Source organism: Centroberyx affinis, unplaced genomic scaffold, assembly GCF_046629955.1.
Source record: "Centroberyx affinis isolate AG114_WGS23_722 - 3 ecotype Tasmania unplaced genomic scaffold, CSIRO-AGI_Caff_v1 ptg004383l_1, whole genome shotgun sequence".
Classification (NCBI taxonomy): Eukaryota; Metazoa; Chordata; class Actinopteri; order Beryciformes; family Berycidae; genus Centroberyx; species Centroberyx affinis.
The window spans coordinates 173,138-317,316 of record NW_027282074.1 but is presented as its reverse complement, the minus strand read 5'-3'; the positions used below and the strand labels follow the sequence as shown (position 1 = coordinate 317,316).

The 144,179-nt window shown below is 41.2% G+C and overlaps 3 protein-coding genes across 5 annotated transcripts; all 3 read right to left on the bottom strand.

Moving 5' to 3' along the window:
* Positions 1-35,244: 35,244 nt before the first annotated feature.
* On the bottom strand, positions 35,245-55,825 carry LOC139664853 (glutathione S-transferase P-like). 2 transcript variants are annotated; one of them, XM_071543829.1, is made up of 7 exons: positions 55,688-55,825; positions 42,653-42,688; positions 38,882-38,988; positions 38,664-38,751; positions 37,642-37,745; positions 36,727-36,828; positions 35,245-35,633 (listed from the first exon to the last, which is right to left on the bottom strand). In XM_071543829.1, coding segments are annotated over exons 1-7 (627 nt in total). In that variant the 5' UTR covers positions 55,689-55,825; the 3' UTR covers positions 35,245-35,444. The 2 variants fall into 2 exon arrangements, with proteins under 2 accessions (XP_071399930.1, XP_071399929.1); XM_071543828.1 differs by lacking the exon at positions 55,688-55,825 and adding an exon at positions 43,291-43,392.
* Positions 49,919-55,790, bottom strand: LOC139664852 (glutathione S-transferase P-like). The gene is made up of 7 exons (XM_071543827.1): positions 55,688-55,790; positions 55,301-55,336; positions 53,789-53,895; positions 53,577-53,664; positions 52,033-52,136; positions 51,468-51,569; positions 49,919-50,310 (listed from the first exon to the last, which is right to left on the bottom strand). Coding segments are annotated over exons 1-7 (627 nt in total). The 5' UTR covers positions 55,689-55,790; the 3' UTR covers positions 49,919-50,121.
* A 14,691-nt stretch (positions 55,826-70,516) lies between the features above and the next one.
* Positions 70,517-143,826, bottom strand: LOC139664855 (heterogeneous nuclear ribonucleoprotein L-like). Of its 2 annotated transcripts, none has more exons than XM_071543830.1 (14): positions 143,383-143,826; positions 113,639-113,781; positions 108,896-109,005; positions 108,637-108,764; positions 103,294-103,379; positions 103,106-103,202; positions 99,685-99,757; positions 85,285-85,356; positions 80,008-80,225; positions 79,637-79,758; positions 77,571-77,772; positions 75,493-75,550; positions 74,807-74,905; positions 70,517-73,727 (listed from the first exon to the last, which is right to left on the bottom strand). In XM_071543830.1, exons 1-14 carry the CDS (start codon positions 143,611-143,613, stop codon positions 73,672-73,674), a joined length of 1,695 nt encoding a protein of 564 aa, XP_071399931.1. In that variant the 5' UTR covers positions 143,614-143,826; the 3' UTR covers positions 70,517-73,671. The 2 variants fall into 2 exon arrangements, with proteins under 2 accessions (XP_071399931.1, XP_071399932.1); XM_071543831.1 differs by having other exon boundaries at positions 113,639-113,757.
* Between the last annotated feature and the right edge of the window lie 353 nt (positions 143,827-144,179).

Genomic DNA, 144,179 nt, shown 5'->3' with positions numbered 1-144,179 from the left:
CCCCACTACAGAGGGGGAAAGTTTCCCTGCTGCCCCTGTGCAATCTCCCCTACAGCTGCCCTAGCACCACCAGCCCCTCCGGTGCCAGCACTACCTGCTCGTCCCGGCATCCCCCTGCACATCCTTGCTATGTGCCCTACGCCTTGGCATCTGAAACAGATAGGCCTACCTGCTGAGTCGTATCTGGGCTCCTGCCTCATGGCACGGGGCCGCCCCCCCATCTGAACCTGGAGCTGTGCTACCTCGTTAGCTAGAGCCTCCATTTTATCGTTCTGCCTTTTCATAGCCTCCCTCAACTCCAGTAAAATGGGGTCCGGCTGTGCTGAAGCATTCACAGCAGAACACTCCGCTGCCGCTTCACAGGCATATGCAGTTCTCCCCCTCACATCGTCATCAGCCAACAATATAGCCTCCCCACATAATTTCTTTAAGCTAAGATCAGGATCCTGCCTCAACAGCTTTTTGAGCTCCCTGCGCAATGTAACATCCTTCACATTCTCAGCAAACTGATGTTTAATTGACTCCTCCCCACACAATTGACCACCCCCCTTACAGCGGCTCACTTCTGCAGCCAGGGACAGTAATGCATGAGAATACTCTCTCAACCCCTCCCCATCCCTCTGCTTTCTGTCAAAAAAACGCTTTTGAGCTTTTACCAATGAAGATGGGTGACCATAGGCCTCCTCAAGCACTTTTAACATCCATTCAGAGTTTTTCCTCACCTCAACTGCAGAATGCTTTATCTCCTGCTGAGCCTCCCCTTCCAAGTGATCATAAATATAGGCAGCTTTTTCTTTACCCTTATACCTGTGATAACTAACAGAATTCTCAAGCTCATCAACCCAGTCATAGAAAGTCAAAGAACCTGCCTGACCAGAAAACATCACAGCTTTTCTCTCCTTTGGCAAATATACAATCTCCAAGGAAGGTGGGGGGGGGGGGGTACAGGGAAGGAGGAAGGTGCGGCAGAAACTCCAGCAGGTGAGTCACTCGTTTCCTGTGCATCAGGCTTTATTGTCCCATGCAGCTGTGCGGTTAACTGTTCATTCTGCGTACGCAGTTCGTCCATCTCTGCCTTTTCGCGCACCAACCTCTCCCGTAATGCCCGAACCTCGTGCTCCAAGTCCTGAGTAGGCATTGCGTACCGACCAGCGCCGAAGCGCAGCCACAGCCCGAAGAAAGCCGACAGCAGAGTGTCCCACACTGATCTGGCCGATGTCTTCCCCTATGCCACTGTTTCTACAATTGCCACCGCAACTCCACCACCCACTCGCCACAAAAGACCCTGCTCACAGCGCCAAATTGTAATGCTGTCACAGGTTAGTTTCCCCCCTCCAACGAATGCAAACGCCCGGAACTGATTTTGCAACAGGCACGTTTTATTCACACCACAGCTTAAAATGCGTCCGCAACGTCTTTTATGGCGAGTCAGTTTACAGCTCAACACATACTCCGAAAACAGTGACATAGGTTTCAACAGACACTCCGCTCCAACTCCCCCTTGAAACATCAAGAAAAACAACATATTCAATAATCCAGCGAATACAACAATCCAGCAAATACATCCAAACATACAATATATACACACCCATAACATCCACAATCCCAAACACATACCGGTCTCGAAGCTTTTGCTCCTACAGCTTGCAACCCAGATGAGCCTCACAGAGTCCCCGCACCTTCACAGTATAAACACAGGTACAACGCAATCAGCCTTTTACGCACTTCACCGCACAGCCCACTAGCAGCCCACATAACATAGTGTAAACATACCATTTAATGTAGCCTCAGCTCCTCGGTGCCCCAGGGAAAAATATTGCCTCACGCCGCAAGGCAGTCGGCGTCCAGCCAGCACAGTTTCCCAACTAAACTTGGCACTTCCTTATCACGTCAACAGCAGCGCGCCCGGCAACCGTAATACTGTTGCTCTGCGCGCAGCCACACTCGCAGCTGCCGCGCCTTACACCTACCCTGCTATATATCCAGCTCCCTATCAGCAATCAAGACAGGTGGATACGGCAAGCCACAGGTACCACCTGCTACAGTTATTTGCATTATTCAATTTCTTTATCTTTACATGGGGCTTAGATAACCATGTTTGATATTAAAGTGTTCAGGAATTTGTGCTGAGTTTAATAATGTTAATGTTACAACGGTCAATTATATATATTGGATAGATCTGGGAACCAAAATTAGGGTTTCATGCATATGTAATGAGCCGTAACACTAGACATGCCAGCCCACGCACACACCCCTCAACTGATCACAACAAAACCAAACACACACATTTCCAATGTGGATTTCATGCATTTTACATGGTCGCGACACGTGTGCTAATGGAGTCTGACAACAACTTTGTTCCAAAGTTTGTCTCCAAAGACAGACTCAACTGCATCATCATCACAAGCCAAGTAGAAAGCCTGTTTCATCTGAAACAGTGAAGAGAGCCTTGCTGCCTTGCCTGCCTGCCTGACGAATACACACACACACCAGCACGTGTGTCTGTGTGTCCTGCCTGCTGCTACAGCCGCTATCAGCTATCCTGCTGAGTTTAACTCTAAAGAATCATCGGAACCTCGAGAGTGGGTCGGCGTTAGCCTTGAGAGACCCACAGCCCTGTCCAGCAGCCTGCGTGCTCCAGCCTGCCTGCTTCACTCTGTTGCGGCCTGCTGAGATCAACTGAACAGACGTCGGATCTTCAACCTCCAGCACCTCGTCGAGCCGAGACTCCGCACATACTCCCGGCCTCAGCGTGCTTCATCTCCCTCCGGACCTCCACTGGTGTCATATGTACTGATCATTGTCCGCTAGGCATCATATCATACATCACACATAGCTATTCCATTACATTCACACTTCACACACATATCACACACTTTATTACAGCTCCCTATAGTTATAGTAACCATTCAGTTATTCAAGGATTCATTTAAGTCAGTTTTCCAGATCCAGTTGCCCCTTACTATCGTTGCTGACTCATGTCTTCCATTGCTCATCTTCAGGGCTTGACATTAGCACTTGCCCACCCGCCAAATGCGGGTAGAATTCAGCAGTGGCATGTAACACAGTCACTCTAACTAGCCACTTTGGCGGGTAGCAAAATATCCCTCATGCTCGCGTGTGTAATGGGAGGCGAACAGACGGGTCCGGTGAGCGAGCGACAGAGAGAGAGTGAGCGACAGAGAGAGAGAGAGAGAGAGAGCGAGATACAGAGAAAGAGAGCGAGAGAGAGAGCGCGCAGAGTAATTAGGGGCTGGGTGAATCAATGCGCTACACACAGTTCCACAATTAAATAGTGGAAAAAATATATATTGTGGTGGGCCGCCACTACATTTTCTGTGTGGGAAAACCCTGGTAGACCCTGGTAGAACGAACAGGTACGGGAGGGGTAACTTAGAGCAAGGGGAGATTGTCCACTAGTTAATCGCGGATGGCGTCGTTCTCTCGGATGGATAAAAAAATAAAAATAAAAAATGCTAAAATGGGTCGCCAAATATACTTTGGCGGCCGTTAATATACCTGGGCGGCCCGCCCAAGTAAAGTCTATGTGTGGGAAACACTGATTATGATGCCCACACACCATAGTCAACTTTAATCAAATAAAACGTAATTTCCCAACAACAAAATTGTGGCTAGTGAAAATGCTGAGTGGCTAGTAACTTTGGAAAACCACTAGCCACAGTGGCTGGTGAGCACAAAAGTTAATGTCAAGCCCTGTTCATCTTCCATGATTGTGTCTGCTGAAAAGTTGATTAAATTATCAGTATTGCATATTCACATGATCATCTATTCCTATTGCCATTGATTCATCAATTCATAGGTATACCTCTTGTATATACTGTACTATATTCACTTGTACTTACCTGATTATTGAGTATGCTTTAGTTTAGTAATAAATATATTATTTTGCATAAAGTCACCTCCTGTGCTCATTGTGTGCGTTTAAATTCAAACATGCTGAGAATTCACTCCTTCAGATGACACCTGTTGATGCTGTCTGTTATTTGGTGCCCTGTTCTTAATTCTCATTTAAGCTAACTCTAAATTATATTGATATCAGACACTATCAATACCTACCACCACTACAGTGTTACTGAAAAATCTAAATAAATATTAATTAAACAATCTATCTTGCCTTCTTTTCCAGGCTTTTAAGATAAAGTTAGCAAACTTAAACACATGAAAATTAAACAGCCATTCCAGTTTTTGCTCATCTGAACACCAGAATATTTCAGGGTTTTGTCGAACGATTTCATGGAACAGTAACTCTCTTAAGTCATCATAGTTTGTACAGTACAAAAGAAAATGGGACTCACCCACTTCACCCAAATCACACAGTCTGTTTTCCTCCGGGATATTTTTGAATCGACCAACCTCAATGGCCAGAGGAAGAATACCAGCTCTCAACTGTGCAACCAAAGATCTTTGGCTTCTAGATAAACGAGATGTAACATATAATTCAGGGCCAAAATTCTGTTTGATATGCACATATGTCCTTATTTTTGGCTTCAACAGAACGTTTTCAAACCATTTTTCTTCAGATTTCAGTGAAAGCTTATTTTTAATGGAGTTAACATTACAGCACAGATTATTCCTGTAGATATACATATCCACCTCCTCAAAAATTGAGTAAAGCTCTTTTGCCCATGGAGAACTGTGTGATTTGCTACTTTCTTATTTATTCTGTCCTCTGCCATTTTGATTAGACGGTTCCACAGTCGGATCATTTCACATTTACGTTGTACAGACCCTGGTACCCAGCCCATATCTCCCTGAATTGCTGGAATCGGAGCAAATCTATAAACTCCCAGAAAACATCGTATAGCTCTATTCTGTATGGTGTCTATAGTTTTAGATTCTTTTAAGCCCCACACCCCTGCAGCATGGTTCAGTATAGGGGAGACACATGCATCGTAAAGTTGAGTATATGTAGAATAGCCAAGATCATTACATATTTTCAGTTTGTTGATAACTGATCCCAAAGCTCTCCCAGCAGAGTCAACAAGGGACCCATCCAGCCTCATAAGTCATAAATTCATCAAGAAAGAAAACCAAGTATTTATATACTAACATATTCTAAAGCAACTGAGCCAAAACTAATTCTTTGTGTACTTCTTTCCATACCTTTCTTTCTGAAATGCATTATTTGTGTTTTGCTCTGTTTTATAGCTAATCTCCACTTATAACACCACAAACTAACCACATTTAACATATTCTGTAGGTCAGACTCAGACAGTAAAATTATATCATCTGCGTATAATAAAATACCCAATTTAACATCATCCAAGCATACGCCTAAATTAGCTTCCTTAATCTGTAGAGCTAAATCATTCACAAATAATGCAAAAAGGGTTGGAGAAAGTATATCACCTTGTTTTACTCCAAAAGGTGTGTCAAACCAGTCAGTAAACATATCATTGATCTCAACACAGGCAACTGGCCAGCTATACAAGGTCTGGATTGCTTTATGGAATCTACCATCCACCCCCACTTCCATAAGTTTAAAGGCAAGCAAATCTCTGTTAACCCAGTCAAACGCCTTTTGAAAGTCAACAAAACATGCAAAAGTGAGTTTGCCTTTAGCGATTCTAGTTCTAATAATAGTTGATACTGAATGTATATGATCGATACAGGCTTGTTTCTTTCTAAATCCATTCTGCTCATCGACAAGATACTGCCCCATTTCTAGATATTGTGTGAGCCTGTTGTTCAGTATATTAGAATACAATTTGTAAACTGTACTAAGGAGGCTGAGGCCCCTATAATTGAGGGGTATTCTGGGGTCATTCTTCGATGACTTTGGAACAGGTTTAATGATGGACTTGTACCATACTGACAGGATTATATCATGTTCAAAGCATGTCTTGAAAAGATAAAAGAGGACCTCTAAGAGATGTGGAGATTTTAAAGCTTCATTTGGGATACCTTCTATTCCAGATGCCTTATTCAGTTTTGCTTTGTCTATAGCCCTTTCAACTTCTTCTATAGTAATGTCGTGGTTCAGAAATGTATTTGGGTTATATCCTGGTATATTCATAGCCATCTCCAACTTATATTTTGTAGCACAAATATCATTTAAGAACGCGTCATCAAAACCAGGTGGAATATGATTTCCTGAAAATAAATCTGCAAAGTCTTTCTCCCATTTTCCAAGCACTACCTCTTTTTTGTTTTCAATGTCACCGTTATCTAGTGTTGGGCTTTGATAGGGGCAGGTTTGGTTATTAGCAATTAATAATTAATAATTATGGAATTATTAATTATTCATAAAATTATTGACGGGAGTCAATATTACGGGGCACCACCCTGGAATCAGGGACCAATAACCGTACCTTTAAGTCAGTCTCAAAATGGCTGTTCACCCCAAATTACAGTGTTTAAGTACCACTGTACATTTATGAGTGAACAGTGAAGGGTGAATTCATACACAGGCCCTCACAACCAGCAGTTACCACAACACATATGCATAAGAAATCACAGACAACTTCTCTTTAAAGGTATAACAGCGTTTATTTACTTTAGCAATATTAATTAATAATCAATAATACTTCAGTCAATCAACTACTATTACACAACTACAACTATGGATCTAAACTAGCAAGCATAAAAGACATAAACAGTATAATGGCATGTAGGGAGTTGTATGTATGTGTGTGTGAAAGGGAGAAGAGAGAGAGAGAGAAAGATGGCGGACGTGACCACGTGGGTGGGACGTCTCGCGAGAGTTCAAGATGGCGGCCGTGACCGCACAGTTTGAACAAAGAGGAGTTTTGGAATCAAGATGGGGTTGGAATTAGGCGGCTAAAACCAACTCCCTCTACTCCTCAGGTGTGTGTGTGTTAGTAAGAGAGAGAGAGAAAGAGCAAGAATAGAGGGGAGCACTCGCCGTCTAAAGCACCAATAATAGCCTTTTACCGCACAGAAACTCGGGGTACAACTGGGAAGTAGTACACCGGGTTACTGGTCTTTGAGCTAGTAAAATGCAGTATATTGGCTCTCTACGTGGCGATAAACACAATTGCAAGTCCAGTGACATGCAATGGCACACATTCAGCTTCAAAACATTACAATCAAATCAAGCAGCAAGCTTAATGATAGGTTTCACAGCACAATATGGACACGGCGGTCCAATGCGCTTCCCAATACGCACAACAGTAGCTTCTGATCAGTAAAGCTTTAATAACACACCTATACTAGTCTCTGCCCAGAACCAAAGCCTCTTACTTGGGAAAATCACTCTCGAGTGATTTGGTGTGGGTTTTCGTCGGGTCGAGCCGGTGGGTTCTCCAGGCGGGTCGGCGCGGCGAGACCGTTATTCCTCCTGGTACGGAGCGACGGTCAGATGGCTTTCCTCGTAGGCAGCGAAGAATTCTAGCCAGGAGTCGACTTAGTGGATTAACGTATCCTTACGTTATCTTCTTGGAGGGAAGGAGTGTCCTCAGCTGTAGTCTCTTCCAGTCCACTTCTGCAGGTCGGCGGCACGCACTGGTTACTCATACAGATGCGCGCAAGGAGTTAGATTGCCAGATACACAAACAGCTAATCTAATCCTTCTGGATCCAAATAGTGTTATGGCGAACACTAAACAGTCTGGGCTCGTCCAGCGAGTTGAAGACTGTGCCTCGGCTTAAACAAAAGAATAGTTCGAACGTTACAATGTACCACCTTGTTGTAGCAACGGGGTCGCAAGAAGGGGCGATGCGGAAAGGTAGCTCCTGGAATTTATATCCTCCGTGACGTCATGGGGGATCCCGGGGGGTCGCCCGAGTCTCGTCCAATGAGAGACCAGAGTTTGAATTCCAGCCAGTTCACACCTAGGTGTGAACTTCAGGGCCAGTTGGAATTTTTGGCGCTGCTTTTCCTTTGTCTGAAATCAAGCCCAGCGGGTGGGCTAGAGTTAAGGCTTTTGGTTTTCTTGTTAGGCCACAGATGTTGGCCCTATTGTTTTAATTAGTTTTCTTTTGTTTCACCTTATGGCGTGGCCCAACATCCCCCCTTTGGTCTGAAGAGTGGGGTGCTGGCCGCAGTCTTTAGAGCAACTCAAGGGCCGGACAGTCCATATAGGTGAGGTAATCCTGAGGGTTACGCAGTCCATATGTTCCTGATGATGGGAAAGAATGGGAACAGTCCATACAGTTCATAGAGTTCACAAGTTTACAGAGGGCTCTGGTGTCTGGGCAGACAGTGAGGCAACGTCTGGGCAGAGTTTCTATTTTCTTAAACTACAATAAACAAAACACATCAAGCACAGGCATCCACATTTTGGGTAAGCAATGTATTAACCCCAACACAATCTTTTGCTGCTTTTGATCCCTATTAAAGAATTTCAAGAAAGGGGAGGAAAAGGAAAAGGGAAAGGTGGTTAATAGTTAGTAGGCCTACTCCTTGGATTGGAGCTGGCCAGTGTGATGTTCAGACTGGTGTGTGAATCGTGGTGACACGAATATGAGGGAGTCCAATCCTATCTCTAAGTTCCTAAGGTCTATGAAAATAGGAATTGCATTGCCAAGGCTATATGCCAGATGTACCTGTAAGGGCTGCACAACAGTGGTAGTAGCTGATTTTAGGATTTGTTCAGCAAGGTCTAGGGAGGCCAGATAGGGTGGAATTCTTCCACCACTCAGACTGTTGACTGAGGAGCTTACTTCCCTAGTGAGGTCCTGCATCAAATCTCTAACTACCTACACACGCCCTGTAATGGTTCTTATTGGAGGAGGAGGCTCCGTCGTCGGGCCCCTTGGGGGGTCCGGCGGCGCTGACGGTTGACAGGATGTCTCAAGCTGTCTCGCCATCTCTGTTAAGCATCTCCTGAGCAAACTCTCCAATTCCTGCATCGAGTTATCTCGCCTGGGGGACTGGGGTTTTCTACCTTCATTCTTACCATGGTACTTACCTCCTTGTGGGGAGTGCTTCCCAAAGCTAACCTTTTGTTGGTAGGAGTTTTGTTGTCTGTGTCCAAACTGTCTTTGTGGTCGTTGGTTCTCTTCCCATTTGTCCTGTCGCTCACTCTGTTGGCGAGGCGGACGGCGCCCCTGGGGGGCAGTTTTTGCGGTTTCCTTAGGGCGAGGCACTTCGTTGCCTTCAAGCGCTAAGTCGGGGACTTCTGAGACCTGGACCCCCAGGACTCTGGCATCATCGTCGTACTGTCTGACTGGGCGCACACGCGTCTCCCATGACAACTGTGCATACCTCCGGATCGCCTGCATAGTGAGGTCGTTCACCCTGCAGTGCATGGTGACGTCATGGCGCACGCTGTCGTGGAGGTTGTGTAGGAACAAGGACTTAAAAGCCGGTTCCTCCTCCATTCCCGGGGCACTGCGCCCTTGGAAATACGCGGCTCTCAGGCGTCGGTAGTATTCCCTAGGTGGTTCCTGCTTCTTCTGCAGGATGTTGAAAGCACCAAGGGTGGCGGAGGCTGAGTCGGTGTACGGTGAGTATTCCTCCCGTAGGGCCCGACAGAGGGTCGAGTAGCGGTCTCGAGTCCTGGGTAAGAGTGTCTCCATGAATGCATGGACACTCCTGGCCGTGGTTTTCCACACCAACCTAAGTTTCTCGCGCGTTGTGGCGTGCGGCAGTTCAAAGAGGCAGCGTTCGACCTCTCTGAGGTAGTCGTCCACATTCGACTCCCGATTGGTTGGGTCGAATCTCTCTATGTCCCTTGCTAGGGACTCAATCAGACGGACGCGCGGTTCTGGTTCTCGGGGCGGCCATCGACCGTCCGAGTCGTCTGAAATTCCGGAGTCGCTCAGGTCGCTATAGCGATGAGTACTGACTCTTCCCTTTCTGGGGGGAGATGGAGTTCGGTCACGGTGTGGGCGCGAACGGCGCATATACTTCTCCTCCTTCCGCGGGGGGGACGGAGTTTGATCCCGGCGCAGTCGCGGGCTACGTGACGCGTAAGGCTCACTGGCGGACAAGGACTCAAAGCTTCTTCGGCCACTTGGTAGCCGCACGTACTCCTCCTCCTCCCTCGGAGGGGATGGAGTTTGATCCTGATGCAGTCGCGAACTACGCGACACGTAATGCTCACTGGTGGACAAGGGCTCAAGACCACTTCGTCCACTCAGGGGTTGAGTGCATCCTTCCCCCCTTCTCGGTGGGGAAGGAGTCCGGTCGATGCGCTGTCGCAAAAAGCGTGGCGCGTAAGGCTCGCTGGTGGACATGGACTCAAAACCACTTCGTCCACTCAGGAGTTGAGTGCGTTCCTCCCCCCTTCGCGGTGGGGAAGGAGTCTGGTCGAGGCACGGTCGCAAACGACATGACACGTAAGGCTCACTGGTGGACAGGGGCTCTAAAGCACTTCGTCCACTCAGGAGTTGAGTGCGTTCCTTCCCCCTTCGCGGTGGGGAAGGAGTCTGGTCGAGGTGCGTACCCGCGCGACGGGGGCTGGGCCGGTGTACGTCCCAGGAGGGTGTGGCGCTTAGTTTTACCTGGCGGTTTGCTGGTGGAGGTGCTCTATAGCTGTCTAAGTGGCCACTTTCAAACCGTTGGGTCAGGGCCATTACTTGTCTTTGAACAGCATGGAGTTCTTGACGCAGCTGGCTGATTTCGGCCGTGCCGTCGTGGTTTCTTCTTGTACCACGTGGGTCGAAGAAAGAACCTGTTGGGGAATTAGAGCTGGTGACAGGTGTTTCCTGACCAGGGACGTCAGCACATGTACCGACCTGAGGTCCTTCGCTTCTGGTCTCTGCTGGCCGTCGGGCAGCCTGGAGCTGCTCGACTAGTCCTTCACAGTGTCTCCTCATCCGAGAGGTCTCCGATTTAGCGTCTTCGGCTTCCTGACGCAGGTGACGGATAGACAGCTGTGCGGAGTCGTAGTCTTGCCTTAGGTGGGCAAACATCTCTTCATATGCTACAGCTTGTAGCTGCATTTTACGCTGGCACAGGAGGTTTATCCGCCCAAGCACTTCCGGCTTGGTGAGCGGGGGTGACCTCGCTGTTGGATGGTTAATATAATCTATTAACTCCTTCAGCTCATCCTCACACTCGCTAAGCGTATAGCTCTTGAGGCAGTTCCTTTCCTCAAGGGTGAGGGAAATAAGACCGGCGACGGCATCCAGTAATTCTGGATCGTCTACCTCCCGGGGAGCTGCAGCTCCAGACGCGGAGGGGTCTTGGCTACTCATTGTTATCTTTTCTGATAACACGTTTGGTAGCCCACTCTCTTGTTAGGACAAGGAGTGTTGCTGTGAGATCAAACAAACACACAGGGGAGAGGCTTTAGACCTGTGGTTTGCAAGCTGAGGTGTTAAAGCTAATTACTCTTTGCTATCTATCCTATTAGGATGTTAATGAGGTGACCTCAGTAGCTCTGGTGAGTAACAGCTAGGTTAGGGGATATTGGGGATCTCCAACTCAAGCTCAAACAGTCTGACAATTTGCTATTTGTCAATAATTACTAACCACAAGTACACACTGAAGCAACTCACAAACCACAACTGACTATATGCTTGGCAAGTCACCAAAAAAATAAATTTTCAAAAATCAAAATTTCAAAAATTTTTAAAATTTAAAATTCAAAATTCTGGATTATTATGCATAAATATTATAATAATGCTGGTATTAGAAGACCTCACACGGGGCACCATTTGTTGGGCTTTGATAAGGGCAGGTTTGGTTATTAGCAATTAATAATTAATAATTATGGAATTATTAATTATTCATAAAATTATTGACGGGAGTCAATATTACGGGGCACCACCCTGGAATCAGGGACCAATAACCGTACCTTTAAGTCAGTCTCAAAATGGCTGTTCACCCCAAATTACAGTGTTTAAGTACCACTGTACATTTATGAGTGAACAGTGAAGGGTGAATTCGTACACAGGCCCTCACAACCAGCAGTTACCACAACACATATGCATAAGAAATCACAGACAACTTCTCTTTAAAGGTATAACAGCGTTTATTTACTTTAGCAATATTAATTAATAATCAATAATACTTCAGTCAATCAACTACTATTACACAACTACAACTATGGATCTAAACTAGCAAGCATAAAAGACATAAACAGTATAATGGCATGTAGGGAGTTGTATGTGTGTGTGTGAAAGGGAGAAGAGAGAGAGAGAGAAAGATGGCGGACGTGACCACGTGGGTGGGACGTCTCGCGAGAGTTCAAGATGGCGGCCGTGACCGCACAGTTTGAACAAAGAGGAGTTTTGGAATCAAGATGGGGTTGGAATTAGGCGGCTAAAACCAACTCCCTCTACTCCTCAGGTGTGTGTGTGTTAGTAAGAGAGAGAGAGAAAGAGCAAGAATAGAGGTAAGGGAAGTGTTCCCATTTGTCAGTCAAAATGAATGGGGAAGTGCTGCCATTGTCAAAATTGTTACACGGTGTCAATGTGCTCGACATTTGGCACACCTTGAATGGTGCCAATTGGGAACAAACCCGACATATGGGAACACACCGCGCCGACGCGCCGGATCCTGACGGGGGCACATGCGTGCCATTTTGACAGATGGTAACCTTTTCTGACATTGGGGAATACATGTTAGGGGAGTGTTCCGGTGGGATTTTTGATGCCACGCAAGGACTGTGTGAGCATTGTTGAAGCTCCTCTTCCTCTGACGTATGGTAAACCGTGGTGACAAATGGGAACATTATTAAATATTACTGTTTTTATGGTCCATATGGAACATATATATATATGTTGACGAATAGGAACATTTTTGACATTTGGGTCAATTGTCACCAATCTGTCCAAATTTGACAGGGGCTGTACAACTAGTCAATCCTCACACCATCCTCACTTGATTATTCGGATAAACCTCACTGTTTTTCTCTAGTTGCCGAGGAGGGGATTCGGCGATGTGGACTTGTTCTAGGCCCCGCCCACACTGTCTGTGCAAAATCTGGGGTCTCTGGGACGTTTATCTGACAAAATATGCACATTAGAAATATAATATGCACATTGACACCAAATGTCAAGAATGTTCCCCTTTGTCACTGTGACATTTGGGAATATTTTTGACATTTGGGTTGACATTTGGGAACACCGACCCGCCATTCAAAAGTATGTGGTGAGGGTTTCCATGTGTCAGTGTACCCGGACCGCCGAGTGAAAGCATAGAGTATCAGTGGAGTGTCAGGACCACAAAGTCCCATTCTGACAGATGGGAACATTTTTCCCATATTTCCCATATCCCAAAATATAAGGGATATTTTGACATTTGGCATACTTTTGAATGGGGGGTCGGTGTTCCCAAATGGACAATGGCAAATGTCAAGAATGTTCCCCTTTGTCACTGTGACATTTGGGAACATTTTTGACATTTGCCATTGTCCATTCAGGAACACCGACCCCCCATTCAAATGTATGCTAAATGTCAGAATGTAAGGGATATTTTGACATTTGGCATACTTTTGAATGGGGTGTCGGTGTTCCCGAATGGACAATGGCAAATGTCAAGAATGTTCCCCTTTGTCACTGTGACATTTGGGAACATTTTTGACATTTGCCATTGTCCATTCGGGAACACCGACCCCCCATTCAAATGTATGCTAAATGTTAGAATGTAAGGGATATTTTGACATTTGGCATACTTTTGAATGGGGGGTCGGTGTTCCCAAATGTCAACCCAAATGGCAAAAATGTTCCCCTTTGTCACTGTGACATTTGGGAACATTTTTGACATTTGCAGAATGGGACTTTGTGGTCCTGACACTCCACCGATACTCTATGCTTTCACTCGGCGGTCCGGGTACACTGACACATGGAAACCCTCACCACTCCATTCGAATGTATGCTAAATGTCAAAATATAAGGGTCACCCTTACCCTGACCCATTTATGCAGGTTTTTAGGCACCTTAACATGTATGCAGAACCACCAAATTCATGTCAGCTCTTCACCGCAACACCTACTTTCAGTTTGGAAAGGTTGCAAGTTTCTAGCTCTAGTATAAACGGTCAAACTCCAGTGAAACGGCCTTAACGAGGCCTTAACATGACCTTTTGTCCATTCTGGAACATTTTTGACATTTGGGAACACCGACCCCCCATTCAAAAGTATGCCAAATGTCAAAATATCCCTTACATTCTGACATTTAGCATACATTTGAATGGGGGGTCTGTAATTCCCTCGAAGCACAGGCAGACACAAGTGGCTTTCTTGCTACTGGTTTATTTGAAGGCTTCTCTCCAAATCCACCGTGAAAACTCGTTGGCTGCATGCTGCAAAAGGGAATAGTCTTCGAGTCTTCCTTATAACCGTTCACATAAATTAAAGTCTATTTTGACCAGCATAAACTTTTCACCGGTGCATATATGATATCCTCGCTTGCTGCTTGCTTAAGAGTCTCACTCACGCGAGAGCAGCACGACGAGACTTGTACATAACTTTGGGCTGAGACTTCAAAATAAAAGTACTATTACTTGTACTAAATGAAATTATGTATAAATAACAAAGGCAACTTAAATTCACTCTCAATTATGACAGTCTTAGAAAAAGTAGACAAATTATATAAATTATATAAGCAATATAATTGCAACAGTTACACTCCCACCAAAATCACACAAACCTTAGTGTGGGATTTCTCTAAACACAATGGTTGTTGCAAGTAAACACTTCAACTTCTCAATGAAACATTTCCTGTTATTAACCATTTAACATGGAATTTCAGGCAAAACATTAAACCTTAGTCTGCCTCAAGCAGAGCAACAACCTTCTGTACAGGTCTTTCAAGGAACACCGTTTTAGTTGTGGGTTTCCCCTTTGTGTCAAATGTGGTGTTACTAACCAGCAATCTTAGTTTTCTCACCCTACTATCTGACCCTGGATAGATTTCTGTGATTCTGGCCAGCTTCCATTCGTTGCGTGGTGCCAGATCATCTTGTAGAAGGACGATGTCATTAACCTTCAAGTTCCTTCTGTTCTTGTGCCACTTTTGTCTTGATTGTAAGTTCAGAAGATATTCTTTCTTCCATCGAGTCCAAAACTCATTAGCCAAATACTGCACTCGGCACCACCTCTTCTGCAGATAAAGATCTTCTCTGACAAATTGTCCAGGTGGGGGCAGAATGATTGTGGACTTCATTGTAAGGATATGGTTCGGAGTTAAAGGTTCAGGTCCGGATGGGTCATTCAAATGTTCCGCGGTGAGTGGTCTGCAGTTAATAATGGCCATAACCTCATACAGGAACGTCCTTAGAGAGGTGCTGTCAAGCCTTTGTGCTGACTGGTCGAGAATAGCAGTAAGAACACTTCTTATGGTTCTTATTTGCCTCTCCCAAACACCGCCCATGTGACTTGCCGCTGGAGGGTTCATAAGAAACTCACATCCTAGAGCCTTCACTCTTTCTTGATCCATTCCTTTCATGAGTTCTGTAAACTCTCTTCTTGCACCAACAAAATTGGTTCCTTGGTCACATCTTAGTTGACGAACATTTCCTCTTATGGCAATAACCGCTCTTAAGGCATTAATAAATGCGTCAGTTGTCATGTCATCAATCATCTCTATGTGTATGGCCCTTGAACATAGACAGGTAAGTAAGAGACCATATCTTTTGAGACCCTTCCTTCCTTCTTTAACATAGATCGGACCAAAGCAGTCTATGCCGGTGTAAGCGAAAGGTGGAGTCGTTTCCGTTCTATCTTGTGGTAAGTCACCCATTCTTTGTTCTTCAGTACGTCTTCTGTACTTTCTGCACTTGACACATTTAAAGATGTGTGACGAGACTGCACTGCTGCATCCCAGGATCCACCATCCATTAGCTCGCAGTTCGTTCATCGTCATTCCACGTCCTTGATGATGTGCTCTTTCGTGAAGGTGCTTGATAAGTAAAGCTGATATGTGGCTGTTCTTTGGGAGTATTGCCGGATGCTTCACGTGTGGGTGCAACGTGGCTTGACTTAGGCGTCCTCCCACCCTTAGGATACCTTCTTCGTCCAAGAATGGACTTAACTTGAACAGCTTATTGTCTTTGGTCTTGGCAAGTACTTTCTTTAGTTTCAAGCTCTTTATCTCATCTGAGAATGCTTCTTCTTGAACTAACTTGATAATAGTAAGTTCTGCTTCTTTCCTTTCTTCTAGGTTTGTACTTTCGTTGGTTCTTTGCTTCACACCTTTGTATTCTTTGATTTGTCGTTTCAATCTGGCAACTGCTCTTACTGCCCTTGACCAATCAGAGAATTTCTGTAGGCGATCCAATAATGATCTGTCTTCCTTTGCCTTAGTGTTACACACAAGGGCCTTGCGGAGTTCAGGATCATTTTCCTTGATTTCTCCCACCTTGCGTTCTCTGTCAGGTAGTTCTTTTTGCCACAGAAACTTTGGTCCTGTGAACCAGTTTGAGGTCTTAAGTTGCTCTGCAGTCAAACCTCGAGAGGCATGATCTGCCGGATTGTCCTCAGAGGCAACATAAGCCCATTGTTCAGGCTTTGTACTTGACTTAATTCTCTGTATTCGGTTGGCTACAAACACTTGAAACCTTCTGGCGTCATTGTTTATGTAGCCAAGAACGACTGTGGAATCCGTCCAAAAGAACTCTTGCAGATCTTGGATTTCTAGCTCATTCCGGAGCATGTCGCTGGTTCGAACTGCAACAACTGCCGCAGAGAGTTCAAGTCTCGGTATAGTTGTGACATTGGTTGGTGAAACTCTTGACTTTCCCATTACCAGACAGCAATGGACTTCGTCTAACTCGTTAATGGCTCGCAGGTAAGTACATTCACCGTATCCGGAGACACTTGCATCCGCAAAATGGTGAAGCTCATACCTTTTAACGTTGCCGAAACTTGGAGGTAAGAAGCATCTTTTGATTTGCATTTCAGCCAGCTTAGGTAGGTCTCTGATCCAGGACTCCCACCGCGGTCTTAGGTTTTCCGGAAGTTCCTCATCCCAGCCAATCTTCTCTCTGCACATTTGCTGGAGTATTTGTTTCCCCAAAAGGACGAAGGGTGCCATGAACCCCAAGGGATCATACATAGAGGCTACGGTAGAGAGCACACCTCTTCTTGTTAGCGGATTGAGTTTTACTTGAACTCTGAATTTGAATGAGTCAGATGTGATGCATCACTCTACTCCAAGAGCTCTCTCCATATGTGGTAAACTCAAGGCCATGTCTAGATCTTTGATTGTGGCGCATTCTTCTTCTGGGATGGTTGCCATCACGTTCTCACTGTTGGAAACAAACTTGTGGAGTCTTAACTTGCCAGTGCTGCAAAGTTCTCTTGATTCTTTGACAAGTTGGATGGCTTCCTTCTCAGTTTGAACGCTTGTCAGACCATCGTCTACATAGAAATTTCTTTGAATGAAGCGTATGGCGTCTTCGCTGAACTGACCTTGCCCTTGTGCTGCCAGATGTTTTAGGCCGAAGTTGGCACAGCCAGGAGACGAGGCCGCTCCAAACAAGTGGACCTTCATTCTGTAGATTGATGGGGTGGTTTCCAAGTTGCCATTTTCCCACCATAGGAATCTTAAATAATCTTGATCTTCCTCTTTCACGTGAAACTGGTAGAACATTTTTTCGATGTCACACATGACTGCAACAGAACCTTTTCGGAAGCGGCACAGGACACCCACCAATGTATTTGTCAAGTCAGGACCGGTGAGCAGATGGTCGTTGAGGGATGTTCCTTGAAACTTGGCAGAACAGTCAAATACTACACGTATTTTCCCTGGTTTCTGTGGATGATAAACTCCATGATGTGGAATGTACCAAGCCGAATTGTTGTCAATTTCTTCCTCAGGGACCTTCTCTGCGTCGCCACGTGAAATGATCTCATCCATGAAGTTTACGTAGTCTTTGTAATACCTTTGATCTTTCTTTAGTCTCCTTTCAAGACAATTCAAGCGGTGTATTGCACATGTCTTGTTGTTAGGTAATTTTGGTCTTTCCTCTTTAAACGGTAATGGCATTTCGTAGTGACCATTGTCCTTTTGTGTGATGTTTTCTCTCAACTTCGACAGGAACTTGAGATCTTCTTGAGACACAGGATCATCTTCTCCAGCTCTTTCTGAGAAGTCTGATTCAAGGGCTTTTATGATGTCTGAGGGAGTAATTTCTTTTACTTTGGTTCGGCTCACATAGTGTACTTCAGTTTTGAGATTGATAGAAGGCTCCATACCTGGTGTCACTTGTCTCACTACTATGCGATGGCTGATTCCGATGGCGTCGCCGTAGTCTACACAGGGATTCCCGTGGCCAACAATACTCCATCCAAGGTCTGTACGCTGTGCGTAAGGCTGATTTTCTTTGCCAGACACAACGTCCCTTGGAAGTAGGGCTTGTGAGCAGTTGTACCCAATGAGCAGACCTACTTCGCAGTCCTGCAGAGATGCTATCTCTTCTTGGAGGTGCTCTAGATGGGACCAAGCTTTTGCAGTTTCATTTGTTGGTATGTGAGTTCTGTTGGCTGGAATAAACTCACATGTGTAGACTGGTGGTAAGGGGATCTTCTTACCAGAGTAAAAGCCTCGGACTTGTAGGTCGTTTACTCTTTGAGAACTTACTACTGTGGTTCTTGAGGTCATAGTAGAGAGCTTGAGCTTGACTTGTTCTTTGTTTGCTTCCAAAGCTTCAGCTACTTCACTTAGAACAAAGGTTGTGTCGCTTTGAGAATCCAACAGAGCATATACAAGGACTTCCTTTGCTGGTTGAGTTATGGATGAAAGCCAGACAGGAATTATTGCAGCTGTTTGTGTGTTAGCTTCATCAAGTATTACTCTATTTGAAGTAGCGACTGTGGTTGTTTCCTTGTGTTGTATTGATTGAGGTTTTTCTTTGTAGTTTTCTTGACTTGTACTTGGCTTCTTTTGACTTGGATTTTGCTTGGCTTGTGACGGTCTTTGTTCTTCTTTGGCTCGCTCCTCGTGCAGACAGGTAGGATGCCGCTTGTGGCACATGTCGCAAACACTCCTACTGTTGCAACTCTTTGAGTAGTGACCAGACTTGAGACAACCAAAGCATAGCCTTTCAGCTTGAACGAATTTGATTCTGTCTGAAACTGCTTTCTCCATGAACTTCCTGCATTTATGCAAAGTATGCCAGGTCTTCTTACAGAAAATGCATGTTATGACAGTATTTTCACTGGAACTTGTGGTCAGTGACTTTGCTCCGAAGCTTTGATGTCTTTGGCATTTTGGTTTTTCAGCCTCACCTTGTTTCAGTGACTGCAGCGATGTGACAGGGTTGCAGGCAATTTTTGCTTCCCTTGTCAGAAATTTGACAAATTGGCTGAAGGAGGGGAATTGGTTACTCTCTTCTTCTACTTCAATAACCTTCCGGTTCCATCTCGCTGTTAGCCAATCCGGTAACTTTGAAAGAATTTTCCTGTTTTCATTACAGTCATTCAAGATTTCCAACGCCTTGATGTGGACCATGGCAGCCTCGCAACTACGGAGAAAATCGACGAACTCTCTGAACTCAAAGCTGTCCTTAGATCCCATCTTGGGCCACGCTTGGAGCTTGTCTCTGTACGATTTCGCAATTGTAAATGGATTTCCGTATCTCTCCTCCAAAATCTCCCATGCAGCAATATAGGCAGATTTGGTTCCGAGCAGGAAATAGCCATCGAGTGCTTTCTTAGCTTGTCCACTTACATATCTACGGAGGTAGTATATCTTCTCTTTGTCTTGAATGTTCTTCTGGTCGATCAGTGTTTCAAAGGAGAGTTTCCAGTCATTGTATTTCAATGGATCCCCACTGAATACTGAAGGTTCAGGAATTGGAATTCTGTTTGCACTTAAAGCGCCTGCCAGCACCTTAACGAGCTCTGTTGTACTTTCATTTGAGGAGGTGGTCACAGCTTGTGGTACGGGAGACGTATACAGGGACAGAGGACTTGTGGGAGCAGGCACTTGGTTATCTGCTACCATCTCATGTTCTAGTATGTCTTTCCGCTCTTCTTCTATGGCCATCACTTGATCGTACACCTGCATTCTTGCTCGTGCTGCATTGAGACCTTTCACTGCCTCCAAATGCTGTATCTTTCTCCGTTTTTCCTCCAGAGTCTTTTGTAGAGCTGCATGCTCTTCTTCCTGGTTAGCTTTAATTTTAGCTTCCTCTTCCTCTCTCTGTATTCTTCGTTTCACCTCTTCTGCTTCTTGTTCTAAACGACGCTTTACAACTGCTGCCTCTTGATTAGCTATCTTCTTTTTAGCTTCTGCTTCTAGGTGCTGTATTTCCAATTGTTCTCTTTCTTGTTCTTGTAACACTTTCAGAACTGCTTGGCTTGCAGCAGCGTCAGCAGCAGCTTCTTGTCGTTTTACAGAAGACCTGCTTGAATGCTCTGAGGCACCTTTCAAAATAGAAGTGACAGAACCCGATTTACAAGTACTTGAGTCGAAGAGAGAGCCTGCTTCCGGCCAATCTTGTTCTTCTTCTTCTAGAATCCTTCGGTCCAGTCGACTTGAGGCTCTGGATACAATGAACGTAGAAATCTCTACACACAGATCCACTCTTCGACGCGTGTCCTGGTCTGGAGTTGAGACTTTACGTAGTTCATCATAAACACGCTGGACATCTACAGAAAGACTTGTGACATCACCAATGATATCATTAAGCAGATCATCAGATAAAGGCTCTGTTGGTTGTGATAATGGCTGCTTTGAAGATTTAACTTGTGTTCTCCATTTGTTGTAAATATAGTTAAACCTTTGTTGAAGCGCTTTAATTTGTTCGACTTGCATTTCTCTACCCTTCTCTGTTAGAGTTCTGGTTCTCTGACTTCGTCTTAGCTGCTGCGCTTCCTCTTGCTGGGCTGCAGCACCACTCACTCGACCTTCTTCAGGTCGGTCTTGGGAATTTGCACTATCCCTAACACTGTCCCTTACCTGAATTGTAGGCTCACTTGGCTCTGACATTTTAGAATCATTGCTTTAAATTGACTCAATTTTGTAAATAGAAAATGTACATAGTAAATGAAACCTCTAAATCAACCTTTAACACTTACTCAAATGTAAATGTCTCTTAAATGTAAATACTTAAAGGCTTAAACAAATCAAATGGTATGATTTCAATAACAGTATTTCAATAGAGTTCAAAATGCACTTAGAAATTGAAAATGTGCAAAAACAAAACCAGCTGAATTCAACTTTGGATATTACCTTTCAAAATACACTCAATATATATATAACAAACTTCTGAAAACTTCAATATCAAATGGCAAATAGCCTTCACTTATTTCCAAAAATACACTTTAAATTTGAAATATATAAAGTTCAATGAGAAAATGTATTTACTCTTTAAATTTGGCACCTTAAATGTGTCTATAAATGGCAAGCTTCAACTAAATTACATGAGCAAATAAGTCAAAACATTTACCACACACACCACAGTAACTATCATTCACAGTAAGAATCCTTTGGCAAACCTTTACAAAAGCCCTCTTCTTAGACCACTCTTGACTTATTAGTGTCCAAGTTCTTTATGGCTTTGTCTTAATAACGTTGCTCTTTAACACTGTGTGCGTCTTCTTACTTCTTTATGTGGTGTATAGTGCATGTTTTCAACTCATCTGTCAGTCCTTCAATGACAGCTCCGTGCGCCGTAATCACGTCGTGACAAGCCCGCTGGTCCTTTGAACTTGCCGCTGTCACTTAATGCCCACTCGCGTCGATGAACAGTCCGAGGTTTCACTGTAATTCCCTCGAAGCACAGGCAGACACAAGTGGCTTTCTTGCTACTGGTTTATTTGAAGGCTTCTCTCCAAATCCACCGTGAAAACTCGTTGGCTGCATGCTGCAAAAGGGAATAGTCTTCGAGTCTTCCTTATAACCGTTCACATAAAATTAAAGTCTATTTTGACCAGCATAAACTTTTCACCGGTGCATATATGATATCCTCGCTTGCTGCTTGCTTAAGAGTCTCACTCACGCGAGAGCAGCACGACGAGAGTTGTACATAACTTTGGGCTGAGACTTCAAAATAAAAGTACTATTACTTGTACTAAATGAAATTATGTATAAATAACAAAGGCAACTTAAATTCACTCTCAATTATGACAGTCTTAGAAAAAGTAGACAAATTATATAAATTATATAAGCAATATAATTGCAACAGTTACAGGGTCAGTGTTCCCAAATGTCAACCCATTGTCCATTCGGGAACACCGACCCCCCATTCAAATGTATACCAAATGTCAAAATATCCCTTATATTTTGACATTTGGCATACTTTTGAATGGGGGGTCGGTGCTCCCAAATGTCAACCCAAATGGCAAAAATGTTCCCCTTTGTCACTGTGACATTTGGGAACATTTTTGACATTTGCAGAATGGGACTTTGTGGTCCTGACACTCCACTGATACTCTATGCTTTCATTCGGTGGTCCGGGTACACTGACACATGGAAACCCTCACCACTCCATTCGAATGTATGCCAAATGTCAAAATATAAGGGATATTTTGACATTTGGCATACTTTTGAATGGGGTGTCGGTGTTCCCAAATGGACAATGGCAAATGTCAAGAATGTTCCCCTTTGTCACTGTGACATTTGGGAACATTTTTGACATTTGCAGAATGGGACTTTGTGGTCCTGACACTCCACCGATACTCTATGCTTTCACTCGGCGGTCCGGGTACACTGACACATGGAAACCCTCACCACTCCATTTGAATGTATGCTAAATGTCAAAATATAAGGGTCACCCTTACCCTGACCCATTTGTGCTGGTTTTTAGGCACCTTAACATGCATGCAGAAGCACCAAATTCATGTCAGCTCTTCACCGCAACACCTACTGTCAGTTTGGAAAGGTTGCAAGTTTCTAGCTCTAGTTTAAAGGGTCAAGCTCTAGTGAAACGGCCTTAACGAGGCCTTAACGAGGCCTTGACGTGACCTTTTGTCCGTTCTGGAACATTTTTGACATTTGGGAACACCGACCCCCCATTCAAAAGTATGCCAAATGTCAAAATATAAGGGATATTTTGACATTTGGCATACTTTTGAATGGGGTGTCGGTGTTCCCGAATGGACAATGGCAAATGTCAAGAATGTTCCCCTTTGTCACTGTGACATTTGGGAACATTTTTGACATTTGCAGAATGGGACTTTGTGGTCCTGACACTCCACCGATACTCTATGCTTTCACTCGGCGGTCCGGGTACACTGACACATGGAAACCCTCACCACTCCATTCGAATGTATGCTAAATGTCAAAATATAAGGGTCACCCTTACCCTGACCCATTTGTGCAGGTTTTTAGGCACCTTAACATGCATGCAGAAGCACCAAATTCATGTCAGCTCTTCACCGCAACACCTACTGTCAGTTTGGAAAGGTTGCAAGTTTCTAGCTCTAGTTTAAAGGGTCAAGCTCTAGTGAAACGGCCTTAACGAGGCCTTAACGAGGCCTTGACGTGACCTTTTGTCCGTTCTGGAACATTTCTGACATTTGGGAACACCGACCCCCCATTCAAAAGTATGCCAAATGTCAAAATATAAGGGATATTTTGACATTTGGCATACTTTTGAATGGGGTGTCGGTGTTCCCAAATGGACAATGGCAAATGTCAAGAATGTTCCCCTTTGTCACTGTGACATTTGGGAACATTTTTGACATTTGCAGAATGGGACTTTGTGGTCCTGACACTCCACCGATACTCTATGCTTTCACTCGGCGGTCCGGGTACACTGACACATGGAAACCCTCACCACTCCATTCGAATGTATGCTAAATGTCAAAATATAAGGGTCACCCTTACCCTGACCCATTTGTGCAGGTTTTTAGGCACCTTAACATGCATGCAGAACCACCAAATTCATGTCAGCTCTTCACCGCAACACCTACTTTCAGTTTGGAAAGGTTGCAAGTTTCTAGCTCTACTATAAACGGTCAAACTCCAGTGAAACGGCCTTAACGAGGCCTTAACATGACCTTTTGTCCATTCTGGAACATTTTTGACATTTGGGAACACCGACCCCCCATTCAAAAGTATGCCAAATGTCAAAATATCCCTTACATTCTGACATTTAGCATACATTTGAATGGGGGGACAGTGTTCCCAAATGTCAACCCAAATGGCAAAAATGTTCCCAAATGTCACAGTGACAAAGGGGAACATTCTTGACATTTGCCATTGTCCATTTGGGAACACCGACCCCCCATTCAAAAGTATGCCAAATGTCAAAATATCCCTTACATTCTGACATTTAGCATGCATTTGAATGGGGAGTCGGTGTTCCCAAATGTCAACCCAAATGGCAAAAATGTTCCCATCTGTCAGAATGGGACTTTGTGGTCCTGACACTCCACTGATACTCTATGCTTTCACTCGGCGGTCCGGGTACACTGACACATGGAAACCCTCACCACTCCATTCGAATGTATGCTAAATGTCAAAATATTAGGGTCACCCTTACCCTGACCCATTTGTGCTGGTTTTTAGGCACCTTAACATGCATGCAGAACCACCAAATTCATGTCAGCTCTTCACCGCAACACCTACTGTCAGTTTGGAAAGGTTGCAAGTTTCTAGCTCTAGTTTAAAGGGTCAAACTCTAGTGAAACGGCCTTAACGAGGCCTTAACGTGACCTTTTGTCCATTCGGGAACATTTTTGACATTTGGGTTGACATTTGGGTATAACTTCCCATTCATCCAAATTTCCCATTCAAATGTGTGTGGGGTGTCAAGCTTCCCCACGCAGCAACGCTAGGTGCTACAGCGTCCGGACAAAGTCGGAAGTGCCCCGTTTGGGCGTGGCAACGACATATTAAAAAATTAGAGCTCTGACAAATTTAGAAAAAAAAATTCACCAATCTGCCCAACTTTGACAGGGGCTCTTCAACTTGTCCATCCTCACACCATCCTCACTTGACTATTCCAATAAACCTAATTTTTTTTCTAGATGCCGCAGAGGGGTTTTGGCGATGCGGGCTTGTTCTAGGGCCTGCCCGCACTGCCTGTGCAAAATCTGGGATCTCTGGGACCTTTATTTGAGAAAATATGCACATTTGAAATATAATATTCACATAACCCTAACCCTAACCCAAATGTCAAATTTGACAAAAGGGACACCTGCCGACCCTTTGACATTTGTGCAGGTCGTTAGGCACCTTAACAGGCACCCAGAACCACCAAATTCATATCAGCTTTTCACTGCAACACCAACTTTCAGTTAGAAAAGGTTGCAACTTTCTAGCTCTAGTATAAAGGGTCAAAATCCAGTCAAACGACCCTAACGTGACCTTTTGACCTTTTCTCCGTTTGGGAACATATTTGATGATGTGGGCTTGTTGTAGGCCCCGCTAACACTGTCTGTGCAAAATCTGGGGTCTCTGGGACCTTTATTTGAGAAAATATGCACATTTGAAATTTTTCAACGAGGCCTTCTGACCTTTCAGTTTCCTTATGTCTGTGTCCATTCGGGAACATTTTTGACATTTGCAATTGTACATTTGGGAACATTCTTGACATTTGCAATTGTCCATTCGGGAACCCTGTCCGCCCCATTCAAAAGTGTGCCAAATGTCAGATTTTGTCATTCAAACCCTAATATTTTGTGCAAGTTTGTGCAGGCTTTTAAGGAACCTTAACATGCATCTAGAACCACCAAGTTCATGTCAGCTCTTCACTGTAACACCAACTTTCAGTTGGAAAAGGTTGCAACTTTCTAACTCTAGTATAAAGGGTCAAAATCCAGTGAAATGGCCTTAACTAGACACACACACAGACTGCATGTGATCAGTGCATGGTCAATTCCTTACATTCTGACATTTAGCATACATTTGAATGGGGGGTCGGTGTTCCCAAATGTCAAAGGCCCAAAAAATGACTTGATGTTGTCTTATCAATGTGAAATTGAAATATGTTCCATAATAGAGGCTCCTCTTGAATCCTGAACTGGTTCCAGCATGCCAAATGTATGCAGAACCAGTTCCAGCCTATTCAATGCAGATATTTTGTGTTGACATTCGGGAACCGTCACCACTCCATTCAAATGTATGGCTAAATGTCAAAATATAAGGGTCACCCTTACCCTGACCCATTTGTGCAGGTTTTTAGGCACCTTAACATGCATACAGAACCACCAAATTCATGTCAGCTCTTCACCGCAACACCTACTTTCAGTTTGGAAAGGTTGCAAGTTTCTAGCTCTAGTATAAACGGTCAAACTCCAGTGAAACGGCCTTAACGAGGCCTTAACGTGACCTTTTGTCCATTCTGGAACATTTTTGACATTTGGGAACACCGACCCCCCATTCAAAAGTATGCCAAATGTCAAAATATCCCTTACATTCTGACATTTGGCATGCATTTGAATGGGGGGTCGGTGTTCCCAAATGTCAACCCAAATGGCAAAAATGTTCCCAAATGTCACAGTGACAAAGGGGAACATTCTTGACATTTGCCATTGTCCATTTGGGAACACCGACCCAAATGGCAAAAATGTTCCCATCTGTCAAAATGGGACTTTGTGGTCCTGACACTACACTGATACTCCATGCTTTCACTCAGGGGTACACTGACACATGGAAACCCTCACCACTCCATTCAAAAGTATACCAAATGTCAGAATACAGAGGCTCCTCTTGAAAGCTGACCTATTTGGATAACCTGCCGTGTCAAGAATGTTCCCCTTAGTCACTGTGACATTTGGGAACATTTTTGACATTTGCCATTGTCCATTCGGGAACACCGACCCCCCATTCAAAAGTATGCCAAATGTCAAAATATCCCTTACATTCTGACATTTAGCATACATTTGAATGGGGGGTCAGTGTTCCCAAATGTCAACCCAAATGGCAAAAATGTTCCCAAATGTCACAGTGACAAACAGGAACATTTTTGACACGAGGGTTGACAAACGGGAACATTTTTGACACGGGGGCTGCAAAACAGGAACATTTTTGACGTTTCGGATGCGCGTCCGCGAGTGTCTCCCGAATGTCAAAAATGTTCCCGTTTGTCAACCCGTTTGTCAAAAATGTTCCCGTTCGTCAATTGACAAACGGGAACATTTTTGATGCGAACATTTTGGATGCGCGTCCGGGGTCGTGTTCCCGAATGTCAGGAATGTTCCCGTTTGTCAACCCGTTTGTCAAAAATGTTCCCGAACGTCACGGCTCGAGGTCTACCCCTGGTGGACGGTCCGGCATAGCGTGACAAACGGGAACACTGTCTCCAAACTTTGGAAAATCATAGCTCGGGCACCGTAAGTCGGATCGAACCAAGATTTTCGCGTGGGGTCCCGGCCGGATATTAATGCGATTCGATGTGGAGAGATTGTGGCAGGTTGATGTACTTCCATACCAGAATGGAAAGGCCGAGGTGAGGTCAAAGCTGGATCAGGAGGCTATGGATCGCCTTGAGGAGCTAACCACTAAAGAGATGGTGGATGGTATCAATCGGTATGCCACCCCTCTCTTTTGCGTACCAAGAACGCACCTACTCTACATGCCCCTAAGGAGGCGGTGATACCGGCCCTCTGCAGCACAGAGTGTCGGTTGCTGCGTAATCCAGAGTGTGCAGTCATTTATGAGCAAGAAATCCAGAAACTCTTGGATGCTGGCCATGTGAAGAAGCTGACACCTGAGGAGGTGTCTGAAGGAACAGAGTCCTGGTACATCCCCCACCATCTGGTGGAACATAACGGAAAGCATAGGTTGATCTTTAACTGCTCCTATCAGTGCCAGGGAGAAACCCTCAACTCCTACCTGTCACCCGGACCACCTCTAGGCTCATCACTACTGGGAGTGCGTCTTCGTTTTCGGCAGTACTCGGTGGCCATCAGCAGAGATATAAGAGCTATGTTTCACCAAGTAAGGCTACTACCCCCAGACAGACCCCTACTCCGATTCCTGTGGCGGAACATGAGACGTGAAGACCCAGCTGATGCGTATGAATGGCAGGTCCTTCCATTTGGTACAACTACAGCCCTTGCTGTGCCACTTATGCACTACAGAGACTGGTCAAGGAGCAACCAACCCAGAAAGAGGCCCAAGAGTCAGTAGCCAAATTTCTACATAGACAACTGTTTGCAAAGTCTTCTGACAATGCAGGAGGCAAAGATCCTGTTGGATAACTTACGTTCACTGCTCGCTACCGGAGGCTTTGAGATTAGACAATGGGCAAGCAACATCCCTGAGGTAGTGGAGCACCTGCCAACAGCTGCACAGTCTGAACACAAAGCTCTGGTTGAGTCAAGACTGCCCAGACCCACATGAAGGTACCTTGGGGCTAAGCTGGCATTGCTCAAAGGACGTCCTGGGTTATAAACATCGCCCAGTTGAGTACAAGATCCTGACCCTGCGCAATGTATATAAGGTCTTAGCAAGCCAGTTTGACCCACTTGGCTTCATCATACCCTTTAGATTAGATTAGACAGCTTTATTAATCCCCAATGGAGAAACTAATTTGCCACCAAGTCAACTCATACAGACAACAAACAAAATAGACATTGCACTTCACAGTAAAACAACAAATAGTTAACACCATAAAAAGCCATTTGAGACATAATTAACAGCTGAAAGGTGCTATGGAACTAGACCACATCTAGGAATGTTCATTAAAAAATCTTACCGCTGCTGGAACAAAAGACCTTCTGAGGCATCACTAGTCGCATTGAGGCATCACTAGTCGCTCACTGAAAAAGCTTCTGAGTCCGTTAAAAACACTGTGTAACGGGTGGCCTTCAAAATACAGAACCGTTTTTAGTTTGGCCCTTGTTCTCTTTTCTACAGTGACCTCAAGTGAATCTGGGGTAAGGCCGATCACTGAGCCAGCCTTTCTAGTCAACTTATTGATCCTGTTTTTATCATCCGCAGTGATGCTGCCCCCCCAGCACAGCACAGCATAAAAGAGGACACTAGCTAAGATTCCCTGATAAAAAAACATGAAGAAACTTCTTGCTAATATCAAAGGATCTAAGCTTCCTCAAGAAGAAAAGTCTTGACTGAGCCTTCTTGAATACAACCTCAGTATTCTTTTTCCAGTTTAATTTACATTTACGTCCAGGTAGACAGCAAGATATTTGTAAGACTGGACAATTTCTATCTTCTGACCCTTAATTATCACTGGGAAGACCTCCTCCTTCTTCCTTCTGAAATCAATAATTAACTCTTTGGTCTTCCCAACATTCAGTTTTAAAAAATTTGCATCACACCAGCTGACAAATGATTCGACCTCTCTTTTGTAGGCCTGGTCATTGCCTTGATTAAGTAAACCCACGAGGGCAGTGTCATCCAAAAACTTTTGGATTTGACAAGACCTGACTATGCCTATAGTCAGCGGTAAAGAGTGTGAATAAAAAAGGGGATAAAACCGTGCCCTGTGGAGCTCCAGTTTTAGTTAAGATACTGTCAGACAGTTTGTTATCAAGCCGGACAAACTGAGGTCGGGACAAGAGATAATCTAAGACCCAAGCAATAGTTGTGTTGTGCAGTTTAAAATTCATTAGTTTGTTAGCTAAAAGGTGTGGTTGAATTGTATTGAACGCACTAGAAAAATAAAAAAACATAATCCTAACAGAACTGGCAGTTGTTTCAAGGTGGCTGTAAATGCTGTGAAGCATAGAAAGCAGTGCATCATCAACTCTCACACCCTTCCTGTACGCAAATTGCAAGGGATCTTGAAAGACTGAGACCTGTCTACTCAGGTGACCCAGGACAACCCTTTCAAAACATTTCATTATGTGTGACGTCAGGGCTATAGGTCTCAGATTAGTAAGACTACTACACACATTGGTTTTTTTGGGAATTGGAACAAGACAAGATGTTTTCCACATTACTGGAATTTTTGATGAAGACAGAGACAAAGAAAAAATTGAATGAAGGACTGAACACAACTGGTCAGCACAGACTTTTAGGGTGCGTGGATGGACACCATCAGGGCCTGCTGCCTTATTGGCCTTAAGGTGCCTTAACTGCTGTCGAACCTCATCAACATTAATAACAATAGCTGGGCTACAGTCCTCAGGACTACTATGTGCAAGAGATGAGAGGATGCTCTCATGAGAAGCAGAAAAATCAAATTCATCAAACCTTGCAAAGAACTGGTTTGCCTCATTTACATTTATCCCAGAACCAAGGAAACTGGGATTACTAGTCCCATAGCCAGTAATTGATTTCATGCCATTCCAAAGGCCCCTTGTATTACTATTGGACATCTGTCCTTCAACCCTTTCCTTATATTTACGCTTACCCTGTTTGACTACTGCTTTCAGCTCCTTTTGAGCAATTTTAATCTTATCTTTGTCACCACTAAAGAATGCACTTTTCTTCCTATTAATAGCAGCTTTAACCTCCCTTGTCACCCAAGGTTTATTATTAGGGAACATTTTAATTCGTTTACAGGGAATGACAGACTCGACACAATAATTAATATAACAGGTGACTCTGTCAGAGATGCTGTCCAGATCATTGCCGTCATCTAAATACACAGTCCAGTCAGTGCAATCAAAGCACCCTCTTAACATTTCACAAGCATCCTCCGACCACACACGCACAGTCTCGGCTGCTTCCAAACCACAGGAGAATATCTGGATGTCAGAGATATCAAATTATGGTCCGATCGTCCAAGAGGGGGAAGCAACTTTGCAACAAAACTCTCCTTAATGTTCGTATAAAACAAATCGATAGTTTTATCAGCCCTCGTAGGACATGACACCATTTGTTTAAAAGAGGGTAGGGTGGCAGAGAGAGAGCAGTGATTAAAATCCCCGTTAATAATAACCAACACGTCTGGAGAGGAGTCCTGGGTGACTCTTGATATTGTCTCTGTGGCCAGCTTCCCATTACCCGATGGAGGAATGTAGACCACTTGGACAATCACATGGGAAAACTCCCTGGGCAAATAGTAAGGTCGGCAGCTTACCGCAAGCAGCTCAATGTTCGGGTCACAAACTCTCTCCTTCACCGTAACATGACCAGGATGACACCACCGATCATTCACGAAGAGGCAAACACCTCCACTCTGTTTTTTGCCAGTCCTCGCTGGGTCTCTATCCATCCTGTGTAGTGAAAAACCTTCCATTTCCACATGAGACTCTGGTATCCTGTCGGACAGCCAAGTCTCCGTAAAACACAGTAGGCTGCTCTGTCGGTATAGGCGATCATACCTCAAATAAGCTGTTAACTCATCCGCCTTATTAACCAAGGAGTGGACATTCCCCATAATAACAGAAGGTAGCACAGGTTTGTACCCCCGCCGACTGTTCCTGACCCGGACCCCTCCTCTGCGGCCTCTCTTTCTGGTCTTGAGCTTGATTTCTGATAAGTCGACATCAAGATCCAGTCCACCTGATGCAGGAGGCCGCAGCTGAAGAAGCTCCTGCCGACTATAGGTGATGAAAGGTAGGCCTAGTTCGCTCCCGAGTTGTAGTGTTGGAGCGGCTCTCCAAACAATTATTACCACCCGGGCAAAGGTCATTCTGCAGCAGTTGTGGATGAAGGAGCAGGGGTGGGATGACCTAAACCTACCAGAGACTATCAGGAGGGCCTGGACATTATGGGAGAGTGAGCTCCCACAACTTGCCCAGGTGCAGTTACCCAGATGTTATGGTCCAACTGAAGAGAGGGATAAACCAATCACCCGAGAGCTTCATGTGTTTTGTGACGCATCTGAGCAGGCTTATGGATCTGTAGCCTATCTGAGGGTGAAGGATGGTCAAGGACAGACAGTTGTCTCCTTCATCATGGCCAGGTCACGTGTGGCACTGAAAAGACCACTCTCCATCCCCAGATTGGAGCTGTGCGCAGCCCTGACGGGTGCACAGTTAGTTGGCCTCCTGCACAAGGAAATCACTCTTCCTATCCAGCAAACGATAATGTGGTCTGACTCAACGACAGTTCTTGCCTGGCTTCGGTCTGAGACTTGCCGTTACAAGGTGTTTGTGGCCAACCGCATTACCGAAATCTTGGAGAATACAAGTCCGGATGAATGGCGTTATGTGGATTCTCGGAATAACCCTGCAGATGACATAACGCGGGGTAAGAGTCTTGCCGAACTTGCTGTCCCGAGGAGATGGAGCCAAGGCCCCCCCTTTCTGGTCTTAGCCACAGATCAGTGGCCGAAGCAGCCTCCTTCACCAAGCTCAGATGGAGGATTTCCCAGAAGAATATGAGCTGTTGCAGGCTGACAAACCAGTTTCCCCACAAAGCAGACTTTTGAACCTCTCTCCTGAGTATGATTCAGCCACTAACCTGATACATGTCGGTGGCCGCCTTCGACGCGCTGAGGATTTAGAACCCGATGCCATTCATCCCATTGTTCTTGATCCGAAGAATCCTGTTACCTGACTCCTCATTGCAGATCTGGATGCAAGGCTTTGCCACCCAGGACCAGAAAGGGTCCTGGGTGCCCAACTCCGACCCAAATTCTGGGTCTTGCGTGGCAGGCAGGCTGTTCGGAAACATCAGTATTTCTGTCTGGAGTGCAAGAGGTGGAAGGGTAAGCCAATGGTTCCAAAAATGGCAGATCTTCCTCCATCTAAGCTGCGCCTCTACAAACCTCCCTTCTGTTCTACCGGGATGGATTGTTTTGGGCCATTTACGGTCAAGGTCGCCAGGGCCGCCGGACTGAGAAGAGGTGGGGAATTCTCTTCAAATGCCAAACAACCAGGTGTGTTCATCTCGACTTGTTGACAAGCTTAGACACTGACAGTTTTCTCATGGCCTTACGACACTTTGTGGCCCGCCGAGGGCGTCCTTATGAGCTTATTTCAGACAATGGAACAAACTTTCGTGGGGGGGAGAGAGAACTTAAGGAAGCTTTTGCTCAACTCTGCCCTGACTTGCAGGATTTTTTTGGGGAACAGCAGATCCGCTTTACCTACAATCCACTGCAAGCCCAACATTTTGGAGGGTCTTGGGAAAGAGAGGTCAGGTCAGTTAAAACAGCATTGCAGGTCACATTGGGAGGTCAGACAGTGACGGAAGAGGTTTTGCAGACAGTCTTATTAGAGGTGGAAGAGATGCTGAATGCGAAACCGCTGGGATACGTGTCAGCAGATGTCTCTGACCCAGACCCAGTCACCCCAAACCTCCTTCTCATGGGGCGGCGAGATGCGTCCTTACCTCAGGTCCTGTATGCTGACTCTGAACTCCTCACCCGCCGGAAGTGGCGCCATAGCCAAGTATTAGCTGATCATTTTTGGTCCAGCTTCCTGCGGAGTTACTTGCCCAGTTTGCAGGTACGACAGAAATGGCAGTATGACACAGACAATCTTACCTCTCCTGCAGTAGTAATGGTTGTAGATCCACAGCTTCCTCGTGCTCTCTGGCCTATCGGCAGAGTAACCCGAGTGCTCCCCAGTGAAGATGGGCGAGTTTGTGTTGCTGAAGTGCAAATCAATGGAAAGACCTATACTCACCCTGCGCCAGTTGGAGAAAATGATACCAAAGATAATTTTGTTTGCGTACAAAAACTATGCGGTGGTCAACCAAAAACGAATTGCAGTATGCAAAACGTGCGGGTTGAAAATTACAGATGGAGATGCAACAACTTCCAACTTCGTTCGACATTTCGACATTCGTCCACCGCAGAGCCACCCCCCTCTAGTTTTTCCATAACACAGGCTCCGTGACGGCCATTGTACAGCAATGATCTGTTTAAACAGACGAGAGTGTTGCGGGTTCCCTCCCTGACTCGTACTTTGACGTTCACCCCAAACGAGATGACAAATCGGCTTCTAAATTAGAGCAGCGAAATCGCAAGGTAACGTAACGTTAACGTTAACGTTACTCCCTTCACTGAAAATGAATGATTTCCTCTGTTGTTAATATGGCATTACATTTGGTGAAGAGCGCATTATGACTTGTTTAGGACTCGAAACTCAAAGTTTAGGACTTGGGACTTGACTTGGGACTTGTCAGTCTTGACTTGGGACTTGACTCGGGACTTGCCTGTCTTGACTTGGGGCTTGACTTGGGCTTGAGTGCAAAGACTTGCGACTTACTTGTGACTTGCTAAACAATGACTTGGTCCCACCTCTGGTACTTTCCTCCTGCTTCTGCAGTGGGGCAGGAGTTGGCCTTCAGAACCCTATGCCCTGATAGGGCTTTGGGGGCTTATGTGAGTAGCACACAAGCGACACGCAAGACTGGCCAGCTGGGGATGCGATGGGGAGCGGAACCGGGTTCAGGTTTGTCGAAACAGAGGCTGTCCCATTGGATAGTGGACACTATCAAGTCTGCGTACCGTTTGGCTGGTAGGCATGAGCCGGATGGAGTTCTGGCACATTCTACCAGGGGGATGGCCACATCAAGGGCTCTTCTGTGAGGAGTTCCTCTCTCTGAGGTGTGTGCAGCAGCTAGCTGGGCCTCATCTAGCACCATTGCTTGGTTCTATAAGGTGAACGTGGCTCCAACCAACTTAGTAGAGTCAGCTGTTCTAGACAGCTCCCCTGCTATGCATGAGGGGGTGTCTGCTGTTGGTTCGACATAGGCCCTAAACAGCCTTCTGCTGTCGACTTGGCTGCGGCTGGCTCCTCACCTCAACCACCAGATGAATCGAATATTGGTATACCAAACATTGGAGTGATCCAATTGAGGGAAACATAACAAAGGTTACGTAGGTAACCACAGTTATGTGACGCGATTGGATCACTCCAATCCTCTTGTGGTGTTTGAGGTGCCTCGAAAATGTTTATAGCGGGTGCGTATGTGCGGGAGGGGCCTTTATAGGGTCGGCCCAGTACGCACAGTATTGAATTGTAAAATCCTTGCCTCAAACGTATATCCCTCCGCCGCAGAGTGATATCAAACATTGAACAGTGACGCAATCGGGTCACATAAGCATGATTACCTATGTAATCTTCGTTCACTCTGTAGCGAGAAGTTATAAAACCCCAGAAAACCTTTAAGCAGGTAAAGAAAGGCTCCTTCATACAGGAACCAGATAAATTCAAAGCCTTATACCTCTGGAAGTTGTGACATTAAAAAGTCTTTAAATATTTTGAGGTGATGTAGTGAAAGGTAAGCCCAACGTTTTATAGAAGAATGGAAGAAAACTGCCAAGTCAAATACAGTATAAACATTACTACATTACATGTATTCTGAATATAAAAATCACACAAAAAGGGTAGACATAACTGAAATATATATGAAAAGTTCAGCTACTCTTGGAGAACAATGGATTTTAATATGAAAAACCGAGGCGTTTTGGTCAGCTTTGCAAATTGTTCTCCAAGAGTAACTGATTTTTTTTGCATCGGTTATTTTTGAGTCATGAACCTTGGAGGAGCTGCAAGGTTCAGACAGGTTTTGCACCAAAGATATAATCTGTTCTCATTACCAAAATAACTATACAGCCTGCAAGATGTGGTTTTATGCAAATAAGACCAGTGAACAGACAATGTCAGTGTATATTACCTCGTCCCTTTATTGATTCTATAAATCTAAACAAGTCTTTAAGTGCATTGATGTAATAAAGGTTGTTGTCAAATAGGAATTACCACAATTGTCCACACAATTAAAAAGTGCAAACTTTAACATGGACAAAGACATTAAATAGACAAAGTAAGAACTCTATCATGAATCATGAACATTTGTAGGGATTCACTGTTTTCCGTTGCCGTTGATCGGTAGTTTCTTATAAGCGTCGGAGTTGAGGAAGGCCTTGATTTTGGGGCGCGCCGACATCTTTTCCACGAAGCCCTTGAGGCTGGGGAAGGCGTCCAGGCAGGACGGACTCAGGACCAAGTGGTTGAGCAGAACTTCAAACAGGCTGTAGTCCGCGAACGAAACCTGACCGAGACACCACACAATAACATGAACAAAACAGGACTGGGATCATTTCAACCAATTCAAAATAGGAATAGGCCCTTTTCACAAACATGGCTGCCGTACTTCCGCAAGGTATAGCTCGGTTCTCACCATTGCCAGCAATGTTAAAAATCCAACTTTCTGTCACCCATAACTCTGTCTGTGATCACTTATTTTGTATTTCAACATAATGTATAACACAATACAGGCGTTGTCACTGACATATCTTCCTGTTTCTGTTATCAGACGACTGCGCAACTATAAAAAAAGAAAAATGATTAGATATGTCAGTGACAACACTTTTGAGACTTGCTGACAAAACAAATTAATTGCTGAATTTGTTATTTAAAAAACACCAGCCTTATCCTTTAATTCTCATGGTTTTGGATGTTATGTGTTTATTGCTTCCAGTGACAGTTGCAACCCGTTATCGTTGAAACAGCAAAAGAGCCGCGCGAGCATGGCGTCTATCGGTTGCCATGGTGATGACTGCTGCGATTCTTCCGGTAGAGTGGGGAGGGCGTCCCATAGTTTGTCAGTTTATTTCTACCCTCCTTGGGAGTGACACTTGGTGGTGAAGTGGTAGTGGGTAGGGGCCGGTTTGGGATGGGGCCTAGCTCTGAGCAGAACTCCAGTTCGGCATCCCTACCATAGCCATAGCTTTTAGATATAAAAGGATTCTGCTGCAGTGGTTTTGGTTGCAGTCGTGCACACGCCCAGAAACGTCCAGAATATTCAGAAATACGAAAATGCAGGCAGAAGGCCGACTCTCTGCAAACACACACATTGTCACAGACTACCAATGGGCTAGTAATGATTGAGTAGGATCATTTTTGGATAACTTTATGCTAATTCCAAGGGGAAAAATCCTGCTAAAACTACAACATTTTACATAACACTTTCATTAATCTGTGATGCATTCCAGAAGTTATTTTGTAATGAAGTGAATGAGGGCGGAATGAATGAATGAGGCCTAATACACATTTGTATACCACCATAAAAAGAACAAATGTACTGAACTGAAAGGCTAATCCATAAACTACAACATTTTACCAAACACTAGCAGTCTGTTTACCTTGTTGCCAACCAGAAAGCCAGCTTTGTTTTTGGCCATCACCGCTTCAAATTTGGACAAGTGGTTCGGCAGATCTTTAATGTATGCATCTTTGCCAGTTTCCTGTTAAAAGAGACAGCATAGTCAGTCAGAATGTACGGAAGCCGAGAATGGCCGTGCTTACGATTATTTTTTTAATGCCGTTATCTCGAGATCACGAGTTAATTATCTCGTTATCTCGAGAAAACGAGTTTTGTTATCTCGAGATAACGAGATAATCAACCCGTTATCACGAGAAAACAAAATGTTGTTTCCTCCTATTACTTATAATGTTTATCAGAGATCAGGAGTGCCATGCCAGCATGCATAGGGCATCTTGACAACTGTAGCAACTGATTTTTAAGCTGGAAATGTAACTGCAGCAAACAAAACTACACATTTATGCTTCCTGTTCAGTTATGAATCCTCCCCGACAGTCATAACAGTGATTTTGAAGGCTGAAATCAGGCGTGATCAAATGAACCAGACACTCTTTCGAGTTCTCCATATTATCCCGTGATCTCGAGAAAACGAAAGTCGTTTTCTCATGATAAATTATCTTGTTATCTCGAGAAAACGACTTTTGTTTTCTCGAGATAACGAGATAATTAACTCGTTATCTCGAGAAAACGAGCTTTGTTATCTCGAGATAATGAAATAATTAACTTGTGATCTCGACATAACGGCATTAAAAAAAATAATTGCAAGCACGGCCGTTCTCGGCTTCCATAAGAATGATATTCAAAATTGGGATTTTTCATCTAGGTTATATTTTTTATTATGAATATGAGCAGACTAGGATGTTTTTGAGCATAGAGTGCTAGTTGCAGAAGGAATATGCGGTATGGGATGCAGGTTTTGTAACAGACTGTATGTACATTAGGCATTCAGACTTACATATTCTTGGTAAATCAACTTCGCATATTTGAGACGAAGGTCCTCAACACCATCGTTCATCATATCAATGAGGGCGGCCTCCCTGGCGTCCTTCCCATAGGCTCCTGGATGGGAAGACAGGCAGTAAAAAAAAAAAAGATTTAAAAAAACAAAAAACTAAAATACTTAAAGTTCAGTGTATGCAACAAGGATTTAATACCAAAATTGTAGTTTGGCCATTCATATTCAATGGATGAAAATTCATGAGCCAATAGAAATTGAACCAAGAGTCGTTCTGAATGAGATGCTTCAAGCTATTGCAACGGTTTCCTAAAAAACAAAAAGTCCTACATGAAAAAAATCACATACACACAGATCTCAATATAATATTCTTATAATATACTGTACATCTGTGTTCAGAACCCTTTGTTATTAAAGGAATAGTTCACACTATCTCCTCTCCTCCAACTTAAAGGGGTAGTTCGGTGTTTTGAACCCTGGGCCCAAAGGTCCCATCATGATCCCTATTAGTAGAAACCAGAACTTCACTACCAGCAGTTATTTTTGGTTTCTTCTGGCTCTTGTGTAAGCTTACACCGGCTTAGAAGGTAGTGTGTCTTTGAGAAAAAGTAGTTCCTATCCAAATAGAACACAACTATTGAGAGAAAGCTTGTTTTTGTTTTGTTTTTTTTACAGAATTTACATTTTGGGGTGAACTGTTACTTTAAGTGCCACTCCGGCAGGTGAGTATATTGGTTAGAAATACAGGCATGTCCGAGATGTTGCTGATTCAGGCTTCTTGCAGCTACTTTAGGATGTGCAACATTTGCTCTTGAGAGGAAGGGGAACCTTGCACAAGTTTTTCCTGTACAAAATAATCTATGCATTTAGTTAAATCTCAGAAATTGAATTTAATTGAGATTAATATGCTTTCCAAATGACACTCCTCTTCTTCTACAAAGTAGACCTGCAGAATATATGGATACTGACCGAGCCCCGACACATGCAACAATTTATGTAAGGAATATTATAGGGGAAATTACCATGATTGCGCCCCAGGTGTCTAAGAATGGCATTAGACTGGTATAAGATCAAATCTCCATCTTCAAACTTGGGCAGCTGGCCAAAGACCTGGAGTAAATGCAGAAGATTAGATATTTCACTCAACTGAATTCAAAGAAGCCGAAAGTATACACGTATGAATTTGCAAGCAGAGCAATAGAACACAAGAACAAATACAAAGAGGCCATGATCAACTCACACATGTGGCTTTCAGGTCTCCTTTGTGCCAGTCCTCAAAGTTGACCACGATCTCCTTCCAGTCCTGGCCCTGGTCGGCCAGCAGGATCCTGGTGGCTCCACAGCGGCCTGGGACAGACGCAGCGTTAGCTTGCTTCATTTACAGGGCCGTAACTGATTTAGCATCTGGTATAGAGGATCTAGCTCAACTTAGCCTGGTTGACTGGATATGACTGCAGCGTCCAGAATGACCCTTTGTCATGGGGTAGTCAGATTACCTAACAGGAACTATCTATCCTAAACTAGTTTGTAGCATTTGTAGTGTTTGAGTGAGCCACGAAAATATCCTGAAAACTGACTTAACAGACTGATTTAACACATTCGTGAACAAATTCAACAACAGATCCCGCTACTGTGATTTTCAATTGGCGTTTGGTCAAACTTTTTACAACGTCATTTCACCAAATAGCATTTTTATTGATAGATGAGCACATAGCGGAGGGATACCATTTAGGAGAGATAGTTCCTGTTTGGGAGACCGGATCTACTTTTATTTTTAAATAAACATCAAACAAAAAGTTCGGAAATTTGTGTTTGGTAGATTATTTCTCTGTTGTAACAATGCTTCTTGGCAATACATTTTATACCGTTGGAAAGCCTGTTTATTTCCCTTTTAAATGGTGCCCCATTTGTAAGGAACATGCATTTGTGGGATGAGCAGCACAGCTGAGTATGTGGGTTGCGCTCATGAAAAATTTGCCAAATCTTCTCTGCCAATGCCAAACAGCTTACTCTGCTGTTGCTATTGACTCTTGTTTTGAGCTTCCGGTACCCCCAGGTGCTGACAATCAGGTACCTGATTGGCAGCACCTGTGAGCATGGGCCCTGCTACCGTGGTCAATTGGTGTCTGCTCCAAGAATCGGCATGCCACGTTTGTCTGATCTTGATAAGGCCTGTGCGATAGGGCGACTTCAAGCTGGTGTTCCACAAAAGCAAGTTGCGGCATTATTTGGAGTGAGCCATAGTACCATCTCCAAACTGAAGGCCAAGTTTCATGAAACGGGGGATGTCAGAGACAGACTGCGAAGTGGGCGTCCCAAGAAGACGACACCCCAAGAAGACCTGTTCCTCACCCTTTCAGCAGATCTACAGATTTGCAGTCAAGGTTTGCAGGACGATATGGCACACGGCTCTCGGCCCAGACGATCCGGAACAGACCGCACGCAGCCAATCTCCGGGCTCATGGGGCTGCCAGGAGGCCTGCCATGACCGCCCTTCACCATCAGGCCCGTTTGTGCTGGTGTCGGCAACACCTGCACTGGAACCTGAACATGTGGAGGAACGTTATGTTCAGCGATGAGTCCAGATTCTGCCTACGGAAGTTGGATCGTAGGGTCAAAGTGTGGAGAAGACGGGGAGAACGCTATGCTGATTGCTGCACCGATAGAGTAACACCTTTTGGTGGAGGCAGTGTGATGGTGTGGGGCGGCATCTCCATCACTGGAAAAACGAGGCTTGTCATCATTGGAGGCAATCTCAATGCAGAGAGATATCGAGATGAGATTCCGCAACCAGTGGCGATCCCATATCTCCACAGTCTGGGACCGAACTCCATCCTCCAAGATGACAACGCTTGCCCCCACAGAGCGGGGTTTATCAGAGACTACCTCCAGAATTTGGGAGTAGAGAGAATGGAATGGCCTGCCAACAGTCCTGACCTCAACCCAATTGAACACTTATGGGATCAGCTTGGGCGTGCTGTTCGTGCTAGAGTGACCAACACAACCACGTTGGCTGACTTGCAACAAATCCTGGTTGAGGAGTGGAATGCCATCCCACAGCAGTGTGTGACCAGGCTGGTGACCAGCATGAGGAGGAGGTGCCAGGCTGTTGTGGCTGTGTATGGTTCTTCCACACGCTACTGAGGCTCCTGACTGTTTGTTAAATGAATAAATTGTAAAATTGCCAATATGTCTTGTTTCTTCCTTGTTAATGTTAGACTTCAATCATCCAATCCACCAAACAACACCAAACAAGAGTCAATAGCAACAGCAGAATAAGCTGTTTGGCATTGGCAGAGAAGATTTGGCAAATTTTACATGAGTGCAACCCACATACTCAGCTGTGCTGCTCATCCCACAAATGCATGTTCCTTACAAATGAGGCCAATTTAAAAGGGAAATAAACAGGCTTTCCAACGGTATAAAATGTATTGCCAAGAAGCATTGTTACAACAGAGAAATAATCTACCAAACACAAAGTTCTGAACTTTTTGTGCAATGTTTACAAATTTGAGTGTAAACCAAGAATAGAAATACAAAATGACAACTGACCAGTTACTGCTTTATTGTCTTAAAATCGGGATCTGTTGTTGAATCTGTTCACAAACTTGTTAAATGTCAGTTTTCATTCAAATGAATGGGAAGTAAAAATCCTAACACTACAAACTCGTCCAGCTGCATCTGATCTTGGTGAGTAGTTTATATTCTGGTTTTCATGGTGGTCAAGTGCCAAATAACCCCCATGTTAAAACTATGTGGAATATTGCTTTAAGGCGTTAGTTTTCAATACTTCTAACCTGTTATTAGTTACTTTTTTTAATATTACAATGTCATTACTTTTATTTTTCTTTCATGTTTCCTTTGTTTCAATTACTTTTAAAAGTAACTTTCCCCAACACTGCTTTAGACCTGCAGTAATATCAGTATGCATTATGTTTTATGCATTTTTACACTTTACACTGACTTGCCTGATTATCTATCATATGCATTATGCTATAGGTATTTCATATTGACACAAAAGTACCTTGTCTACAGGACTATGGACATTTCTAGATGAAAAGGCAGGATGAAAAAAATCAACCACTCAAAAAAAAAAATTACAAAATGAACTATGCAATTTCTAAATCACAGATTTGGAAATTGCGATTTGGACTCTGTGATTTGGAAATTGTAATAGTTCATATTGCAATTTTTTTTTTCATTAATTGTTCAGCTCTAATCTGGAACATTTCAGTGGTTGATTTTTTTCATCCTGCCTTTTCATCTAGAAATGTCCATAGTCCTGTAGACAAGGTACTTTTGGCATGGGGGTGAGTAGATAATGTCTGAATTTTTTTTTTTGGACGCGTCCAAAATGGATTAATAAATAAGATGTTTTACAGCTCCGGTTAATCTTTGGCCCATGAATCAAGTGTAATATATCACCTAACGGTAACATGAAGAGCTGTAATAGGGCTGTGGCACATCTCAGTGGAACTGAACAGGCTGTCAGAACAAAAAGTTACATGTTGTAACATAGGATAGGTTTATTCTGGCTATACTGGTTTGTTATCACATTATGTCATCCACACTAAGTCAATCCATTTGTTGTGAAGTTTGAATAAATTCATAGGTTTTGGGTAATGTGCATGTTCATTTCAAGTGGCTCTTGGCTTGTCGCATAATTACAATCTGTTTGGACTTTGCTGTCCTGCGATGACAGATTTATCCTGCCATTCCTCCAACGTAATCTATTCAAACTCTGTTATTATAGTGCATTTACCAAGAAACATGAAAAGAATTGGAAGAATCTTAATCAGAACCTCTCCATATCTCAATAAACCAGGCAGATGGATAGATATGTATATCAGACTGTATTAGTCACATGACAGGTTTAGCTGTCATGTGCACCACTTATCCAGGCAGTGTGAGATCTGCTGACTGGCTGCATTAGAAGAGGAGTTTATTTTTATTTGTTTCTAATAAAAAAAAAAATTCTATCTTTCAGGAGAGTGGACTGTCTTTCACTCACCTCTGACTGCAAAGTAGGTGATGGTGTATGGAGGCACTGAGGAGAGACAAAACACAAACCAAAAATCAATCAATTCAACGAAAGCATGTTCCCATTTATCACTTACACACACACCTGCATTATTACCTCCGCCAAGGAGGTTATGTTTTCGGTGCCGTTTGTCTTTTAGCAGGATTACGGAAAAACTACTGGGCCGACTTTCATGAAACTTCGTGGAAGGGTGTAGCATGGGCCAAGGAAGAACCCATACAATTTTGGAGCGGATCCGGATCCGACTCACGAACAAGCAACAATAATAGCACGAACCTTGGCGGAGGTCTGCGCTCTCCGAGTGCCCTTCTAGTTTGATAGTAAATTCACTTAATCACTTGCCGATTGTAAATCAATTCAATCACTCGCTCATTTTCTTAAAATGACATAACCAGTAGGTTATCACAATTATAAATCAAAGGTAAAACGCGCCACTATTCACTGGCAACATTACATAAGCAATCTGTTTTCACTATATGCAATCTGCAGATTTTATAATTTGCATTATTTACTATTTGCATGATAACAGCCTGCACAGACTCAGCTACTGCGATTCTAGAAATCCGATGGAAAGGATCGAGTTGTTTTGCTGCAGCTGTGGAACTTACTAGTGCTGGATCAGGCAGGAATGCTTGCAGGAAGCTGGGTCTACTAGAGTTGGTCGGATTATGTAAATGTATGTAAGGAGCTCCGCTGTGGGTGGCAGACAGCAGTCAAGTGAGCAAACTGGAAAAAAGGCTCCGGTAGTAGTCTGCTTTCTGCTGAGTCATGGTGACTGAAGGCGGTTCCAGAGATACCTATGGGCGGAACAGAAGGCTGAGGGTGCTGGAACCGGGCTGTGTTCCAAAAAAACAAGTAATTAAGCAACAAAATACGACTATACAATCTCTACAATGTTTTTCCATGATAAGAATTGTTGTAATCATTTAGTTGAAAGTTCCCCTCTACATTTAAACAGAGATTTGGCATTTTTGGACTACATAGGCTACACAGATATAAACACTACACAGGTCACCTTTCATTGTAACTGCACAAGTTATGTCAAAACACTCCTCATAGACTACTACTACAGTCAGAAATATCAGAAAGTAATATATGCAGCACATCTTATGGCTTTTTTCATTATTATTTTGACATCAAACATTAATATGGGTGCTCACTTATTGAATTTGATGATTAAATACAAAATAATTGGTTTAAAACAGTATTTATACATGTTTAAAATATTGCGCATTTATTTTGAAGGCTAAATGCCCAAACGTTTTGGGGTTTTTTCAGGATAAAAGCGTAATCTTAAAATCCACGACATTCAAATACTGACTAAAAACTTGTTTTTGCACAAAAGAATTATAATTAAGCAACAAAATGCAACTATACAATATATAGGCCTACAATGTTTTTCTACGATAATAACTGTTCTAATCCCCTCTACAACACCTGGAAGGCACTAAGACCCATGCTAGGTTGCTTTTTATTGACTTCTCTTCTGCCTTTAATTGTATTCAACCCCATATTCTTGCACAAAGGCTCATATGTAATTTTGATTTGGATTTTAATATTGTTTGGTGGCTTGTGGACTTCGTAACTGACCGTTCTCAGAGGGTGAGAGAATGGGGCCCTCTCTGGTGCTCTTAAATCTTCTACTAAGCTAAGCTAACCTAAGCTAGTGACCCCCACCCCCACCCACCCCACACACTGATTACAAGCCTGACTATGGTCACGGATTGTGCAATAATGGGAATTTTGAATGGCACTGTGCAATACTTTTCATGGTGACTATGTAATATTACCCACGACGTAATGCTACCAATGACGACCTGCACTCTTTATACATGACTTTAATTCTAATTCTTTTCTATTCTTATTCTTATTTACTTATTTTGTTTTTGTATTTTATGTCTAAAACTGTCTTGAAAGTGTGTCTCTTACTGTGTCTGCACTATGTTTTTATGTTTTTATGTTGCACTAGAGAGACTGGCAAACAAGACTTTTTGTTATACTGGACTGGTATAATGACAATGAATTGAATTGAATTGAATTGAGTTGAATTGAATTGAATTGAATTGAATTGAATTGAATTGAATTGAATTGAATTGAATTGAATTGAATTGAATTGAACTGAATTGAATTGAATTGAATTGAATACTGGTTCGCCACAAGGGTGTGTCCTCTCACCCCTGCTATTTGTGTTGTACACCAATGACTGTGTGAGCCACCATGAGTCCAGATATGTTATTAAATTTGCAGATGATTCTGTTGAACTGAGCCTTCTAAAGGATGGTGAGACCTGCCATAGCCCAATTGTTAATGAGTTTGCACACTGGTGTAACGAATCTTTTCTTAAACTCAATGTGTCTAAGACCAAAGAAATGGCCATTGGCCCCACCTACCCTTATTTCTTTCTTATTTTTTTCATACCTTTATTGCAATTAATTCATAAATCAGTACAACCACAAAATGTCCAGTATATTTTCATTATTATTATTATTATTATTATTTTTTCTCATTTTTTGTATTTTATACACCCGGTGATACAAACAGAAGAACCCCCCCCCCCCCAAAAAAAAAAAAAAACCCCAAGAGAAATTACATATTCATCCATACCATACACATGCATACATGCTTCATACACACATACGGATATACCTACACTCACTCATATAAATTAACTAAAAAGGTTGTTAATTATACTAACTAAAGATAACCGGGACAAACAAACGAAAAAAAAGAGTGTATGTGTGTGTGTCTACTCTTCCTCTAAGATGTGTTCACTGAGTATGTCTATATGATTATTTGTTTTCCCAAGATCTGCTTCTGTCCTTTTGTAAATTCTTTTGTTAATCTGAGTTTAAGTAATTTCATAAATTAATTGATGGCCTCATATCTCATCCACTTAAACCAATGTCTTTTATACTCTGTCTCTTCATTTCTAACTCTATAAGTTGGTTTTAGCCAATTCCTAGTTATTTGCTTCAGGGCTGCGACTCTGAGTAGTCTATATAGGTACAGGTCCACCTACCCTTATTAATGGTGAGCAGGTAGAGGTGGTAAAGCAGTATAAATACCAGGGGACAATTTTAGATGATTTATGCTTTGAGCCTAATATGAAGGCAATTGTAAATAAAGGTCAGCAACATTTATTCTTTTTAAGGAAGCTCCGTAATTTTAATGTGGAGAAGTCTCTTATGAAAATGTTCTATTCATCCTGCATTGAGTCTATTCTTAACTGTTGCGCTCATCTGCTGGTTCGGTAATCTAAATCAGAGAGAAAAGAACCTGGTAAGAGGAATTGTGAAGTTGTGTTCTAAAATCACTGGCACTGACCTCAGTGATCTTAATTATATCAGAAGAGAGTTATTAAGAAAGCTCAGGATGTTCTTCAGGAGCCCCTGCACCCTCTTTTCTCTGAGTTTTCCCTTCTTCTCTCTGGGCGGAGGTTCAGGCCTAAAGCAGTGATTCTCTACCTTTTTCATACAATGGACCCCTAATTTAGTCCACATTAGAGGCACGGTCCCCCATTTGATGAGATGAGAAATAACAGTGAAACTATGATCAAAATAGTAATTCTTCTACATTCTATAATTGTGTTAACTGCTTGTAAATGAAATAATGCTGAAATTTAACATTTCATCAACACTGTAAAAACTCATAGTGCAATTTAGTGAAATCAACTCATCTTTATCCATTAACACTATGTATATAGATCTGTTTGTCAATTTCAACTTAAAAGTGCTAGTTATGAGCTTCATAACTTAAAATCATGAGTTCAAATCTTGTGACTTAAAATTATGAGTTGAAAGAACACCTTATAAAGCATTCACTAAACTCAATATTGTTAGTTTATTAGCAGACTTCCCAGTATGCATTGCATTCGGTTTAGCTCTCCAGAAACTCTTCCTTCTTCTGGTTTGAATGAAGTTACAGGATAGAGACTTGTTATGTATGTATGTTTGGTGAATCATAGATAAGATATAGATAGTAGATTTTATCATGTTTTTTTTTAATCAGAAATTGAGCTATGTATCTGGGAATTCACAATCAAGTAAGTATCTCTCTGATGCACATGGCAAGTACAATCCACTACAAGTAAGTGTATTGCAGCTGCATACTATATGCTGAACTGTGTATTAATCATGTGATACAAGAGGAACTTAAACCTAGCAAACCTTGTGAATAAATAAATAACACTGGATTTTAGTTAATCAATTATGCATTCAACTTGGAAACACGAATCAGCATGACTAGACATTTGTTGATTGAACTTATTGTCTTAAGTTCACTCAGTTAGCATTTCTACATTAGAACTAACTAATGATCTTTGACCTAACTATTCAGTACTACTTCAGTCAACAATTTTAAGGCAGCAAGGAAACTTATGTTTTTAAGTTGAACTGCCTTAATATTTTTTGCAGTGAAGTTGCTGGGGACCCCCTGGAACCCCCTCAAGGACCCCTGGTGGTCCCCGGACCCCATGTTGAGAACCACTGCCCTAAAGGTAGCAGTAACAGATTCCAGCGCTCTTTTATGTCTGAGGCAATCCGCAGATTGAATGTGTAGGCTCACTGTAGTTAGGTGTGTGGAACAAGGGCCTGTCCCCTACTTATGCATACTGGGGGTAGGATGTAGGCCTACAGTTTTCTTGTCGGCATAAATTGATATTGTGTCATATTGTCTGTGTTTTTGTGATATGTGATTATGTTTCTCTGATGTTATTGATGTATTGCAACTGCTTGCTGTGAACCGAATTGCCCCATTGGGGACAATAAAGATTTCTACTACTACTACTTAAACAGAGATTTGTCATTTGTCATAGCCTACACAGATTAAACACACAGGTCACCTTTCATTACTACTGCACAAGATATGTCAAAACACCTACACTTTCACAACACACCAACATTTAGGCCCAAGCTGTTTTAAGGGTTAAAAAATCATGGCAGGCCCTCAAAGTTATAGCAATACTGCAAAACTGACATGTTCCAACTCGATTGGACACTGCACAGTTCACCTACAGACCTGAGGGTCTAGTTTCACAACACACTAACATTTAAGCCAAAGCGGTTTATGAAAAATATTTTGGAAAAACGCTGTGTTTTTCAAAATAAAAGTGTTCATGACTGCAAGATTTTCAATTACAACATACCAAAGTTAATTGAAAGATCATTCGTAAACAGGAAATTGGGTAAAAGAAAATGCTATAGACCAAACAGGTCTATGAAGAGAGATCTATTAGATGGCTAAAGGTTCAAAATTAAACACTGGGACACGAAACAAGACAAAGTGGAAGAACGTGCTGTTAACTGAAACAGGGGCATTTAAACCACATGTTGTTGTATATCTGTTATTTCTGTTGGATTTTTATTGCAAGAATCAGTTCCAGGGAACTGATACTTGGACAGGACCAAGTTGGCAGGGCACAATCTGACTAATTGTCCTGTTTTGGCCCAGGTGTCCGTGGTTCACCCTTATGTTGTCTCTCAGAGGCTGTCCCATTGGATAGTGGACACTATCACGTCTGCGTACCGTTTGGCTGGTGGGCATAAAACCTTTTGTTACGTGTGAGGAGGGGGGCTGGACCCAAACGCAAGACCAGCTCAGAATAGGGGTAAAGAAAAGGCTTTGAAGGGTAACTTCGGTATTTTTCAACCTGGACCCCATTTTCCCAACTGCGGGTGTCTAAGTAACTAATGGGGACAACAATTTTTGAAATTGGTCCAGTATTGAGCGAGATCGCTTCAGCCGTCCACTAAAAGTGCTTGTTTTTGCCACTGACAGGCTCAGATTGTTATTATAAGTGTCTGACAACATTATGGAAAAGATTCTATACAGAAATGAAACGTACTTCCTTACCTTTAGCCAGAGCCGTTCTGCCTTTAGCTGTTCATCCGTATACTCTGGCTCAAATAAATACGGGCGGCCATCAAATTCAAAGGCCACTTCCACGTTGTCAAAATCAGCTAAATATTCAGCCATGACTTAAATATTTGAGATAACACTGAGCTACGATTTCTGTACTCCAACACAACAAACTCCCCCCGGCACTCCTCTCTCCAACTCTCACTCACTTCCTGTAAGCTCTCACGAGACTTGAGCGAGACTTGGTTACACACAGACCGGATCAAGCATAAGGTAAGGAAGTGCGTTTCATTTCTGTATAGCGTCCTTTCCATAAAGTTGTCAGACACTTATAATAACAATCTGAGCCTGTCAGTGGCAAAAACAAAACAAGCACTTTTAGTGGACGTACATTGATGGTTCATTTGCCCCGTCAGATTACATCGCAGCCTGTTTCGCGGCTGCCGGCTGAAGCGATCTCGCTCAATACTGGACCAATTTCAGAAATTGTTGTCCCCATTAGTTACTTAGACACCCGCAGTTGGGAAAATAGGGTCCAGGTTGAAAAATACCGAAGTTACCCTTTAATGATAAAACAAGGCAACTTACAAAACTAAGGCAAAAACCAAAGACAAAAGGCAAAACAAACAAAAGGCTAACCAAAAACAACCACAACCAGGCTGGCAGAACAAAAGACAAAAACAGAAAGGAAACAGGAGGGGGAGAACAGGTGAAGAGGGGAAGTCAGAGGACATCTGGTGGACAGGTGGAGAATGGCAGGACTGGGGAGTGAAGAGAGAGAGACCAGGAGGCGGAGACACAAGGGCAGACAGGAAACACAGAAACAAGGAAAATACACAAACACAAGGGCAGGCCATGGCAGAACCATGACACCTTTAACCAGGTAAAGAAAGGCTCCTTCATACAGGAACCAGATAAATTCAAAGCCTTATACCTCTGGAAGTTGTGACATTAAAAAGTCTTTAAATATTTTGAGCTGATGATCGGTGATGTAGTGAAAGGTAAGCCCAAGGTTTTATAGAAGAATGGAAGAAAACTGCCAAGTCAAATACAGTATAAACATTACTACATTACATGTATTCTGAATATAAAAATCACACAAAAAGGGTAGACATAATTGAAATATATATGAAAAGTTCAGCTACTCTTGGAGAACAATGGATTTTAATTTGAAAAACCGAGGCGTTTTGGTCAGCTTTGCAAACTGTTCTCCAAGAGTAACTGATTTTTTTTGCATCGGTTATTTTTGAGTCATGAACCTTGGAGGAGCTGCAAGGTTCAGACAGGTTTTGCACCAAACATATAATCTGTTCTCATTACCAAAATAACCATACAGCCTGCAAGATGTGGTTTATGCAAATAAGGCCAGTGAACAGACAATGTCAGTGTATATTACCTCGTCCCTTTATTGATTCTATAAATCTATACAAGTCTTTAAGTGCACTGATGTAATAAAGGTTGTTGTCAAAAAGGAATTACCATAATTGTGTACACAATTACAAAAGTGCAAACTTTAACATGGACAAAGACATTAAATAGACAAAGTAAGGACTATATCATGAATCATGCACATTTGTAGGGATTCACTGTTTTCCGTTGCCGTTGATTGGTAGTTTCTTATAAGCGTCGGAGTCGAGGAAAGCCTTGATTTTGGGGCGTGCCGACATCTTTTCCACGAAGCCCTTGAGGCTGGGGAAGGCGTCCAGGCAGGACGGACTCAGGACCAAGTGGTTAAGCAGAACTTCAAACAGGCTGTAGTCCGCGAACGAAACCTGACCGAGACACCACACAATAACATGAACAAAACAGGACTGGGATCATTTCAACCAATTCAAAATAGGAATAGGCCCTTTTCACGTTTTTCATGTCTGCCGTACTTCCTCAGGGTATAGCTCGGTTCTCACCATTGCCAGCAATGTTAAAAAGGCAACTTTCTGTCACCCATAACTCTGTCTGTGATCACTTATTTTGTGTTTCAACATAATGTATAACACAATACAGGTGTTGTCACTGACATATCTTTCTGTTTCTACACCTGTATTGTGTTGTACATTATGTTGAAACACAAAATAACTGATCACAGACAGACAGCAAGTGACAAGTCTTCTGCTGTAGATAGACTGTTTATTCCCAATTAACGGAATCCTATAAAAGGTGAAATGTAAGATCTATAAAAATGAATTGTCAGAATCTATAGACATTCAAGTTATTCCACTGCTAGATGTCATCAATCTGTGATGCATTCCAGGAGTTATTTTATAATGAAGTGAATGAGGGTGGAATGAATGAATGAGGCCTAATACACATTTGTATACCACCATTGCTGCAAATAGCCTCATAGAAAGTGCAAGGGACAACACAAAATGCTAAAAACTACAAGCAAATAGTAAACATGTTGTCCCCCACCAGTGATGTAGTTCCACCCTTGGGTCAGTCAGTGACTGCTGAGTGTACTTGAAATATGAGTGAAATTGTATAAGCATTTTTGTATGGGACAATGAAAGGACAGATTGACCATATTTCTGTTGCCTACTCTCCTCAGAATTAGGCTTACAAGTTATATCTTGAAATGTAGTAACTGTAATTGTCCTGTTTTTACTCAATACAGTACAAAATATAAGAACTACAATACGCAATAAGTCCCCATTCATTGTCCCCCACATTGTATGATAACTTTAACTGCATGACCTGCTTTACCACTGAGTCCCCATTCATTGTCAATACCACCCCCTAGCGGCACAAAGTCAACATTACAGTGTGACTAACAAACTAACAAACAAACGAACTAACTAACGGACGGAGACCGATCCATAGTCCCCCTTTTGGTGGGGGACAAAAAAGGGTAGAAGGGTAAAAAGAACAAATGTACAGAACTGAAAGGCTAATCCATAAACTACAACATTTTACCAAACACTAGCAGTCTGTTTACCTTGTCGCCAACCAGAAAGCCAGTTTTGTTTTTGCCCATCACTGCTTCAAATTTGGACAAGTGGTTCGGCAGATCTTTAATGTATGCATCTTTGCCAGTTTCCTGTTAAAAGAGACAGCATAGTCAGTCAGAATGACATACCAAATCAGGATTTTTGATCTAAGTTATAATGTATTTAATAATGCGTTTCCATCACATTGTTCCAGTGTTCATTCTGTTGTTTAATGAAGGAATGACATTAATAATGGGCACTTTAAAAACCACAATTCAGGCAATTTTGAGGATACTGGGATTGTTTTGAAGTATATTATGAGTATGAGCAGACTAGGATGTTTTGAGCATAGAGTGCTAGTTGCAGAAGGAATATACGGGATGGGATGCAGTTTTTGTCCCAGTCCCATCCCATGACTGAAGCATTACCAGAGTGTTAATATATCTTATTTCCAGGAACTCCTCCATGCCATGCAAGACCTACTTAAGAGTTCAAAGGATGTGGTTAACAGGATATTTGGAATGAGAGTGCATAATGCAACAGATTGTATGTACGTTAGGCATTCAGACTTACATATTCTTCGTAAATCAACTTCCCATATTTGGAACGAAGGTCTGTAACACCATCGTTCATCATATCAATGAGGGCAGCCTCCCTGGTGTCCTTCCCATAGGCTCCTGGATGGGAAGACAGGCAGTAAAAAAAAAAAAAAAAAGAGTACCTTTTTAGTGCTGACTTGAAATCAAACAGCAGGTCAACAAAACTAAAATGAAAGCTGAACATATACACTTCATTGATGCTGTCTAGTTTTGCTGAATATCCTAAATTTCCTGAAATATTTACATTCAGAGTGCGCCAAGTAATTGAAGTAAGTGTATTGTGCATTTTGTGTTTTTGTTTGACAAATCTGAAAGATTTAAAATAAAAAAAACTGAAATACTTGCTGTTGGGCTAGTTAAGTCTATGCAACAAGGATTTAATACTGTGATTATTGTGATATTTCCCGCGATATAAACCTATAATCTACTAGTGGTAATAATAATCATACTTGAAGTGAAAAATTTGTCTTTTTAATTCAAGTGGGTTTCCTTTTCCACAATTAGCCTGTTTTTCTGGAAATAACAGTAATTATCAAATTATACCAAATGGCCATTGTTTCCTCCAATGCTTGAGTAGTAAGATCAAATTTCTAGGCTGTTAATAATAATAACAATTATTATAGCCTAGAAATTTGATGTAATTTGGAAGAAATAAAATAAAATGATTTAGGCTTCTTGCAGCTACTTTAGGATGTGCAATTCATTTTTCTTCCTGGGCTCCACACATAAATATCACACACAATTACAACAGATAATAATTTAAAAAATAAATAAATAAATAAATAAATAACACTAATAATAATAATAATAATAATAATAATGATTGTTCACTTCAATTTTTCATTGTAATATACCTTCTATACTATACCAATTTTCCGCCACAAATTGTCATACATCAAGTTGACATCAACTAATCAAGTAATGTTGAAGTTTCAATTTAAAATGTTACTGCATTCCTCAGCGATTTCAAGTGGAAGAGAATTCCAACTTTTCATTGCGCTATATATAACTGTCCGTTTCATGCTATTAGTTTTAGCCTTTGGGAGCATAAGCAATGTCGCTGTTGCATGTCTTGTTGTGTATGTATGTGCTTTCTGACTGTATGTCAACTGCTGATAAAGCTTGTTTGGTAAGTTTAACTCTGAGGTATTCTTCAGAAATCTGAGAAGGGCAGCACTCAGTCTGTCCTCTACCTGCAGGATACCCTGTTCTGCATGATAACAACATTACTGCTGCTGATGCCTTACAAAACAAGACGTGCTGCTTTGTTTTGGAGTAGCTGTAGCTTATCTACATCTTTCTTAGCTGCACTAGACCAACTCTGAATAAAGGCTTTTCATACCTGGATCTGGCTTTTATACTTTTACATGTAAGAATTCAATTTTCCCTTATTCTTATTTCCCAAACAGCTTCTACAAAGTAGACCTACAGAAACATCTCAGTGCTTCAATATATGGATACTGACCGAGCCCCGACACATGTAACAATTTATGTAAGGAATATTATCTGGGAAATTACCATGTTTGCGCGCCAGGTGTCTAAGAATGGCATTAGACTGGTTTAAGACCAAATCTCCATCTTCAAACTTGGGCAACTGGCCAAAGACCTGGAGTAAATGCAGAGGATTAGGTATTTCACTCAACTGAATTCAAAGAAGGTAAAAGTATACACATATGATTTTTCAAGCAGAATAATAAAACACAGGAACAAACAGGCCATGATCAACTCACACATGTGGCTTTCAGGTCTCCTTTGAGCCAGTCCTCAAAGTTGACCACGTTCTCCTTCCAGTCCTGGCCCTGGTCGGCCAGCAGGATCCTGGTGACTCCACAGCGGCCTGGGACAGACGCAGCGTTAGCTTGCTTCATTTACAGAGCCGTAACTGATTTAGCATCTGGTATAGAGGATCTAGCTCAGCTGCAGCGTCCAGAATAACCCTTCCTCATAGAAGCCACTGTTGGGGTACTGTGGGGGTACTTAGAGCTGCAATAAGTGATTTTCCGACCACTAGAAGGTGACAGAAACCGCAATACAATTGTAAATAAAGCACAGCAAAGCTGCTGGACTGGAGGCCCCAGAGGACAAACCTAGCAAAGGATGCTTTTAAACAGCAAGGAAGGTGCAAGCTAGTTTTAAAAAACGAAAAGCTACTGAATGGCCCCAGAGGAGCTTCATTCCGGAGCGTAATTTGACTACAAGCTTTAGAAAAGAGGTGAAAACAGCAACACAGCTGGCCTGTGTGTGGATATTGGTTTATATCATTATGTCTCAATGAAATCTCCACATCCGCACACATTAGTTTCAGGATTGGTTATAGGGTCTGATATCACTTATTGCAGGTTTAAGGCGTTAGTTTTCAATACTTCTTACCTGTTATTAGTTACTTTTTTTTTTACATTACTTTCATGTTTAATTTTGTTAGTGCAAATAAAAAAAAAGAAACAACAGAAAAAATACTGCAGCTTAATAAGTCTGGTTTGCTGTTTTAAAAACAGAGCAGCACTCAGCCATGTTTCAGCTCATGTTTTTGAACAGAGTAAAGTACTCTTACGAGTTATTTTTAATAAGGTGTAACTTCTCCAAGACTGCTTTAGGCCTGCAGTACGCATTATGCTATAGGCATTTTATATTGACACAAAAGTACCTTATATACAGGACTATGGACATTTCTAGATGAAAAGGATGAAATTTATTGTATGCTTATTTTTAAGTACTTCTGTTATTTCTAAAATTATATTCTAGTTATTGTGGTCAGAAATTGTGGTTGTCCGTGACAAAAATATCAGGGGGAAAAAAGACATTCTTGCCACCACAGAATTCAAAGTGGGTGGGCCAGAGGCCCATTGCCTCTATGGAGTAGGCACCTATGTAGGCGTGGCTGTTTGCACACCTCACTGGAACTGAATAGGTTGTCAGAACAAAAGCTTACATGTTGAAACATAGGGTAGGTTTGTTCTCTGGCTAGTAATACTGGTTTATTATCACAAGTCATCCACTTCCAGTGCATTTACAAAGAAACATGAAAAGAATTGGGAGAATCTTAACCAGAACCTCTCAATATCTCATCTCAATAAATCAGGCAGCTGGATAGATGTATCAGCCTGTATAAATCACATGACAGGATTAGCTGTCACATGCACCACTTATCCAGGCAGTGTGAGATCTGCTAACTTTATTTTTATTTGTTTCTAAAATTATATATATATTCTATCTTTCAGGAGAGAGAGCTATCTTTCACTCACCTCTGACTGCAAAGTAGGTGATGTTGTATGGAGGCACTGAGGAGAGACAAAACACACAATCAAACCAAAAGTCAATCAATTCAACGAAAGCATGTTCCCATTTATCACTTATACACACACCTGCATTATTTGATTATAATTCAATCACTTGCTGATTGCTCATTTTCTTAATGGAAAAATGCCATAACCAGTAGGTTATTACAATTATAAATCAAAAGTAAAACACTATTACAAGAAGCAATCGGTTTTCAGCATATGCAATCTGGAGATTTCATAATTTGCATTGTTCACTATTTGTATGATAACAGCCTGCACAGACTCAGCTACTGCGATTCTAGAAATCCAGCGGGAAGGATCGAGTTGTTTTGCTGCAGCTGTGGAACTTACTGGTGCTGGATCAGGCTGTAATGCTTGAAGGAGGCTGAGGCTGCTTGGTCAGATTAAGTTTACACAAGGAGTTGCACTGTGGGTGGCAGACAGCAGTCAAATGAGGAAATCGGAGGAAAATCTGTGTTTAGTAGTCTGCTTTCTGCTGAGTCATGGTGACTGAAGGCGGTTCCAGCACCCTCTGCCTTTTGTTCCAATACTATCCAGCTGCAGACTCGCAGCACGCCTAAGTGCAATGACAGCTTGTTGTTTATGAGCCAGAACCTTACACATTCTAACTCCTTACTAAGAGTGACTTCAATCTGGTTGACATCTGTCCCGGATACCAGAAGAGCAGAGTCATCAGCATACAATAAAAGCTTGCAATTCACTGCACCAGGCATGTCATTTACATAAATGAGGAATAGGAGCAGCCCCAATATCGAGCATTGTGGCACCCCACATGTTATTTCCCATTTTGACCTAATCCCATACACTGCAGTTTGGCCAACAATATAGCATGGTCTACTGTGTCAAATGCTTTTTGTAAATCTGATGTAATCACAAAGATGAATAAGGCGGGTATCAGTAGAGTGGGCTGCTCTGAAACCAGACTGCAACTCATATAGTAGGTTGTGCTGAACCAAATATTTCTCAACCTGATCAAATACTACCCTCTCAAATACCTTAGATATGGCTGATAGAATTGATACAGGCCTACAGTTCCCTATATCTGACCTGCTGTTCTTCTTAAACAGGGGGACAACTCTGGCCATTTTCATTTCACTTGGGAATCTTCCCAGCCTTATTGACAAATTCACAATATGAACGATAATGCCACAGGTGACACTGGCGCTATCCCTCGAAAAACTGGCTGGAATAAGATCCAAGCCTGTCGCTTTGTTTGTACATAGTGAGGACAGACATTCCATTATCGTTTCCATAGAGACAGGACTCATCTCAGATGCATTAGAAACAACACCTTTATCTTGATCAAATTTGTGCAGAAAAAGTGGTCCAAAACTCCCAGAGCCACTAGGTAATTTAGCTACCAAACTATTGGCAATGGTTGTGAAAAATGTATTAAAATGACCAGCAATCTTCTGTTTGTCAAAACATATGGCATTATCTATATCCAGTCCAATATTACATGATTTTGTGTTGTGCTGCCCTGTTGAGCCCATATCTTTAAGCACATTCCATAGTTTTTTGGGCTGGTGTGCATTCTCCATAACAGCATCCACAGAATACTGGGACTTTGCTTTCTGTATTTTATAATTAGCTTGATTTCTACAATATACATATCTGTCAAAATCGTTACCCAGGTTTGACCTTTTGAACTTCCTCAGATAGTTATCTCTTTGTCTAATGAGTTGTAAGATCTCTGTTGTCATCCATGTAGCACATGTCTGTTTTATTCTAACCTCCTTCATTGGAGCAACTTCATCTAGAAACTTCCCTGTAACAAAAACCATGCCTTATCAACATCATTGCTTTCAAAAACATCTGACCAATCCTGTTCAGCAACCTCTCCTTTGTGCATTATCTAGTGCATCTTAACTTAATAGAGCAGTGATTTCCAGGAAGTTTCTGGGTTTTAAGAACTTTAAGGTGCAGAATATCACTTTATGGTCACTTAATCCTATGTCCAATAACAGGTCCAAAATAGACTGGCTATTAGCGCTCACTCTAGTTGGTTCAGAAATGAGTTGTTTCAATCCAAACACTCTACAAAAAATTGAAAATGATTTAACTGAATGATTTTTGCTAGGGGGTGACAACACATTTCTGTTAAAAGAATGATGCATTCCCTTTCCATCAATATATTACTTTCAGCACAAGCAGACTCTAAAAGTTCATAAAGGTCACTTTGATTTGGAGGTCTATAGCAGACACCAACGACAGGAACTTTCCATTAATAACTCATTAATAACCCTGTAAACCATAAAAAAAACAATATTTTTAGTGTCTCCATAAACCAACCCATGAATAAATCCCTTATAAACCCACGATACGCCTACCGAACCTTACTTTTTTAAAGCTATGTTATTTTTAATGACTAATTAATGTTTTTGTAATGAGAAATTAAGTACATTTCAGGGATAAGATTTCGTTTCGTAGTGAATGGCATCATGCTTTTTGAAACCGAGGAATGGTTTCTTGATTTAATTTGATTTTGTTCAAAGCAAATTGGGTATTTGTTTTCAAACATGACCTGTTCATTTCTTAGGGTTAGGGTTAGGGTTAGGGTTAAACAAGTCTATGAAGCGAGAAGACCTATTAGATGGCCAAAAGTTCAAAACTAACCACTGGGACACAAAACCTGTACAAGACAAAGTGGAAGAACAAGCTGTTAACTGAAACAGGAGCATTTAAACCACATGCTGTTGTATAGCTGTTATTTCTGTTGGATTTTTATTGCAAGTATGATTCTTGCATACTTCTGGTTGCTACATAAGACCGTCAAAAGTTCAAAAGTAAAGAACACAAAACATATTATTTTTACAAACTATTTTCTTTCGCAAACAAATGACTTGAACTCATCATTCAAGTCTTGATTTGAATGTTACCTAATAGAAGCTCCAGTGGAAAACGCACATAGGCTATGAAAAGCTGCAGAACAAAAGACTGAAACACAAAACCCATGCCAGACAACCTAGAGGGATATCGGATATCAAACACGTGAAGCTAAACCCGCTGCTGCATAGACATTATTTCTTGTCATTGGAGCTGACAGGTGCCAAAGTCACTTTAGTATGCATTTTGTTTTTCACTCATTAAATATAAATTATTTTTTAGCCTGAAAGCTGCCCTTTTCAAAATCAGGAAATACCATTAATGATACCACATAATCCCTTTTGTGTGTCCAGACTGCTCTATTTTCACGTCACATTCAATCTAGAGATTTATATTTATATTTTTTATAATGATATATTTATACATACTTATATTTATACGTATAGCACATATTACATATAGTAATCCATACTTAAATAAGCAATCAAGACTGTCAGTAACAACTGTAAGTAAATCCATGAATGTTACGCCATACTGTTTCCTTTACTTCTGGCTGCTTGTGTTTACATAACCCCACAACTATTTCTTATGTTTACATCCTATTTTTCTTTGTTGTATCCTATTACTTTTACTGCTGTGACAACCAAATTTCCCTACTGGGATTCATAAAGTCTCATCTTATCTTATGTTCGCTGAATATTTTGAAGGCTCAACCTGAAGTCATTTTTCTGCTGTCCCCGCTGGCATGAACCCACCAGACATCCACAGATAGCAGGAATGTAGGTGTGGCATGATGAGTGATGAGTTGAAACTGGATCCTCTGACTTTCTAACTACAGTACTTTTCCATGTGTCATTTTGATCACATATATCCTTAGGTAGTTCTATAGGGGACATCAACACATCACATCAGACAAAAGAGTCTTCTAAATTATATTATGTGTATTATATAATGTAACGTATGTATCCAAATCCTCATGCATACATGACCATGCCTCGGTCTGCTTTGTGGTTTTCTGCTGAGTCACAGTGACTGAAGAGCTGACTTCACCTTGTCGGTTTTCATTGGTTTAGCGTTTAGAGTCTTCCTGGGTTTCAAACTTGCAGAGCCTAGTTACTTTAATCTGCCATGGACTGAAGACTGCACCTGATTGGTCAAACGTACCACTCGTTGGGCTGTACTTGGTTTCTGTCTCTGGTTTTCCCACATATCTTTATTGGATTTTCAAAAAGATTTTATACATGACAACACAAAAAGACAAATCTAACAATTATGAATTGTCCATAAGTAATATATTAATATACTTGCAGTGTTAAGTTATCCAGCTAACCCTCCCCCCTCCACTTCAGACGTACAAACACACACACACACACACACACACAAACATCTAGACAGTAGAGACATGGAGCTGCTTGGTAGGATAAGTCTAATATAACAGATGTCAAAGAAATAGATATGAGAAAATGTGTTTTTGTGAGATAAATAAAGTTTAAGACTTTGTCTGTACAATGTCAATAAAAGGTTGCCAAGTCTTGAGAAATGTATCAGTAGAGCCATGAAGAGTGAGCCTAAGCTTTTCTATTTTAAGGTGTTGCATAACATTGTTAATCAACATATTGTATGTAGGGGGCTGTGGTTGCTTCCAATGTAAAGGAACAAATCTTCGCGAAAAGAGGGTTACAAACCTTATCACCATGGAGGCTGCTCCAGTGAATGGTCGGTAATTTCCAATTACCCTGGATAGAGCTGTAATTGGGTCTGTCAATAGTCCGAAATATAGATTTCCGGAAATTAGATAAATTAGGACACAACAATCTTGTAAAAAAAAGGCCACCAATGTTTTCATTTCACTCTCTCTCTCTCTCTCTCTCTCCCTGTCTCTGGCCTTCCGTCCCTCGACCCACCCTTAATTGCGGACAGTTAAGGTGTGACCAATCAGTGCTCCGTATTGGCGTATTGTGCACTGGCACTCAGTAATTGCACTGCAGTTGTTGCAGACTGGAGAAGAGCGGCTTTGAGTGGACTTTAACTCTATCCCTTCTATGTTGATGTCTGAAGTTCTGTGCATGCTTATAGTTATATAAATTATAGTTGTAACTAATAGTTGTAAGTAATAACTAAGTCTGACTGCTTTGCTATTTATGGGTTAGGGTTAGGTAAATCCTATGGCTTGAGTTCACTTTTCTCCGTGGCGTGAGGAATAGGCTATACTACTGTGTAGGCAATTCAAGTTGGTTAGAATGTTACATTCATTTCACTCTGTGACAAGTACCTCTTGCTTGGGTATAATGGGTATAATGTTGCAGTGTGTGTGTTCAGTTCAGTGTGATATTGACTGATGAGTAATTAGTTTGTAGTTATTCAGTCGTGGGTTGATATTTAGACTGTGGGTGATAGAACCTATGCATACGCGATCTGTAGACAGCCTGGCGCCAGTCGCGATTGAAGCATAAAGCATGTGGCTAGCTTTAAAGGTGCAGTTCACCAATTTTTCTCCCTAACAGTGAATAGTGGTAACTTTGCAGTTATAAGGGAAATGTACAGCTAATATTTAACCCTCTATATTCCATTCATGTTATGTTATGCATATGGTATCATATATTACATCTAATTTACGTTAATGATGCCTGTAATGTAAATATTACGGATAGAAATACTATTGCCCGTAATTGTGTAATTATATTGACATTTAATGTACAATTCTTGTCAATTTGCTTATATTTTCTGAACCACACACATAAACATTCAACTTCACCATCAACTGGTCTCTCAATAAATATTCTTAGACTCGAATTGACATCTGATTCAAGTTCTTACTGGACTCCCTGCAGCGGGGAGGAGAGACAGGAGAGAGACAACCCTCCCGGCACATCTCCATGACTATGTCCTCAGTGGCCTAGGCAACTGGAGATCGGCGTCATTACAAGCAGAATGCTTCACAAGCTTCGCATAAGGAGCAGCACACCTGAAGTTGAAACTGCTCTCAGCTTACTGAGAAACAGTGAAAACTGCATAATCACACATTACAGGTGCTGGAGAAGCTGAAATGAGTTGATACTGCTCTCAGCTTACAGAAGGCCGCAAGACAGGCTCCTGGTTTCACAGCTTCAATAGTGGTGCTTTGAAAAGACAAGCGGAGAAAATGTTCGATTAATGCAGAAATGTATTGTCTATTAAATAAGATCTAAATGGAGGGGAAAGGGGATTGGAACAATAGTAACATGATATAGTCTTTGTTCTTTGCTGCTTGGATGGTGTTGGCCTAGTCTGGCCGACTCGTAGGTGATGTGAGCAGGTGGTTTTGCTCTGCCACCCGGTGAGAGTCTGAATCAAATCTGAATCTCCCGCTGTGTGCGCACGTCACCCAGTTGAAGCGCTCGCTCGAGTTGAGTGCGTGACATCATTCACCTTTTCTGGGCTTGGTACTTTGGGATTCCCTCTTCACGCATGCTCTCCGTTAGCGCGCTGTTTCCAGCGTTGTCAGCTCATTTGGGCTGAGAAACAGTGAAAACTGCCTGTTGAAAAGGCTATCACACTCATGGACTTTTCTTACTCTTTTCTCCCTAAGTTGCAGCCACTCTCTCTCTCCCTGCTATATTAACCCTAGCTCTAATTGGGGCTCTCGACCAATGAGCATTTAGGATTGACGCATATGGACCTACTCATCAGTTGCGGCTTGCCTGGTGAACCAAAAGGACCCTTGTCCATATTAATGGACTATTACGACCATAATTTCTTTGTTGGACTGTTTTCCTTGAAGTTTGTATGCATGCCTTGACCAAGTAAGTCTTGAATGCTGTTTGTTATAGGAAGATGGTCGTGATAATGTTTAATTGGTGTGGAATTTGCAACACCGTTGATAATTGTGCCTGCTAACCTCGAATTGGTCAGGAGTGCTATTTAAATACAGAGTAGCTGAATTGCATGTATTCTTATCAATAGCAGTAGAACCTTGAGCTTGCCTTAACTTGGTTGTATTGTTTCACTCAAGGGAGTATATCTGTGGAGCATATACATCCCGACATTACAGAGGGTAATACAATGCTGAACACTACACGAGTCCATTCCAGTGGGTAAGAGTAGAAAAGGGGAGGTCTCCTTGGATCCTGACCTCTCCGCCCATCATCAGGTGCTGTCCAGGCCTCAATTGCATCTTCCTTACTCCACTCACCTGACCCATATGGTGCCCATTCTCCAGGGTGCCCTGAGAGGCACTATGCTCCCTCTACTAAGTGTCGCTGGACACCTGGAAAGTGCTATGGCTAGTTGCCTGATCACAGTCGGACGCCAGAGAAGCGCCCTGCATACACTCCTGAGTGTCAACACTCCCCTGGAAAGCACTATGACTACTCACCTGACCATTGTCGGACCACAGGGGCACAGTGCATACTCCCCTAATTATAGCCGTAGGTCTGAGAAGCTCTATGTTCGCTCCACAGAGATCCATCACCCCCCTGCCCGACAGCATGGCTACGCATCAGAGTATCGTTACTCTCCACCGAGACGTGGTTACTCCCCTCGACGCCATCACTCCAGGTCCCGCACTCAGAGTCCTGTAGGGGGCAGGAGCTGTTTTATCGGGGGCCCACCCCTACCATCCTGGACTTGACTCATCAAAACCCACGGGAGTTCTCAAGGCTACGGATCACCCTGGATAACATCCTCCCTGTGGGTACTACATAAAGATTTAAGTTCCAGATTCTGGTGGACCATCTCAAGCTAGAGGAGGCACTGCTGATAGCGGACTCCTATAGCAACTCCAGTTACCCATACATTGATACGATGGCTGCCCTTAATCAGCAGTTCGGACAGCCCCACCAGTTGGCTCTGCAGCGCATTGCAGAGTTGATGGACGGTCCCACCGTACTGAGTGGAGATGTTAAGGCGTGCAGGATGTTTTCTCTGTGTGCTCGTTAGTGAGTATGCTGGAGCAGCTGGGGAGGAAAGGTCAGGTAGTGCTGGAATGTGGGTCACATGTCTCGAGGCTGCTTGGAAAACTGCCCCATGATATGAGGTCTGGTTTCCGTCGATTTATCCATCCCCAGCACATCTCCATTCCTACTCTCAGTGACTTCTCAGACATGGCTTGAGTATGAGATACAGGTGCAGGTGGGTACCTCAAGATTCAGCTCAAGGAGGGAGGTAACCCACAAGGGCAAGAAGGAGTCAAAGCCTTTCAGCAAGACAACAACCATCCTAATGTGCATTGAGAACCCTGTACCCGATGTCCCTGTAGTGGCTTCAGCAGCCAAGGTCACAAGAAAGAAATACTGCCCATATTGTGACAGCAGTAAGTATTCCCTCAATAACTGTGCCAACTTCAAACAGTTATCCTCTGCACAGAAACAAAGTTAGATTAAGGAGAACAATAGGTGCTGGCTGCAGGCGGACACACCGGGCTGTAGAGTGTGATCTGAAGATGTGCTGTAAGACTTGCAACAGTCGCCACCTGCTCGTCCTCCACGAGATCAACGAGAGGACCAGCAACAAACCAGAGAAGGGCCCAGAGCAGGCAGCACCCACTAATACCCGTCTCCTGAGTACAGCAGAGGAGGTGCTGTATATAGATAAACCCCCAGGAGGGCGCAAAGGGTTGTTGAAGGTCAGCAAGGTTCTGTTGTGGAATGGAGACAAAACTCTAGAATTCTATGCTGTCCTGGATGATGGATCGGAGCGCACCTTACTCCTCCATGCAGCTGCTCAGCAGTCAGGCCTTGAGGGTCAACCAGAAGACCTACCCTAATATAGTCCTAAACTAACAGACATATAACCAAGACCTGCAGGTTACTCTAAACTTAACCAAGTTGGTTTATCTGGCCTAAGCCTAACCCTCAACCAATTTGGTTTATTTCACCTAACCTTAAACAGTCAGTAGTATCCATAACTTCCTGTCATATTTATTTAATCATATCCACTATCTAGCCATATCCATATTCTTTCTCCAAATAGCACTTATCTTATGCCGCTTTTCCACCACATGGTACCGGCTCATCTCGACTCCACTCTACTCGCCTTTTTTGGTTTGGTACCAGGGTTACCTGGTACCTGGTACCTGGTACTTTTTTTGGTAGCACCTCCGTCGAGGTTCCAAGCGAGCTGAGGTGATACCAAAAGGTGATGTGAAAACACTGCAGACTACTGATTAGTCAGAGAGAATCGTCATTATTGCGTGATACGGGACATATATGCTAACCTTAGCTACCAGGTTAGCGGTTAGCTTACCCTCTTGAGTCGCCTTTGAGCAACCAGAGAGCAGTCTTTTGTCTTGCTGCCTTCAGCCTCTTCTGAAATAAAATCTGTCTCCTTGCTGTGACTAACAGCCACATACCGAGAATCAAGAACACCATCCCTTCCATATCCTCCATTGTTGCTGTGTGTGTCGCGTTGAAGATGACGTCACGGCAGTTTCATGCAGCGTCGCGGCATCGCTATGACGACCAGTTGTGGGGGCAGGGGGCACATTGAGGGGGTACTATCTGCAGTGGAAAACCAAGTGGTACTACCAAAAGCGAGTAGAGTCGAGTCGAGTCGAGGTGAGTTGAGCCGGTACCATGCGGTGGAAAAGTGGCATTAGGTCTATATCCTCTGGCCTATAGCCATACAATTGACCTTTGACCCATGGAACAGTATAATGCTCTTAATGAATTCAATGTTGATAAAATGTATAATCGACAAATTATCTATTGGTGTGTGTGTTTCTTTCTTGGACCCTCCTTTCTCCCAGTCGCTCTGTATTTGTGTATTGAATTGCTTAATTAACATATAGTTCAGCTAATAATTTACACCGCTCCCTGTTTCTAGAGTGGCGTCTGATTTCTCAGGTCAAATCGAGTGCTTTATTTAACGTTTTCATTTTAATTCAACGTTTTCACTCGATTCGTGATGACCTGTTGGTTGATCCCAAGGGGCTTTCTCCTGTGTCTGGTTCTATTACATTCACTTTCTTGGTCTGCCTCTGTGCCTCCATGAATATAGGTTGTCTTTAATTACTATACTGATCATAACCCGATGATTATGATTATTACTATTAGACATTGATATACTATAATACACATATATATGTATATATACAGTATATAAAGTTGGGTACATATATATGTGCTTAGTTCTGTGTATATTTATATACATCATATTTCACCCATGTTGTTTGTTTTGTTTAAACAAAGCCATAATTGATGGTATGGCAGTTTAGAGGGAAGCTCCTGTAGGAATTGATCCTCCTGTCATAGATGTGCATTGTATGGGGGGGGGGGGGGCACTGCCAAATTTGTGTTCTCAGTACTGCTTTTTATGTCAGGGTTGCCTTTTTTCTGTATTAGCCATGGAGTCAAAACATGGTAACCCCATGGTTTCTGAGGTTCTTGCACAACCTTCACACAGTACTTTAGTCAAGTCAAGTTTATTTGTATAGCAGAATTCGTACACAGGGCAACTCAAAGTGCTTTACATGATTAAAAGACCTAGATAAAAACAGAGATGAATAAGATAAAAGTAAAGAAATAAAAGTAAGAGAATTAAAAGTAAAAGTTTCTGAACACTGAAAGTTAGATTAAGGGCAACATTATAAAATCAGTAAGAGTGTTACAGTATAAAAATCAAAGTTCTGTCTATACAAATAAATAGGACTAGGACTCTGTATTAGCTCCACCAATGGGAGCCATGTCAGGGTGTCAGGAATTAGAATGCTGAAGGAGCATAAATAGCCCCGCTGGACGTGTTCAGCTTCACACCTGAGCAGGTGAAGCAGGTGAGAGGCACAGGGGGGAGAGCAGAGAAAGGGAGGGATGAGAGTCAGAGAAAGGGAGGAGTGTCAGAGAAAGGGAGGGATGAGAGTCAGAGAAAGGGAGGGATGAGAGTCAGAGAAAGGGAGGGATGAGTCAGAGAAAGGGAGGGATGAGAGTCAGAGAAAGGGAGGGATGAGAGTCAGAGAAAGGGAGCAGTGTCAGAGAAGGGGAGGGATGAGAGTCAGAGAAAGGGAGGGATGAGAGTCAGAGAAAGGGAGCAGTGTCAGAGAAAGGGAGGGATGAGAGTCAGAGAAAGGGAGTGTCAGAGAAAGGGAGGGATGAGAGTCAGAGAAAGGGAGGGATGAGTCAGAGAAAGGGAGGGATGAGAGTCAGAGAAAGGGAGGGATGAGTCAGAGAAAGGGAGGGATGAGAGTCAGAGAAAGGGAGGGATGAGAGTCAGAGAAAGGGAGGAGTGTCAGAGAAAGGGAGGGATGAGAGTCAGAGAAAGGGAGGGAGGAGAGTCAGAGAAAGGGAGGAGTGTCAGAGAAAGGGAGGGATGAGAGTCAGAGAAAGGAAGGGAGGAGTAAGAGAAAGGGAGGGAGGAGAGTCAGAGAAAGGGAGGGAGGAGAGTCAGAGAAAGGGAGGAGTGTCAGAGAAAGGGAGGGATGAGAGTCAGAGAAAGGGAGGGATGAGAGTCAGAGAAAGGGAGGGATGAGAGTCAGAGAAAGGGAGGGATGAGAGTCAGAGAACGGGAGGGATGAGAGTCAGAGAAAGGGAGGAGTGTCAGAGAAAGGGAGGGATGAGAGTCAGAGAAAGGGAGGGATGAGAGTCAGAGAACGGGAGGGATGAGAGTCAGAGAAAGGGAGGAGTGTCAGAGAAAGGGAGGGATGAGAGTCAGAGAACGGGAGGGATGAGAGTCAGAGAAAGGGAGGAGTGTCAGAGAAAGGGAGGGATGAGAGTCAGAGAAAGGGAGGGAGGAGAGTCAGAGGAAGGGAGGAGTGTCAGGGAAAGGGAGGGAGGAGTGAGAGAAAGGGAGGGACCCTTAGAAACAGTCGAAGTAAATTGAAACAAATGAAACCGTTGAGTCATAAATCTAAAAACAGAGATTAAATAAAGATATTGTTAAAGATATTAATAAATAAAGATATTAGATATATTAGGCTCACTGCCATAAGTATGCTCTACTTAGATTTGCATGCATCCAACACCTGCACTACACACTGATCTACTGACTGTCACTCCTCATAAGGTTTAGCCTTGTTTCTTTGGGATTATTTAAAATAAATACATTGATTAACTGGCTCTACGGCTGTCTAGTCTCCCTCATTTGTTGTGACTTGAACGAGTGGTCATAACAGTTTGCATCAACAGCAATGGAAAACACGAAGAGGCAATGGAAATTAGATTAGACATTTTTATTTATTCTTATGTTTTAAATGCCGGCCACATTGATTTTGTCCCAATTCCAAATCCCCATCCCTGCTGCAAGCGACGTTGCCCATCTGTATCGTCTCAGAATGTGTCACGGCCCTTCCAGCAGTGAGACAGGCAAAGGAAGCTACTGTGCATTACTGTGAGATGAGTCCTAAAACTGTCAGCAGGACAAGAAGCTCACTGAGATGTGTCCTAAAGTGGAATGACTATGTGTACATGCAGATTGGATTATCATCCCAATCTGACTACAAATTCTAAATTTTCAGTTCCTTTAGTATGAGGTCTTCATGTGAGTTCAGAACATGAAACTTTGTACACTGTAGTAAATTACTCCTATTTATCTTATTATTGGGCTGCATACATAGTCAGGGATGTGGAGAACCAATGTGACAACAGCAGTCAGTATATACAGACTGTACACTGCATGTAGACTTTATGTGGGATCTGGAGCTCGTAGCCATATTACTGAAAATGTATGTCATGACAGGCCTTTGAACAGCATTTACAACACAACACTAGACCTATCCAGAACTCTCCATTGAAACCAATACAAATTCCTTTAGACAAGATGGCAAGGTGGTGAGCGGTGACATTTGATGGATGAGAGCTTCTTTGGATCATCTCAATGAAAGATCACTTGTATTCTGTCATATCTATCCATCTGTATTTTAGGTCAGTGATTCTCAACCTCTTTCATATCAAGGACACCAAATGTAGTCCACATTAGGGCCACAGACCCCCATTTGATGATTTTGTCTCTCGGACCCAAATATGAGAATATTTGTATTGTTAGATATGATTTTGTCCAGAATTCCATGACAATCTGTATTGCAGGTAGAGAGATAACAGTGAAACTCTGACCAAAAGAGTAATTCTTCTACATTCTCTAATTGTGTTAACTTCTTGTAAATATAATAAATAATGCAAAAGGTTAACAATTCATCAATTTGCTGGGGACCCCCTGGAGCCTCCTCAAGGACCCCTGGTGGTCCCCGGACCCCACGTTGAGAACCACTGTTTTGGGTGATGCTCTTATTCAGAGTGATTTACAATGACAAACCACTACACCAAACCAACAGCCTAGTCACTGTCATGGTCACTTTTCTTTAATGTTTAAAGGTGCTCCGTGTATCATTTTCACCATCAGTAAGTCATTGTCAAATTAATAAATGATGATATCTTGGTATAATTACAGTAAACAAGGTAGGCAATGGTGGAGACAATAGGTAGCCTCTATCTCACACCAGTGGTGTTATCAGTGCTAGTGTTTCTCCAACTCAAGACTGCATTTCCCATAAGCCCTCCCCACCCCCCCCCTCCTCCCTGAAGAGGACAAAACATGTAGGGAGTGATTTTTCCATTGCACTATTTATGTAAAAATGATACACATAGCACCTTTAAGTATGGTTTTCCAAATGTACAGTTGTCACCCTGCAGGGAAAAAACTTACTGAATGACTGATTTTGCAGTGGTTTCAAGAATAGTTTTGATAAATGACGCCCACTGTGTGTACTGTTAGTGTTAAGAGGGACATAATGACTAGAAAGCTACCGAGTACACTCACTGCACAGTGCCTACCCATACACACGAACACACCAACGCCTGCAGCGGATGAATATGCACACTTACATTTATACACACACGCATACGTACATGCAAAATACACGCGCACGTACGAAAAAAATCTGAATGTGTAAACTGTATAATGTAATATAGACCGTCGTGACACGGTGTGTGAGACGGCTGAGGTGTGTTGGGTGTAGCTGTATGAACCTGAGATCATCTTCTCATTTAAATCCCCAATCCGGAATTTCTTTTATCTATGCATTTTATATTCAGAGAGATTCTCGAAGGGACGTAGATGGAACATTAGCACTTTGTATCTTTCACAGTTTTCCCTCAATTTCTGTCATATACTGCAAAACATAAAGCAAGCAGTAGGGTAACTATGTTTCCATACAGGTAGAATTAACTCTGAATTAGCGGTAGGCCATATGTATGGGGCACCGATTGTAAAGTGGCGCACGCTGAAATTAACAGCAAGATTTCACCACATTTAGCTCCAAACAACATTTAAAAAAGTGGTGTGAATTTTTTAAAGTCACTATTTACCAGATTTACAGCAATATTTGTGAACTTTGTCATATTTACTTTTCTTGTAAAAAATATATTAAATATAATGTCAATGTTAAATCTAAATATTAAATGTTAAACCTAAATGTTTGATCTAAGTGTTAAATGTTAAACCCAAATGTTAAATGTTAAATCTAAATGTTAAACCTAAATGTTAAATGTTAAACCTAAATGTTAATATGTTAAATGTTAAATCTAAATGTTAAATGTTAAATGTAAATGTTAAACCTAAATGTTTAATCTAAATCTAAATGTTAAACCCAAATGTTAAATGTTAAATCTAAATATTAAATGTTAAATGTTAAACCTAAATGTTAAATCTAAATGTTAAATCTAAATATTAAATGTTAAATGTTAAACCTAAATGTTAAATCTAAATGTTAATTCTAAATGTTAAATGTTAAACCTAAATGTTTAATCTAAATCTAAATGTTAAATGTTAAACCCAAATGTTAAATGTTAAATCTAAATGTTAAATGTTAAACCCAAATGTTAAATGTTAAATCTAAATGTTAAATGTTAAACCCAAATGTTAAATGTTAAACCTAAACGTTAAAGGTTTAGGTTTAACATTTAACATTTAGGTTTAACACTTTACAATCGGCGCCCCATACATATGCACATCCCGCTAATCAGGTGCTTGGCTGAAGTGCATATCAGAGAGAGAGAGACAAAAATCCCAGGAGAGCAGGGGATGGTGAGGGAAACTTTCTGGATACACATAATTATTACACAAATTACTTTGGATTTCTATATAGCATGTTCTGTCTTCTAGGGTTTGACTGAATCCCTATAGTCTCATATCTTTTTATTGGGTTCATTGCGATTTACTGACTGTTGTGTATATAGTCTGACATCTATATGTATACTTTTCTATATGTCTATAAGTATTTGTTCATCTACATGCATCTTCACATTCACAGATGTACTGTAAATATCTAATTTTCCTATGTGATAACCAGTTCCCCCCCTCCCCTTTCCCTGTTTCTGTATCAAGATCTGATAATTAGGTTTCCCACCTTGGAGTACGAGGAGGATCCGGGGATCGGGTGTTTCCTAGCAGGTTATATATACTGTAAATAGGTGTGTGCGCTAGGTCTGTTTGACCTGACGAAGATCCACTGGGATTGAAACATTTGTCTTTTTTTTTTAACAATAAAGGTGTGTATGGAGCAATAGAGTGTGCAGGCTTTTTTCTCTCTCTCTGATCAATGCACGTAAACATGATAACTGGGTTAGAATCATCTGGTTAAGCTCATACTCTGATTATGAGAAGCCTGGTTAAGATTACTTTAATATGGCTTACTGCCATATGGAAACATGGAAACATATTACTGCTTTCACTTTTGGTTTTCACTGTCTGTCTCAGACTCACACAGCATTATGGGTATGTGTCGATGTCAACAAAAACATGGCGGTCAGCAGTACTTACTGTTGCTATTACCATTGGGATCATTTCTGTCTGCTGTATTAGAAGTAAACTGCTATAGGGAGCCGAAGCAGAATTCAACTGAATTCACTGGTTTACTAGCAACTAGGTGAAAGTGATTTTCCATAGGCATAAACACAGCAATAGATTGTGCTGAAAAGCATCTTTGGGCACCCACAGATACATATGAAATTATGAGATGTACAAAGTTTTGTAATGTTTTAGGGAAAAGGCTTAGGTACAAGAGTGTGTCCTTATAGTGCAGATATGGAACTACATTTCCCATGATATGGCCCCTCTTTGGCGTAAGGAGCATACCGAAATTATTGCGCCTTTTTCTGGTGCGTGACAGTGTACACTAGCCAAAGACCAGAGCTATGGCTAAAATTTCCACGGTGCAAAATTAGCTACTGAGTTCATGAGCAAGTTTTTTTTTTTACTATTGCCAAAGAAGGAGTTCTGATGAGCGACTGCATGGAAAGTTCCCCACTATGTATTTGGAACTGGGAAGTTGTCGTGTGGAATGGATGCTGGTTAGTGTAGTGTGGTAAATGTACATACGTTTAATCATAACTTCTAACCATTGAATTTCAGTGAAGTCAGACCGAGTTAGAAATGTTATTTTGGTCTGTACCATATTTCAGTTCTCAGTTTGCGTGTATCAAGTAATCTGCAATGTAGTGGAATAGACAGTGAGTGAACCATGATGATGCTGACTTCGGCTCCCTACTGCTCAGTCAAAGAGGGAGTGGTAATATTATGTTAACTGGTTTATTCATGGCAACAGAGACAGAGGTCCAGATTCACTAAGATTGCGTTAGGGCAATTTGTGCATTTGTTTTGCACCTCAGTTGCTTGAACTAGGAGTGCTGAGTTTTTGTCTTAATTACCGAGAAATGTATGCAAATCAATTGTGGCACAAACAGCAAATAGCCCCGGCCTTCATCACCAATTGCAACCACAAATAGCTTCAATTGTAAGACTAATCCACCAAGGCTGGCACCCTGGCTTTTTATAATTGGAGCATTCTCTGATCTGATCTCAGAGATTCTAGGATGACAACCCTCTCTCATTTGCTTCCTGACTTGCAGGTGACGATGGCAGTCTTTCTGATTGGACAAACTCTTTGTCAAAGAGGCTGATAGGAGCAGAATTAATCAAAATGAAAAACAGCACACTCATAGCTCTGATGCAACCACAATTTTGGACAATAAAGTCTTTATGCCGCAATAACTATTTGGCGGGTTGGTATTGTGAAGTGTTAGAGAACTGAGCACAGTCTTGATTTGAATGGCCTTTAGTGCACAAAGCTGTGCAAACCCTAAGTGAATCTGGGCTTCAATCACAGGGTAACACATAAACTGAATAAGACCTTAACCAGAGTATGGACAATACCCATGTTACTCTGGCATGGAAGCATAACCAGTGTGCAACAGAGATGCCATACTGCATTTATGGATTGGGGCTTTAGGGAACACATGCAGGATTATCTCATTAATGTACCACCTGTAAAATTAGTAACCAGGACGGATTCCAGTGCCGGAGAAAACAAAGAGTATCGCTATGACAAGGACCTGTTTCTTGTTCTCATCTGGGTCAACTCAGGGTTTGGAGTCGGCTGGCCTGCAAAATATGAATTTCCAGTACAACGGCAAATGATAATGCAAATGATGTGCAGACGGGAAGCAGCTGACAGGGTCTGCAGGACCTGATACACTTAGTGAAAATCCTATATCTAGCATCTGTAACGAGAAAAGCAGGGCGGTGGAGAGGAAACAACATCAAATCCCCACACGGTTCACATATAGATCACATTAAAAGTTTTGTTTTAACAAGGGAGATTCCACTCCTTTCCCCTGAATAAATCATCAAAATAAAAAAAATCAGCTCGACTGCAGGTACCTCCCATGAAAAAAACAGCAGAACTTCCATTCAAATTCTATTCACATTTACATGTTAGTTAACAATTAATAGCGACGTTGTATTTGTCCATCTGAAATACAGTCTGAGTCTTTGCTGCATCCAAGTGGACACACAATGTATTAAAACAACACTTTCTCAGTTGCCCACAGACACTGACTTGAGGTCAGTGTTGTAAATTACCCACTTAGAGTGAATGTTTGTAAAGGGGTCAGGCAAGCTGATTCCAGGTCTGCTCTCAAAGACAACGTCACAAAACAACACATTAATATCAACATATTTCTGAGAGTCATATGTCCTAGTCATATGTCCATCGCCGTGCCGAGCTGTGATTGGATGTTGGGATGGCGTGATTAAGTTCTCTCAGTGTTTCTGATTGGCTGTCAGGTTCTCTTCATTTAGGTACTAAGAATCAACAAAAGTGAATGAAAGGAAGAAGCGAGCCAGTTCCGAGTTTTGACACGTTTGATTTTCAGTATTTTCCTTTTGCTCTAGTCTACGAGATAAAAGACGGTGAATCAGGGTCCTCTTCTCTTTCTGTTGACACTTTTCTTTCCATCTCAGTTTTTCTTTTCTTTTCTTTCCATCCTCAGTCAGTTTTCATAGTCGAGTGCAGTGTTTTCTTTATTCAGCTCCTCTTCTAAAACTTTCTCTCATTTTATCCCATTTTCTTTCCTTATATTACCCATCTTCCTATCTACCTCTTTCTCTTCCTCTCTGTTCTCTTTCGCTTCCTCTCACTTCATTCCTCCCTCTATTTCTCTCTCTCTCTCTCTCTCTCTCTCTCTCTCTCTCAGGTCAGAGGTTAGGCTGCAGCCCCATCCCCTCTTCTTGTGGTCCTCAGGTCTTTATAGATGAGAGGAGGTGGAGAAACACAGTTTCAGGGTGTACGGGTTGGACCCGTCTGAAAAAAATCACACACACACAAACACACACACACATACACACATTAAGAGTGTATTATGGCCAAACTCCACAGGTGAAAATTTTGAGATATTATAATATTTTTCTTGTACTTGCTTGCTACGTTAGTTCTATAAAATATACAAAATTTATCATCAAAGACAACGATAACTATTCAATTAGAATGATTCATCACAAAATGCATTGAACATCACAGATTGGTGATATCTAACAGTATAAAAGTTTTCCTTTAATAACAAAGTGTAAATGCATTGTGTCTCCAATCGTACATGGAAACTCTGGTTTAATATTTAATAAAAATATTATGAGAGGAAGTGATGTACGTGACAATCTGCGTTTTGGCAAGAGAAAGAGACAGAGGTGTGACCAAGTCAACTTTGCTCTCAAGTCTTGAGGCACAAGTCTCAAGTCAAGTCCCAAGTCTAAATGTAGATTACCAAGTCAAGTCCAAGTCAAGTCCATGTCATTAATGTCAAGTCTCAAGTCTAAATGTAGAACAGCAAGTCAAGTCAGAACAAATCAAGAGTCCAGTATCAATTTAATATGTTAAAGAAAACTAAATATCTAGGACTTTTCAATGCAATATGGTTTTAATAGGATAAAAACTTGGTAAGAGCATCATGAGTTTGATTTCTATAATCAGTTTCAACTTCAATAAATTCAATCATTCCATACAAAAGAAAACAGAATTTAAATTCAGTCGTCTGCTGAACAAATCTCATCACTTTCAATCTAAGTCATTTACACAAACACAAGATCTCAAGTCAAGACTTTAGAAACCTTTTCTTTTCGTTAAAACCTTTTCAAGTCATCAAAGTCAAGACCAGTCCAGTATCAATTTAATATCTGAAAGAAAACGAAATATGTAGGACTTTTCAATGCAATATGTCTCGTCTTCTCTTCATGCATCAAGTCAAGTCTCAAGCAATTCCAACTGTGACTTGAGTCTGACTCGAGTCCAAGTCATGTGACTCGACTCTCCACCTCTGGAAAGAGAAGGCAGGTCTAGACACTTCAGATCTGCCTGGAGGAAAGGAGACTTATTTCAGACAGACTTACTGGGTATCCTGATCTGGTAGTGGTTGAGAACGGTGAGGACCTCCACAGCCTGAGTCTTACTGTCAAACTCTAACAAGCCGGAGATGGTCTTAGAAGAGGCTGGGAGAGAGGGATGTAGGATGTTAGAGAAAAACAGAGGAGAGAGGGCTAAAAGAAGAGGAAAGAAAGGGGAAGGGAGGGAGTGGTATAGAGCAGTGATTCTCAACCTTTTTCATATCAAGGACCCCAAATTTAGTTCACATTAGCGCCACGGACCCCCATTTGATTAGATTCTGTCTCTCAGACCCAAATATGAGAATATTTGTATTATTAGATATGATTTTGTCCAGAATTCAATGACTATCTGTATTGTAGGTAGAGAGATAACAGTGAAGCTATGATCAAAACAGTCATTCTGCATTCTCTGATTGTGTTAACTTCTTGTAAATGAAATAAAGGTGAAGTTTAACAATTCACCAATTTGCTGGGGACCCCCTGGAACCCCCTCAAGGACCCCTGGTGGTCCCCGGACCCCACGTTGAGAGTATAGAGTATACGAGTAGGTCGCATTATATCACTTTCAAATTCATCAGTTCATACAGTGAAGTGAAAAATCCCTAACCCGACCCTTACAACCTGTAATACATATCATCATATATCATATAAATCGGGATGAATGAGTCAAATGAGTCGTATGTTCAACTTACGCTTGGCATCAAACATCTTGAACTTGACGAAGCCGGGCACGTCATGCTCCGTGCACAGCTGCCAAAGACACACACACACACACATAGCACATAATTAAATGATTAAAGGTGCACTGGGTGAGATTTTTATGGAAAACTCCGGCCGTCTTATCAGCCTTAATCAGGAAGTGGGGCTGCAACGGAGAAGAGCGTATTTGATTTTGACATGAATAGATGCTGGATGGAAATATAGAAAAATGAAGGTTGACACGTCCCTAGTCGTCCACAGCTGCTACCTGCATTGTTTTGTGAAATCAGGGCCTAAATATATTTCTGATATCAGTTCAAGACATTTTCCAAACTTATTATAAACATATTTGTGGGCCTTTAGGGTTAGGGTTTGTTGAATTTGGCCGCCTTCTGCACAACGCAGTCAAATGCTTGCTGGGCCCTAAACTGAGACGCTGTAGATTCACCGAAATTAAATTGTGGTTAAACGTTAAAGGAACAGTTCACCCAAAAATGAAAATTCGGTCATCGTCTACTCACCCTCATGCCAGTTGAAACACAGGTGAAGTTTGTCCATATAACACACAGGGAGGTTGCCAGCCACCTTCAGAGTTCCAAAAAGACCTACAGTATATTTACACCTATGTTTACATAATTTAGTGCAAATCTTAACAACAGCTGATTGATATGGTGTATAAGTCTTTCTATTCACAGTGTGATTGTTTGGCTGTTTTTGTTGGAACTCTAAAGAACAGGTCCCCATTGACTTCAGTTGTTTTGGAGAAGGCTGCTACCAAGTTGTGCTGCAACCTCCCTGTGTGTTATATGGACTAACATATTTCACCTGTGTTTCATTTGGCATGAGGGTGAGTAGATGATGACAGAATTTTCATTTTTGGGTGAACTATTCCTTTAAAAGTGTCTCGGCAAGTGAGCGCTCTGTCCAGAGAAAGCTGGACTCACCAGTGCTGGCTGAACCTCTTCACTACCTCCACCCCCACCATACACTAAGAAGAAGAGTTTACTGATGTCATCTTACAGTCAGTCTTACAGTCTTGGCCTAGAACCCAGTGGGGTTGGAGGGGTTGACATGAAATCTACGCTTCTGCTTCAAAGTAATGAGATGATGATTCGTCGATGGTAAAATTACACACATAGCACTTTTGAACTTATTTTAAAATAAAACCTGAAAGGAAAATTAGCAGAAGGAGCGTACCCCAAACCCCATACTGGTCGCTCTAACAATCGCTAAGAAGACAATCCTCCTAAACTGGAAAGACAGAAATAACCTCTCAACATCCCAGTGGCACCTTCTACTATCTGACTATATCACAACAGAAAGACAAATAGCATTAAAAAATAATCAAATAGACTCATTTCACATATGCTGGACCCCATTTATCAATATCACTATACCCATGTAACACAAACCAATATACATACATACACAAACAGACACATCCTCACCCTGATAACAACCTCCCCCTACTGCCGGTGACACCAGTGCCCCCCCCCCACCACCTACACAAACCTGAACTGTGGATTAGACCCTCAAGCCCTGCCAGGACCCCCCCATACTACAATAGCGGACACTTCTAAATATCATTTACAAACCATTTATGTATTCATTTATTTATTTACTTTTAATTCTCCCCTTGTTATTACCTATTTATTATTCATTCTTCGATATATGTATTATTATTATTACTATTATTACTATTATTATTATTTTATTTCATTATTTTTTTTTCTTTTCCCCACTCTCCCATACACACACAATCATACACATAAACATGTGTTCTAACATAGATCTTCCCTAAAACACTACTTTTAAAACTGCAGTAACTGCATGATGTCACTACTATCATAATTGATATGTCTATTTCATCTCTGTTTGTTTTGTTTTATTTTGTCTTATTTTGTTTTATATGTGTACCATGTCAAGTGTTGTATGTCACCCTGTTGTTGTTTATACATTGTCTGCCCTTGTTATCCCTGTTTCAATCATTGGTGTATCTGTAAAGTCACTACTGTTTTGTTTTTGCACCAATAAAAAAAAAAAAAAAAAAAAAAAAAAAGAAGGAGCGTACCCTCAGTAAATGGTCCTGTGAGATGCATGGTGGTACGTTGTAGTAGTGCAGCACCGCAGACGGAGGCTGGATGATGTTCTTGGAGGCCTGTCCGGCGCTGCTGAACCGGTTGTTCCTAGTCATGGCGAAGTCCTTATAGCTGCTGCTGCCGTCCTCTAACTCAAACACCTGGCTGGGGATCACTGCATGCTGCTTAGACACACTGGAGGCAGAACACGACACACCATGTATCATTCAACTGAATTCAAATGCTGTTCAAAACCTCAAAGTCCCAAATAAGGGAAATTTGGTTTGCAGGAAGGAACGAAATTGGCATAAACACGTTAAAAATACATTACAAATCACCACAATGTACTAAATGGACAAACATCAGTTAATACACTGGTTCCCAACCTGGGGGTCCCGACCCCCACTAGGGGTTGCCAAAGCTTCACGGGGGGTCGCAAGGCCTTCTTGGTTTTAAGGGGTGTAAATACATATACAGTATATCTCATAAATTTCTGTGAAGAAAAGAACTAAATGTAGTTGTTATTTTTAAAGTTTAGATGTTTTTTTAAGATATAAACGAGGATAAGGGGGAGCGGTGAAGACATGAACACAAACGATATTCACTCTCTGCTAAACAGCCTCGTCCTGCATTAGAAAAGTACACAGTTAAAACAACCAAAGAGCCAATAGAACAACAGCCGAGCGTCAGGGAGAAGAAAACACTGAATTTGTCCGAAATAAGAACAATAAGTATGTATGATAGTTAGTAAATAAATAATACAGAGAATTGTATAAAACGTTCCTAAAAATATCAGGAAAACTAATCTCTGATGCAATATTCACATAATCTGCTCAATATTCATCCAAATTGCTTGTTTTACACAAACTTCCTGCAGTTATTGCGTTCACTATTTGGGTTAATTGTACAGTTATCAGTTGTTCTGTGCTGTTATTGTTATGCATTGAATATAATATGAAATATCCATAAAATATGTCACTATGTCAGGGGTCGTCTGTTTACTCAGTGATAGAATAGGGGTCCCTTAAAGAAAGGTCGGGAAGCACTGAGTTAATACGACTATAACCCACCAGTCCATAGCTCAGTATAGCGCAATAACAATTCACAATCAGCACAAAACACAAAGTTTTTATACAGCCATAATATGCAACATCATTCCATGTGCAAATTATGCAGTATAACTGCAGTAGAGATCAATGGCTCTTCAATGGTTCTTTTACTGTTGAGATTTGGAGCTCTACAGCGCCACCCAGAGGACATCAGCGCACACTACCCTCCGTGGGGTAACCAGGCCTCTCATGGATACCAGTTAGCCATGCCTGATTTGAGATCAGCCAGAGTCTGTGGTAGTCCAGGGTAGTCGCGCTGTTCTAGTTGCAGCTAGTGTGCGCCAGAAGAGACTGAAAGTCTGCAAATTTCAGTTGTTAAATGCGCGCTGCTCCATCTTTTCATTGTCGCTTATGATTGGAAACATCTCTGAATGTGTCCCCGCCTTAACTGGAACCAGTAACCTTCATCAAGCTCCTCAGTCTGGTTTTATTGATTCGGCTTAAGCTGTCAAACCAATAAATTCAGTAAAATTCTGATAAAACAAGGTCATCATTTTACCCAGCACATTAAAATAGAGACAAACAAACACTGCTGTACCATCTTACAGACTGCATCTGAATTAGACTCAAAGCATAGTTTGTTATCAATTCCCAGATATTTATAGTTGTCCACCAATTCCTTTCCTTTTATTACATTGGGTTTAGGAACAGGTTAGGAGCTGGTTCTGACTGGTCAAGTATTACAGTGGTTTGAAAACACAGGAGGGATGGAATCCATTTTGCAATTTATTGAAGAAGATTATTCCACATTAAATCACTGCAGATGGCTTTAAGATGTTGCTGTTGTAGTAATTGTTCAATTCAGAGTCCACCTTGGCATCGGTACTCCCCTCTCCTGGTTTAGATCATACCTTTCTGACAGACACCAGTACATAAACATCACCATTTATCTAAGTGGACATAAATAAATGATTCAAATGTGTGTGTGTGTGTATTCATGTACTCCTCACCAGACATTGAGTCTCTTGCCAAACACCTTGATGCTGTTGAGGTGTGTGATGGCTCGGTCCACAGCGTACTCATCTCCCATCTCAACCAATGCTGTACCGGGAACACTCTTCATAAACTTCACCTAGGACAACACACACACAAAGTCAATAGCTATAACAAACTCCATACTTCAATCTTGTGTTAAGTGTTAAGTAACACTTCAACAATAGTTATTGTTATACATTCTCAACAATTACGCTAATTTCTACTGACTTCAATTATAGTGAAATTATACTACTCCACATTTGGGTGCAACCCCCTGTAGGACCCCTGGAACCCCAGGATCCCCACTTTGAGAACTACTCACACACTCACACACACATACACACACCTTTTCAATGTTGCCATAGAGGCAGAAGAGGTTGAAGATGCGGGTGCAGTTCATCTTGGACGGGTGGAGGCCGCTCACCATGGCGACAGAGCTGGGGGCATGACCGGAGTAGGAGGAGGATGACTGGGGCAGAGGGTAGGACACCATGTCTGGGACGTCCAGTGAGCTGAGTTTGTACCTGCTGTTGCCGGGCAGAGGCAGCAGGGGGCAGGGGGGACCTGGGGAGAAACAGACAGGACGAGTTGAGACGCTCAGATTAGATTTTTGTATGTTTGTATATGCCCCCAAGTGCAGGATGAGTCATCAAGAGAAATGTACAGTTCTGTTAATTTTGATATAAAATTTATAGAAATCAACATTTTTTGTAATTTCTTTGGCCTGTATTGGTGCATAGGTGTATATTCAAGCACCATTGGCAAAAAGTAAAAAAAAAAAGTTATTTTTCATTTCATGGGGTCTTTAAAATGTTCTCCATTTTGTCAGGTATACATTTTTAATATGGTGGCCAGTAGGTGTCACACTTCTGTTTCTCCTGTACTGTAACTGTTTTAGAAGTTTTTTTTTAGGGGTCCAAGCACATAGTGCTGGAACTTGGAATTTGTTAGGATTCTTCTTCATCTTCTCCTTCTCAGCCAAAAGTGTCAAAAACCAGAAGTCCAAGAGAAACCATCAATCATTTGGCAGGTTGGTTCCGAAGGCTACTTATGTCGGCCAGATTGCACATAAATCAACCTATTCCATCCTATTACCCATTTATTTTATTTATTGATTTACTTATTCACTCATTTCTTAACTTATTACCTATTTTCTGTGTACCTGAACCTAGACTGGTCCATTTCTATATGAGTGTCTTACATTAGTATTACAATATGATGTCTGAAATCCTCATACCTTCATTATTAAAGATATGGGCATACAGTAGATCAAAATGAACAGTTGTAAATGGTCCAGTGCCAATGACTGTGTCAAATGTTCAACATAGTTTGATCAATGAAGCAATATCACACAAGAGGGAGTGCTGTTGTACTGTATATCAGCACTCATGCAATGCCTCTTGTCCAATCAGATTACTCGACCAGAATTAACTGTTGTATAATCTTCATTAAAGTATAAGAAGAATACATATAAGTATAATAGTACAATAATAAGTACAAGAATAGTATTGTTAGTAGTCTAAAGACGATGCCTGTAAAGCCATGATGAAATGAATTAATGGGGAGTTCTATTAGAGGTGGTATGAGGCGGCTATATATATCTTAAAATGAACAGGTTAAAATGGTAATGTTTTTTGTAATGGTTGTTTAACTATATCCTGTATATATAGAGCACAGTCACCACATTGCTGTATCTCATATTACTGTAAAGCACTTTTTAACCCTGCCTTGTACTGTATTTCCATTATTCTGTATTGTAAAACATTTTGTATCCTTGTTTCCAAAAGCGCTATACAAATACGTTTTATTATTATTATTATTATTACTAAACAGAATAATGTCTCAATGTATCCATTTCCAGTTGAAGCAGAACGTTTTGGCGACACAGAACGTAGGGAGTGACTATATGACTATATGACGTGGGGAGTGACTATATGACTATGTGACGTCTTATTGGTTATAATTTTTATGTACTCCTACTGGCATAATTTCAGCAACCACAAAAAATATGACATCTTACAGGAAATAAAAGGAAGTAATCAGGTTTCAATATAAAAATACAAGAAAATAACAACAATTTTTTTGGCAGCCCGTTAAACAGGCATACATTATCATATGGAGAATTTGCTAACAAGGTGAAAAAGTCATTTTTCACTTGTCTTTACAGTAATAGAGATGATCTGTGTTTCATATGTTCCTCCACAAGGTGCTGCTATAGACTGAGGAGTCAGAATGCTTTAAACTCCATCCTACAGAAGTGGTTGGGTTTAGGCACAGAACCTGAACCCTACCTAGTGTATCATGGTAATTTCCTTTGGTACACAACATGGCTTCCATAGAATTTTGATAATGTTGTCATGTAAGTGAACACTGTTACGTGCTGGCAGAAACTTAGAATGAAACTGCCACTTCTACTGTTTCATGCACCAAATTAACACTGATTTCCGTGACAACATTATCAAGCAGCCATTGTAAGTGTACCAGCCAACTGACCATTCGAGAGTGTAGATTTCAGTGGGAATGGCTGTTCTGTCAGTTCAAGTTCTATGGGTTAAGGAGGACTTCAGCTATTCTGATTCTATTGCCATGACAACCACACTCATTGGATATACAGGTTTGAAGGAAAAGTCAAAAAATTATCATTTACTGTCAGAAGAATGGACAGAGTCCAGTGCAACGTTTCCCCTGTAAACTCTTTTGTAGCACTAGTCTTGTTCCCACTATTTGTTTCAATTAGTCCAGAATTTCCTAGTCTTATTGTTTGAAAATGCCTCTTTTTTGGATGCTGATATCAGGTACATAATGAGGAGAGATTATGATTTTTAAATATTTTAATTTTTGAGCAATAATTAAATTTTCCAGAAGCAACTAATTCAGTAAATATTCAGTAGGGTACAGTTCCTTGATTCTTCAAAGTGCTCAGCAGGGTATTTGGCCTGACTCCTTACTACCTCCAAAAATGAAAAACTAATGTCTAGTGTCCTAGTGACATTTCCATGCTCTAGATAAGATAAGATAAACACAATCAGACATGAATTAATTAGGTTTTAAAAACATAAGAATAAACGGGCTAATGAAGCAGGAATAAACAGGTCCAGAAACAACCACCAAGAGGCTGTCAGGTTTGTGAAATCTGAACCCTTCAGAGTGTTGTTCCTATTCATACTGGCTAGAGAGAAGACCGTCATTTCTCCTTCATGGCAGTAATAGAGAGGTCTGTTCTATGTTATGTTAAGAAAAGACTAACCCTATGTTCAGACGCCAAAAAAAACTGTAGGCATGGTGTGAACACAGGTCAATGGAGGGAGATGAAGAGGGCGAGATGGATGCAACTTCCCTCTAGGCAGCACAAAATAGAGTGGATAAATCTTCATAAATTGTCCTGATGCAGTGAAGCGAAAGCCAATCAGCTCTAGTATTCACAGCAGGAAAAATGGCCATTGGGTATCTGTGACCAGTAACACTGAGTAATGACATCTGACCAAAAGGTTTATAAAAGCTAGATTTAAAGAAGATATCAATGGTGCTGCCAAGCCTGGAAAAAAAAGGATCAAAATGTAGCATGATGGAATAAAAATACAATGCTGTGTTTGGGGCTGTAATGCCAAATATATCTTGGTACATAATGGATTAGGTTTAGGCTTTTTCCGTTGTAAAGCAACCTAACGGAATCGGTGGATACAGATAATAGTTTACAGGCCGTCTGTATCTACAGAACTGGGGACAGGCTGGCAGAACCACTCATGACCGGGTTTTGCGGCAGGCATTTTCTTACAGGTCAGTAATAAAAATGATAAACGTCTCTGTTGGGTAGCATAACGTGCAAGCTTGCTAGAGTGACAGTAACACAGCCTCTCGGTTTTGCTAGTCTCGTTTGGGTCTAGCACAGCAGTAGCTCCGTTGTGACTGGCACTACACTGCCAGTCCCAAGGCGCTCCATTAAAAACCGTTCGGGTAAAGTCTTTCACTTCATATAGGTAAGGTTTCCTGACTGAAATTTTGCCAACATGATAAGCTTCCTGAAATCCTTGAGCCCTTTTCTGCCACACGAGTAAGACATATTGTCAAAGTGCCACAAATGTTTTATCCGCACGGTTTTTAATGGACCGCGGTTCTAGCACAGCACAAGTAGCACAACACACGCAGTGGTTTGTGAGCTGGCTTTGCTATCATACCCTGCTTTACAGTCAAGATGCTTTACACTCGAGTCTGAAAGTAAATAAGGAACAGTCCACAGTTTCTACTATAAAGCAAGACACTAAAGAATGACTGGTTTGAGGTTGCTTTGTTAGATCAGCACTTGAATTTGAACTTCTGCTGAATCACACTAACATAGCCTACTTTGTGTCACTGGCTGTCACTGTTTGGCTATATAACATAATATAAAAATAAAAACAGATGGTTAATTTGTATAAGACAGTGGCCAAAACAGAACTTTTAAGCATTTCTAAACATTTTGGTAAAATATAGTAGTTTGTGGACACATGCTTAAATAGGCTATATATTTAGGTTATGTTATGTTATGGTTATACACTAACAAATATCAACAGCAACGACATCAGGAACGTCTCGTTTTCGGTGGACAGCCAGAACTACATAATGTCTGTGTATTTCTAATCACAAGAGCTTATAAAGGGGTCTTACTTTGGTCAAATAACACAAAAAATACTGTAGCGCCGATGCAGCACCACCGACGTTATCCACCCGGAAGTAAGTTCTTTGTTGTTGTGACGTCACACTGATATGGCCTATACAAAGATGTCAACCAAAACCACTAATCATAATGGCTGGACTATAGAAAGATGTCAACGAAAACCACTAATCATAATGGCTGGACTATAGAAAGATGTCAACGAAAACCACTAATCATAATGACTGGACTATAGAAAGATGTCAACCAAAACTACTAATCATAATGGCTGGACTGTAGAAAGATGTCAACCAAAACCACTAATCATAATGGCTGGACTATAGAAAGATGCCAAACAAAACCATTAATCATAATGGGACTATAGAAAGATGCCAACCAAAACCATTAATCATAATGGGACTATAGAAAGATGCCAACCAAAACCTACATCATAATCACTGGGTCTGCTGTCCTGTTGTTGCAAGTTTGCTGCTTATTTTTAAGGCTCAAATTCATGTAAGACGAGGTGAAATTTCATATCACTTCTTGTCTGATCGTCTGAACATACGGTAAGGACTGTGGTTACAACCTGCTGACAAGTTTCACTGTCAGGAATATGACCACCTGTTGACTGACACACAGCCTCACACTAAGGAGAAGAAAGGAAAGGCATACTTATATCTATTGGGAATCTGTGTATTTATTTATGTGTGTGTGTGTGTGTGTGTGGGTGTGGGTGTGTGTGTGTTAAGAGACAGCTTACAAACAGAGTGTAGAAAGCAGGGATCAATTTCCAACCATGGGTGAAGGTATACCCTACATCTACACCTCTCACCATTACACATGATTGGCAATCTACACCAACCACACACAGGTGCGTGTATGTGTGTGTGTAAAAAAGGTTCAAGTTTCAGCTGTGAAGTATAGGGACTGTAGATTAAGTAGCAGCCTTGTGTTACCAGTTGCAGAACCGTGTGTGTGTGTGTGTCTTACCATAGCCGTTATCACTGTAGGATGATGGGTGTTCTCCCAATATGGCCTGCCGCTGCCTACCCTTTCCACGGTCTGAAACACACACACACACACACACACACACACACACACACACACACACACACACACACACATTTTGATTGCGTACAGGGTCCACAGTCACTTCTTCAAAAACACTGGGCTTGTTTCAGAGATATGAATTATGCATTTACTACATCAAAACACTGCGATTCCACACTAAAATCCAGGGTAAGGCTACAAAATCAAAATCTGTGAAACTGCTATTCCCAGACTAGGCAAAGATTAGTTATTTGAGTACACTGGTTTCAGTTTTATACATTGTCCAACAGAGAAGAGGGTTTTGGTACTGAATCTGAATCTGGATTGTTTTGTGTCAAAATTAAATGGAAATCACATTTAACCACACATTTATAGTTTATTGTTTAGGGACAGCGGGAATATATTTATGAATGAAGTTACCACTAGACCTTGTTATGTTCTTTGTACAACTACTGTAAACATGGACTTATACAACAATATGTTGTACCAGGCAAGGGTTCTCCAAGCACCTTGACATTAAAGGATAAGTTTGTTGATATTGGACCTACATATAATTTGTCTGTAATTTGTAGTGGTAACTTTATTCATCCTCAAACCCAGCACTGTACAGAATAAATCAACATTTTATCAGTGCTCATAAGCACATGATTGCAGAGTGCTGCTGTGCGTACATATGTCAGTAGTGGTGGTAATACAACACAAAGAATCAGTAATTTCTATGACAGTGAAAAGGCTCTTAAAAAGAGTAAAGTGTACTTCTTAGAACTTCATTCAAAAATGAACATCTCACCTTGTAAAGTATTTGTTAATATATCTGTGTCAGACATGTTTTGAACATATTAATCATTTGACTCATTTTACATTTTAGGCATGTAGCCAATGCTCTTTTCCAGAGTGATGTACAGTGAGTGCAACTATAGAACAAGCTTCAATTCTACTTCGTCACCATTAAAAACATAAGGAGTGGAAAGGTGTAAAGTCTCCATTAAATATTAGGTTTAAACTAGTTAGTTTGACACTAAAGTTGTGTCTTTGTTTTGTTGTAAAGGGACCACTAACCAGCCATATCCTAGACCTTGTAGGTCTCACTGCCAATATTTAATTGTTGATGTAGGCATCTCTGATCACTTATGTGTCTTTTTTACAGTCAATAGCTATGTACTGCAAGTGGCTGCAAATTTTATTGAACACTTACCTGACACTGCTGCAAACATTTTACCCTGCTCTTGTGATTTTTTGGTCGATAGTTTTAACAATAATCTAAGGACTGCCCTGGATACAGTGGCCCCACTTGAACTAAAAAAGATACCAATTAACCAGAAACCTCCCTGGAAAAAATGAGGAAATTAAATCAAATTCTCCATGAGCAGCTGATTATTTATAATAAGGCAATTAAGCGTTCAAGACAATCACATTTTTCTAAACTGATAACCGCAATAATCCAAAAGTGCTCTTTTCCACTAATGATCATTTAATTAACCCTGTTTTTACTATGCCTAGAGATTTATCCTCTACATCAAAATGTGAAGTGTTTGCAGCCCACTTCAGAAATAAAATAGACACCATTAGATCAGGTTCATACCAAGACAACACCGTAAATTTTAATACCCCAGAGCCATTGATTTTATATGAGGAAACATTGGAGGCATTGGTCCTGGTTGATGCTGAGATGCTGGCTAAAGTTGTATCCCAACTGAAACCGTCAACCTGCTCTTTAGATCCAATTCCTACATCCTTTTTTAAATCAGTTTTTAGTTCTATGGATGGGGAATTACTTAATATTGTGAACTACTCTCTTCAAATGGGTGTTTTCCCCACCGCTCTTAAAACCTCTATAGTTAAACCCCTTCTGAAGAAAAGTAATTTAGACACTTCAGCTCTCAACAGTTATAGACCAGTATCCAATTTTCCATTTTTAAGTAAAATTTTAGAGAAACTTGTTTTTAATCAGCTAAATGATTTTATGAATTCACATAACATTCTTGAAAAATACCAATCTGGTTTTCGGGCCAACCATAGTACTGAGACAGCCCTAGTCACGGTTGTAAACGACCTAAGGTCCAACCTGGATGCATAAAAATTCTCTGTACTAGTTCTTCTTGATTTAAGCGCCAGCTTTGACACAGTCGATCACCCAATTCTTTTAGAAAGACTTTGCAGCTTGGTTGGCCTCTCTGGTACTTTCTTTTAACTGGTTTAGATGATACCTCACCAACAGAGAATTTCTTGTGACTATCATCATCTAAGAGGTACAAAATGACATGCGGTGTCCCTCAAGGTTCAATTTTAGGTCCTTTACTTTTTAATCTTTACATGCTTCCACTTGGGAGCGTCATCAGCAAACACGGCCTACATTTTAACAGATATGCTGATGACACACAGTTCTACATTGCCGTGTCTCCTGATGACACAGAGCCAATCGAGGCTCTTCTTAACTGTATTTTAGATACCAAATTATGGATGGCCCACAATTTTCTACAACTCAACCAGGACAAAACTGAATTTTTGGTTACTGGTCCTGAGGCTCAGAGAGAGAAACTGGCCACAAAGCTGCAGTCACTGGCATTAAACCCCTGTCATCAGGTAAAGAGACTGCATTTTATCATCTTAAGAACATTGCCAAAGTTCGGCCGTCTCTCAAGCTAACACAGAGACATTAATGCATGCTTTTATCACCTCCAGGATCGACTACTGCAGTGCTCTCCTCTCTGGGCTGCCCAAAAAGAAAATTGGTCAGTTACAATTAATACAAAACTCAGCTGCTCGTGTATTGACCAGGACCAGAAGGAGAGCACACATTACACCAGTTTTAAAGTCTCTGCATTGGCTGCCTGTTAGTTTCAGAAAAAATTTTAAGATTTTCTATCAGACCTTCTCTTAGCTTATGAACCAACCAGAACCCTCAGGTCTTCCGGCAGTGGCCTTTTAATCATTCTGAAAGTCGAAACAAAAACCCACAGTGAGGCATCTTTTAATTTCTATGGTCCTCGCCTCTGGAACCGCCTCCCAGAAGACTGGGCTGCAGAGGGTGTTGACATTTTTAAAAGCAAACTCAAGACTTACCTTTTTAGTCTAGCTTTTACATCTTAATCAGAACATTTTAGGGTTTTTTGTATGTTTTTAACTGTATCTTGTTATCATCTTGTTTTATTTGTTTTAATCTTGTCTCTGGTGTTTCCTTAGTTTTACTGTGTCCTACCAAGTTCTCATCTGTGAAGTTTCCTTAGTTTTATTGTGTCTTATCAAGTTTTAGTCTGTGAAGCACTTTGTGTTACATTTGTTTATATGAAAAGTGCTATACAAATAAAGTCTGATTGATTGATTGATTGATTGATTGATTGATTGATTATGAGGACTTAGTAGGTAGGTGCAAGTTTTAAGTTGTAACTTGTGTCTATGTTGGAACTATTTCAGTTGGTGCAACCATTACAATTTTAGTAATGCATACTCAAACTTTGTGAAAATTTACATTCAGGCTAGCCTGAATGTAAATTTGAAGCCTTGAACTAAGTTTAAATGGTGCAACAGGCTGCAGGGCCATAGAGTCCTTAGAATATTTATGTTACCATAGAATGGTCATCTAGAGTGAAAAGAGTGCTGGGAAAAGAAACATAATAAGAGCTATGTACAGAATGAAGAGTCAGTACAGGAGAGGGGAAATCAGTCAGTGGGGAGAAGGTGACCAGAGGTTCTTCTTGAAGAGATGAGTTTTTAGTCTATGGCAAAAGTAACAGAGCTGGTCTGACTAGAGTAGGAAAGTAAAATGTCATTCCACCATTGGGAAGGGAGAAGAGTGGAGACCAGGTAGAGAGATGACCAGGCCTGGACCATGATCTGGAGGTATGGCGGTGTAGGACTGGACCATTGCCTGGAGGTATGAGGGTATAGGACTGGACCATAGTCTGGAGGTATGGAGAATTAAGACTGGAACATGGTCTGGAGGTATGGGGGTGTAGGACTGGACCATGGCCTGGAGGTATGAGGGTATAGGACTGGACCATGGTCTGGAGGTATGGAGAATTAAGACTGGAACATGGTCTGGAGGTATGGGGGTGTAGGACTGGACCATGGCCTGGAGGTATGAGGGTATAGGACTGGACCATGGTCTGGAGGTATGGAGAATTAAGACTGGAACATGGTCTGGAGGTATGGAGAATTAAGACTGGAACATGGTCTGGAGGTATGGGGGTGTAGGACTGGATCATGGCCTATCATGTGTCCTTCATGGGGGTGCCATTTATGGGGGTGGGAGCACCATGTTTTGACCTTTTTGACCAAGTAATAATACTACAATCAAAGAAATACAAATTCTATACACCTTATAGTAAATATAGAAGTCAGTAAAAAATGTGGTAGTAAGAAATAAACACTTTTAATGTGGTTATATTTAAAAAGAGACAACGGATACAGAGGGAAAGGCATTATAACTGAGAAATGAAAGAGACGGTACCTGTAAAGCGTCAGACAGCAACCTCTCTTTCTTTCTCTCTTTTTTCTCCCTCAGCACGAAAGAACATCAACCTGCATTACATTATCATCATAATCATAAAAATCCAATCCATCACCATCACCAACATCACTGTAGTTGCCATTTAAATACAGTCAATGAATATGTGTTTCATCCATAGTACATACAGTGAAAGCATTATATATTGCATGTATATGTACAGTATACACTAAGGCACAGTGGACAGAGAGAGAGGGCTTTGGAGTAAAACCATTACCATCTATTTTGCATTCAAAGTGGTACATTCCTATTGGTATTGGTATACTGGTATTTCTGCTTTATGATATAGTATTTGTGTAGACACATAAGAAAGATGGAAGAGAGAGGGCCACTAACATATGAGAACAATAATGAGGCTTGAGAACAGTTGACTGCTGCGGACTGGCCATATGGTGCTGGTGCGTGAAGGGTTTAGGGTTTTGAACCAGGCTGAAGACTGGTGCCAGATCAATACTGATATTGCTGGCATTCTGCTATTTTTCAGTTGTGTTTCAGTTGGAGTTACAGGATCTCTTTTATAAGTGACTGAGTCAGCTGGCAGCAAGAGAGAGGCACACACACACGCACAAACACACACACACACACACACACACACACACACACACAAACACGCACTAGTAAGCAGTTACATGCAGGGAGTGCTGATGCCTTGCTGTGTTGTGTCCTGAACAAACCCACGGCAAGACATAAGACACACACCCACACACACACACACACACACACACACACACATACACACACACTCAGAGGCAGGTGGTGAGATGCTAAAGCAGTGAAAAATGATAAGGCCTGGAGATAATCCAGAGAGCATGATGGTCATCCACACTGACCTTCACACCACAGATTAGTCGCGCGCACGGTCGACGTGCATGTTTCACTCGCATGTGCTGTGAACGTGCTTGGTCACCAAGGCAACCGTTTTTTTCCAGCTGAGCTGCTGGGCATGTTGGCTGCTGTCTCACCAAAAGAAAGCTACTTCAACTGCTTCTTCTACTGTGACCAACCATTTTCCATTTTTCACTCGTTCAATATACATCGAAAAATGGCCAAGTTATTAATCTATCAATTTTTTTTACAAATTTGGCACAAAATTTGTACAAAAAGCCGTCATCATCCATGGTGGTATCAACAAAGCAAACAGTCTCAGTTTGTAAACAGTAAACAGTTTGCCTACCAATACACATGGCCATCTTCACTTGATGAAGACCAGACTGTGAATTGTGTTGGATCCCTTACTCAACTATCTGCTTGTATTAACAAAACAGCAAGATACAGTGCAAGATACATTCAGTTGTCTATGAAATAATGACAAGCATGCCATTTTGTCATCAATTTCTAATGCGTGCATCCATGTGATCACTTTTATTTGATTAACACTGTACATGGCTGTCTTGTCTGGATTAACTTGTATCAATCGTTAAATTTAACATTGCACATCTAATGACACTTGATTGTATCCTATATTTTATATAAATTATCGAATTATGCGACAGTCACCTTTACCTGACGAAGACCAGTCTTGATCAACGTGTGGTCGTGCCCAAAGCACATAAGAATAAACAAGTCCAGATCCTGTACAGGCCCATGGCGTGTGTGTTGAATTCCACTAGCTGTGGCCACACTGATCCGTCGGAAAACAGACAGAATTATTGATGGATAGATTTCTGTCCATTGGGCTGTTTTGGAATGTCAACATGGTGGGAGAGGCAGAAATACAGCAGCCTAGCTTCGCTCATAACGGTGCTACTTCATAGAAAAATGTTAAATTTACTTGCACAGGGTTCAAAATTCACTCACAATGGGTTGAAAATAGGAAAGAATGTCTAGTTTCTTCTTTCTCAACATTTTCTCAACACAACCTGTTAGCTCCGTGGCTCAGATTAAACGAGCCAGTAGTTTAAGCTCCTAAATCAGGTACAACCACCGGTACTGCTCTGTATTTATTTTCTCAGAACCGGAACGCACGTTACGTTGTCAGATTCTCCCGGAACGGCGTACCAGTGCGTTCCGGCCCAATGACCCCCTGTTATAGCCTAGATTTGTTTCCTCTGTCAAGAGACTCGGGGCTAGTCAAAAAACACTCCCGGCTAAAGCCCCGGAAGCCTGATGCTGATGACTGGAGTTATGCTAGGCTAGCGCGACACATTTATTGGTTAAATTACCTATTCCACCGACCTCACAATAACGTGACCTACCGTTAAGGTTTGCAGGACAGAAGAAGATGTGGATGTCTGTAAATTGACGGCGAAGAGTGTGGCTCTGTGTGAGAGCCCAACACGGTCTCACAGCAGTTCGTGAAATAGTCATGAAAATGTAATCTATCGATTCGTGTACATAGACACGATTTTGCCATTTTTTTCGTGAAATGAACACAACCTAAAAAACGTGCCTCCACCACAACCTGAATTACGTTCCTCCAACATGAATTTGAAAACGTAAGTAATAAAACTACTTAAATAAGAAAAACGTTAAAAATTTAAATGTGGCTTACGGTTGAAATGTACTTAGAACACGCTGGGAATTGAACCCTGGTCGTCGGCATCAAAGGCAAACGTATACACCCTTCCACCACCCCGGCCACTGTTTTATTTCAGTGTCACACTACTTATTGAGTCCCGACTGACAGAAAAAAAAACGTGTTGCAGGCACGAAAGATACATCCAATTGAATTACATTAGTTTGAAAGTCGTGCTGAGTGTCACGAAGAAAATGGAAAAATCGTGTCCATGTACACGAATCAATAGATTAAATTTCAGTATGGGACTGAATGAGGCGTTCAGCCCATAGGAGAGAGGCCATCTCTTAGTCAAAGACGCCCTCTAGAGGCCATCTCACGAAGCAACATTTCACTAAGCGTTACCTGACTGACTGACTGACTGAATGCATGACCTGAATTTGCCGCGTGATGCCCTCGGCACACACGAGTCTCAAATATTGTAGACAAACATTTCAATATGATACCTAAAAGTTTTAACATGAAACAATTAACAGAAACTCTTACAGGTAAATCACATCTATGAAAAACACCTACTCTGCATGCAGAATTAAATAATTTTCCGGTGAGCTACTCTGGGCTAATAGAGGGTACCGTCTCAAATCTCAGAGCTCACAGGACACCCAGTAGGCTCAGTACTCCTACTACAACAGAAATGATGGCTGGTTAGCTGGCCTCAGTGAGGTCCTCTGTCGTCTCCAAATCATGTTGTGTTTATCAATAAAGTAGGGTGGGCCAAACTCAGCAGGACCTACTCCTCTCCTCTCCACACACCCACACAGACTCACAGACCACACAGTCATGGCTTTAAACTGCCTCTATTTTTATCCCTTAAATCCCTCTGAAAAAACAACAACAAAAAAAAAAACCTGAACCTTTGTGAAAACACTTAAGCATTCCACATACCTCACAACACCCTGCTTTGTACAAATGGACAGAGATATGCTGTCATTTTTGATAAATTACCAACTATTCAGTTACTTAGTAACAACATAGTTATTAATAACTATTTAGTTATTCATCAGTATGACACAGGACATTGCACTTTGACTTCATCCACTGAAATAGTAAAGTAGCGTTCTAAATCAGGCAGGGATGCAAATGCAATGTCGCAGGGCTGTTAGACTCTTAGTCTTGTTTATAAAATATTAGCTGATTTAAATATATTAACAATATAACTAAAAGTCATAATACAAAAAGTTTTTGTATTTATGTCCATATTCAACATGTATTTGTGCTTGAATCTATTAATACTGAATCTATTAGGATTATTAAAGCTGCAATAAGCGTCATTTTTTGACCACTAGAGGGCGACGGAAACAGCAACACATTTGTAAATGACACACAGCAAAGCCACTGCACTACGGAGGCTTGCTAAGCTAACCGTGCCTACAGAGAAGTGTTGCCGGTTACCAGTCTCACTTTGACAGATCTTCCTCCCACTGAAGGTTACATGTCCCACAGTAAGTGAAGAGGTATGTAGCAAGTTTATTAGTTAAACTGTTTTTACTCAAAGTTTAGTTTAGTTTCAAATTTTTTTAGGAATGGGAGGAGGTGAGCGCCGCTTTTAAACAGCGAGGCAGGTGCCAAGCTAGTTTAAAAAAAATGAAAACCTACTAAATGGCCCGGGAGGAGCTTCGTTCCGGAGCAGGATTTGACAACAAGCTTTAGAAAAGAGGTGAAAACAGCAGCACAGCTGGATATTAGTTTATATCATTATGTCTCAATGAAATCTCCACATAGCACATAGTTTCAGGATTAGTTATAAGGTCTGATATCGCTTACTGCAGGTTTAATGCAGTGAAATAGACGGAACCAGAGGCTCATAAGGGACATGCAATAGGTGGCTACCTCGACATTTAGATAACAAAGTCATTTTTATCTATATTAGATGTGTTTACTTGTTCTTAGCTGCACAGTATGCTGTCTTGTTACTAGTTGTTTTGTCAGTCACTAGATGTGTAATCGTTGTCACTAGTAAGCCTTACAAGATGTGTATATTTGTATGATCAACGGTATACTCAACGGTATAGTTGTGTGTGTGTGTGTTATTTTTAATCTATTAGGCCTAGGCCGGATCTACTAACATATCGCAAAGGTATTTAGTAAAATATGGCACACAAATGAGCAGAGGCGCAGATAATTAATTAGAATTGCAAATATACGAGCCAAACAATGCGCACAATAGCCCGTTTTTCTTTAGTAGAATGTAAAACGCATCACTTCCAGTTCACCAGAGGAAAGATCCCCAGGAAAGATCCAGACACCGGGTGTTTAGAACAGCAAATGTAAACGCTTTCATTAACTGGTTATACAGTAGGTTGAATGACTATTGAGGTATATCAGTGTTAGAGAGTAGCAAAACGGACATTTATTTATATGAAAATATTGCCGAATATCACTTTAAGAGCGATCTTAGAGGAGTGCCACCAGCTGGTCCATAAAGCTTACTACCACAGGCATTTAAGACAAGGACCTAATGAAAATCCTACAGTCAATTAGCAACTCCAGTGGACCCAAAGGGATCTAGACTTTTTTCCCTGTTTCATGCTTCCCATGTTTTCCCTGCTGGAAGCATGAAACAGTACAGTGTATCTGACTGTGAGAGGATGGTTGGGTTCCTCTCTGTCCTTGGCTGTAACCTCTGGTAAGGCAAGCTAATCTGCAGCAACATGAGCCCTGCCATGCCTGAGAACACACACACACACACCCACACACACCCCCACACACACACACTCTCTCGCTCTCTCTTTCTCTTGAAAAGACACACTTACACACGGTGGATAATGTTGGCTTAATAGCTGATGTCAGTGACATTGGTCAGTGACATTAACATTGGCAGTAGAGAAGGAGAACAGAGGAGAGAAGTAGAGGAGAGAAGGAGATGAGGATGAGGAGGATGACAAGAAAAAGAAGAAGAGGGTGAGAAAGAACAGGAAAAGGAGGTAGTTTAAGAAGAAAAAGGTAGAGAAGCTGTGGAGGGAGAAAGGAGAACGAAAATGAACTGGGGTGGAGAAAAGAAGTGGAAGGAGGAAGAGGCAAGGGGGGGAAAAGGAGAGCAAGAGGATTAGGAGGAAAGATGAGGAGGGAACGGGAGAAGACGAGAGGATGAGAAGAGAGGAGTGGCAGGAGGATGAGGGAGGGAAATGGAGAAAAAAGAAAAGAAAAGAAATAATAAATAAATAAAAGAACTAGAAGATGTAAGTAATGTATAATGCATCAAGTTGTGGCTTTAAATTAACCATTATAAGACATGATGTATTCTGCTATTGGACCCCATGTTTCAGTAAAATCTTGTTTACTTTGCAGGGCAGAAGCAATTTTTTCCATGTTAATCATATCAATAGCTTCATTAATCCTTTCTTTATAAATTGGTATTTTAATCCATATATTTATAATTATCGTTTTTTCTTTTTTTGTAATTGATTAATTTTGCATATTGAAAGAACCGATGGATTAAACCAATAGTGTATTGGTTTGTTTATCATTACTACTTGGGAACCAAGTGCCAAGTAGTAATGATAAAAGCTGGGTAATTGGAGTCCACCTTTTTCGATTGGAGCTAGACAGTCTTGAGTATGAACATCTTGCTTTCTTTCCATGCCATATAAACCTAGAAATACGTACTGTCATTATAAACTGAAAATGAACTATAGACAGGTTACAACTGATAATGCCAGATAATATTATAACTTAACAAAATGCAATAAAATAGCCCTCTGAGTGGGTTGAACATGCAATAAAACCTGTTGTAATGTAATAAATTCCTGGATAATGTAATAGCGTCACATTATTACATGAACTGGTGATTGTTGTTTCATAAGAGGTGTAACATTTTTAACTCATGTATGTAGTAATAATAATATTACTATAACTTGTAAGAATAAAAATAATGTAATATCTCAAGTTATTACATTATTAATCCAGGTTATTTTTATTTTATTTTTTTCATTATTAGGTTAATGCAATAATGTTTTTACTGTGCATTGTTCAGCAACTTATTACATTCAAAGGTTATATTAAATTTTTGCCCCCCCCCATTTAAAGGGATATTTTATTACGTTTTTACAAGTTATTACATTATGTGGCAGTTAGTAAATTATACTATTAGTTAGTACCTTACACTGCGGGAACTTGGGAAGTCTTTGACAACATAATACACCCAAATCAGAGGTGCCTTGTCAAAAACCATATGCTCTTGAAGCCACAAATTTCATAAAAAATAAATTTGGGGACACATTGGAATACTTTTGCAGCTGGTCTTTGAAAAAGACTTAAGGCTGAAGAAGTCTTACTGGGACATCCCGGGGGCTCAGTTGGCTCCGTGTACCTGTAATGCCCTGGGTTCAAATCTGTGTGAGGACCTTTGTTGCATGTAATCCCCCACTCTCTCTTCCATCCTTCCTGTCTCTGTCTATAGTCAACTTAAGGCAAAAATGCTTCAAAATATATATATATGTATATGTTTTTTTTTAAAATTGACTGGAACCCCCCCCCTGTAATTCCCAGTGCCTTTTTGAGAGAAGAAGAATGTTCAGTTAGATGGTGAGTGGGACTAGACTTGTCCTTCTCTCTGTGTCCTTGCAATGTGCCTCAATTGAAAACATTTAAACACATTCAATAAACATATTTATTTAGCAAATATTGCATCTATAACAGTGCTGGGGCCAGTTCACTTTGCAAACAGTCATTTCATGAAGAATTGCAGAATAGAACGTGCAAACAGCACCTTCGTTATTAATCAGGTTTTAACACTGACTGACTTTACGTAAGATGTCAGAAGTTTAGCAATTTATGAAATTAAATATAATATCCTGAATTTGTTGAATTAAGAATGAACTGACTCCAACTCTGATGTCATCACACAACAGCTGAAGAATTTTCAAAAGAATATTCAGCTACACACCACATAAAATAACAATAATGTGACATTTCAGTAGTCTAGTGTACACAGGACCGTGCACAGATATTTAGGCATTTCCACCTCTACATTAATTTGAGGTGAGCAACTTTTTTGATTGATCTGCCTTATTTTAAGTGAAGGTAATGAGAAACTTCAACAAATCTTTGTGCCAAAAATGCACCAATCAACACATTCTATGAGGGCATTATGTGAAATGCAGATCTGTGCATGTGCCTAATTGTACAGCCATCGTTATCAGGTAAAATCAGATGGAGAGAAGTGTAGAATAGGCCAAAGAGTCAGAGAGCAGAGAGCAGGCCAGTCTCTAGCACTGTGGTCCTCCAGACAGAGGTGGATATTTAAAAAGAGAGGACAAGATGGAATAGACCTATAGGTAGAAGGTAGAGTTACTGAGGTCCTCCAGACAGAGGTGGCGCTGTGGCCTCCTGGGCATGTTGAAGCAGCGGCTGCATGGTGGTCAGGAGGAGTGCGATCCCTCTCTCTTTTCTCCATCTCTTTTTCTCCCTTTCACTCTCTGGGTTGGAGAAGGTGAAGATGGAAGAAAGTTGCCGTGCAGAGTCAGCCTGACGTCCATCCCTCTTTCTCTTTCTCTCTTTTCTTTCTCTCTCCCTCTATTTTCTCTCTCTCTCTCTCCCCAGGGTGGCGGAGGTGCAGGCTTGTGAGATGCCGGTGATTGGCGGGTGTGAGAGTGTGTTGATTGGAGAAGGAAAGACAGTGGGAGGAATCTTGGTGTGATGGAGGTCTGCGGTCCAGACTGTTTAGGACTATAGCCTTAATCCACAGCTGAAAAACTGACCCATAACGGCTAGATCTGGACATGGTTTCGCAAAAGATTCTGAAAACTAAGATCATCTTCATCCACTTGTGTAAAATGAATCAAAGATGGCCTTAGCGAGAAACTGACCCTTCCGAGTAGAGTGAAAGCAGAGTCCTACCTTCCAAGAAAAGGGTCCCCAGAAGCAATACTATAAGTCAGTGCAAAAGAAGCAGGGTTCACCCCAAAGTCTAACAGTACTGTAGATCTGATTTTAGCATGAGTATCATTGGATATCAACACACCTTATTCACACAGCGGGCCATTTTGAACACTCAGGGGTGGGAAATCCTACCTGGAAGACTGACGTAAATCTAGCATTACTTCAACATAAGTGAGGACTTTAGATAGACAAACAGTTACCAGATTAGCTAGCAACATCGATAACAACTGCCTGAATGTAGCAGGAAGTTAGCTAGTTAGCTTACTAGTTAGTTAGCTACTAGCTAGCCGCCTTGACTAGACTCTGGTAAGTAGAGATAATGGGCCAAATACATTAAAATGTGAACCGATATCCCTCTGATTCTTGAGATACATTTGTTTCTGAAATGTTTCTCAGAAGTTTCCAAAAGATCGGTAGAGCAGCTGGACCTGCTCTTCCAGCTAGAGTTTCCCACCCTGAGTGTTCAAAATGGCCTTCGTGTGAATAAGGTCAATTGACTCATGTCAACTACTCATTGTCGTGTCATGACAATCCTGAGAGGAAGTGACATCAGAGAACAAGTACATCAGAGAACATGAATTATTTGAGTGCTAATGGTGCCTTCAAATGGGGTTGTGTTTACCGTGTTCACGAGAAGAGTCCATATGAACGGCCCCTTCCTGTGGTATTCATGACTTCGGAAGTGGAAATTTTCTGAAAGCTCCGAGTTCATGAGTTGTGACGTGTTTGTTGACGTTTTCAGAAATGGCGGAGGCCATGGAAGTTCATTTTTCTATGGATGGTAAGTTAATATATTGTAATTTTAGTCGTATTGAGTTTTTCTTAGTAATTTTATAAATGTTGATATTCCCAACGGCCTCATCTTTTTGCTCTGTCATTATGCCTTTGCATTACGTTACCCGCTCGCTACCTAGCTAAATTGTTAGCCTCGGTGGCTTCTAGACGCAGACAGTAACGTTAACATTAGCTAATGTAGCTAGCTATGCTTTTTAGCTATAAGTAATGACCGCAAACTGTAAAAGCCGCGTGTTACATCAACGTTATAACCACTGGTTTATCTTTACTGATGGAGATGTATCTGTCAAAGTAACTTATTATGCAAGACTGGCTGTAACGCTACGTTACGCATGTTTACATTGAGCCAAGTGTTTCATGTTGTGTGATCTGATTAACGACGAGTTGTCTTTTGGCGTCCGTGTTGCCTAGCAGCGTTAACTAGCATCGATGCTCTCACGACTTAACCACTTGAACGCCAAGCATATCGTGTACACGACTTCCCATGTCGTAACCACGAGCTCACGAGTTCCATTTGAAGGCAGCATAAGTCACCATTGGGAAACCTAGCGATGGGAGCAGTCTGGGTGAGGCGCAGAGTGTGAGATAGAGAGAGAGAGAGAGAGAGAGAGAGAGAGAATGTTAGAGAGAGAGTGTGTCTTACCTCGTCGGACCAGGTAGGGTTTAGTGTAGTCCCAGCTCTCATTGTCATTCCTAATCACGTTCAGTCGGGTAGGCTGTTAGAGAGACATAAAGAGTTATAGAGGATACAGTCACATGTATGAAAAATATAGTTGCATTCTACATTTCCCAATAGCACTTAATCCAACTATCCCTGGTAGTCGAACATTTACCAATACACAGCATCTGATCCAACAATCTCTGGTAGACTAGGCAGGTGATACAGACAGACAGACAATCACACACACAGTTTGTGCGGAGTAGGCATATGGCTTGAATTGCAACAAAGCTTTTAAATACGGAGCATTTTTACATTTTGAATTATAGTATAAGTCAGGCAGCGGTGCACTCCTAGGAAGCAGTAGTATACCCAAATGGGACAAAACCAGCAGAGAAAGGTTCTGGAAAGTGTCGGCTGTGTGTAGGCTCTAAATACATTTTGTCTTTAGCACAACTTCTGTCCCTGCTGCTTCGCTATTGAGAGTCAGTGTTTCCTGCAGGGAATTTGTTAGTCAAGATTAGGTAGCTGACTAACCAAATACCTAAATAAATAACACACACACTTAATGTTTTCTATCTGCCATTTAATATGCAAGGGCCAATGAAGTATACCAGTAAATACAGGGAGGAAGGCAGTGCAAAAGTCCTTTGCAATAGAATGAAGGAAATAATTTGAGGTATTTCCTTCTAACAGAGCTAAATACCAACGTTTTGGACATGGTAAGCTGTGTGGTATGTGGTATTTAACGTTAGCTGAAATTGTAACATTTAACCCATGTTGCGGTTAAACCCTGTGTTCAACATGGATTTGGGCTCAATAAAGAAGTAGGAGGAGGAGAAGTTGTGTCTTGCACTAGGCTTCATTTTAAATGACCAAATAGCAAAGTAATTTAAATCAGCAAAAGAAATCTGCAAGGAATTTCCACTGGCAATGGATTCAGTCCATCACCCCTGATGTATTCGTCCAATCACCCAACTCTACATTACAGTCATTTAAATACACACTGCTTTTAATACGGGCCAGTGTGAAGGTTGATGTGAGGAGGCTTCTTACTATTATTCAATACATTTATACCATGAACTGCATGCTGAGATAAGTCTGGTGCTTTCTCAGTGCAGATAGGGTATTTGAGTGGCCTAACCTCCACACTGCAGAGGTGGAAAGTAACTAAGTACATTTACTCAAGTACTGTACTTACATCCAACTTTTGAGGTACTGGCACTTTACTTGAGTATTTCCAATTTGTGAGACTTTATACTTTTTACTCCACTACATTTATCTGACGGATGGGGTTATTAGTTACTGCAGAATAAAGTTTTACATGCAGAACATACGAGCTCATACAATATGTTGGGAACACTTTACAATAAGGGTCACTAAGTTAAGGGTTAGTTAATGCTTAATAAGGGTTAGTTAATGCGTAATAAGCATTAACTAACCCTTAATTAACAGTTAACTTATGTGTAATTTACTAATGGTGCTCATGTTAACTAAGGTATTAATTTATACATTATGTAATAGTTTATAAAGATGGCTATTAAATAATGTATAAATTAATACCTTAGTTAACATGAACACCATTAGTAAATGATTACCAGACACATTAGTTAACTGTTAATTATAGTTAATAATAATTAGTTAATTCTTATTAAGCATTAACTAACCCTTAACTTAGTGACCCTTATTGTAAAGTGTTACCAATATGTTGCATAGTTAAAGTTTAAACTAGTTAGACCTACAACATTAAAATACTTCTTAAAGGTTAATGCATCAATAATTTAACACTGAAACAACTTGGTTATGCTGCCAAGCTTTCCACTGATTATGTATATATATACAGTGTGTATACGCATTTATTACTATTACTATTACTATTTTTTTTATCTTATTACCTCTTCTCTTTATTATCTTCTACTTATTTTTCCCTGGTACTGTTCTGCCAGTTGCTGCTGTGGCACCCACATTTCCCCAAGGGGATTAATAAAGTGATATCTTATCTTATCTTATCTTATCTTATCTTAGTGTATCATCCTTGGGCAAGGCTAACTTTGGAACCCAACAGGATGTCTGATTGTTGCTGTTTCTGAACACAGATAACATGTGGGGTCTTCACCTAATTACTGGTTGAGGTTTAGAGGTGATGGTAGCACATCATCGGCTGCTCTAATAATTAATCTAATCCTTGATATCTCCATAGTCCAAACAAGATTCTTTCTCTCTACACCTTTCCAGTGCATCCATTGTCAAGTCTTGTGCTATGTTCCACCCCTGCTCCACAGACTCTTCCTCTACGTCTATTCATTGCTTTAGTACGTGTAACCTACTTTCTGATCCAGCCTTGGATACTGCTGCCATTGGTGGCTAGCCCACGACGGCCTGATGGGATCTATTCCCTCCTCTCAGCTGTCTTTCCAGGCTGTCACATGGTGTTTTCCGTAGTTGTCAGCTGCTCTAGTCACAGCAGCTACAAGACAAATCTTTTTTTCCTATATTCCTATTGTGTCACAAAACACCAAGGCTAAAAGAGGATCAAGTTAAATATATCCTTATACGCAAAATTAAATTTTATAGAATTTATAGCTCTGTATATCATTATCATGCAAAACAATCTATCACCTACAGCATGGGACAAGGGGCACAATACACAGGAATAAGCGAGTGAGACAGGCATGTTAATACAGTAACTCCATGTATACACAACTATCATTTAGTCTCCTGGCAATTTCCAATCAGCCACAGTAAGAGTAAAATCACATTCTTGTCTATTCAGGACACCATATGAACACTATAAATACATGGACCTAAGGTCTGTCAAATATATTCCCCATATGTTCTCTTTTTTGCACTACAGCAAACCTCAATTAAGATAAGATAAGATAAGATAAGATAAGATTAGATAAGATAATACGTTATTGTCTGTTCTCACAGAAATGTGTCTTGCAACACATGCTCCAAATGTGAAAATTATACCACTGTAAAATTATACAACATTTGTTTCCAGCAATGCATTATGATTGGACAAGACGCTGAGGGCTTATAACCACAATATGGGAACTTGTACCATTCCTTTTCCTATAAATGGAATAAATCAAGCAAGGATGTTCATTGCATAGCAGTAGAAAACTATTGTTAGTGAGGGACCAAAAAAAAAAAGTTTCATACCATTGTAAAAACTTTGCAAATGTAAAAAGCAATAACACTGGAGGTCATACTATATTGTGGTTATTGGCCTTGTTCCTACAATTACAGCACACCAGTGCCAATAACTACAATGTAGTAAGACTTTGAGCTTGTTATTGCTTAACATACACACACACACACACACACACACATAAAGTGTGAGTGTGAGTGTGTGTGTGCGTGTGTGTATGTGTGTGTGTGTGTGTGTGCATTTTTCTCTTACCCTTGCATACTCAATCTTAAGTGTGCAGCAGCCAGCATAGATGTCCGCTCCATTCAGAGCAGCTTTGGCCTTCTGGGCACACTGGACCGACTCAAACCTGGAGAGCTGGGGTTAAGGAGAGGACAAAACACACATTTACAAAGAAACACACACACACACACACACACACACACACACAGTAAGGATACTCCACCATGGCCTGGATTCCATTGCGTTTGAAGATGACAATCCTCAGCACACTGCCCATGGGGTTACACACTGTGTATAGCACATCCTAGAGATAAAAAAAAACAAAAAACACAAAAGAAATCAAACATGCAATTAAATCCAGAACACTCACAAGCTACAACGTGCCCTAAAAAACACCAGAGGGACGAAAAACAACAAAACAACACTTTGTTCAACTCCCATTTGCTATTATGTTATACTACTTTCTGTTCTCTTGATTAGTGTTTGGTTTAATAAAATCACAGATGCCCTGAGTGCAACCGACCAATACTTAGAAGAGATTCACCTGAGGAAGAAACACATTTGCCACTTCTCTTTGGGAAGTTTGATAGTCTCACTTTTGCGGTGTACTGTTCATGAACTTTTTTATAACTTCCTCCTTGAGGACCAGCGAAGCACAGCCATAGCCACGTACACAAACACACAGAAATGAAGCGGCCGGCACGCAGACAGAATGACACTGAACTGAACAGGCTCTGACGCTGCAGCGGAGCTTGCGGCGTAGAAGTCAGTCACGTCTCAAAACACATTTTTATGGTTTGGCTTTTAACTAATTGTACTTTTGTCTTTCTGTCTTTCTTTCTGTCTGTTTTTTGAAAAGTACTATATAAATGAAGTTTCTTATCATTATTATTATTATTATTATTATTATTATTAAACCCCTACTTAAAAAACAACAACCTTGATCCCCTGTCAATCTCAAATCTTCCTTTTCACAGTCAAGTTCTTGAGAAATTCATTTTTGATCAACTTAACGTTTGCCTTAACAATAACCTATATCTATGATCTTTGAGAAATTTCAGTCCGGTGTTCATACCTACCATAGCACCGAGACCACCCTTGTTAAAGCTATCAATGACTTAAGAATTAACATGGATATGAACAAGCTCTCCATTCTGGTGCTGTTGGATCTGAATGCAGCATTTGACACAGTTGACCACAATATTCTTACTGATAGGGTCCAAAGCTGGGTTGGCCTCTCTGGCTCAGTTCTAAATTGCTTTAGCACTGTGATTCTCAACCTCTTTCATATCAAGGACCCCTCATTTACTACACATTAGAGCCACGGACCCCCATTTGATGTGATTTAGTCTCTTGGACCCAAATCTGAGAATATTTTTATTGTCAGATATGATTTTGTCCAGAATTCCATGACTATCTGTATTTTAGACAGAGAGATAACACTGAAACTATGATCAAAACAGTCATTCTTCTACATTCTCTAATGCTGAAGTTTAACAATTCATCAGTTTGCTGCGGACCCCCTGGAACCCCCTCAAAGACCCCTGGTGGTCCCCGGACCCCACGTTGAGAACCACTGCTTTAGGACATACCTTTCTGGCAGGGGGATACTCTGTTTCTATTTGTGAGAATTTCAAATCTCCTGCGGTGTCCCCCAGGGCTCGATTTTGGGCCCTGTGCTGTTCAACCTTTATATGCTTCCCCCATCATCAGGAAGCACAGGATTGATTTCCATAGTTATGCTGATGATACACAATTCTATATATATGTACTGTATCATCTGATGATGTCAGCCCTATAGAGAAATTAATTAATTGTATTGATGGCAATGTGTGGATGCCTGAAAATTCCCTGCAACTGGACAGTGACAAAACAGAAGTACTAGTTATTAAAACAAAACCCCAGAGAGAGGGAAACCGTTTTTTTTTAATCCCGCATCAATTATGTAACTCGAACAGAGAAATACTGCAAAAGTTCAACTGTTTCTCTGCCAAAAAGATACAGAAAGACTTATGCATGCCTTTATTACCAGCAGACTTAGTTACTGCAATTGTAAAGCATAACAGAGAACTCAGACATGCCATCTCTTAAGCCATGGGTTAAACAAGGGAAAATGTGATGCATTTTGAATAATTTGTGCATGGTGTATCGCTGTATTGTTGTTATTTCTAAATGTGTTTTTATTCTGTTGTCCACACAGATGTGGCTTTCACTGCTTTAGTCAATTTTATCCTCTGTAAACTGTAGGGTTTCAAATTATAGGTAGTCAGTCCTGTAGCATTTAGAGCAGCTGGGTCTATCGGGATGCTCTGTGAGCCAAAGGCACTGATGCACTTCCAAAGATAGTCTGAGTACTGTTCTTCAATCTTCCTTACTTGGATATCTTAAGGGTAACTTCAAGCCCTTTGTTTTGAAGGAATGGACATTTGCATCAAGATACTATAAGCTGCGGTTGAAGCTTTCCCTGTAATTTTTACATTCAACTTGTCTCTTGCCTTCCAAAATGTTTTTGGGGCCAGGTTGTAATAGTCTATAAGGTAAGCGAAGGTTTTGGTCAAACTTAAATGAACAGCTGAGCTTTTTATATAAGATTCTGATTACAGGGCTACGTTATAAAAGAGTGATCTCCAACAATATGCATATGATATACCCACTTTTCTCAATCAGTCATAAACTAGATTTTTCAGTGAGACATAAGCTGCAGGGAGAGACATGTAAAGAAGGAAAACAAAAGGCCAGTTTGAGTCAAGACTCAAAACGCAGCTTCAATTTGACTGCATGGAAATGTGTTACCTAATCTAACCTACCTCGCCTAATCTTACCCAACTGTCTCCTATTCACATCATAATTTTTGTATTTTTTGGTTTTGTCTATTTTATCTTGTTGTTTTTATCTCTTCTTCTGTAAAGCACTTTGTGCTGCATCCTTGCAGGAAATGTACTATATAAATAAAGTTTGATTTGATTTGATCTGAAAAGGTCAGTAGATAATAAGATGCTGCAGGCGTCTTCCTCTTACATATAATAACACAGTATGTATGAACACATCTCAACTTTGGTCCTCAAAACACACACACACACACACACACACACACACAACAGTATTTGTGTGCCGTTTGAAGCATAGCTCAGTGCATCTCATCAGCTAAATTCTGCTTCAGTGCTTCAATGCTTCAATCAATAATCAACACTTCAATCCCCTACCTGGTGTGGGCGTGTATATGTGTGTGTATGTGTAGATGGGGGTGGGGGGTGGGGGTGGGGGGGGGGGTGGGACTGTCTGAGTAGACTGGTAGACTTCTATACAGTACATCCAAGAGGGAGGGGGAGGAAACATAAGCATGGTTTCCTATGAAAACATTCAACAAACATTGTCAGTACATTAATAAATATATGGAATAGCATATATTGCAAACAAATAATGCATCCAGCCAGAATTATGATAAATCTAAGCAGCTCTGCAGCATGTTGACTGTAATACGCGGACAGAACACCTACAGTATGTGGTCCGTGTGGCAGGTTAAAAGTTTATAGAATAGAATAGAATATCACCAATCTTGATATATGACCAACGTTACCACTGAAGAACATGATATACGACCAACTCAGATGATGGAAACACATCTAATATCTAATAAATCTAGCCTGTCTGCGAGAGGGAGAGAGAGAGAGAGAGAGAGAGAGAGAGAGAAATAAATGAAATATTCCTTGGTACATACTGAATATTAAATGCTAGTAGAATATTGCCTCAATGTGCAGAGTCTGTAAGAGAAATAAGACTTCATAACTTATATACATATATACTTACTTAAGATCATATTAGTTAATTGGACAGGATCCCTGAATCATACATGGATATGTTATAGTAACTGTGCAATGATTTGTTAAAGGATAACGCTGGAGTTTTTTAATGCATTTCTTACCTTGCATACAAATCCTATGAAAATAACAAAATCAACAATGCGTTTGCTCTACTCCCGTCACTTTCTGACTTCCCACGTACCGTTTTTAGCCGTCAACCCGGAAGTCATTGGCTCCAATTGTAAGCTAAAACCCTTGAAATACAGCTCACAAAGACATAGTTTCCATTTTAAAAATCGCTAACTGTTACCACGAAAAGTCAGACTGTTGTAGTTATTACCAAATCAATTCAAATGGAAACAAATTCTTCATTACGCCAGGGACTATTTTCTGTGCTACGGAACTACTTTCCTGAGATGGAAAATGTGTTTACAGTCGGCTTATTATGTTGTTTGAGGAAAAAGTCGGCTGGCCCGGGGCATCGCGATGATGAAATATGCTGCAGAGCAACATTTTTTAATACAATGGAGTTCTATGGCTGCTGGGACATGGCTGTATTGGGCATCGGGTACATGGACGAGACTTGTTAGCAAAACAAATTCATTGCTGATTTTGTCATTTTCATAGGATTTGTTGATGGTAAGAAATTCAAAAACACCAGCCTTATCCTTTAAGACTATGTGGGCAAAAGTTTCAAAAGCCTGTATTGGGACAGCGATGTGGATAAAGGTGGATTTAGTAAACATTTTTTTGGCTTACAACTCCTCGGGCAAAGTTACCCTTCATTGTTGCCAGAATAACAGTCATTAAAATAAATACCACACACAGTCCAAAAAAAATCGTGGTAACACTTTAGATTAGGGAACACATATTAACTATTAATAAGTTGCTTATTCCCATACATATTACTAGTGTTTTGGGCCATTATTAGTCCATTATTAGACCTTATTCTGCACTATTGTATTCTACAAGAATACCCCATTAACTATGGGTTTTTCCATCAATAGCATCCTAATTAGTGCTTATAGCAGTCAGTAAAGAAGTTGTTGCACATGAATTGGGCTCTTAGTCTGCTTTGCTCAGTATGAGGCTTAAAAGGTGTTGTAACATTGTCAGCATGACCAGCTCTAAACTAACAGCCAAATTATACCAATTAGATGATTGGGGGAGTTTCAATGAAAAGTGATCTAGGATTATGCGAAAATTCATAGCTAAGGTTTAATAATCAAACTTTTAATTCTTTTCATTAACTTTATATAAGTAAAATATCAGCACGATACAAAAGATATATAAACGTACTGTACACCTTGACAGAGGTTCCTTGTCATTGGTGTAAGGGAGTGAAGTGTCAGATGACTGACTGACCGACCTGACTGTGCCATCCCTGCCCACGGCACCGTGGGAAAATCAAATGAAAAATACTGTATGTACAATATAAGAATATACCAAAAATATGAAATATAAGCAGTATGAAAGTTATAAAACATATACAGTATATTATACATACTTGAAAAAAGATGCTTTAGGCTGTGTGTTGGCAGTTTCTGAAATGGCCATGGCTAATGCATGCTGCCTTAGGGAATTAAATAATAATAATAATAATAATAAAATATATTTCACGGTGGCATACAACATAATGTTGCAGTGGCATTTACAATAGGTTTTAGAGAGCAATCTACATAGAGTGTAAAATCTTACTGTATTGACTAGAAATTGCGTGTCTCCATGCATGTGGATGGTTGTGTGTGTGTGTGTTTTTACCGTAGTTATAGGGTAGAGAGGGTTCTGTATGGACAGCAGGAGGACCTTGTTGCCACTGTTGGGGTTGTCAGCGTTGGTCGGCCTGGTGATTCGCTTGGATGTGGAGTAGTTAAAATAGGCCTGCTGCCCTGATAGATGGATGAATGGATACAGATAGATAGATGTAAATCTTACCCATTTAATCAATGCTAGCAAAACGAATCAATGAAAAATAATCAATCAATCAATCCTCTTCACAATGAAAAACCTGTAATCAAACCTGCAATGTATACAGGTTCATTGGCTCCGCAGGATACACAGCGGTCAGCGCTCTCCACCGCTGAGAACTCCACCAGGGCCTGACGCTTGAACGGCATCATCATCACATAGCTGAAAGACACACACACACACATAAACACAGAAGAAACACACACACATACATTTCAATACGCCGGGAAACTCGAAATGTCACGTCCAGTGGAAAATCATGACATGAAGTAGCATCCAGATGTAGTGAGACAAGTGTAGCATTTAGCTAAGTTCCACTTCCATGTCAGGAATGTGCAGGTAGAACTACATATTTGCATTTAATGATAAAATAGTTTGCGTTTGGGTTTTTTTCTTTTTGCAAAAATCTCAGCAAACTGAAAAGACCTAGGGACATATAGTATAGTATGTATGTCCCTCAGTCAAATGTGCCCACTACCAGTCATGTCACGCTTATTTTTATTATTTATATTTACGAAATGAGCCTACTGTACTTTTGGAACATTGTTTAGTTACCTCCGCCAAGGAGGTTATGTTTTCGGTTTGTTTGTTTGTTTGTCTGTTAGCAGGATTACAGAAAAACTACTGGGCCGATTTTCATGAAACTTCGCGGAAGGGTGTAGCATGGGCCTAGGAAGAACCCATTAAATTTTGGAGTGGATCTGTATATTGGTTGTGCTTGTACATTTGCATATCATAGAAGACTGGACTATTGGCCTTGGCGGAGGTCTGCGCTCTCCAAGTGCCCTTCTAGTTGCAGTAACAAATTACGTCACTTTACTGAGACAGAGTTACAGCAACAGGTATTGAGTTCTACTCCCAGTCTGTCTTCCGACCAGTAGCTTAAAGTCTCTTCAGTAACGACTTGTGTTACAGGACTTTCACACCAAACGCGCAAGCACGGTCGGTTGGTCTGACGATCATTAGACTCTGGGGGCGACGGCCAATATTTTGGGGTTTCCGGTGAGGCCAGCAGACATCCGGGCCAAGACTTCCTCTTCCGTGCGCCGGTCATTGTTTACAGTCCAATTAGCAACTTGAGATGCGAGAATGGTGTTGGAGTTGAGAAACGACGTCTCATATGCAGATATCTGTTTACAGAGATTAGCCAAAATGTTGTCTGGACCTAAAACACCTACAAAAAGTATCGATGTTTGTGAATTGTGTGGAGAAACGTTCGACTCTCGCGTCTCAAGTTGCTAATCGGACTGTAAACAATGACCGGCGCACGGAAGACGAAGTCTTGGCCCGGATGTCCGCTGGCTACACCGGAAACCGAAGTCTAATCGTCATCAGACCGATAGACGATGGGTTCCGAGATTGGAGTTTTCAATGAAGGACCCGGCTGTGCTCTTCTAAACAGCTGCGCAACTGAAAGCAGCGTAAACCACCTTGATATTTCTCCAGGTTTTTGCGCCCAAAGTTCAACTTCATTGAACTTTGACCTCCAAAATACGCTGACCTCTACAAGCCTTGCAGGCATTCTGGGATTTATAGGAGGCAGAAGTTTTGTAGGCGTCACATTTCACTACAAAGACGAATGGAGTAGAAGTTAATTCTCTGTGTGTCGCTCTACCTCGTGTAAACTATGCACATTGTCACATCTGGTATGAAAGTCCGGTTACACTTTATGAATCTACACATGTATGTTTAGAGAATATAGTGCCGTATATATGCTAAGACACGACCAAACGCGTTACAAGTGGCGCCCGAACATCGGTCTTTGGACTTTTTCCTTCAACAAGCAAACTACGGATTTGGAGTTGGACCGAAGTGGCTACCGACTCATGCATTAGCGGCAGATACACTATGGTTCGGATCAAGCTAACTGCTAACGCTAGCTTAATTTTGTACACAGTTTCATGTCCCAGCGTGCCAGCGTGGATTCTGAACTGAGCTGTCTCCCAGATGCACCGCCATGTCAATAAAAACTGAAAAAACTAAAACTATCTTGTCTATGTAAATTGTTGAATCTCCACTTGTGAATTAAATAAAATAAATTTGTAACGTGGTTAAATTCAGCCACGCAAATCGAATGAATTCTAATTCCACTACACTCACGCATTCATATAACGTATGTATCTACTCTGATGTTTATCAAACAACGCATACCTCTGCTAAGGCCCCGGGGTCCTGACCCCTAAGTTACGACTTGACTATGAGCACACCTCTGCAGAGAGGCAATGGCTGAGGACCCCAACCAACTTTGGCAGTTTTTATGAGCCTGGCAGCAAAGGCTTTTTTTTTTTGTCACTAATGCTTTTAAAGTATTGCCTTAGGCAGTTGTGGATAAAATGTAGGATGTCTTGGAACAACAGCTTACTTGCTCGAGTTTACATGCCTCCAGTTTCTTTGCTCTCAGTTTTTTTTTGCCACTGTCAGCATACAATACAGTGTGTTTCCATTCCAGAAGGAAGTTAACACCAAGAGTCAGCAGATCACTAAAGACTTCACAGGATTAGGATTCCATTCAGAGATGTTACAGACGACAGCAAGTTAAAAGCCAAGTTTAATCAGTCACATGCTCCTACTGATAAGAGTGGACAAAGAATAGAGAGCACAGATTTATATGGCTAACAGAGAAAGCTGCTAGTGACCCAAGTTGGTATCGCATTATGAAAATAAGATACATGTTTATATGTATACATTTCTATTAGGGACAATATGCTTATGCTCACAATACAATTCGATACATGATATGGGGTTCATGATTCAATACAACCACCAAATAAAAGTTCAATGAAAACAAAGTATGACTGTGCATAATTATGTTTATTTCTGAGCCTCAAATCTGTCTAGCAATGGTGTTGGCTTGCTAGAATGTAAACAACAATTTGAAAATGTCATCATAATTTGGATGAAGAGCTTGTAAAATTGTGATGGCCAAGGCGTTTCATTACTACAGCAGAATAAAATGGAGCTAATATCACAATTCATTTTTCTGACCCACAATACGTATTGTAACATTTTTGCATTATTTCCCATCCCTAATTTCTATGTATGCTGGCTGCACAATGGAGGGTGGTTAGCGAGCAAGTAGCAAACTTCTTAAAGTTGAGATTTTATTTAAGTGCTGCTTGGTGGTACTACCAGGTATGTGTTTTTGCTGATAGGCCACATTACAGTAAATTGCTAGATTTTTGAATGGAGTTTGGCTCCACATTACTAAACTCAATTCAAAGTATGACCATATACACATTGTTCTGACTAGTAGTAAATAAAGGAAATCAAAGACTTTAATACTGTTTTTAATGTATTTTGAAGTAAAGTAATTGTTAATTTAGACATGGATTGTGCCACTCAGTGTGATGTAACATGTAAGGAACTGCCTTACATGGGCATGTTGGCATGAAAATCGGGAGTCCCTGAAGAGAACACCATAAACTGTTCAGATCACGGACAATCCCATGATATTGTATAAAGAAGCACATCTATCACAATCAAGCATGTGGAAAAATGGCAATGATAGACAGAAAAATGGCCACCACAGCTAATCGGTAATGGCTCCAAGTCTAAAAATATCCAGGGCATCAAACTGTAGACCAATTTACAGTACTATTTCTGGCCTGTTTGGCCTGGACAATACAGCACTCACATTTCATCTTCAGCGATTAATGGGAATCACGCAAGGCAAATTTAGAAGGAATTCACAATTGAATTAAAGATTGCAATGTCAAATATTTCTCTGAATTAAAGTTGATTCGCCCATAAATACACACACATCCATGCACACACACTTTGTTACGTTTAAATGATTTCCAGACAAATCCATTGGGTGACTTTAATAAATAAAAGAGACAGCAAACAGCATAAAAAGAATATTTGCATTATTTCTCCTCCATTGCGTTTTTGTTCCTTTTGGTATGTGTGTGTGTGTGTGTGTGTGTGTGCGTGTGTGTGTATCACAGTATGCTGTTTCTTGCAGCTCTCTTCAGGTGGATGAGATGTTAATGAATATTGCATCATCCAAGCAGCCTGAGTGTGTGTGTGTGTGTCTATGTTGATGAATACTGCACCACCCAAAGTGTGTAAATAATAGAGAGGAACAGGTTTACAGTGGAAACTGCAGTATCACAAGATGTTAACTTAAATGACTTAACTACATAACTGTAGATATCTTTTATTATGCCCTTGTGGTCAGGTGGGAAAACGCTCAGATCATTAAAAGTTAGAGTCAGTGATAAGAGTGTAATTAGACGTGGTGATTCTACTCTGGATATACAATAAGGTGTACCTCTTTTGCATTTAACATCCTTTTTTCCAGGGATTTTTTTTTTGCAGTTATAATCCTCATTTCAGGAGCATTTTATGAACATTTGGAGGCATTTTTGCCCCTTGCCCCCCTTGTTTCCTACAATACACACAAATGCATGTACAATCTCTGTATGGAAAGCTCTTTTATCAACTATTCCCTAAAATGCACTAAAAACTACCCCCTAGTGCTTATTTTTTGCTCACTAGTCACTACAAATTAATCACCAGTACTTATTTTTTGCTCACTAGTCACTACTCTGAGTTACTAGTTGCTATTGTCATTATACTAGTTTCAATATATGAGTTTACTAGCCACTGTTAACTGATGACAAAAGTGAGCAAAAAAGAAGTATACTGTACATTTTTAGTCACAACTGCATTTTAAGGAATAATTGATACAAGAGCATGCCATAATGCATAGTGCAGATCTCACCAATGCACACAGACACAGTTGTCCATGCGCGTGCACACACACACACACACACAGTGGTTGTTGTCTCACCATATGGGTCCAAACTTCTCCAGGGCATCCACCAGGTCAGCCTCCACCACAGCCTCACACAGACCCCTGACATGGACCACAGGACTGGGAGAGATACGATGGGAGTCTTCCCCATTATCCTGCAACACACACACACACATCAACTATTCAGTTACCTCCAACAAACAACATCAACAAACAACATTTACATCATGTGACACTAAAGGCTCATTCACCTTCCACAGTCCACTACTGTCTGCATTTCTGACTGATCTGAATGGCACACTATCCAGATGCGTCCGAAGACATGCAGATCAGGGGGAATTGGAGACTTTAAACTGCACATAGGCCTGAATGTGAGTGTGAGTGTGTTTGATATAATATGGTATATGGTGTAGTATGTGTATGTATATGATGTATGTATGATGGTGGTATATAATGATGTAGTATGGTTTATGATGTGTATATGATATGGCATGTAAAGCCCTTTGAGACATGCTGGTGATAAAGGGCTATATAAATACATGTGACTTGACCTGTCCATTAAAATGTATATTTCTAGTAACTATAAAGACACAAAAACAATACCGTCAGTAAAAGCATGGCAGGTATGGCTTGTGCATCTCAGACAGACAAAGAATCCCTCATATTACAATAAACTAAAACCAGACACATACTGTATACGCACTCATCACTGAGAGACTGACCACAAGATGAAAAAAATAAGTCAGGTCAAGTTTATTTGTATAGCCCTTAATCAATTTTACACTCTCAAAGGGCATCACAACGCCCACATTACGAAAACAATAAATGACAATGACACCCCCCTATCTAAGACCTCACTAAATGATAAAAAATGATGGTTAATGGGGGTTTTACAGCTTCAGTAGTGGTACTTTGAAAAGACAAGTGGAGAAAGTGCTCTTCGATTAATGCAGAAATGTATTGACTATTAAATAAGATCTAATGGAGGGAAAGCTGCTTGGATGACTTGGATGAAGAACTGGTCCCCACTGACTTCAGTTGTTTTGGAGAAGGCTGCTATGGAGTTGTGCTGGCAACCTCCCTGTGTGTTATATGGACAAACTTCACCTGAGTTTCAACTGGCATGAGGGGGAGGAGATGATGACACAATTTTCATTTTTGGGTGAACTATTCCTTTAAGCCAGTTGACATCTGTCAGCGGAGTGGGGCTTTAAATGAGGGACAGGTGCACTGTGGTTAAGAAGAATTTTCGTGTGTATGAAACTAAGCCTGCGGGGGTGAAAAACACGCCTGAAAAGATCTCGGGTTCAGGCTCAAGTAATGGGCTCAAGTATGAAAACGCCCTCAGACTCTCCAAGAAATGACATTAATTTATGTGGGATTTTTATGGCCTAATTAATTCTGTACTGGGGCTTTAAGTTGCTTAAAATGAAGCCTTGGTGTCAATTGAGTTGTTCTGAGTTTCTTCTAAAAGCAGTCATTCAGCAGTGAAACAGAGCGGGAGTGGAGAGAGGGAAACAGGGGGGTGGAGGAGAGAAGTGTAAATTTGAATAATTTAGCTTTCTCCAGCTAATGGCTTGCTAACAGACGTCTGAGCTTCCACGGTACAACACGGCTCCAGACCGCCATTACACCAGGACCAAAGAAAGAAAAGGAAATCAGGCTGTTAACCCGGTGGGACGCTGACTGGACTCTTTCCATATTTAGCATGCAATGGAAAAGCCATTGGAATACAGCACAGTTCCTATTGGCTGAAATTACAGAGGAACAGAAACAAAAGAAAGGGTTTATGTTCCCATGTTTAGCCTGCAAAGAAAAACATCAGATTTGGGTAATGTTCGGAGTTACCATCACTCAATATAGGATTCAATTGCTCCTTGCCGCCATAGCTTAACAATAGAATTACTGAATTATTTAACTGCACAACACCGACTTTGTGTTTACCTCTGTCCTGCTTTGAAGCCACGATTAGTAATTTATTTGGGTATATAAATTATGGATATGAAACTCTTTCCTACACGAGTTTTAGCTTCTTTAATGAGTCTAGCCAGAAGAAAGCTCTAAGGTTTCGTACAAACTTACAGGCTTAAAAGGGTTTAATCTTAGAAACGCATTAGTTGAGTGGTTTTCCACTGACCTCACACATTCACAAGGCACCAAGCAGGATTTAATTGCTGAGATGAAAACTTTGTACATGTTTCCCAAAATATAGCAAACACATTTAATAGTGCAAAGATAAACAAGAAATGTAAAGTTCAAGCTCAAGCTCACTATTGAGTACCGCAGACACTCTAAGTCCCAAGTCTAACTCCCTATCGGAGTGTTATAGGAATATTATAGGACTATAGTGATTGTGGGGCACCGTCACAGCAATAAAAAAAGAAATGGCTTGACATGAAATTAGATGCAAAAAGCAAGGCGATCCATGACTGCAACAGGAGGGGGCCCACGAGGAAGTCTCCACACAGTGATGAAAGAATACCTGCCACAATTGGCGATGAGGACAGCGACTTGCATAAGAACTAGGGCTGGGCGATATGGACCAAAAATCATATCTCGGTATTTTTAGGCTGAATGACGATACACGATATATATCTCGGTATTTTCTACGAAGTGGGCTACATGTTCAGTTGTAAGTAGGGCTGGGCGATATGGACAAAATCAAATATCACAATATTTTTGACCAAATACCTCGATATCGATATTGACAAAATTGTAGGGATGACTATTGGTTTGCTTTCACAAAATATTTACACAATGAGATTTTTGATAAATAATCATCAGTAATGTGGATATAATGACTAAGTGGGTAAAGGCAAATAATAGAACAGCTAGAACAGTCTGGTAAGTTCAGAAAATGACATCACATTACTGTAATGCAGCCTTTAAAACCAGGAAAAGACACTTATGCCATATCACGATATTACGATATCCAAAATATAAGACGATATCTAGTCTCATATCGCCCAGCCCTAATAAGAACCTCAACCTGTAAGACTAATAGTAAGACTAACCCTAAAACCATTTCTCTCTTTCAAATTTAGATTCACTTGCACTTACCCACATTAACGTTATCAACTGGAGTAAAATAGCCTAGAAATCTGATTTATCTCCCTCTGTAATGTATTTCCCCCAATACCTTGCCTTTGTCTCACCTGAGTGTTTGTCAAATAGCCTGGGACACCAGAGGAATCACCGTCTCTGCCACTTTCTTATTGGCTTAAATTCACCTGTGGTTTTGGCCGCTTGGGCAGCACTGTCAAAGCGATCAAGGACCAACAGAAATGTAGTTTTTTTTCCTAGACAAGTTGGAATCTGAGTGAGTTAACCCCCTGTGTGGAGCGGATTCAATGAGTTTGCAGGAACTCATATTGAATTTAGGGCTGGACGATAATTCAATATTATCATTTATCGTCTTTCAGTGGGATTATATTGTGATGATATGGTGATTTTGGGATATCGAGACGCACAATTCTGCTGTCTGAACTGATGTGAATACGTGATTTGGCTTATGTGAGCCATATTGCATATATATCGATATAAAAAAAAAATCCTTATGATTATCGTGATATTGATTTCAATCATGTCGTCCAGCCCTACTTGAATTTATATCAAATTGGTGATAGGGATGATTTTAGGTCATCAGCAAAGTGGTCAGGACACGTCCCCACGTGAATTTATGCCCATGGGTTATTAATTAATTAATCATCCCTGTCAATTGTCAGTACCGTTGTATTAATCAAATCAAACAGGCAGGTAGTAGCCATAAGTGACACTGTACTCCTGTGCTGGGCAACTTATACATATATCTGACAACTAAAAAATGTCAAATTACTGTCTAGCACACAATGTTAAAATAGTTTGGAAAAGTTTGGAGCATTTTGCAGTATTCTAAGTTTGGGTTTACACTTTAGACTGTACTAATTTCATTTACGAAGATGGATAATGTGAAAATGACAAAATGAATGACGTTTCTGCCTACAAGTTAAATTCCCTCGAACACATTGTTTTATCACTCACACTGGGTTGAAAATAAGACAGAATGTCTAGTTTCTTCTTTCCTTGCACACAATTTGGCAGCTCCACAGCTCAGATTAAACTGTCTGTACCTGTCATTTGAATGTGTTTTTTTGTTTTTAAGCACTGTGATTGGCCCGAAGGTCCAAACACCGCCCAGTCAGCAAACTTTGGTGTTAAAACCAAAGCGCCCAAAAACGTTGTACAACAACCAGAGACTGAAGAAAGACTGTTTTCAAATTCACTTCCAGATCGCTGTTCCGGTGCGTTCCGGCCCAGTGACACCCCTGCCTACACCCACACCACAACCATCTTTTTTAGGTATCTAACTTTTCTAGTTTGGTTGTTACATATTGAGACATTATGTGTGCATAGCCAGTTCTTCAATGGACCACGAAGATGGCGCCAGACATGGTTGCTGGGAGATTTCTGACAGAACTGAAAACCAGTTTGAAAGGCATAATAGTTGCAGCTAATGTCACCAGGCAGCAACTACACTTGCAGCCAGTCTGCAGAATTTAGTTACTTGGCAACACAATTTACTTCCATGGAGGTTTTAGATAGTTCCAGACCCCTCAGTGTTACAGCTTTTGTAGAAAAAATACACTGATCACCAGTAGGAAGTTACTGTTGATTGAAGACTAAAGGGGTTGGCAAAAGCCCTTATTGTAACATAAGAACGCTTTTTACTAAATCAGTTATGAATATAGACCATTCAAAATGAGAGAAAAATAGGAAAAGAGAGAGACAAACAGAGGTGAAAAGGAGAAAATGAGAGACAGAGATGGATAGAAGATAGATGGAGAGAGACTGGACTCAATATTATTGACAAATGTGTTTTACTATCCACAAACATGCATATTCAAATTAAGTCAAAGAAGGTTGTAAGGTATGAGACAAGCATCCTCATCTTTTTTTAATCTCACTTTTGGCAGGTCAAGTGAGGTGGTTTTATATTGATTTTAGATCAGTTTTTGTTGTTTGTGATCCTTTCTGATGATAAATGCCATTTATCTAAACAGGACCTTGGCACATATATTGGAAGTAAGCATGTTCAGTTATTTATCTGTTACAATAACACCTAAAGTACTCAAATTACTTTTCTCCATCTTACTTTGGTTATTACATTTTACCATCATTAATTAGGCTACATGTTTTCCAGTCACAAATATCAATATTGTGTTACTAACAGTGTTTTTAATTATACAAGCCAGTCTTACAGAATAGACACTGAATTTTTTGAATGTCTTTTCCTTGTGAGTACTTTATGACAACTATGAACATGCTGTTGCCTGTATGTATTTAATCCATGGGACTGAACTACACTGGAGTGTAAAGGTGAGTCACCTCACAACATTTGGCCATGACATAATTATTACAGCTCTCTGATCAAATACAGTCCTATGTAAACAGTCTATGAAGATAGGTTTGTATTATGCAAAGTTTTGCTAGTGAAATTTTTTTTTTATCATTGGGAAGATTGTTTTTTTTTGTGTCACAGCAACACCAAGGTTTACTTGAGTTTGCAAGTAGTTATTAGTATCTAGACTCTGTCACAGCAACATTTCTGTATGCTTGATCTACCTAAACAGGCCCAGAAACACACCTGGTTGGAAATAGACTCAATGCCATTTACATAGATAATAGACATGATCAGTAACTCAAGCAGGTTAACTCAAATTGGACAAAAGATACTAAAGGACTAAAGATACATTTTTAGTAAAAGAAATTAGAACAACCATCAAAACCACAATATATTTATAACTTTAGTACAGTTCATAGTAAGTACATTGGCATAGTCTGTAAACCGAGAATTTCGAGATGTAAATATACAATAGTAAGGTGCATAGAACTGCATATGTAGCTAGTTAACTACAGCAATGTTAGCTTGCAAGCAACCTATTTAATTAGCAAAATATACAAAAAATAGAAACCATCCGTTAATGTTCTGAAGTCTTGCCTGTTCAAACTAAGTGTCGGCGGACTTGTAGGTTGAGTTTTATGTGATCTTAGTTTGTTGGATACTGCTAAAAACCTCCACTAACAGCAAATGCAGATTCAACACTTCACAAGCCAATTTTACATTTCAGACTGCTGACTGCAAAAAATCCATATGGAAATTGGAAACATATATATTTCGTTTCCCTATATAAAGTATGAGATATTTGTCGATCTGTTGTATCCATTTGTACAAATCATTGCAAATCAATACAATTTTACAAGACACAAATAGAGAGATATTTGTTTGTGGAGAGTAAAACACATTTGTGATGTGTGTCATCATTATACACACATTTGTCAATAATATTGAGTCCAATCTCTCTCCATAGATGGAGACATGGAAGCAAAGCACCAGACACACACATACAGTGCCAACAAGCCTATATCTGTCAGAATGAGGTCCATTAGAGACAGCACAGTCTTTATTAACAGTATATATAATGTCATCCATAATAGATCTTATATCATCACTCTATTAAACATCATAGTAAATAATCTTGCTCTTCTCTCTGCCCACCATGATGGTTTATTAACACACACACTCACACATGTGTGATATGCTTCCACTGTGTGTGGGTGTGGGTGTGTGTGTGTGTCAAAGAGACGATGAGCGTGTGTGTGTATGTGTGTGTCACAGAGAGAAGAGAGTGTATCCTCTCCTTTTTTTGTAGTCAAATCTCCACACTTCTCCCAATTATTCTTCTTTCGGTCATTTCCCATATAGATATCCTATCTCTTTTTCACTTTCTTCTCTTCCTTTCCTGTCTCAATATCTCATTCTCTCTTTCTGTTATTCATCCCTCCCCCCATCTTCCTTCTTTTTTGTCCTCTTCTCTCACATTGACATTCCTTTTAGTCTATTTATAGAGGCAGATGCTTCATCTGGGTATTTGGAGGGGAAAACCAGGGCAGGAGACTAACTTTTCCCTCTACTGACCAGGCTGGTGGACTCTGTATTGCATTCATTGTCACCATCTCTGCACATATGGTATCTCTAATATGCAGTTTTCAAAAAGGTGAACAACTAGTAATGCACATTTGTGAATGTGGATGTTCTGTTCGTGTTATCTACAGCTTAAAATTGAATATATTGACAACGTTTACACTTTTTTTTTACACCCAGACTACTTTAATACTCAATGCCTTATGCTCATTTCCAGTTTTTATTGTGCATTATTTTATTGTGCCAGGTGACATGATATCGGCAGATTGTGGTTTGGATATTAAGGAGAGTGTGTGAATGGTGTGCTGAGGTGAAGATCCCTGCATTCATAAAAGGATGTTAAGGCAGACAGAGTTATTGAAGTATAGATTTCTGTCCGTTGGGCTGTTTTGGAATGTCAATATGGTGGGAGAGGCAGAAACACAGCTTTGCTCATGACAGTATTACAAGAAAAAATAATAAACAGACTATACAGTATAAATTAAATAAGGAACCGGCCTGGAAGAAACCTACAATCATCCCAACGTTATACCAGGCTTTCTCCGTTTTGTCTTTAATTTGGTCTAGGGATGGGCATTTCAAGCAAAAATACCATTCGATATTCACTGGGAACTATTCGACCATTCTTCGAAGATCACCCCCCCCCCCCACCCACCCCCCCCACCCCCGCACGGACGGTGGGCTAGCCATATTGACTAGCTAACTACCAAGCTAGGCGGACGTTAGCACAGCACTAGCTAGCTAGTTTTAACGTTTTAACGTTAAAACGAGAGAAGGACCGGTTCGGGGCTAATCAAGCCATAGGTATTGCCCCGAACCGGTCCTTCTCTCGTTTTAACGTTAAAACGAGAGAAAGACCGGTTCGGGACTAATCAAGCCATAGCTATTTACTACTAGAGAGCTATGAAAATGTACTTTTTACTTTGTACTTTTTAAGACAAGACAATAGTCGCATAAACTATTTGATTTTTTGAAAATTCAAAAATCATGACCCATCCCTAATTTGGTCGTACCGTTGTTTCTGTGTTCGCTGATAATTTCTCCCAAACAAACGTAGGAATGACTCTGATTGGCTGAATGGATGGTGACCAATCCATCCGTCTAGAAAAAGGTCAATTGGGTTGAACTTTCTGTCTGTCCACACGGATGGAATAGGGACACGTCATCAACCCTGTCCGGACAACGGACAGCTCTCACTGAAAATGAATTGAAATGAATGGAGATGGACAGAAACAACGGATCAATGTGGCCGCAGCCTGACAGTTGGATGCAAAGGATGTGGAGGACACATGAGCGATAGCACACCTCAGAATCCATGTAGAGAGAGTGATCGGCAACATGTGCAACAAATGCACAATATTAACTGGAAGAATACCCATCAGTATGGTGCCATTGACATGTGACATTCTTGGACAAGGCTGTTACTGTGTACTGTGCGCTGTCAAATGTGCCCTAGTGTTGTTTGACAACCGAGAGAGCAGTGGAACCAAAGATGTTAACTGCTGTGTGACTCCTGTAGCTATTCATCAGTGAAACACTCTCCTCAAAGTGTATTTTTATATACTTTCCCGCACTGGCACCATAAGTGCTTGCCAATTGAGCAGCATTTAGTATGAGCAGCTAGCCAAATCAGACGTCCCCCTGTCCAAGGCCTAGCAGATTCAGATTCAGCACCCTGTCACCCTATGATACCCCACCCAATGAACCGGCCTGACTGGAGGAGGAGGTGAGCAGCATCGCGTTGAATGTAGGGCTGGGCGATATGGACCAAAAATCATATCTCGGTATTTTTAGGCTGAATGGCGATACACGATATATATCTCGGTATTTTCTACGAAGTGGGCTACATGTTCAGTTGTAAGTAGGGCTGGGTGATATGGACAAAATCAAATATCACAATATTTTTGACCAAATACCTCGATATCGATATTGACAATATTGTAGGGATGACTATTGGTGCTTTCACAAAATATTTACACAATGAGATTTTTGATAAATAATCATCAGTAATGTGGATATAATGACTAAGTGGGTAAAGGCAAATAATAGAACAGCTAGAACAGTCTGGTAAGTTCAGAAAATGACATCACTTTACTGTAATGCAGCCTTTAAAACCAGGAAAAGACACTTATGCCATATCACGATATTACGATATCCAAAATATAAGACGATATCTAGTCTCATATCACGATATCGATATAATATTGATATATCGCCCAGCCCTAGTTGAATGACGCTATTCTAGCCCTACTATCACACAACAAAAAAGACTTCCCTCTCTCTGTCTATTTCAAATATCAAACATAACTCAGGTAACTTTTAATATAGTTCCCCAAATTATTAGCAACTCTAAACCAAACCCAAAACACAGCAGTGCGCCAGAAGAACTAGAAGTAGTTTTCCCATTGTGTGATGTAAACAAAAATCGTTTGCATATGAGAAGAGGATTATGGTGGTTGTCTGAAAAATGACAGCTGAGGTAAGATTTATTGCTAACATAAAATTTTCACAATAATACAATTTTCATTTTCTTTTTTTAATTAGATACCACTCAATAAAAAACAATGTTGATTTGTACAAAATGATTTTTACCACTGTGATGTAGTTTGATAGTGTACAGGTACAGAGAATGGTGCCACAATGTGTGTGTATGTGTGTGTGTGTGTGTGTCTGTGTGTGTGTGTGTGTAGGCATGGGCAGATGGTAGCACAAGGTTAAAGTGGCATCATGATCCATCAGCGGATTCATTTTCCCTGAGCACTGCATTTTCTCTCTGCAGTGATAAAGAGGTGTGTGTGAGAGTGTGTGTGTGTGTTGGTATAAGGTGTGTGAGAATGGCCTAATGGTACTCACTCACTCAAATGCTGAGTAATTCTCTCTCTCTCTCTCTCTCTCTCACACACACACACACACACACACACACACAGGTGAGGCAGGTTAAATGAGTCTTTACCCCGCAGCAGTACTGCCACCTCTCTGTATTTCTCTGCCTCATACAGACAGTACAACTAGAAGTAGAAGAAGTCGCAATATCGATATCGAGGTATTTGGTCAAAAATATCGTGATATTTGATTTTGTCCATATCGCCCAGCCCTACCGGGTCCTTACTGAGGTTTAAATTTAATACAAGTTTAATACAGGTTTACTAGTCATAATTTCATGGTATAGCCACTGCACTGTTCATGTGCGTATGTACGTGTGCAGTATGTAAGCAGCGTCCTGTGAAGTGGGTGATTCAAATGGGCATACACTGCAAGCATGGCACGTGTGTGTGTGTGTGTGTGTGTGCGCGCGCATGTGTGTGTGTGTGCGTGCATGTTATTTATAGCCCCTGCTGACAGTAAGATGCAGTGGGGATGTAGAATGTAGGCCAGACTTAACAGAGTTGTGACTGCAGTACTTTCTCAGCAAACTAACTGATTGACCAGGCTTTCTGTGTGTATGTGTGTGTGTGTGTGTGTGTGTGTGTGTGTGTGTGTGTGTGTGTGTGTGAAGAGAGAGAGACAGACAGCAGTGTTTCCTAAAGGTTGGCAGTTTACTTCAGCATTTAAAGGACTATACCAGTGTTTTGCATGTTTGAGTCCATTTCCTACATTACTGCATTACTACCAACCATTTACCAGAGCTTTGAATTTTAGAATATCTACTTGATTTCCCTAATTTTTAAAAGTAATCATATGCAAATAAACTTGTGTGTTTTGCATGTGTGTGTGCAGAGATGGGCAGTATTTAATTGGTATTTGACCCGAGTGAAAAAAACAAAATGTAACTTACTGACTTTTGGGCATAGAATTCTTGCATTTGAAATACTTAAATTACTTTTTTAGAATATGTAAGACTGAATGAAATAGGGAGTTCCAATATTTAGATTTCCATAAGTTTTGAAATGCAGCCCTGTTTTGGGTCCTGTGTCACATGACTTGCTTGATGCATGTGCTAGCTAGAGTGACTACATGAGTCAAAATTAGCTGTACTCAAAAGCAACTATAAAGATAGAGATTCTATATATGGGTTTTGCTGCATTATGTAGTGCAAAAACTCTTTACTGTCACTGTGTGAGTGTGTCCATCCATTGGTATGTGTGTGTGTGTGTGTGTGTGTGTGTGTGTGTGTGTGTGTGCATGTGTGAGACTTGACAGGGTGAAGGGTTTTTGTTTGCACCGGGCTGTTCTTGTGTGTACTACCAGATAGAATCCTGCAGGTGCCACAGTGAGCCGGGCCTTAAGACCTCAATAAGTAATCTGGACATCAAACTTTCAACAGCACAACCTGAAGCCTGACCGATCAGATGTCTAGCACAGTGGTTCTCAACGTGGGGTCCGGGGACCACCAGGGGTCCTTGAGGGCATTCCAGGGGGTCCCCAGCAAACTGATGAATTGGTAAACTTCATTATTTCATTTACAAGAACAATTATAGAATGTAGAAGAATGGCTATTTTGATCATAGTTTCGCTGTTATCTCTCTACCTACAATACAGATAGTCATGGAATTCTGGACAAAATCATATCTAATATTCTCAGATTTGGGTCCGAGAGACATAATCTCATCAAATGGGGTCCGTGGCCCTAATGTGGACTAAATTAGGGGTCCTTGATATGAAAAAGGTTGAGAACCACTGGTCTAGCACACACACACACACACACACACACACACACTCGCACACATGCACACATACTTAGACAGGCTCTCTTTCTGTATGTCTCTCACAGTGGAATGTAGTGTGGTCTGTACAGATTTGAAGTTAAACCAGTTAACCAGGCCTCAGGCAAAACTGTTCATAAAAGTTCTTAAAATGACAACTGCATTTCACCCACTGAGCTGTCAAATATTTATGTGTGAATGTCCTACTAATGACCCCCATGGGCCACCGTAGGTGAAAAGAATTGAGTGGTTTGGATCAGAAAACTAGCCAGTATGCAGCCTGAAGCAGTAGAAAATGTCGGCACCACGCAGCCAACAGTAGACAAAAATGCCGACCAATACAAACCACTGCAGCAATAAAAAACCAAGAACAGAAAACCCAACAACAGAGGGGTGGTGGAAGATGGTCTGGTTAGGGACAGAGTCTGAAATCTGAGTCTGAAGTCTGAAAAAAAAATCAGATCATGGGGGGGGGGGGAATGTCCTCTGAAAAAATGTGTTTTCTTATCCTGTCTCATAAACACACACACACACACACACATACACACACACACTTCCCCATTAAAAAACTTTTTTGTAATGCATTACTTACCGTCAACAAATCCTGCCTATGAAAATAACAATCAGCAATGATTTTGTTTTGCCAACAAGTCTCGTCCATGTAGCCGGTGCCCAATGCAGCCATGTCCCAGCAGCCATAGAACTCCATTGTATTAAAAAACTATTAAAAACACGTCACAGAGCCATGCTGTTGCTCTGGCAGCATATTTCATCATCACCATGCACCGGGCCGGTTGACTTTTTCCTCAAACAACTTAATAAGCCGGCTGTAAACACGTTTGCGATCTCAGGAAAGTAGTTCCGTAGCACAGAAAATAGTCCCCGGCGTAATGAAGAATTTGTTCCCATTTGAATTTGATTTGGTAACAACTACAACAGCCTGACTTTTCGTGGTAACAGTTAGCGATTTTTAAAATGTAAACAATGTCTTTGTGAGCTGTATTTCAAGGTTTTAACTTACAGTTGGAGCCAATGACTTCCGGGTTGATGGCTAAAAACGGTACATGGGAAGTCAGAAAGTAACGGGAGTAGAGCAAACGCATTGTTGATTTTGTTATTACCTCCGCCATGGAGGTTATGTTTTCGGTGCCGTTTGTTTGTTTGTTTGTTTGTTTGTTTGTTTGTTTGTCAGCAGGATTACGGAAAAACTACTGGGCCAATTTTCATGAAACTTCGTGGAAGGGTGTAGCATGGGCCAAGGAAGAACCCATAAAATTTTGGAGTGGATCGGATCCGACTCACGAAATTTGCATATCATAGCAGACTGGACTATTGGCCTTGGTGGAGGTCTGCGCTCTCCGAGTGCCCTTCTAGTTTTCATAGGATTTGTTGATGGTAAGCAATGCATTAAAAAACACCAGTGTTATCCTTTAAGACAAATTTGCTAACCCAATGAATACACAAATAGAGGGCAGTTAGGAGGTTAGTCCATATATTGATGTCAATATCCTGCTACAATTCAACTGGTTACAGAAACTAGAGTAGAGGCAGGACAATACATAGCACAGTCATGAGATGAATTCAAAGCCACAATGTCACAAGCCCATGGCAAGCATCCTCAGGAATTTCAATTCAGTGTTAATTTGGGCCTCTTGATTTCCATTAGGAGCTCATTACCATCACTGTGCTCTACTGCTCTGATAGCTACACCTGTGCCATATTATGTAGACACACACACACACACACACACACTCACACACACAGAGTGTTGTCTGAAGAGTGGCATGAATGTTTAATGCAGATTTGCTATTATCTGCCGGAAGGCTTTGCTTTCCTTGCTCCCACATTCAGCTTGTGTCTGACACACACACACACACACACACACACACACACATACACGCCATAAATAATCACACAAAGAAGAGTCCTGTCTCTATTCAATAGTCCATCTTTCTGTCAGTTTCAGAGCAACATATCTGATCTGAGCCACTGCAAACTGTAGCATAACATCACATGACCATTATCTAGATACACACACACACACAAACACACACACACGCGCACACACACACGCAAACTACATTTTCTACTACATGTTTTTTTCTGTTTAAAAAAGAATCAATGTTGATCTTCAGATTCTTCTTCAGACCAACTGAGACTCTCTCTTTCTCTCAATTCAATTCAGTGACGCTTTATTATTATTAGAAATTAGCAAAAAGCAAAAGAAACTCAACATTAAATGCCTGAGATAAAGAGTGAGAGCTATAAAAGGAAAGTGAACAAGGTGACGAGATCAATGACAAGATACCAGCAGAGAACAGGAACTCTCTCTCTCTCTCTCTCTTTAGAAATACAAGTAGAAATAACCGCCTTGTGGTTGTATGCCTCCGCCAATAAACTTTGTTTTATCATTGCAAGGACAGTCTTTATTTATTGAGCATATATAATTAATGTGATTATTAGGTCAACTTAAAGGATTTTGGTGTCTGCAAAAGTAAGTGACAGCACTTCCACCGTTTTTGTAGAATGACCCAAGATCGTTTTCTCAGCTACAGTGGTAAGCATTATGATGTCACAGTGAAGTTGACCTTTGAACTTTTGAATATAAAATTTTATCCTATTAGACATTTGTGTGAAATTTTGTCATAATTAGCGTATGAATTCTTGAGTTATGGCCAAAAACGTCTTTTGTGAGGTCACAGTGACCTTTGACCTTTGACCACCAAATTCTAATCAGTTCATCCTTGAGTCCGAGTGGACGTTTGTGCCAGATGTAATGAAATTCCCTCCAGGCGTTCCTGAGATATCGCGTTCATGAGAATGGGACAGACGTGAGGTCACAGTGACCTTGACCTTTGACCTTTGACCACCAAAATCTAATCAGTTCATCCTTGAGTCCAAGTGGACGTTTGTGCCAAATTTGAAGAAATTCCCTCAAATTCCCTCGTTCCTGAGATATCGCGTTCACGAGAATGGGACGGACGTACGGACGGACAACCTGAAAACATAATGCCTCCGGCCACTGAGAAACTGAAACTGAAAAACTGAACAGTTGGTTGCTGTTCTGCAATCTGTACAAATACCCTTTGGTTTCCCAAGCCTGTCTAAATGAACTGTGATTGATTTGCGTGCTGTTGTCACCATCTGTCAGCAGCTGTTTAACAGCTGAATCTAGTATCACGTCAGGAACATCATTTACACTGAAGTGTCACTCAACAGTTTAACACTGCTGTGTCTTTGTGGACGACAGTCAGGTAGGTTATTTGCTACTTTTGCCCTCAAAATAGGCTAATATTTTTTTTTTATCAACTGCTCATTGTTTGACCTCTTCCTCCATACTGCCCCCGCCACTGGGTCCATCATTACAAACGCAGGTTGCGCGGCCAAGCTTCGTTCAAACTCACAGAACTTTATTTAAAATTCTAGTCAAGATAACACATTTTCCAAAGACACCAAATATGCCATGCTGAATTACAGGGAAATGTGTATATAATGATGCACAAACATCTAGATTTTTTCCATTGGATGTAATGGTGCAGCCATAAAAACATGGCATCTTGTATTTTAATATTTCATTCAATATAAGTAGCTAGAGCTTCAAGAATGTGTTGGAACAGCATATACAGAATGACATTTGTTGTACAGTTAGGAATTTTTTTTTTATATAACTTTGAAGCTACTTACTAGAACTACTACGTAAAGTCAGCTAAAGTCACGGAACAACCCCTTGTACCCTGACTTTAGCTGACTTTACCCTTAAATTTCCGTAGCTTCAAAGTTATAAAAAAAAACTACAAATATCCACCTCGCGGTTGTATGCCTCCGCCAATAAACTTTGTTTTATTATTGCAAGGACAGTCTTTATTTATTGAACATATATAATTAATGTGATTATTAGGTCAACTTAAAGGATTTTGGTGTCTCCAAAAGTAAGTGACAGCACTTCCACCGTTTCTGTAGAATGACCCAAGATTGTTTTCTCAGCTACAGTGGTAAGCAAAACATTATGATGTCACAGTGAAGTTGACCTTTAAACTTTTGGATATAAAATGTCATCACTTCATCATTTTATCCTATTAGACATTTGTGTCACAGTGGCCTTGACCTTTGACCTTTGACCACCAAATTCTAATCAGTTCATCCTTGAGTCCAAGTGGACGTTTGTGCCAGATGTAATGAAATTCCCTCCTGGCGTTCCTGAGATATTGCGTTCATGAGAATGGGACGGACGTGAGGTCACAGTGACCTTGACCTTTGACCTTTGACCACCAAAATCGAATCGGTTCATCCTTGATTCCAAGTGGACGTTTGTGCCAAATTTGAAGAAATTCCCTCAAGGCGTTCCTGAGATATCGCGTTCACGAGAATGGGACGGACGGACGGACAACCCGAAAACATAACTGTACAACAAATAACCGAAGCTACAGAAACAAGAATATGGTTGCTCTGGCTGTTTGTTCGATCAATCAATCAAGCTGTTTGTTAGTAGCATGGTTGTTAGCAGCATTTAGAGTTAATATGTTCAAGACAGTTCGCTTTCTGATCAGCTGAGCGGGCTGCCAGCAGAATCAGCCGTCCCTTTAGCCTATAATTGGCGATACAATTCGGTCTCTGAACTGCTTAGCGGGACGTTCCAAGCCAGCAGTGTCAGCCGTTCCTTTAGTTCTGTTAGTAGCATGAATGTAATGTTGAGAACAGGGGTAGTAGTATAGTAATTTTGGGAACTATGGATAAGGCTAAGTGTTGGTACAGGGTGGTGGAACTTTAGCTGTATTTGGTGACATGTCACTCCGCTGTTCATATCCCTCCACTGGCTCCCAGTTGCTGCCCGCATCAAGTTCAAGTCCTTGATGCTCGCCTACAAAGTAGCAACCAAAACGGCTCCCACCTACCTGAACTCCCTCATTCAGGTCTACGCTCCTTCCCGCTCACTACGCTCTGCCAAGGAGCGGCACCTGGTGCTGCCACCACAGCAAGTCCCTAAGTCTCTATCCAGACTCTTCTTCTGTGGTTCCTCGCTGGTGGAACGAGTTACCAAACTCCATTCGATCCGAGTCCCTCTCTATCTTTAAGAAAAGACTAAAGACCCAACTCTTTAGTGAACACCTTCTCACCTGATGGACTGTGTAACCAAAAAAAAAAAAAAACTCTTTATCTGCCTCTATGCACTCTATGCACTGCCTCGTAGCACCTCTGTCCTGTTGGATCAGAACTTAGCTTTATGGCTCTTACTCTCGTTGTTCTCTCCTGACTAGAACCTTGATATTGGAAAAAACTGACATTGCAATATTTTTTTTTTCTGCGATATGAAAAAATACAGGAATTTTCACCAAATGACTTGAATAGCTCCATCAAGCCTTGCTCCTTTAAGAAGGTGGCCTTGTGGGTAACCTGCGTGGGTGACGTAGTAGGAAGTGAGTTGCAGGATGCTAAGTAAAGTTACCATAGTTAGCGGGAAAAGAGCATAGAACGTCACCGAGAGGCGACAATGTTCGCTGCTGTACCAAAATAAAGTGCCAGTTCTCCACTGCAGAGTTGGTTCGGACTCTTAGTAAAAAGCTTGTTACCGGCTACGAGCCAGGCTAAGCTAAAATAGGCTAGCACAACACCAGAGGCTTCCCAACTACGGTTTGGAGCCGCGAAAGCTGGAAAGGTAACATACGCTACTCTTATAACAAACCCTTAAATCAGAGTAAATTCTGTTATATCAGACAGACTTCTCTTGTAGATTAGTCATGGAAAATGAGAAGTTTGCGAGTTTTCCTTCTGTATCAAGCAGCAAAAAAGTTGTAGTAGGATATTGCGATGTGACTATTGCGCATGCACACATCGCGATGACCATGCTGAAACGATATATCGTGCAGCCCCATTGTGTTGTATTAAAATCTCATGTGTACGTCGCTTTGGATAAAAGCATCTGCCAAGTGGGAAATTGTAAATTGTATCGAGAGCGGGTGTGGAGGGGGGTGGTTCCGGAACACCAGAAATCACTATTGAGCATTCTGGAGGTGTCGTGGGCCTAACTCAACCAAACATCTGTGATGGTAGGAGACCACTTGATTCACACACTCAACCCTGTAACAGTTAGATTAGGTGGCTAGTGGATGGTGCTGCTGTCTGATGGTCCTGTAGATTTATGACAGCAGAGCCTGGTGTCCTCTATAGTCACCATTTGTGGATTGGTACATAATTCTTTTGACATCTGAATTGGGTTTATGTATGAATGCTCACCTTGGATTATGGCACAAAGGATTGCAACATAAAAAATTCAAGACCACCACATCAATGAATCACAAAGCAAAGCTAGCCATCTGGCTAGGGACTATAGTTGAAAACTAGCCCTTTTGGCTAATTTATAGTTAATTATGGTAATGATTTATGCGCGTTGTGTCTGTGAAATAAAACACCACCAGGCAGATCATTTCAATTATGGATTATTATGCAGTGAGTTTACTGCTTTGGAATATGTGTTAAAGTCACAATGAAACCGCATTTTGAGAGCACCTTGTTTCCTTGATGTGATGTATTTCCTGTTGAAACAGGATATTGGGCCGGGACATAAAGCAGGGAGAGATCATTCAAAAGTATAAACCCATAACATATCAATTAGGGAGAGATGTTTTATTTGATGGGAAGGACAGAAGGGATTGTTCAAAAACCTGTGATGGTTTTATTGGTTTGAATTTTTATGTATGCCTCCTGGTATATGATGAAGTCACTGCTAAAGATTTTTATGTTATTCTGGAAGTACAAGTAATGAGATTTTGCTATAAAAATACATTTTTGTGTCAAATAGGTTCATTATAATAGAATGAGGACGAACGAAACACCAGCACTCACAGAGAATTAATCTTCTGATTTATTAAGGGCAAGAAACGGACGCGTTTCAGCTAGAAGCCGTCATCAGCGTAAAGAATAATAGAATGAGTTAAAAATATAAAAATCTTTTTCATTTCAGAGTAACTTTAAATCCCGTGTGGATTAAAATTCCATCAGTAGATGCCATGTTCAAATCTTTCACACTCATGCACATTGATGCTGTTTGTGTGTCCGTGTGTGTGCGTCTCCTTTCTTCTCTCATCCTTCTGTGTGTCTTCATGTTCAAAGCCAGTAGTGTGATCTATAAATATCGTCTATCTGCGCTGCGGGCTGCAGAACACCCGCTGAACCTCCACCATCTTCTTAGTGGTCTGAGCCTGTCATGTAGTCATGCTTTTAGTCATCATCCAGCTCTCACGATTACACAAATACCAAATGCTTTCATTTCCCTGGTTAGTCCTGCTGAAAAAACTCCCTCCCAGTTTTATACTTTTTTTTTTTTTTACCTGAGAGAGAACCTAGAGCCTCCAGTCTGGTTTATACTGGTTTATACCTGAGGTTAGAGAGAGCCCAGAGCCTGCAGTCTAGTTTAAACTGGTTTATACCTGAGGTTAGAGATAAGCCCAGGACGTCTAGTCCGGTTTCTCAGCAATAACAGACGTGGAGGCAGTGAGTTGTTATGCAGTATTTGATGTTGTTAAGGCTGGCAACACCAAATTACAATATTGCACCATGAAGCACTGCCTCAAGGTCATAATTTCATTTAGAAAGGGTCATTTTTATCAGACAGCTTTAGCTAAACAGAAGTTTCAATCACAATTCACAAAAAACAACATTAACTAGCATATGGTTAAGTAGTATCCCTGGTGTTCAGGGTAACATGCTAGTCAATAGTTGGTGGGTTTACACAACATCACTATTGGGGTATTTTTGTTGTTAGTAGATACTAGTTTAAAGTTTGTTTTTAGTGATTAAAAATGAGTTAGTCATATTTGGCTATGTTTACATGCACACAATAATGCCACAATTAGTAGGAATAGGAGCAATTAGCAATAGTCTGTCTCAGCCATTTACATGACTGTATTGTAACTGACAAGTCCCCATAATAATCCTGTTTACTTTTCGACTACGCAGAGAGAATTGTGGAAATCAGAGCTGTTTGCCAAAAAAAACCCCCTCAAATTTCTCGAATTTAACCCAAACAGTTACAGCCATGAGATTCTGCTCTACCACATCATCTTGTTCGTCGCAGCCATAGGCCTTTCTCTACTGCAATTCAAAAAATGCACTGCTTTGGGGGCTACTTTTGGGAAACCTGTTGGAAAGGAGGAGACAATACATTCAGTTGGAGCATTTTTGGATGAAGATACAGAGTGAGGACTGGAATGGGTGGTCAGTGATATAGAGTGAAGAGAGAACTTTAGAATGGAGCTGTGTGAGCTATTGTGTCCAATGCGTCCTGTTGATCACTGGACAGGCGACCTGTCAATCACTCGGACACAACTACCCCGTTTTATAACCGTTATATCCCGTTAATTAATTTCGCAATTATTTTGAAAATCGCCACACGGATACATATTAGAAGAAGTCAAATTAGCTACTGAGACCATAATCTCTTGTCGAAAAAATTTATTGACTTTATATTTTGAAGTTGGCTCGTGGGTATGATTTTTCTTATGTTACATTGAAAAATCATTGTGCCCCCCCCCGAGAAAATGTAATGCCCGTCCACGAATTTGTTTCTCCCGCTGGGTCTGCGGGTATTTACTATATGTGTTTTGGTGATGCATTCAGGTACAGTAGGAAATTGGAATTCTAACACTATGGTTAATAATATATAAAAGCTGGTAATATGTCTCGCCCCTGTAGTGAGGTTGGTGAAGGCCAGGGGATGTGTCTCTGAAATTGATGGCTGTATTTAAAGAGTTATCCTGAGGCTGCTGCAGGGGAAGGTCAGGCAGTGCAGATGCCAGTGCGTGTGCTGTTTTGATTTGGTATGAGTTGAGTTATCCTCTGTTCTGTTTTTTTAATTTTTGTTTTCTTTTTTTGTGTTGCACTTTGGTTGCACTGTAAATAAATGTCCACACATGGGACCTTCAAATCGCCTTCTGAGTCAGCCTCCTACTTCACTAAAGGCCCTCAGGCTACAGCTACCTCACAGGCTCCTTGCATTGATGTGCAGTAATCCCAGCCCCCTTTTGCGAGATTTAATGTATTTGTGATGACTGGAATGGCATAAGACTTAGGGCTATTAAGAGAGCAGCAAAAGTAAAACAGCTACAAACTTCAGTTTTTAAAGACTGCAACAGACTTTTAAAATCACCCAGAGGGGATGAAGTGATCCAGGTTTGCATCTTTCTGGAGCTGATTCCAGGACCATGGAGCATAATAATTAAAAGCCATCTTCCCAAATTCTGTGGAAGGGCGAGGGACAGTGAAAAGTAGTACATTCTTAGAGCGCAAGTTGTAAGAACTTGTGATACGATTGAAAAGGAGATTTAAATAGCCAGGGACTTGCCCTATGATGGCTTTGTAGATAAAAATGTGCCAATGAAGCCATCTGCGGCAATATAATGAGGTCAGTCAGACCTGCCCTTTCATACAAGTGACAATGATGAGTGAGTCATTTAGCGTTCAGAATGAAACGTAAAGCTTAACATTGGATGAGAGTGGTAGGGAAGTGGCCGGTTTTGAGGAGTGAATTAGTCACGTTGACGGTGTGAAACATGTTGCCTGATACTGCACGCGAACCTTGCGTGCTGGGGTGGATGCCGTCCCTTTTCATTAGAGGAACTGCTGCTTTCAGCCACTTCCTCATTGGCTTCAGAATTCACCCGTGGATTTGGCCGCTTGGTACAGACTCTGCCTTACGCGCATTACTGCCATAATCACATTAAAATCGCATTTTTGATGTGCACGTAAACTTGTTCACTGGTTGAAGAATTTATATCAAAGTGAAACAGGCGAGCATAACATACATAAAAGGGGTGTGATTTTGCAGAGCTCTACGCCAACTAAAGCCACAAAAATAGCACAGAACATGTAATTCTAGAAATGCTAGAACGTGGTTGTGAGATGCATTCCGCCAAGTTTCATCAGAACCTGATCTGTGGTAACTGAGACATCAAGTGTGACAAACGAACAGAAGGACACCATCCATAGCCCTCCTCCAACACCCCCCTCCCTGCATTTTCCATGGTGAAAGGGCCATAAAAAGATCTGATCTATGCAACAGTTGCCATGTTCCCATCTAACTGTCAAGAGAATTTCAGGCAAATTTTTTGAAATGTCACAAAAAATAGCTGTGTTAGCTGTGTTTCCATCACGTGGGTTGAATTAACGAAATCAAGTTCCTGTGTGTCAAAAAACGCACCCAGAAGAAAAAGTCTTTCAACAACTTAGTTCAGATTAGTATTGGGTAGTATTAGTGTGGTCATGAAAGCATATTTCATGATTTCATCTGAAAACAAAGACATGCATTTGCAACTATTCTGGTCATACAACCACGATAAGGACTAATACATGTTAGAAACAATACATATGACATGCAGGTCAAGAATTGAACCATTCATTGGTCCGATCATGCCAAGACTACGTCATTATTTATTCAACAAATGCAATTCTACTGCTATACATCACATAATTTCATTATTGTCAATTGTCAAGCAAGAAAAAAAAAACTTTTAAGAAATGTTATTCAATTTTGCTATTTCCACTCTAATTTGATATATCATAATTCACAAAAAATACTGGGTTGGACAGCAGCTAATGGGTGTAAATGCAGCCAAAGGTAAGACAATGAGGTGTCTGACACTTTTACTAGTCTCCACTGACAATGTTTTACTTCCTGAGAGTGAATTTATTTGCAAAGCTATATTATCCAAAGCTGTTTACTCAGTAGAATTATGTTGTTTGCCTGGTGGTTTATTGGATATTCTATCAACTGCCATTGGAGACTATTTCAGCCTTCAGTAATTTCAATGACACAACTCTTTCTAAAATGATGGCTCAATTCAATTCAATTCACTTTATTTGTCCCCGAGGGGCAATTGCAGACGCACGTAAAGTAGTACAATTTACAAGAAACAATTATCAATTAACAAGAAACAAAAAAAAAAAAAAAAAACCACACAACATACAGTGCAACAGTGCTGATTTAGAGGTATAAAAAATAAGCTATACCCATTATGATACTAATATAATACTAATAGTAGTGCAATAATAGTACAGTGGCAGTCCGCTACGAAGCCGATGGATGAGGTAGCAGTCCAGGGCCGAGACCATGTGCAAGTCACTGTGTGGGTGTGTGTGTATGAGTATGGGAGAGAGAGAGAGGTGGTTTAATGCATAAATCATGTCTGAGTGAGTGGGGGGGGCGCGGTTAACAGGGTGAGCAGAGAGTCAGGGATGGTTGGGAATTGAGGAGCTGAACAGCCTTGGGGACAAAGGTTGCCCTTCTCCTCTGTGTCCTGCAGTCTGGGCAGCGAAGCCAGCGCCCCGAGGGGGAGCCACTCAAACGCAGGGAACAGGATGTGCGTGGGATCCTTTAGGATCCTGCCAGCTGACCTTAGCATCTGCTCCTTGCATAGGGTGGAGAGGGCTCTGACAGGGAGTCCAATCATTTTGGAGCAAACTTTGACTGTGCTCTGCAGGCGGTTTCTGCTTTGAAGGCTGATAGAGTGGACGCAGGAGGTGAAGGAGAATGTCATGACACTCTCAATGAAGGAGTAGTAGAACGTTGTGAGGATGTCCTTGCTGACACTAAAGGAGTTGAGCACCTCTGTGTTGGAGGCAAATTTCAACAGTTATTGAAGATTGTGCCCAGGTACTTGTGACTTACTTGACTTAAACCCCTTTGCTCTTTGGGGAGCATAGGTCATTCATGAACTTTTTCCAGCTGGTTCGGTGTTGGGTGGACTTCTCTGCTTCCTTCCAGGACGTTCCTAATTCCTTGAGTTCTGACTCCACAGACCTTCTCCAGCTGTTCCTGGGTCTTCCTGGCTTTCTTTTCCCCTGTGGGTTCCAGGTTAAGGCCTGTCTGGTCATACTGTAAGGTGGTTTCCTCAGGGTATGCCCAGTCCAGCCCCATTTCCTGCGTTTGATTTGTGTTTCAATTGGTTCTTGTTTTGTGATTTGCCAGAGCTCTTCGTTGGTTATTGTGTTTGGCCAGTAGATTCCCAGGATGTGTCGTATGCATCTGTTTATGAAGGTTTGGAGATTATTACTTGTTGCTTTTGTGGGTCTCCATGTTTCTGCCCCGTAAAATAAAACTGATTTGACATTTGAGTTGAAGATGCAGAGTTTATTTTTTGTGGAGATGTGCTTTGAATTCCATATGTGTCTTAGTATTAAGAAGGATGATCTTGCCTTCTTGACAATCTTGACAATCTCTACGGGCTTCCCGTGGATAGTGGTGATGACTGCCGCAGCCAGTTCCCTCCGCTTGTTGGAGAAGGTCACTACCATCTCCTTGGTCTTGTTCACATTGAGTTCCAGGCAGGAGCTGTCACACCACTCCACAAACTTATGAAGGGCTGAGCTGTGGTGCTGTGAGGGGCCTGAAAGCAGAGATAGGAGGACTGTGTCATCAGCGAACTTGAGCAGGTGCCAGTTTGGCTGGGTGGACCCGCAGTCATCAGTGTAAAGGATGAAGAGCAGGGGTGAAGAGGACACAGCCTTGCGGGGAACCAGTTGAAGTGTGTAGGAGGTCGGAGAAAGTGTTGCTGACCAACACTCTCTGTGACCTGTTGGTGAGAAAGTCCACAGGATTAGTCGGTCATCTAGGTGGAAGCGAGTGGTGAGTTTCTCAGCAAGAACGTGTGGCTGTAGGGTGTTGAATGCCGAGGAGAAGTCTGCAAACAGGAGTCTGGCTGTAGTGTTGGGGGATTCCAGATGCTTATGGATGGTGTCTATATTGAATGCCTTTGCGCCGTCAACCCCTCTGCCTGCGCGGTATGCAAACTGGAGCGGGTCCATCTGTGAGTCTGTTGCCTTGACGATGTGGTTTTTGATGACCCTCTCCATAGCCTTCATCACAAGAGAGGTGAGAGCCACAGGCCTGACGTCATTCAGGACCTTGATAGGACCCTTCTTCGGTATGGGAATAACTGTGGAATGTTTCCACAGCTGGGGGACTATGCCGCTGGTCATGGAGCTCTGGAACAGGAGCTGGAACACGCCCCCTAGCTGCTCAGCACAGTGCCTCAGGGTACGGCCACTGATGTTGTCTGGCCCAGGTGCTGTGTTCGCTTTAGTCTTCTCGAGGGCTCTCACCACATCGTCTGTGTTTATGGTGAGGGCAGGGTCACCAGGTTTGAGCGTGGAGATGGTTGCATCTAGCTGGATGCTGTTGTCTGTTAATGAAGTAGACATATTCACCACTTCCTGTCAGTCTATACGTCCGAGAAGTAGAGTAAGCAGTAAACAGTGACTCTTGCAACTGGAAGACCAAGCTAGCAAAACCAGCCTATCTCTGACTGAACATAGCGAATGAAATATCTGCAACTATAAATGGGCAGAATAAGAAAAAGGACACCAGAAAATTAATTGTTAAGGGACATGAAGTCCAACTGTGTTTAGTAAAGCATTTAGGATGCACACTGTACTACTAACCCTGTTCTGTATTAATCTAAGAGAGGACATGCATGCAAAAAAATAAGACCTCTAATAACTGGATTTAATACATTTATACTGTTTAAGGCCTGAATTGAGATAATTTATTTTAAGACTTTTTAGGGATGTGATTCTGTTTTTACAGTTAAAAGCCTCCACTTTATTGCAAAGTAGGTTATATTTACACATACTAGGAATCTGTTGGTATACTGTGCACACATGAAACAAGATTATGTTGACACAGTGTGTCCCTGTATAGATGCATTTTACCCAAACCTGCATCAAATTCCTATCTGGGTTATGACTCACCAGAGAGAGAGAGAGCATCTAGTCCAATATTAGAAATTAAAAATCAATGTCAATTTTTTTAGATATCGCACTCACTGTTTTTTTGGTTAGCCCACTCCTATTACAGCACAAAGAGAGAGGGAGAGAGAGAAAGAGAGAGAAAGAGAGAGACGATAGATAGATAGACAGACAGACGGACAGACAGATAAAGACAGAAAGAGGCTGGATGAGAGGGAAAGATGAGAGAGGGGGAGAGAGAGAGAGAGAGAGAGCGAGAGACGTGCTATACTGCTGTTGTAAGCAGAACTAATACAATGTAAGATAATGCGGTAAAACCATCTAAATCAACTTAATTTAAACTAGGGTCATTTAGGATTAAGTTAATCTCCAGCTCTGCAAATACGTTCCTGGCTCTTGGAGTTGGGGATCCCAACACAAAAGCAAACTTAATGAATAAAATCTGCGTACAATGAACTATTTCAGTTTACTGTATATTTGTGTGCTTTTACCATTCTGTGCTGAATAGTCTTATGTGATGTTCATTTTAAATAGTTTTATTTAATTTATGCCAAAGCAGGGAAACCTAAATACAACCGATACAACCACGATACAACCACAATACAACCACGATGCGATGTAAAAAGTAAAAGTTCAATGACAACAAAATATGAGTGTGCAGAATTATATTTGTTACTAGGACACAAATCTCTATAGCGATGGCATTGGCTCGCTATAATATAAATAACAATTTAAAAATCCCATTACAAAGTGTAATTAATATAATTTGGAAGGAGAGCTTGTGTAATTGTGACAGGCAAGCCATCTCATTTGTGATTACTACAGCAGAATAAAATGGAGCTAATATCGCAATTCATTTTTCTGCCTCACAATACGTATTGTCACATTTTTGAACTGCAATATATTGAATTTCGATATATCGTCCCATCCCTAGTTTTTAACTACAAGATGTTCACTCAGAAGAAGAAAGTTCTTGCTTATTGACTAGAGCTGCAACAATTAATCGATGAATCGATTAGTTGTCAACTATTAAATTAATCGCCAACTATTTTGATAATTGATTAGCCTAATCGGTTTGAGTAATTTTTTAAGAAAAATAAGTCAAAATTCTCTGATTCCAGCTTCTAAAATGTGAATATTTTCTGGTTTCTTTACTCCTCTATGACAGTAAACTGAATATCTTTGGGTTGTGGACATCTTGGGCTTTGGGAAACACTGATCGACATTTTTCACCATTTTCAGACATTTTATAGACCAAACTAGAAAAGAAAATAATCGTCAGATTAATGGACAATGAAAATAATCGTTAGTTGCAGCCCTATTATTGACTACTTTATCTTGGTTGGAAGATGAGACAAGAAAATAACGTAATAAACGTACATACATACATCCATTTCACTAGCCTTTTCAACATTCAGTTTGTCTTGATTGATCTTCTTTGAGGATAAAAGTCGGGGCCTTGAATCATGATGAAAGCTATTGCAGCCAAAACATATTGTCAATATTAAAGTTTTGTCAATATATCTCCAAGAGTAGCTGAATTCTTTTCATTTCTAAGATAGAAGTCGGGAAAATTGAAAAATTCAACTTTCCACCAGTTTACCATCATTCTCCTACTGAAAACAATGAACATCCAGTTTGCCGCCTACTGCACACAATGTGACTACAGCATAACTCTCATTACACAACCGTTATCCCATCATCTACTGTTACTGCCCCCAAAAACACATGGACAATACACAGTTATAATATTCAGAGTACAGGCATCCATATATGAACGTACTTTGTCCTTCATTTGCCTGATTAGCCTTCCCAGTCTGCTGCTTCACCATCGCATCACCTTACAGTGTTCACATTCACTACACACTCTATTCGCTAATCACAGTCATGCTAGAGCGCCTGTGTGTGTGTGTGTGTGTGTACATTCGTAAGTAGACCATCCATCTCCTTAATCACTCGCATAATGATCAGATGACGGCTCTGTGTGTGAGTCTGTGTGTGTATGTGCATGCCAATCTGAGTGTGTGGAAAGCAGACTTACATGTATGTAACAGTGATTACACAGGAAAGCGGTATCACCTTCACTAAGGACTATGTGTGTGTGTGTGTGTGTGTGTGTGTGTTACTGTAGAACCCTTGCGTCCTGTAATGGTGAGACAGTGAGAAGGGAAACAGACTAAACCAATAGAGCATGGGTGACAGAGATAGCTACACATATGAATTACATCAAATAACTCTTCACCACTATCTGTATCTATGCAACTCACACACACAAACCTCCAAATAGACACATGGACCCCCATTTAAAACATGTTGCCTGAGGGACAGATACAGAGGTGAAATGGTGTAGGCTATAGCTTGTATTTTTACGATGCGTGTTGACAAATTGTATAGGTTTTGTACAACGCACATTTGCATATTTTTTTCAATGCATATTGACAAGAGGTATATTTCAGTTTTTACAATGCATGTTGACAAGATGTATAGTGTTTTTGCTATGCATGTTGGCACGGTGTATAGTTTTTTACGATGCACGTTGACAATGTGTATTGTTTTTTACACTGCACTTTGACATGGTGGATATTTTTAAAATGCATGTTGACAAGGTGTGTAGCTTTTAAAATGCATGTTGACAAAGTGTGTAGCTTTTAAAATGCATGTTGACAAGGTTTTTTTTAAACAATGCATATTGACAAGGTGTATAGTTTTTTACAATGCTGCTTGACAAGGTGTATTGTTTTTTACAATGCATGTTGACAAGGTGTTTTGTTTTTAAAATGCATGTTGACAAGGTGTTTTGTTTTTAAAATGCATGTTGACAAGGTGTGTAGCTTTTAAAATGCATGTTGACAAGGTGTATATTTTTCCCACGGCGCAGCCGAGGGCATCACAAGCCAAATTCAGGTCAGGCAGTCAGTCAGGCAGTCAGTCAGTCAGTCAGTCAGTCAGTCAGTCAGTCAGGTAACGCTTAGTGAGCTGTCGCTTTGTGACATACTTCACATATACTGATACTTGATATTTTATACTGCATACATATTTTCTTTTCCTCAACTGGTCCTACTGCTGTTATTCTGCACACTCCACCCTAATGATGCTGTAATCCATATATTTCCCATACTTCACATTCATACATTCTACTGAATGTGTTGAAATTGTCAGCAGCATATGTTTATATAACCCTAATTTTCTATATTTATGTTCATATTCCACTTCCACTGTAATGTGTTTCTTTGCTGTATCCTTTATCCTTTGCTGTTGCAACAAGCAAATTTTCTAAAGTTCCATCTAATCTTATTTTATCTTAAGTGGACAGTATGGAGTGGGAAACCAATGATCAGAATAAACATTATTTTATGATTCTCTCACTGTTGTAATTTCAAATGCATGAAATGATACTGACATTCAAGTATTCGCCATTTTACTTCTCTGGACCCCAGTTTGGGAACCACTGCACAAAACTACTATGGCTGAAATAACATAGTGCTGATAAATAGACTAGACTGGACTGGACTGGAATGGAAATGACAGCGTGTGTATTGGTGATTATGTACTATTATATAGTCCAGTGGTTCTCAACGTGGGGTCCGGGGACCACCAGGGTCCTTGAGGGCATTCCAGGGGGTCCCCAGCAAATTGATGAATTGTTAAACTTCATTATTTTGTCATTTTAGAATGACTATTTTTATCATAGTTTCACTGTTATCACTCTACCTACAGTACAGATAGTCATGGAATTCTGGACAAAATCATATCTGACAATAAAAATATTCTCAGATTTGGGTCTGACAGACAAAATCTCATCAAATGGAGGTCCGTGGCCCTAATGTGGACTAAATTAGGGGTCCTTGATATGAAAAAGGTTGGGAACCACTGGTATAGTCCATGCTGTCACACCAAATAACTAATGGTTATTATACATAATCGTATTTTCACACCAAATAATTAAGTAATTATAGATACTGATGGTTGTGTACTATTGTATAGTTAATGTTTTCACATAATTTTTGTACTACTGTATAATACATGTTGTCAAACCAACTAATTCATAGTTACAATAGATATGTGTGTACAAGTCCATACATATTTTCACACCAATTAACCAGTGATTATTTACTGAAGTATACTAAATGCTTTCATATCAAATAATCATCTCAGTATGGTTTGAAAGTAGGTCTATGAACTGTTGTATGTTGGTTATTGTACATTTTGGCCATATTGTTTCTGATGAACTGTCACAGCAATAAAGTAACGAAATGTGTGTGACAGGTTAGAGATGGTCAGAGAATGACAGAATGGCAGAATGACAACAGTAACAAACCACACGCACACGCGCGCGCACGCACGCACAGACACGCGCACACACACACACACACACACACACACACACACACGCTCCTGTGATGCTCTGCTGCAGGGTGGGAGATATTTTCCCTTCTTACCCTCCGTGCTGCTCCGTACTGGCTGGCGCTCCACCGGGCCCGGTTGTCCGCCGCTGCCTCACCGTTACCGGGCAGCGACCCGGAGTCGGAGTCTTCCCCCTCCTCCAACTCCTCCTCGCCCTCCTCTCTCTCCTCCGCCTCATCTCTCTCCCTCTCCTCCGTTTTCAGCCGCTTCGCCGCCCTTCCGTACTCCCCTTCCTCGCGTTCGCCGGCTCCTTCTACCGTCGACATGGTAACGGCTCTGGCGGACCTGTTAGAGAGCAGGACGGTGTCTCGAGCTGGTCAAACGGACAGCTGTGAAGGCGCGCGCCTCTTACAGCTCCATGTCAACTGTTATCCCTCTCGCGGCTCCGGTGTGATCTCTGACGTCCTCGGTAACGGCTTCCTCGGTCTATGCCTCTCTCCCTCTCTGTATATCCCTGTCTATGTCTCTTCCCCCCTTCTCTCTCTCTATGTCTCTCTGTCTCGCTCCCCAACACCAGTGATTTTCTATGTGGAGGTGTGAGTGGACAGGGCCCGCCCCGTGCTGCTCTCTGATTGGCCAGTATCTTCCTGCTGCTTGGAGATACGCCGTGTGATTGGTCCGTGTTGGTGCGTCAACAGACAGTGTTCCACGCTCTGCAGAGGAGTGCGCAGACAGAAAGAGAGAAGAGAGGGGGGGGGGTATGAAATAAAGAGAAAGAGACAGATAGAGGACCGCAGAGAGAGCGAGAAAGAAGGACAGAGAGAGGGAGAGAGGGAGAGCGCGAGCGCTGTCAAACATCACCTTTCTCTGCTGCAGCAGTAAAGGACTATTG

What these genes read in the sequence shown, in the direction of transcription:
- LOC139664852 (XM_071543827.1), bottom strand. An exon ending in AGTTGATTTACGAAGAATAT is followed by an intron (nt 51,570 to 52,032) that starts GTAAGTCTGAAT and finishes CTCTTTTAACAG; the next exon opens with GAAACTGGCAAAGATGCATA. An exon ending in GCTTTCTGGTTGGCGACAAG is followed by an intron (nt 50,311 to 51,467) that starts GTAAACAGACTG and finishes TGTCTCGGTCAG; the next exon opens with GTTTCGTTCGCGGACTACAG.
- LOC139664853 (XM_071543829.1), bottom strand. An exon ending in CACCTACTTTGCAGTCAGAG is followed by an intron (nt 38,989 to 42,652) that starts GTGAGTGAAAGA and finishes CGTCTGTCCCAG; the next exon opens with GCCGCTGTGGAGCCACCAGG. An exon ending in GCTTTCTGGTTGGCAACAAG is followed by an intron (nt 35,634 to 36,726) that starts GTAAACAGACTG and finishes TGTCTCGGTCAG; the next exon opens with GTTTCGTTCGCGGACTACAG.
- LOC139664855 (XM_071543830.1), bottom strand. Translation starts at nt 143,613, where the DNA reads ATGTCGACGGTAGAAGGAGCCGGCGAACGCGAGGAAGGGGAGTACGGA. An exon ending in ACCCTACCTGGTCCGACGAG is followed by an intron (nt 85,357 to 99,684) that starts GTAAGACACACT and finishes TGTGTGTTTCAG; the next exon opens with ACCGTGGAAAGGGTAGGCAG. An exon ending in TCTATGGCAACATTGAAAAG is followed by an intron (nt 79,759 to 80,007) that starts GTGTGTGTATGT and finishes GTGTTGTCCTAG; the next exon opens with GTGAAGTTTATGAAGAGTGT.